General features: G+C 29.9%; 13 protein-coding genes across 22 annotated transcripts in view; 7 read left to right on the top strand and 6 right to left on the bottom strand.

Annotated features, from left to right (window-relative positions):
- The window catches only part of LOC148228582 (organic cation transporter protein), an 18,037-nt gene extending 241 nt beyond the window's left edge, over positions 1-17,796 (top strand). Inside the window, exons 2-3 of the mRNA XM_088200659.1 lie at positions 15,969-16,080; positions 16,150-17,796. Coding sequence (XP_088056785.1) covers positions 15,969-16,080; positions 16,150-17,638 — 1,601 coding nt within the window. The 3' untranslated portion in view covers positions 17,639-17,796. The remainder of the gene's footprint in view (positions 1-15,968; positions 16,081-16,149) is intronic.
- On the bottom strand, positions 17,658-26,426 carry sra (RRM_RCAN_like domain containing protein Sra). Its single transcript, XM_088200661.1, has 2 exons — positions 25,999-26,426; positions 17,658-19,062 (listed from the first exon to the last, which is right to left on the bottom strand). The coding sequence occupies exons 1-2, from the start codon at positions 26,358-26,360 to the stop codon at positions 18,762-18,764; spliced, it is 663 nt and encodes a 220-aa protein (XP_088056787.1). The 5' UTR covers positions 26,361-26,426; the 3' UTR covers positions 17,658-18,761.
- A 3,501-nt stretch (positions 26,427-29,927) lies between these two features.
- Positions 29,928-32,352, bottom strand: Mys45A (SDA1 domain containing protein Mys45A). The gene is made up of 2 exons (XM_088199348.1): positions 32,270-32,352; positions 29,928-32,187 (listed from the first exon to the last, which is right to left on the bottom strand). Exon 2 carries the CDS (start codon positions 32,176-32,178, stop codon positions 30,016-30,018), a length of 2,163 nt encoding a protein of 720 aa, XP_088055474.1. The 5' UTR covers positions 32,179-32,187; positions 32,270-32,352; the 3' UTR covers positions 29,928-30,015.
- Positions 32,353-32,617: 265 nt separating this feature from the next.
- Positions 32,618-34,038, bottom strand: Gas8 (Growth arrest specific protein 8). The gene is made up of 6 exons (XM_088200226.1): positions 33,855-34,038; positions 33,532-33,793; positions 33,200-33,460; positions 32,965-33,132; positions 32,814-32,900; positions 32,618-32,755 (listed from the first exon to the last, which is right to left on the bottom strand). The coding sequence occupies exons 1-6, from the start codon at positions 34,010-34,012 to the stop codon at positions 32,618-32,620; spliced, it is 1,074 nt and encodes a 357-aa protein (XP_088056352.1). The 5' UTR covers positions 34,013-34,038.
- Positions 34,039-34,482: 444 nt separating this feature from the next.
- Bin1 (histone deacetylase complex subunit SAP18) lies at positions 34,483-38,270 on the top strand. Its single transcript, XM_088200658.1, has 2 exons — positions 34,483-34,620; positions 36,844-38,270. The coding sequence occupies exons 1-2, from the start codon at positions 34,549-34,551 to the stop codon at positions 37,252-37,254; spliced, it is 483 nt and encodes a 160-aa protein (XP_088056784.1). The 5' UTR covers positions 34,483-34,548; the 3' UTR covers positions 37,255-38,270.
- On the bottom strand, positions 37,051-49,601 carry LOC148228577 (uncharacterized). The gene is made up of 2 exons (XM_088200657.1): positions 49,404-49,601; positions 37,051-39,573 (listed from the first exon to the last, which is right to left on the bottom strand). The coding sequence occupies exons 1-2, from the start codon at positions 49,422-49,424 to the stop codon at positions 38,536-38,538; spliced, it is 1,059 nt and encodes a 352-aa protein (XP_088056783.1). The 5' UTR covers positions 49,425-49,601; the 3' UTR covers positions 37,051-38,535.
- Positions 49,602-58,015: 8,414 nt separating this feature from the next.
- Positions 58,016-90,180, bottom strand: LOC148228576 (organic cation transporter protein-like). Of its 4 annotated transcripts, none has more exons than XM_088200264.1 (5): positions 89,595-90,180; positions 62,353-62,501; positions 59,116-60,405; positions 58,917-59,044; positions 58,016-58,847 (listed from the first exon to the last, which is right to left on the bottom strand). In XM_088200264.1, exons 1-5 carry the CDS (start codon positions 89,695-89,697, stop codon positions 58,802-58,804), a joined length of 1,716 nt encoding a protein of 571 aa, XP_088056390.1. In that variant the 5' UTR covers positions 89,698-90,180; the 3' UTR covers positions 58,016-58,801. The 4 variants fall into 4 exon arrangements, with proteins under 4 accessions (XP_088056390.1, XP_088056391.1, XP_088056392.1 ...); XM_088200265.1 differs by having other exon boundaries at positions 58,016-58,842; positions 89,595-90,176; XM_088200266.1 differs by lacking the exon at positions 89,595-90,180 and adding an exon at positions 71,872-72,225.
- Positions 90,181-101,574: 11,394 nt separating this feature from the next.
- Non3 (Ribosome production factor 2-like protein Non3) lies at positions 101,575-105,071 on the bottom strand. The gene is made up of 5 exons (XM_088199545.1): positions 105,013-105,071; positions 104,566-104,781; positions 104,225-104,498; positions 104,014-104,155; positions 101,575-101,930 (listed from the first exon to the last, which is right to left on the bottom strand). Exons 1-5 carry the CDS (start codon positions 105,033-105,035, stop codon positions 101,638-101,640), a joined length of 948 nt encoding a protein of 315 aa, XP_088055671.1. The 5' UTR covers positions 105,036-105,071; the 3' UTR covers positions 101,575-101,637.
- Positions 105,072-107,015: 1,944 nt separating this feature from the next.
- On the top strand, positions 107,016-115,594 carry LOC148228574 (organic cation transporter protein-like). 4 transcript variants are annotated; one of them, XM_088199067.1, is made up of 5 exons: positions 107,016-107,121; positions 112,692-113,112; positions 113,174-113,381; positions 113,448-113,650; positions 114,236-115,594. In XM_088199067.1, exons 2-5 carry the CDS (start codon positions 112,703-112,705, stop codon positions 114,924-114,926), a joined length of 1,512 nt encoding a protein of 503 aa, XP_088055193.1. In that variant the 5' UTR covers positions 107,016-107,121; positions 112,692-112,702; the 3' UTR covers positions 114,927-115,594. The 4 variants fall into 4 exon arrangements, with proteins under 4 accessions (XP_088055193.1, XP_088055195.1, XP_088055196.1 ...); XM_088199069.1 differs by having other exon boundaries at positions 113,448-113,654; positions 114,236-114,387; XM_088199070.1 differs by lacking the exon at positions 114,236-115,594 and having other exon boundaries at positions 113,464-113,622.
- Positions 115,595-115,702: 108 nt separating this feature from the next.
- LOC148228573 (organic cation transporter protein-like) lies at positions 115,703-123,361 on the top strand. Of its 4 annotated transcripts, none has more exons than XM_088199063.1 (4): positions 115,703-116,162; positions 119,545-119,908; positions 122,106-122,513; positions 122,581-123,361. In XM_088199063.1, the coding sequence occupies exons 1-4, from the start codon at positions 116,147-116,149 to the stop codon at positions 123,287-123,289; spliced, it is 1,497 nt and encodes a 498-aa protein (XP_088055189.1). In that variant the 5' UTR covers positions 115,703-116,146; the 3' UTR covers positions 123,290-123,361. The 4 variants fall into 4 exon arrangements, with proteins under 4 accessions (XP_088055189.1, XP_088055190.1, XP_088055188.1 ...); XM_088199064.1 differs by lacking the exon at positions 115,703-116,162 and adding an exon at positions 116,170-116,767; XM_088199062.1 differs by lacking the exon at positions 115,703-116,162 and having other exon boundaries at positions 119,116-119,908.
- Positions 123,362-123,595: 234 nt separating this feature from the next.
- LOC148228572 (organic cation transporter protein-like) lies at positions 123,596-128,805 on the top strand. Its single transcript, XM_088199071.1, has 4 exons — positions 123,596-124,528; positions 124,604-124,973; positions 125,035-125,442; positions 127,676-128,805. Exons 1-4 carry the CDS (start codon positions 124,483-124,485, stop codon positions 128,340-128,342), a joined length of 1,491 nt encoding a protein of 496 aa, XP_088055197.1. The 5' UTR covers positions 123,596-124,482; the 3' UTR covers positions 128,343-128,805.
- An 864-nt stretch (positions 128,806-129,669) lies between these two features.
- On the top strand, positions 129,670-132,107 carry LOC148228571 (solute carrier family 22 member 6-A-like). Its single transcript, XM_088199073.1, has 3 exons — positions 129,670-130,366; positions 130,432-130,839; positions 130,910-132,107. The coding sequence occupies exons 1-3, from the start codon at positions 130,080-130,082 to the stop codon at positions 131,577-131,579; spliced, it is 1,365 nt and encodes a 454-aa protein (XP_088055199.1). The 5' UTR covers positions 129,670-130,079; the 3' UTR covers positions 131,580-132,107.
- Positions 132,108-135,031: 2,924 nt separating this feature from the next.
- On the top strand, positions 135,032-143,404 carry LOC148228570 (organic cation transporter protein-like). The gene is made up of 4 exons (XM_088199072.1): positions 135,032-135,303; positions 135,624-135,993; positions 140,618-141,025; positions 142,287-143,404. Exons 1-4 carry the CDS (start codon positions 135,288-135,290, stop codon positions 142,975-142,977), a joined length of 1,485 nt encoding a protein of 494 aa, XP_088055198.1. The 5' UTR covers positions 135,032-135,287; the 3' UTR covers positions 142,978-143,404.
- Positions 143,405-144,179: the final 775 nt, after the last annotated feature.

The following is a 144,179-nucleotide window of genomic DNA, read 5'->3' as shown; positions in this document are numbered from 1 at the left end:
CAGAGTTTTCATCACTAAAACAACGATTCATTGTGATAGATGCTGAAAGGTGCACGATATAAAATAACACCGTGACTCGGAAATAACCTAAAACTTCGTTCAACGTGGTCAAAATAAACATCAACATATGTTTAAAGCGTGCTTTTAATATCGGTTGCTAATCGTGCAAATATTGATTGATATATTTCAGTGCGGTTCTAGTTATCTGCACTTTTTTTATTGTTGCGACACTAAAAGTAAAATGCGAGATGGAAAGTGCTCCAATTATCAATCAAAAAATATGCCTATATATTGATTGATTATAAAAAGCATGACAGAATCGATGCCAAGGCTGTAGAAACTGCGGATTGGTAGATCCTAAGTTGCTAAATTTACAAGGATGAGAAAGTACTAAAAAATGTAAAATTATATTCAAGTATTTCATCCAAAATTTTAATATTCAGACAATTAAAATTTTTAAATATATGCAAAAGAGGGTTTATATAAATAGTTATTATATATATTAAAAACCATAACATTTCTATACATATATAATTTAGCATTGCATTAAAATGGCTAGAAAAAAGCTGCAGTCTCAACTAAACAGAACGTGTAAATCATGTTAACACACTTCTTATGAATTTACAGTTAATCACTCACATGAATATACAGCACGTTGTACGTGTTAAAGACTCTTGCAGCTTTTATCTATTATGCATGAAGAGCACCTTAAAATATTGTGTTTTGATCAATCAGCATCCCACAAATTTAATTTTGAACCATCTTCAGTAAAAATCGAATTTTCCCCACGGGTTGAAAAAGCTTAGAATATATTCATAAAATAAATATTACATAATTTTATTATTTATAAATATATATATATACATATATATTTAATCATTATCTATTAAATGTGGACTTCTCCATTCCCAATATTGATATCAAAGTATATTTGTTTAAAAATTCGATCATTTCAAATCATAAATCAAAACCTATAAGATATGATATGTAAATATGAATGAAGTAGTATTTATAAATTAGACACACTCGTATTTTATACACGCATTTTCATAACTAAACAACAGTTATCAATTTTTTTTTATTGTTGTTAAATAATGGCATATTTTCTCTGTCGTCACATTATTTTAATCATGGTGTTTTACACGCACTAATCTACGGTTCGTGGCGGTTCGTTTCCGCAGCATTAAATACATATGAGAGTATTTTATCGCAGATCTGAAATAAAAGTACACAAAGGAACGGTCATAATTTACACAAAGGGCACAATCGCAATTCCTGTTTCAATCGTTCAATTTCGAATGTTAAATTATTCACATTCATTGCTCAACAAGTCGAATGCGAAAGCCAGACACTTTTTTACATAATGAAACCTATTGTTGGCGATATGTTTGCTGAAAATAAAAAACTTTTTATGGAACAAGTCGATTTTAACTGAAGCGTATCTTGAACGATCGGAATGTATGCACTATGGTATCTGTATTTGGCAAGCATTGTGGAAATTCGGTTTGAATGACATAGATAAGTTAATTTCGGAGCGACAGATGGTGTAACTTGACTATTAGAATACCGATATTAATTAGAGAATTATTATTAATATTAATTTGGGCATATGTTGATATTTTATTTAAGAAGAAAAATCTGAGAAATTGAGAGAGAAAAATCTGAAATGAAATATTGGGAAAATAGAGAGAAAAAATATTACTTTGTGTTTAAATTTTATGAGAATATATCGTTGACTTTAATAGTCAATTTTTTAACTCCGTATTAGCAATTTATTAAAATAAAGCACAGAAAACTGTGCTTGATTTTAATAAATTGAAATGTAGTAATAATTAATCTTCTATATTTATCTACTTTAACCATGTATATAGTTATTTTTTACAGTGTAGCTTTTAACCCTTTCACCGCGGATGGCATATATAGAAGTAATCAATAAAATCGCCAGTACTCATTGGGCACCTAAAGGTGTCATAAACCGTTGAGTTATTTAGTATAATTTAAGGTTGTAAATCATTTGAATTTATTAAACCATATTATTAAAAAATAATATGGCATGAATATGTGCCCCCCTCACATTTCGAAATAGCGCGCAAAAATATCAGTTGCGATGAAAGGAATGAAGTTGAAGTCAAGTTTTGGTCATGAGTAATCTGATCTCTAAATTAGTAATAATTAATAAATACGTTTAAGTGAAATGATTGCTCAATAAAATTAAAGAAGTCAAGTTGTAAATCACTAGTCTAATGTAATTGTTGCCAACTTTGCTTTTGCATCAAGCACGTGTGATGCAAAATTATATATTTGTCAACAAAATATTTTTTAATTATGACACCCCGCCCATTTATAATCAGTTGCCAAGACCGATGTTGTCATATAAAAAACGAATAATTAAATATGTTTAATCAGCGGTTTGAAGTAAATGTAAAATATTAAACATGATTGTATACATGAATAACTAAACTGGATAAATGAATCTATGAAATACAACAAAAAATATACTATTTTATAAAACCTGAAGAAGCTAGCAGTACAAAGCCTGTAAACCAAAATAATCGCTTCTTTTTACAGTGATTAGTTTTTTGCTATCATCAGTTTTTATGTTATATCCGATTCTATTATTTTTTACGTGTGACGTGTAGTTATATGTATGCATCAATTCACTAAGAACAACAAAAAATATAATTTTGTAATAAACTGAGCACAATTTTGTAGCAACTTTTTATTCGTCTATGTATATTATAACATAGACTTAAACAATTAATATTAAATTAATGTATTATTTAATAAAATGGGATTTAATTTAGCATGGTTACTTTATAGAACACTTTGATATAAATGTCATCAAATCTAAAATTCGCTCAGTTGCACTTTAGGATCCTGATAAAAATATATCACTGGATTTTAACCCATGAACAATTTACTCCCTCCGTTATGAATGTGAATTATTTTAAATATCATCTATTTCAAAATTTCATCAGTTGCTCTCTAGGACCCTAATGAAAATTTAGTCACCCCATCTTAGCCCCCTTTCTCCCGCCTGGAACAAAATGCAAAAAATGTTACTGTTTATGGGTTTATTAACCCATTACCCACTCATAAATTGGGTCGATTAGTATATCGAGTGGAACACGATACTTTTATCGAATTAGTTAAAAGATATTGCGCTAAGATAAAGATAAACTAAAAAGAAGAAAATTAATTTAGTGCTATCGACATACAAAAAAATATAATCAGCATTTATACATTTATTTCAAACTAATAGTATAAGGAGATATCTTAATCAAATACGAATGATTTTTAATTTTGAATGAAATTACTTGCATGACGATTTTGGCAATATTGCAACGATAGGTTTTATTTCAACCTTTTCACCGCTACGGTTGTTTAGCGCGAGTGTTTTCCCAGCGCAGCTGATTTTTAATCGGATTATATCATCAATCTTTTTAAATGCTCATTACTATTATTAAACAAAGCCTTTACGACATACATATGCATGTGTGTAAGTCAAGGTTGTTAATTTTAGGTATAATAAAACCAAATTAATAATCAGTATGCAGCCTGAAGCTGATTAAGATGCAGCCTATATAATATCACATTAAGATTTGCTGATGCATTCGTTTTTTAAATTAGTATTTTGTATTATAAAATATAATTGTATTTCAATTGAGTACGAGACGCGGTTTTCAATTATAACTATAGCAAAAACAAATTGTGAAATAGCCTGCAGCCTATGCAATAAGTTTATTAGTTATATATATATATATATATGTATGTTAGTATTTTATACTATTACAACAAAATTATATTTTAATTGTTATACTTATGTTTGTATAATTTATTTGTGTCATTCATTAACTTGCTTAGGTCGTAAAATCGAAACTATTACCCAATCTAGGTCACGGTGTCAGAAGATTAAGAAACACTGCTTTATGGCATATACATACAGTTCTCATCTAGAAGTTTTATGTTATTTTTTCCTGATAACATGTTGGTATTTAGTTATATCATGTTTTTCTTTCTAAAGAGTCGCATGTATGTATTTATTTATTTATTATAAATCTTTCATTGCAACATGATAGGTGTTAGACCAATGTGTTACAATGGGTTAAACACAATTAACAACTACTAAGTAGTGAGACATCATATATCACCATGCACAACCTATATTAACTTTATTTTAATTATTCATCACGATTTTTATTCGTGGGATTAGAAAATTCTAGGAAAACCTTAATTTTGATGGTCATTCGGAATTTTAATAATATCATATTCAGTAAATCCGATATCAGTGATAGGGTTCATGTGGGATTCGAACCCAGGTCTTTTAGACATGTCACTGGCCAATCGTGCTGTATTATGTAAATATATTAATATTAGCTCTTTGAAAAATAACACGTAATTAGTAACACGAGCACGGACGTTTTTTTTTATTTCTTATATTTTTGGACGGTTTTTTTTATTTTTTTATATATGCATCTTTTTTTATTTCTTATATTTTTTTATTAAAATGATGATATACTTTAATGTAGTGTAAGATAAGATCTTATTATTTTCACATTCGTATTATGTTTAAAATCATATTTATATTAATGTTGTGTTTTTATTAAACCATTTCTATAATATCTATAATGTAATTTACTTCTATCAAACCTAAAAATGTATCAGCCAGATAGACCGGCAGAGGATCCAAAGTACACTTTATCTTATTCACAGGTAAACAATATTTAAGTGCTTGGTAGTAATTAAATATACATTTATCTTTGAAAGTAAAGAAAATTGTCTAGATAAGGAATATATTGTTCCTGTCTGGAATGTTAAGAATAGATAATTCCATCTCTACAATATACACTTAGCAAATGACAAAAGCTCACTTTGGCATGCTTGAAAGTGAAACCATTTGTGATGGACAGTTCAGAACGATTCCTTTTCAAAGTAGCAAACTATTTTTATAACTTCTTGTGACGTTTTTTTTCCATCAGGGCCGTACTTAATTATAGTATGAATGTGACGTAGATCTGTCTGAACGTGTTGAGTCACAAATAGTTTTTGAAGAATATGGTTCCGTTTGAACTAGACACTCCTTACAATTAGTTATACACGTTTACTCTCTCAAAAAAATCTATAGTGTATATGGTCACCGCATTCCAAAATCCAACCAACCGCGAAATTGACATTGTAGAAAGCGTGATGAGCTGATGGATTTCGTCCGACATGACTGAATGTCTTCACCGTTGTCAATTTGTTCCAGATATTTTTTTTCTCAACTTCACAACATCCAAAGTCTACCGAGCGATCGTTCTAAAGTTATTCGAAATGTCTTGTGATAAAATCGTATGTGTATCTATGAACAACTGTCCTATATAAATTTCGCCATTGATACGTTTCTTAGTAAATATTTATTCTATCCCGTTCGACAGATATACTAGATAACGGAACAAATACACATACACTGTAAATAACATGCACCGAAAACAGTTGATACGATCAAGCTGATGAATCGGTTAAAACCAGAAATCACTGCTATTGGTTACGAAAAAAACTACTAACGATTTCCAAAAATATCGGCCTTTATAGCAATACATGTAAATATACAGGCTTATACTTTTAACTTTTTTTAATTACTTTAATGCTTTTACTAAATATGATTTTGATAAATCATAAAGGTTATTTAATATATTATCCATTAGTTTAAGCTGTCTAAATTTTGACACTATCAGATTTATTTTTTAATTTTGCCACTTTTACTAAAATGGTTCTAATGTGTTTTATCGCACCCGAGCTAAATTGCATCTTCAGGTATTCAGTACTCTAATACAATTTTTTAAAAACAACTTCACATTTATAAGGCTTTTCATATTTGTATTTTGAATACGAGAGTGGACTCAAAACTATCTCTATTCATAAAGATACTCTTATTGTTGTAAACGACAGTAGCTTTTTATGTATTTTTATCGATTCTTGTTCAATTTTGAAAGCCTTTGTAATCATTGACATTAAAAAATTATCTGAATTGTTTTACTTCTTTTGGAACAATAAATCTAGAACAACATCGTTTTTGATCGACCGCTTCTGGATGCCTCCTAAATTTTTATACCAAGGGCCAGAGCACCACTTGCCAATTTATTCTAATAAAATACATTAATTAATATTTTTTGTCAGTTATGATTTTAATGAAAGAAAAATGCGTAGAAAAATGTAAATTTCTTTGTTCAAACTGCAGCATACTTTTTTTTTAAATAAATTTATTTATATGATTTATGATTCAGAAATTATGTGATTGCGGTGTGAGTTATTTATATTATTTTACTTTAATTATTGTACATTTAATATTTTTTTTTGATTTATTATTGATCTCTCATATACTTATTTATATTCATTTTAAAGTGAGATGCTTAGTGGAATCTAGTTAGAATTTTATTAGATTATATTATAATTGCGACAGACAGCGGAGTGTACATCGGAAGTTGATCCCTCGTATGGAGGAGTTCCTCTCGGGATGTGATCGCCCATGACAGTATGTTGTCTGCGGGCGGCGGGCATCTTCTGGTCTTTTCAAGTGTCTGCTTGTGAGTGCCCTCTTCTCATTGGAGTCCAGGCTTAAGTATCCAAGGCTGTAAAGCTTGCTGATGTAGTGATCTTCCAGCCAATATATGTACTTGTTTCTTATAGCGAAAAAGGTATACGCCTTTAAAATGTGACATTCGCTTGATGGGCATTATCCAAGGTCGTATTCTGCAACGGGAATCTTGTGGATCCGGTGATTTATTATATTCGTGACCGTTTCGCAACAAAGAAGTGTTCTTTTAATGACTGAGAATATTTACAGTAAAAACACTTGTGTGTTTTTTTTTCTGGTCATAACGAGGGCTTTTGTGTGGTCCATCCTTTACGCTATTGTCTTATTTCCTTGTTGAAGGATGAGCATTTTGGTCACAGTAAATTAACGCAAGTTTTAAGAATAAGATTTTCATCTGTGTGTGTTCGAAACACATGAATTAAATTTCTGTTATAAATTTTTATGTAAATAATAATCCATTTTAGTCATATATAATTTGACCTAACGTATACGATTTACATTTTTTAAATGTAAATTAAATTTATTTTTCTTTATTAATAATTTTTAATTTGGTGTTGTTACACGACCGACGACTAAATATAATTTTTGGGATGACAAAACGAGATATTACCATTTACTAATAAGGCTGTTTATGACATGATCACTAAAACTAAGTTATTGTTTGAATTATAAATTTATAGCTTCTACTAATTTATAATACAAATAGTATTTATTACTTGTCAAATCCTAATTAGTTGATGAAAGGTTTTGATATTGCTCGCCATATACTATGAAGTAATTAGCTAAAAGGCAATTATGTGAGGTTTTATATAATTATGTATAAAATAATATGTCCAAGAATGACACAAAGTCATTTTTTAAATAGACTCAATTCAACGATAGTGCATCTCCTATTAATATTTTTTTATTAGCCGTTCGTGACCTACATTTTTACATGAAAAACAATTTCCGTTCAATTGATTAAATATACGCAATCGGTCTATTGATGAGGCGGCCGGCGCCTAACCCGTTCGCGCCCCGCAAATCTATTGACCCTTAGCGAACTTTCAAATTCGGCCATGCGTCTATTTTAAATTTGCGTCACGACGAATCTTTCATAGTCTTTTGGACTAAACGACCGAGTCGACGGACGGGTTCGCGGTTTGGTTCGCTTTTGGCTAAACGCCAGGGATATCGTCGAGAATTTCATTATTATTTATACTCATATGCGATTAATACTGTCGATTAATTGCGCAACTCCTGGGCTCGATAGCTTTCACCGTAGATCAAATGTCTATTGATCTTCTTCTACTGCCTTATCTGTTCGGATGAAGACATTATTGTGACTACTTATTTACTACTGTCTGACTACCCTTTCCAAACCACTGGTTAAATCTCTAATGCAGATTTTTTCTTTATAAGACATACGAGTAAAGCTGTTTTACACCAACTCTATCTATTTATTGTATACATGTAGGTGAAGTCGGTTATTTGAACAGAAAGTAAACATTACATTTCGAAAATATTTTCAGATAACGATAGAGCAACAATTGCTCCTTACGAAATTTTTACTATTACACTTGCAAGAGAACTGCGTACAACTTTTAAAAACTCTCTTAAAAACATGCATTAAAGATGTATGTTCGGATAGAAGAATGAAATTGAAGTATTAAATAAACACGACAAACCAACTTTTGCCCCCCATCCCAGAAAAATATCTGAAATGGCGTCCTTGATTCTTAACCAAAAATTATCGGGTTATACCTCAAATAAAATCTAAAAAAAAACAGTCTCGAATCTATCCCAAAAATATTTTTTTAAATATGTATGTATGGAATTAGGGATTGCAATAATACCGGTGCTACAGAGAGAAAAGCAGTAGTATTATTAGTAGTAATAAAAATTACCATTCATTCAAAATCGAATTAAATGCTTTATTGCTGCATTATGTTGATACATGTTTCGAATTTTGTAAAAAAATCTAAGAATCTTAATAAAATCGAAATATTAAAAAAAACGACGACTGAATTTTTAACTCTTCTATGGAAAATGTGGAAATGTTGTCTCTGTAAATCTTGTCAACATATTAAAAAATCCCTTTTTTAAATTGTAATACAAATATTGAGTAGGATTTTTTTATAAGAGTTTTGTCATGAGTGTCCTTTGTTATAAGATGAGACATCAAATATCTTCTCAGTGAAAATTTATAAATCATCACGAGAGGAAATGATATTTAAATGTATCGATAATTTAATAATCATATAATGTGTATGTAGCGATGTTGCGAAGCTAATGATAAGACATAGTACTCACTGCGTTCTTCACATATGTACATATTGTACATACATTCGCTAGTTTCTTCCTAACATAACAATTATTTGTCTTTAAAATACGTTTTAGGCGAAGCAGTAAATCATTCACTTCAACCATTAAAAGCAAGGCCGTTGAAATTTATATGTGAAGATATAGGTAGTAAACAAATAACTTTGCTTTTTCATACTGAAATTATATGCTTGTCGCATGTTCATATTTGAGCACAAAAAATCCACTGGCAGATCATTTCAGAAATGTTTATTAGCCAGATATATTCAGATAATAATATTTTCCTTCAGTTTCAATACAAAATATAAATATTATAAAATATAAATATTGTACATTTTAATTTACTATAAATGAATATGTGGCAAATGTCCTCGTCTAAGCCTTAAAAATTGGGTAAATTCAACGTTCCTTCCAGTCCTCAGTCTTCTGGCTAATGTCAATGATTCGGGGCGGAACCAGACTCATTGCTACTGTTTAATATAAATTTTATTAGACTGTATAAATCGATATAATTCGTCAATCCTTCTGTGAAATCCGGGGGTGCTTCGCTTGGTATCTATTTGGCAAAAAATGCACCGACTCTTGCATTTAATCAAGTAAAATAAAACTGGTAATGGATACCGTTTAATAAACATCCGCTCGGATACGACATATTGTTTGTTTACGCCGACGAAGAAAAGCTTATTTTTTAAATTTAAGAACACGAATCAATTATTTATTCTAAATTCCACGCAATGATTATAGGTGATCATGTCATTTTGCAAATTATTTATAAAACTATTAATGTCCCGTTATATTTTAGCTGTAACATATATAGAGACCGACCAAAATTATATTTTCCATTCTTTATAAACAAAATTTAAATGTTATTTTTTCCACCGCGTTTGATGAATTCTAAAAGTTTTTAAACATTATATTCAGCGAAATGATTAAAAAAACACATGCACCATCAGCATCGCATGATTCGTCGCTGTAAAGATTTATAGCGTTGTTTTGTTCAGACAAACGTTCTAGCATATGGCATGTACTATTCCAACGCATTTCTAAATCTAATAAAAAGTATCTTGCACTTGGGTAAATACTTATTTGCTCTCTAACTACATTTAAAATGAAAGACAAATTTTATAATCGACTCAAAATAAAAAAAAGATGTTTGTCAATTATCATACATATTTACTAGAGCAAAGCTCAAACATCATATAAAATAAAGTCTTATACTTTCCTGACATGAGTTTTAGTGTTTGTTTTTTACAAGAGAAAGTTTTATTGAGTCGTCTTCAAAGATTGGGTTGTACTCTGGATTCCGGACGTCTTAGCTAGACTAAGTTTGACGTGGAGAGAGAAGCGGCCGCTTTTTCGGTCTTCTTCGTCTTGATAGTCGGCGTTGCTTCATTCAGTTTCGAATTCAGATGAACTATCAAATGCCTTGGAAAATTATAAAACTCTGGTTAAACTTATAGATTAAGTGTTTTGTATACAAAAAATGCCTGAGAGGGTCGCTCGTTGTTCGCCCGTTTTCGTCACAACAATTACGAAGATGAAATATTTTTGTATTTATCTGTTATCTTAGTGGAACTTTAATGCGACCGTTAAAGTTTGCAGGTTGGTAATCTGGCTAGCTTGTCAGCTGTCATTTGGCAGTATAATATAATATAAAGTGACCAGACGACCTCTTAATAAACGCCATTTGTTCTTAAACGAAAATTTAAAAAAATATTTTTTTAGCTCCCGTAGCAATTTATCCCCCTAGAACATTTTTCGAGATGGCCTTTTTCTTTTTTTCTCCGATATTTTCAAAATCTTGCATTTGAACGGTCATTAAGAGAATTTTTGTAGCTAATCCCTTGAAATGTCGGACCACCCAATATAAATGTATTGGATGGAGTTAGGCAACATTAAAAACTGCATCTTACAATATAACTTTTCCTAAGCCAGATCGTGTAAATCATACTCCCATCTCCATGATTCATTATAAACTCGTTGGTCAATCAAAATTAAAATATAAATATATGATTATATAAATACATTCCAAAATAAAACATATAGACTGTAAAACCATAGCAATATGTGCCAACTGACTAAAATCCAAATAAGAAAATATATTATTCATTGATACATTAGCGATTCGCTTTATACTTCTAGCTATAAAGTGAATTGCTGATGCACGATTCGCCCACATGCCATGAATAAGAGAAATAATTTGCCGAAGGTCTAGAAAAGTTAACTGTAAGTAAAATAAATAAACATTACTGATTTTTATATAAAAATATCTGATAAAATAAGTTACATTTCAACACATTTAAAAAAATGAACAATATGATTATTTGTATATGTTTTAAGTAATGCAAAAAAGTAATGAATATATTTATTTATAACAAGTTGTGGCAAGAAGTGTATTTTAAATTGATTCCAAAGTAGACATTTAAAAAAATGTCTACTTTGTTATAAGCATATACATTTGAAATAAAAACAATGACAGCTGTAATTATTTTGATAATTGTGACGTATAGAATCATAATCAGATATTCCCAATTTTTTCTATTATCTATACTTTGTATGCAGTAATGAAATAAATTTCCATAAGATAAACAATCAAACAGAGGCTAATATTTGGTTTGATTGTTTTCGATTAGGTTTCTAGGAAAATAATTTCGATTCTTGAGTTCAATTTAAGTACAGTTTCTGATGTAATGATTAATTTTATAAAGTTCTAGAGCTGATAAAACCTTGAAATGCAGTTTCAGGAGCAGCTTGGTTGTTTACCTACCTCATATTGTAAGAAGTTGTTAAAAAGCTTGAACCTGTGATAATATGTTAGCCCGCGTTAGTTTTATTTTTTAGGACGCCCACGACCTTCTTCACTTTCAAAACTCTCATTCCTAGCATGTTTTTCTTGTAATTATCATTTTATCACTAAGTTCCTTAGCAGTACGCTCACTAAAAACTTTGTTTAATTCAAGATCTGTTTCTGCTGCGTTTTGAACTTGTCAAAAATACATCTTACTTGCTTATTTTCTATCTTAAATTCAAAAGCCCAATTTGAAGCATTAATTATCAATACTCAGACCGAATAATGCACTTAAAAATGATATAAACATGAATACGATAAATGAAGACTGATATATTTGATCATTTTTTTATTACAATATAACGTAATATTAAATGAAGCAAAAGAGTTTATTAATGTACTATTAAAAATTAATACTATTGTATGCATAGTTAAATGTATATGATAAAAGTAGTTAATTTTTAAATCATTAAGCATTTCTTGATTAAGAGATATCTATTGATTGTATAATATTTGTAATAAAAACATATATTTATACAAACGTTTTTTACTTTCTATCAGCTGATTTATATGACGAGGAAAAATATACTGAAAATAGGAATTGTTACTAAATATCAATAAATAAAATTATACAAAAAAACATATACATAATGTCTGATATTTGTATTTATCATTTGTTCATTTATATTGTACATAGTTGATGTACTCACACGTTAATACGTATTGAAATTTGATATCTTTCAGCCTAGAAACCGCGTAATTTGAAACTCAGACTGTTAATAACGCACAAACGTTGTACATATTAATAGTTTGCTAAACAAAATGACAATTCATTGTTTGATTTATTGTTATGTCAAACAAGTAGTGTCAACAACGGTATCACTACATTTACTACCATGCGCATACATATTACATACAATACATTCCAGACTAATGCCTAATATTGAACGATGAAATTGAAAATTATGGTTTAGACTTTGAAAACTATCAATTAACGCTGTGCAATTTCTATAATATATACACACATTCGTTTTATAGCGTTCGTTCACACCAGAAGTGTATTTGAAAAGCGTCACGCTCTGAAAATTTTTAACATTTAGATTATTATTGTAGTCGCCGCAAACCTGTTTAAAAGTATTGCATTAAAGTCAATAGTTTTAATTTATCTCATTCCAATAGCATAAAAATGCACCGCAGTTTATATATAATATAATTCGATAACCTCAATTAATTTGTTGATAACTTATATGACCTCGATCGTACATAGATTTGCAAGATCTTATCACGTTGTACATGTGTTTTATCGTATTGTAAAAAGTTATCACTCAACGAAAATATCGGTCAATTAAAAATTATTCGCTAACAGGATAAACGTAACGTCGTAAATTAGTTTGAATTTACCGCCGCACAGGGAATAGACAATTATGTCATAGACAACCGTAGCAATTGTCGATAATTAAAAACGATCGATCGAGCTTTTTAAAACTGTCAATTTGGCCATAAGGCGTCGCGCGATGATGTGTTGTAATATTTAAAATGATTTATTGACATTAAATCACAAGTGTTAATAGACGTCACAAGATTGTTTAAATGTTGAAATGATAACCTTTAGTATAAATATTCCGATTTTATATTTTTCTTGATGTTTATGAATAGACAAATGCCTTTATATAAAATTTACAATGCATTTCACAAAATAATAGGGGAAATAACCGTTCTTTGTAATTTAAAACTGTAAAAATACTATAATGGATTAGTTTTTATTGTAGGTGTATATCAGTACATTCTATAAACTACTATTGTAATGCTTTATCACAAACAATATTATTTGTTTTGTGGTTAAGGATAAAAATAAATAATCCATTAAAAGTTACAATGGAGAAAGAATTCGGTGTGTCCATGAAGTTTATTTGCGAAAGTATATTGTAATATTTTAAAGTTAAAAAACACGATTGGTTAAAATTATCATAACCAATAGTTAAAGCTTTGTATGAACTTTAAAAACAAAATTGTGTGAAAAAATTATTATTTTCGTACACAAAAATAATTAAAAACCAGAAGAAACAAAATATTCACCGTTCCCTACACGTTAATTTAGACAATTATGACCAAATGCAAAGCTTCAGGTTCCTAGTTGTAATGGTGTGGAGGTAATTAGCAAACATACATACACTGATTCGGTGATTATTTCGCAAACGAAAGTTGCGCACAAAGAAAAATTCAAACATCAAAAATTCTGGTCATAGATAATCAATATACACATATGTATTGTATTTAAGAATACGCAAATATATATAAAACAAATAATTCCTGTATATATATATCAAATGTTAATATGATTGTAATTTAAAAATATCATGTTTTAAATATATTTTATAGTTATATTAATAACTTACATTGGAATGATACACTTACATTTCCTATAATTAAACAGTAAAATATATTTAACAAATAAACAATCACATATATTCAGAATTTTTGTATAAGCAATAATCCAGTCACCACATACACTATGTGTCTATATTTATGATATTCTAGTAAAAAATACTTTCTTTTAGAATAAATACCAAGAAACTAAAATATTTGTATCTGATTTGGAAATTATACATCTCCACTCTTTTACATTGACACTATGTCTATATAATTACAAAACTCTAGCTTTTAGCCCCAGAGCACGCACATGGGTTGCCTTTGCACAGTAGCGCAACTATGCCGCGCGCACTTGTTAAATTTTTGATTAAGCACCTTTTTTATGAAATACATATGTGTATACCTTGTGGACGCGTGTTTATTTTTATAGAATATAACATTATTATGTTCGCAGCTATTTTGAAATCATGTACGACTTGTGCAATTATAATTAGTAAAACACTATGTATATAACTTATATATAATAAGTAATAAGGGTATTCGTTTGTATGAATTTCAATTTTATCTTATTCTATCAGGATCGTGTTTTTTAGCTTCCAGGTTGGGAACATGAATCGATTTGCGGCCTTTCAAATGATAATAGAACCCGTTTAAAAGCCTGTTCTAAAGGGGGATAATTTCAATGCCCGTAATCGACCTCGCTCTGGCAACAGCATTTGAAATAAAGCCTTTCAAAAGTAAAGAATAACTAATATGAAAAAAAATATTTGGCAGATTTTTTTTCTACCGAGTTTTACTTGATCGTTGTGAAGCCTTGCCCTATAAAAAATATTTGGGTTCTCAAGTTCCGCAAAAATTGTAAGCTAATAAATTTCATAGTTTTCAATATTTGATTATATACAATGTTTTGATTGAATTGTTTCCATCTACCAGCACATATACGAAACATTTATAGTGAGACAAGCATTCATCGCTCATGTTGCATTGAGCGACTGTTTTACTTATTCATTGACATTACTAAGCGGAGAATTTAAGCAGTTTGAATGCCGTAATGACGTATGAAGCGAGTATAATATTAAGGACGAACTCGACAAGGCGTCGTTTTTATTTTTCATAACAATTTATGATCGAAGAATAATTATTAAAAAGTCGATTCAAGAATAAATCAATGAATTCACTTAGTCGTTCTCCAAGAAAACTCATGTACAGCTTGATCCAACTCGAGCTTCCTATGTTGTCAGCACTGTAAATCAGACAGCAGTCAGTAATCACCCGTGTTCAAAGTGTCAAATGTTGGTTTGCAACAAACCATTTATGGCTTAACCACCGCTCAACGCGTTAAAATTGTTCTACAGGAATAACAATTCTGTATGAACTGTATATCGAACTTTACGGGAAGATTATGGTCATTTTCATCGTCCTACCGAGCGAACAATTTGCAACGCAGGGGAAATAATGAAGAAACTGAAAGAGTTGGAGTCATCGAAAGGATTGGCTGCTGCAAAAGTTCTAGAGGCGGCCAATTAATAATGAAATACATCAAAAGAAATCCTTAGATTTGTGGGTTTTTCTATAAGTTCAGAAACTGAAGTTGGATCATCATTATTTGAGTTAGCATCCGATTAAAATGATTATGTATAATTTTTAAATTATAAAACGGAATTTATGCATATCATTACGAATATGAATATTTTTTATCCAGCTTGTTTTTATAAAGAAATTTAGGAAAATTTTTGTATTCTTAAAATCAAGTTCTCTGCAAAAAAAGACTCAGTTTTTAAATATTCATCCATATTGCAAAAATTGATTTTATAGTGCTTATTATAATTTATTTCCCTTAATAATTAAAAAAGCTTTATTAAATTATTGGTTTTGTAATTTTTTTTATGATTGGTCTTATGTGCTAATCATATTTATGTTCATTTTTTTCAGGGGAGTTTGGAAAATACCAATGCTTGCAGTTTATTTTGCATATCCTAGCTGCAGTCACGGCCGGTATGCATATGATGTCACTCACCACAGTCGCTGCAGTTCCAGATCACAGGTACAAATTTACATACACATCTTAGTCTAACTTTATTCTTAAGCTAAAAGCAACGCTCAATCTTTTCAGATGCGCCTTACCAGGAGTCGAAGTCAACGGTACGACTCTATTATGGAACTCTACCGAAGTCTGGAATGCTATACCAAAAAACAAAGATGGAAACTTAGAATCATGTTACATATACGACACCGCTAATGGATCAGTCGAATGCGATTCTTGGGTTTACGATCGTACTTATTACGAAAGCTCCAGAGCGATAGAATGGGACTTTGTTTGCGGTAGAAGATGGATGGGATCTTTGGCTCAGTGTATTTACATGTTCGGAGTTTTCACCGGTGCTGTAGTCCTAGGAGGCATGGCCGATAAAGTCGGAAGAAAAATAATATTCTGCGTATCAGCTTTAGCCCAATTGGTATTGGGAATTCTAGTAGCTTTCATTCCCGAGTATTGGTCATTCTGCGTAGTGAGATTTTTATATGGAATCTTCGGTTCCGCCGGTTCATACATTACTGGATTCGTGCTCACCATGGAGATTGTGGGACCGAGTAAGAGGACGGCTTGCGGTGTAGCTTTTCAAGCTGCTTTTGCCGGCGGTATCATGTTGGTAGCTGGTTGGGGCGCGCTAGTCAAAAGCAGAATGTGGTTACAAATCATTTACGGTCTACATGGCATCATGTTAATTCCTCACTGGTGGATCATGGACGAATCTCCGAGATGGCTCTGGGCGCAAGGAAGAGCCAAGGAAGCCGTATCAATAATTCAAAAGGGACTCAAAATGAATAACAAGGGACATAATTTAGACGTTGCTCATTACGTATCTAGAGGGAAGATCGTCGTCGATAAGAACGATGCTTCGGTTGGTGCGAGTGATTTATTCAAAACTCCAAATTTAAGAAGCAGGACGTTGAACGTGTGCTTTTGCTGGTTCGCTAACTCAATCGTATATTACGGTTTATCTTTGAACACTGGTAAATTGTACGGAAATCCTTTCTTGATTCTGTTCCTGATGGGTTTGGTCGAGTTCCCGAGTTACATCGCCATCATTTATCTGCTCGATAAGCTCGGAAGACGCTCTCTCATAAGTTCGTTGATGTTGGTAGGTGGTCTGTGTTGCATCATAGCCGCTAATTTAACTCAAGGAAGCACTGCCACTACAACGATTGTGATGTTAGGAAAACTGTTCATCGCCGGTTCGTTTGCCATTATATATAACTATTCTGCGGAACTTTTCCCAACAGTGGTGAGAAATACGGCTCTCGGTCTGGGCTCTATGAGTGCCAGGTTAGCTGGAGCATCCACACCCATGATTACGCTTCTAGATACTCTTAGTCCGAAGATTCCCGCCATGATCTTCGGAGTGATATCTGTGATATCAGGTTTAATGACACTATTCTTGCCCGAGACGATGGGACAACCCATGCCGCAGACGATACAGGACGGGGAGAACTTTGGAGTAGGAGACACTTGCTTCTCTACGTGCCTCGGCAAGAAAAAGACTCATTCGGTACCTGAACCGCGACCAGAGGTCATGGTTCCGCTGGAAGACATGAGAAGGTAGTACAATAATAATGTGCACGTTACGTAACGTTACTATGTATTTTTGTTAAATATTTACATCATCAAACATATATTTATATAACGAACGTTCACAACAAAATATAGTTTTAAGTCATCGATGTCGATGTTTCAATATTAATATAACATTTTATTATATTCGCTAACGTGTTTTATTTACATCTATATACTAACTAAAGAACGGAACGAAAACCGGACAAGCGCTGAACTGATTTCGAAAACTAACGGACGACACCGTCTAACATTGCGCTCGGTAAAATTCAAAAGCGGTTCGGCGATTGCGAGATAAACATTTCAACTCAACTAATATACATTTATTTTATTTAACCATTTCATAAATAATCACAGACGGGGGTGCGACACCCATAATAGTATCGTTTAATTTTTCATATATTCGAATAAAATGGTAACAGCCTTTTTTGCATAAAAAGGTGGTTATAGGTTGCATGTTTAAAATTAAAGCACGACTAATAATTTGGAGCATTTTAGGACTAAAAAAAACGCAGAGCAAAACGATACCATTACATTTATAAACAACAAATTTAAGTTGTACTCAAAGCTTTGGAAAAAATACTTAGATAAATAGATAAATAAACTATACTGAATTGACGTAACATAAAAATAATATTTATTAAGCATCAACGACAAATAGTTTATTAAAAATGTAATAATGGTGTTTAAGTGATGAGTTTAGGCAGTCCTCGTAATATGCCATCTATTATTAAAGAAGACACCACAATAAGAATTTACATTGATTTCAAATTTAACCACTTTATTATTGCCTGAAGATGTAGACAATCACATTAATTGGTAAGCATGTTAATACAATTCAATGCAATAAATGATACAATTTATAACAATCAATTCGTAAACAATCTTTTTATGGAGCCTTCAAATTATATCGCTTTTGAAACATTCATTAGATTCACTAGTAATCGCTTATCCAAGAGAACAACATCTAGTATAACAATCTTTGAAGACTGCCAAAAATACTTATACAAGCAAGATGCGTCCTGTGCCAGCCCGTACATTATATAAATCGACTCTAAAAAATAACTTTAGACATTTAAATAAAAAAATAACTCTCTCGAGCTATGGTCTTCACGTTACTGCTCATCCGTCTTGACCGCCACAGCATGAACTATAATGGCAGGCTGTCCGGCCCTCGACGGCAACAATTCTCTCATGTCTCCGGGGACGAGTTGCTGCAGGGCAGCGACCAGTTCTCGATTGACGATCGGTTCGCCCTCGGGCCGGGGCTCCCAGCCCAACGGCGGAGACGAAGGTGGAGAAATGAGGAACTGCTTGAACGGTGCTGGAGGTCGCAGATTGGCCGAAGAGGCTGGCGTCACGGGCTGAGCGAAGTAGCAGCCCAGCTTGGCGTCTTGAAACGACAGCCGATGTAATCTATTATAAAAAAACAAACTATTAATTGACCATCTGTCAACGTTTTCTGTTTTTTCCTGTGGCTCCCCAAGGGTCTCTCGTGGCTCTTCTTGCGAATCATTGTATTAGACTTTGATGTGTAATACATTTTAAACTTGTTCTATGGGCTTTACATAGTGATAAATTTCAAAGTAGAAAAAGTGAATTTTTGATAAAAAAAAAGAATACAAAAAATTGCTCTATAGTTATAGATTGAAATTACGATACAAATGTGTAAAAGTAGAAGTGATGTAGATTTATACACAGTACTGTATTAGCTTGTTCTCTGTATTTAAAACGACTTTTCTGCATTTTTTATAATCAACTCAATATTTTCTTAAATGAATGTGGCATTATATGAAAAGTATGTGCGACAAAACTAGGATTTGCAATACCGGTAGTACTGATACTGGTAATGTCGGTAATGGGGCCAAAATCGACATTCAATACTACCGGCATTACAAAATGAAATACCGATAATTCCGGGAAAAAAACTATTTTTTTGTTGTTGAAAACGATATCTCCATAGCTTATAACTACAAAAACGACGATTCCCATATTGCTTGAAAGCAGAAGCGGAGAATAAAATGATGTTCATTGTAGGGGATTAACCTAATTAGCGTTATCAGCATAAGATAGCAAAGTAAAATAATATAATACAGTATTTATGTATTTTTATTCTACAATATTTACCTAAACATTTATAACTGAAATTTAATTAATGATACTTTAAAACAAATATTAATGAGATATTCTAAAATAAATATTAAATGTGCAATAATTGAAATAAAAATTCATAAATAAATCACATCTTTATCACACAAATATCACAATCATCAATCACATAAATTTGTTTTAAAAAAAATGTCGCATTTTGAACAAATAGATTTACAATTTTGTATGCACGATTTTTTCATAAAGTTCTTTCAGATAATCGTAACTGATAAAAAAAGTATGAGTAATATAGGAATATATTTTATTGGAATAAATTGGCTAGTGGTACTCTGGCCCCTGGCATAAAAACTTAAGAGAAATACAATATTTTGTCAAAGATAATGTTATTCTAGAATTATTGTTTCAAAAAATAAAATATTTGCAACTTGCATTTTTAAAAATGTTGTGAATGAATGAAGGTGAAGAAATAAGTAGAATAAAAATATTTTTGTACCCAGTCAAATCGATTTTTATTGGTAGTAGATAACACAATAAAGTATCTGTGTATAAGTGTTTTTAGAAGTACGTGAATGTAAGGAAGATTGTTTAAACATTTCTTAATGTATGAAAGACAAATTATTCATAAATAGTCAGACAGATAATTGGTCATAAAAAATATCAACAAGTCCAAATTTGATCTTCTTATTATATTAAAAAAAAACAACAACAACATGATGACAATAGTTACCAAGTTACTACATCTTCATTTAATAGATTCAAAGAAAATGTTCCGACTCTTGAATCCTTGGATATTTTTGCCAAATTCACAAGCATGTATTAACATTCAACAATATATTAAAGCATAAACTTGACTTTGAATGAATGGACATCTATTAAATAAGCCGATTAACAATGTTTAAGGATAAACACGACAATTTAGTATAGTTGTAATTTAATTGTAGTCATAAATTTTTATAAAACATAAAAATGTAAACATTGTAAATATTAAAAGGGATAATAATATTATGCAATTAAAATATTTAATAAATGGAAACAATAATCGCCAGGGTATTCGAATGCTTTAGTTTTGCTAATCAATAAACATGGTAAAATATGTGAGTTTTACTAAGATTATTTTTTACTAATTAATTCAAATAATAATAATGATATCAATACCTAGTTTTTTTCTCAGTAATACCGGTATTATTGCAATCTCTAGACACAACACAGCAGTGAAGTTTAGAGCTACCTATATAATCAAAATTATCTCGGATTGCAAGGTAAAATTTATGCATTAGTTCAACAATCTTATTGGCCAAATAAGCTACTTGACAGCAACAATCGGTTTGCTGCTAGCGGGTGAAATCTTCTTATAGGATAAGACCTCGCATTAACTCAAAGGAATTTGGCAGATAGTAAGGCTATGTCTATATCTAACTCGATAGTTGACAGATGTCAACTGTCAGATTTTTTTTATTGACATTCCATATTAGGATATATTCGTAGAAAACGAATAAGTATCTATCTGTACTTTTATTTTTTTATTGAGCAGTCATTGCTTGTTTTATAAAATTCTGAAGCTATTGAACCTTAAATAAAATTAAAGTCTGGCTGCAAAAATCAGGTATATTTGTGTGAAAGGTTATTAAAGCTTTTTAAATGCAGCTGAATTAAAAGCATAATCTTTCGAATTAAAACTATGGTATACAGGGAAGGGGGTTAAAAAGTTCTTAGTGTTGAATAAATACGATGGTTAGGGAAGTATTTTTTTGTTTCTCCAAATTATCTCCCATAACTTAAATACATTGCATCCAAAGATGATTATAATGTCATCATTCCTGTGCTAAAATGATTTCTACATAGACTATTAACTCCTCATATATATATTAAGTCTTTTTAAGGTCAGTAGACCAAGAGAGATCAATAGTCCTACTCTAGCTAGACGCCTTGACCAATCTACAATAGATGACTTGGGATGAAACTTTTTATAAAAAAATCTGTAATTAGACTTTCTAGCTGTATTTAATATGTGCATAAGTCTGCTTTCGGTGTATGCATCTTGATTGCATAGCTGGTTTTATTGTCATAAACACTAATATTAACCAAACTGCTAAAACGCCAGTTTTAAAGGTTTTATCAGTGAGAGACAAATACCAGTTTTTACAACTCTTTTAACAAATCTTAACACGAAACAAACTAATTGCAACGGAACGATTATGAATGGCAGCCTACATTTTCTTGTTCCTGGCTCATGACGGAAGGTTTTTCAGGCTGTCGTTGATGCAGAATCCGAACTGCAGTTTTCGACTCACTCCCATTTGGAAGTCTGAAGCCGTGTTTTGGCTTATACAGGATGATCCAATTCGAGTTTCCTATGTTGGCAGTACTGTAAATCAGACAGCTGTCAATAATCACTCGTGTTGAAAGTATCAAATATTAGTTCGCAACAATACATTTACGAAATGAATCGCTTAGCCACTGTTCCAACGCGTTAAATTGTTCAATTGCTCTACAGAAATAACAATTTTGTATGAACTGTGTATTGAAATTTACAGGAAGATTATAATCAATTTCATCGCACAAACAATTCGCAACGTAGTGAACAAATTTGAAGACTAGAAGCGATGGAGATAGGGTAAGGCCTGTGCATCATCATGGCGCCCGTTCAACTAAGAATATTGCTACTGTAAATGAGTGTGGCTGAAGACCTGAAATTTTCGATCCGTCGGCATTTGCGGCTTTTCTTATGACTCCCTTTGGCACATTTTGCATCTGGACTTGCACCTACACCTCTATAAAATTCAGATAGCACAAGAACTGATACTCGGAGACTTATGAACAGCGAAGATTTTACACAGTTTTGGTGTTAGAGCAGCAAGTAGTTGATGTTGATTTTTCAAAAACAATCTTCTTTGATAAGGCACATTTCCACCTCTCGGGGTATGTTATTAACAAAATTACCACACAAGGCGAGGAAGATCTTTATCTGATTCACGAGAGACCGTTACATGCCCAAAAAGTGACTGGTGCACATTGTGGTCAGGCGGCGTTATTGGACCTGAAGTGGTCGCCATAGTACTCCCCCTCTTAGCAATTTACAGTTGCGAAATTAAACCAAGAGATGAAACTAAAGCTCGTTCCAACTGATGTGGCCTTCGTGTGCAGCGTAGGTCGGCGCGGGTGGAAGCAGAACCAGTTGGTTGATGATTGTGTGGACATATGTACAGCGAACTGTACAAAGTGGCCCTTGCGAAACCCTCAGCCAACGGAAAAGTAGGGTTCGGGGTCTGTTTGTCACTTGTGCATGACACTTTCCTCTAATGGTGCCCTAATGTGCATACTTCTGCGTCGTTGTCTGTATTTGTGTAGAGCACGTCTGCCGTTTTATTGAAGCTGTTGCTGGAAAATGATCAGTATCCCATGCGATCCGGGAATTTTACTGTTCTCCCATATCTTGTCTGATTGATTACGCATTCTGGCGGCTTCTCGTTCCGTGGAGTAGATTCCGCTGGTAATTCTAAGACTGCACGCTGTCTATTCTGGATAATGCATCCGCCACAACATTATCGCTGCCCGAAATGTGTCAGATGTCGGTCAAAAATTGCGCGATGTAATCGGTGTGACGGAATTGTCGAGGGGAAGCTTTGTCGGGCTTCTGTCTAAATACAAACGTCAGCGGTTTGTGATCGGTATTTATTGAAAAATTTCGTCCTTCGATCATGTGACGAAAATGTCTCACTGCTCGATATATGGTAAGCAACTCTCGATCGTAAGTGCTGTATCGAGTCTCCGTTGGTGAAATCTTCTTAGAGTAAAAGGCAAGTGGGTGCCATCCAACCGGTGTAGGTTGTTGAAGCACTGCGCCGATAGTCCTGTCCGAGGCGTCAGTGAAAAGTCCTAGTGGTAAATTTGGGTCTGGATGCACTAAATAGGTGGCGTCTGACAAGCCTTGTTTACACGCCGTGAAGGCTTTTTCCAATTCTCCACTTCACGGCACCGGATCGTTGTTGGATTTACTTCCCTTCAATTGATCCGTGAGAAGTTGTTGATTCGCGGACGCACTAGGGATAAACCTTAGGTAGAAATTTATCATCCCTAGTAAATGTCGTAGTTTCTGCATGGTGTCCGGGCGGGGAAAATTTGCAATAACTGCAACCTTTTCCGGCAACGGCCTGGTGCCTTCGTAGGAAGCGCAATATCCCAGGAAATCGACTTCTGCTTTTCCGAAAACACTCTTTGCTGAATTGATCAGCACTCCGTATTCCTTGAGTCGGCTGAATAGTTGCCGAAGGCGTTCCTCGTGCTGTTGGTGGTTTTCGGATGCGGCAAGTATATCGTCGATGCAAACGAAGCAGAAATCGAGTCCTCGAAGTGCTGAGTTCATAAATCGCTGGAACGTCTGTGCTGCATTGCATAGGCCGAACGACATAAAAGGGAGCTCGTACAATCTGAACGGTGTAGAAATTGCCGTCTTCTTTATGTCCTCCGGAGCCACAGGTATCTGATGGTACGCCCGTACCAAATCGATCGTGCTGAAAATTTTCTTGTTTCCCAGTGCATGAGCGAAATCCTCAATGTGTGGCACGGGATAGCTGTCTGGTATTGTCCTAGCATTTAGGGCTCTGTAATCTCCACAGGGTCGCCACTCGCCAGGAGTTTTCTTCGCGACCAGGTGAAGAGGCGATAACCATGGTCTGTCAGATGGTCGAACGATTCTGTCGTTTATCATCTTCTGGAATTCCTCTTTGGCGATGTGGTACTTCTCCGGAACTAGTATTTGAGGGCGATTCGAAACTGGAGGGCCTGAACTGGTCCGGATGTGATGCACTGCTGTATGCTTCGGCTGAGGTCGCAGTGATATCAATCCAGCTGATTACGTAATTTCCAGAAAACGTTTCAAAATGTCGTCGTTCCGGAAATAGTTTTAATCTGCGCATTGTAATATGCATTAAATATTACACGCATTTGTTACGTCGACCAGGCGGGCACGTTTTAAATCTACAAGTAGATTAAAGTGGTGCAAAAAATCAGCTCCAATGATGGGTTTCGTCACGTCGGAAATTATAAATCGCCATTGAAAATCTCGAGGAAGTCCCAAATCGACGGAGATTTGTTTCCATCCAAACGTTTTTTGGCACGAAATCGAAGATATTGATGTGGAAGACACGTGGTTCCAACAAGACAGCCAACTTGCAACACATTTGGTGCCACTTTGGATGTTTTACATGAAAAGTTCCCAAGTCGAATTATTTCACATTTTGATGACATCAAAGGGGCCGCTTATCTAACGCTGTTGTTTTATTTTTGTGAGGTTATGCCAAGAGTCGTGTCTACACCGAGAAATCTGAAACGTTGGAGCACCCAAAAACCAATATCCACCAAGTTGTAGCCAAGATACCATTCGAAATGTAGGAAAAAATCATCAAAAATTACAATACATTGAAAGGATTGGCTGCTGCAAAAGTTCTAGAGGCGGCCATTTAATTAATATTATTTTTCATTATTAATGAAATACATCAAATGCTCGATTGATAAAAAAAATCGATATAATTTAATGTTTTTTGAAAAAGATTGAAAATTTTAAAATTTTATTTTATTTTTGTTAATTAAATTGAATTTCATTTTAATAAAACTTCAGAAACTGAAGAATGGGAGTTGTTTCCTGTTTCCTTGACTACGCACATTTGAATTGGGGGATAATTGAAGTCGCAGTTCCTTTCTAAGAAATATTTTTACTTGGGCAGGTGCTTCTCTTTATACAAAAAATGTAACAATTACAAATAAATTTGAGCTGTTTCCTGTTTCGAACAAATATGTGCGAGGTGATTTTTTAAGCTACTAAATGAACAAAAATTTACAAAATGACTATTTTTTAGTGTCCTTTGATATTTTCAAAATCTATTTGCGCTTTTAGTATTAATTGCGTCAAATAGGAAATTTTAACGTCATATTGCTAGTCCATTATTTTCATATCTAACTCAAAACGCAGTTGACTAGATAAAACATGTCTAATTGAACATTATCAATATTCACATACGCATTGAAATATAATTTGTTACCACGTTTAAGGTTGATAATTTCTTAAAAATAGTCTTAATATGACTGTTGTCATAACTGAACTGAGAGATATTTTATGCCCTAATAGTAAAAAGATACTATAACAAAAGCTTTTCTGGGAAAAACAGGGAAGAAATGTTTAGTAAAAAAAAAGCTTATTTTGACGCGCGATTATTATGCTAATGGGACCAGAGTATCGAAGCATACCTGACGCGAGCATCAGCGGCCGAAGCGGTGTCCGCATAGTTGACTCGAAGCCTCTTGAAACTGCGCAGCCACTGAAAGTCGACAGTGGGTGAGACCTCGCGAAAGAGCGCCTCAAGCTGGCCCTTAGTCTCCTCATCGTCGAAGACCTCCGCGGGGACGTTGGTGACTATCAGGGACTTTGGCAACTCGTCTAGCAGATCGGGCGAGAGCTCCTCGCGGGCGAGACGCGCCGCCTCGGGGCTCACGTTCGGTAGGCCATCTCTGGCGTTTATGTACACTTCCTTGTCGTCCTCGTCCTCGAGCTCCGCCTCAGTGAGAAGACGCCCTCCGTGCTCCTCGGCCGGCGGCTCTTCCTCCGCCATGGCCCGCGCGCCGGGCCCGCGGCCGCCCCTGACGCACTGACACTGATCGACGGCCGCCGACTGGCCGCCGTCTCGACGGTAGCTCCGACTAGGCGGGCGATTAGCTTCGTGAAGTTAACGATAGCGCTTAATCGCGAACGACGTCCTCTAACTATTTTCAAGAAATATGACACATGTCAGCTTATTTAGCTGAATAATTTTAAATTACGCGAATCTCAGATTTGCTACATACTATCTAGAACGCGAATTGCCATTTGTTTCATCAAAAAGTTTGTATTAATATTTAATATTGATATTAAGTTAGGTGACCAGACGTCTTCATTTAAGAAGAATTATCTTCCTTTTGAAAATACTCTAAAGTGACCTCTTATGATATTTTTAAAATCTGGTCACCTTATATCAAGTATTTCCATCGGTTATGATATATCAATGCACGCACATCTTCCAATCTACAAAACAATTATACTCAGTGATTTTAACATAAATTTTCCTCTTTATATGGTGAATACCATAGTAGCGAAATCACCATGATGTAACTCACAAATCAGTAATGTAATGTGAGCCTGTACGCTATTGTGATGTAAAATCAGGTTGTTGTATACCCACAATTCTGTTCGTTTTTTCGGATTGTCGAACGCAAAAGCTTAATACTGCTGCTGTTATTCATACTGCATGTGTTAAAAATTATCGACCGTACGACATGGTAGTAAGAATTTGTAGTAGACTATCGCTATAATCAAATAAATAATTGAAATTCGATCGAGCTTAAATTAATTTTTTTGATCTTGACTATTTAGGACAGGGCTTCGAACCGATATTTTTTCTTTTGGTCTTCGTTTCGATTAAATTAAAATAAATATATCAGCTTGGTTCCGGTTTTTGTTTGGGAAAACTTTTTTTCAATTTTCTGTTTTCGATTCAGCTTTGGGTAATTAATTTTTAATTTTTTAAAATGTTTTTATTTGTATTAAAAATTTATTTTTTACCATATTTAAGAACATTTTATTCCTTATTTTGTAATAAGCATAGTACATTCATTGATACAATAATAGTAATAATTAATTAAAGATATGAAATTAAAGCTAGAAGTATATAATATTAGATTACAATATAGTTTATTAAACGAAACATATTAATAGAATTAAAATATCTTTTATGTATTTTCATTTAAACTATTTATATTGTCTCGTAAAATAATTTTAAAGCAGAGGCCCTTTCAACCCTAACTTGTGTTGCTGGAGCTTCTAAAACCAACATTACAATTTTGAAGAAATGGGAACATGTATTTTTATTTTAATCTTATCTAATCTAATCTTTATACTGTCGAAATAGGAAATCTATGGGTCCCTATTGGCAAATCTTAACTACTTAAAATATACTCTAAATTATCTTCCTTTTCGTCGGACGTTTCACTAGACGATTGTGTTTATTCATTTGTGATTGAAATTGCTTTCTCTAAACATTGTAATTGTTCCAAATATTTTTCAAATATTGCACAGCTTGCACTTTTTGTGACTGCGTGTTTGAATATGTACTGAACCGAAATAAACTAATATTTTTTGGTTCAGATCAGGTTTTCGTTCCGGTTAAACTATCGTTTTGAGAGAATTGGAGCAGGAAACTTATTTAGGGGGCAGGTAGGGGCATTTTCCCACCTCAAATTTGTTCAGGAAAATATATATGTAATTTAATAAAATACTATGAATTAAAATAAAATCAAAGTATTAAAAAAAACGACCACTGACCGGCCAACGTTTGCCTCCCTCCCTGGCAAAGGTAAATGATATTCTTTATTCTAAGCAGGATTTTTTTGGGTTATGCCTCAAAGAAAATCTAAAAAAATAGTCTCGAATAGGTACATCCCAAAAATATTTTTTTAAATACGTCATTTCAATGAAAACATATCAAAATACATTTTCACTGGTAGATATATATTTTTACCAGTGAAAATATAATTTATCTGGCAGGTGCTAGTAAATTACATGGTTTCAACTTTTCTATACTTAGTAATATATACATTTTCATTATTTATTTAAATGTGGTGTGCAAATGTTATAGCCAATTGTGTATTTTTCAGTGAACTTATATTTCCACTAGTGAAGTTTAAATATATTTTCACCAGTAGATATATATTTATACTAGCAAAAATATAATTTAACTGATAGGAAATTGTGAAATTATATGCTGCTCTAAAATGTCCATGAAACTCAGTTTAACGATTGCGAAACGTCTATTTGCTGTTCAAACTCAAACCTAACCCAATGAGAGGTCTAAAACTAATTATAGTTTTAGAAGTTTCATTAGATCAAGTCCAAAATACAAACTAAGCCAACTCATCTCTCAGGGGAAAATATGCGAAAGAAGAAGTAAAGACAGACGTCGCATCTCGCATATTGTTCCATAGTTTGTCTGCACTTGGATATTACAGCTTGTTTTTAAAATATGATAGCTATCCTTACCGATATTTCTATGGACTTCTGATATAATCATGTTGGTCATCATGTATTTAAACAGAATTTTGGTCAATAGAAAGGTGCAAAAACAATTATTACTTTTCAGAAATTAAAAATTTACGGCAAAAGGAAGAAAATCGTGTCGGCGCCGTTGTAGTGGGAACGCTCGGTAACGAGCGTTTTTATTGCAACGGCGCTGACACGTTTTTATTGCCTTTGACTTGAGGATAATTGATTTTGCGCACCTCTATTGGTTAAAATTTGGTATAGATATGCTTCAATTGATTCTTACGTATAATGTTAACGTCGTTATAATGTTAACTTCTCAGAATTCAAAAATTCACGTTAAAAGCAATAAAATCGTGTCTGCGTCGTCGCAATGGAAACGCTCGATATCAAGCGTTAATGTTTTCGGCCAAAAAATAATGTTAATTACTATAAGCAAGAAAATACATACATAGTTAGTGTTCGCTTGTCCTACGTTGAATACCTTTATAATTGTCGAGGTGCACATTACCTTTTTAATAGGTCTTGTACAACTAATTGAAACGCGACGATTATGGGTGGGGCCAAGTTTTATTGCACCGAAACTAATTACAATTTTACATAAAAATCGGATTTATTACATTTGGTGAAAAATATACTTATTTTTTCATTGATGAACCTATATTCATTACTTACAGTTAATTGATTCCATATAATACCTTTTGGTTGAACCATAAAAATATCGAGTTAATAATAGAAACTAGTTTGTGTTTAATTTGTAGTGTAAAGTTGCGAGAAATAATCATAGTAATCTTCTTAATAATAAATAATAATAGTAATCTTCTTTTTTCTCTGTAAAATGAATGTGTCATAACCGGCATCATGTCCTGAATAAAAAAAGTTTTTATCGATATATATTGATTGGCACAAATACTGCTCATTTTAGAAGTATTTCTTTGTGGATATACATAATTTTTTGGTAGAGTTAAAAAAATATCATTTTACTCTAGTTTACAATATTAAGGATATAAAACTACCATTGATGAAACTTAATTAAATAATTTTAATACTTTTAATAAAGCAGATCCACAGAAAGTTTTTAAAATACACAAATAAATGATAAAAAATATTTTGTGGTATTATTATATTTTATTATTACATTTTATGCGAATAGATACATAAAAAATAATTATGGAAATCCTCAAAAATAAATAATATTAAATTCTCATTTTCTTCTGCTTGATCAAATAATTTTTGAAAGCTTGTTGCTTATCTTTAAACGATCGCTTGACTTTACCCTTAGCTTTATGGATGATCATTTGATAGTTCTTAGTTTTACGTTTTTCTTTGTTAGTCTTTGAACAGTTAATGTTTTGCCTGCCGTCTTTATAGCCAAACTTATCTCTGCCCGATCTACCCGATCTTACAGTCTCCATTCTAGCTTTCTTATCGTGTTTTCTCTTTTTGTATATGTTTTCGATGTCTCCGAGTTGAACCATGTTGGATGTGTTCGCTTGATCGACGTCTCCGAATTTCCTTTTTAGTCCTTTCGCTGCCCTCGCCTGCTTCTTAACGTTTTCCTTATCGATCCTTTTAAAATCTTCATCTGTAAAAATTCGTTCCAGCGAAACTTTTTGAGCTATTTCTGCTCTATCTGCAATGTGAATTTTGGGTTCTTCCGGTTTTGCCTTTTCGACGTTCTTTTTCTTAGCTTTGAGAATTTTTCTATTTTTATTTTTACCCATTGATTCTTTCGCTTTTTCTTCTTTATCATCTTCATCTTCCGAAGATTCATCATCTGACGAATCTGTGTTGATTTCAAGATCCGATCCAGATTGATCAACATCGACCCAACCGTCGCTTTCACTATCGCTCTCCTCACTGTCCGCTTTTTTAACTACTTTCTCGGTGTTTTCATGTTTTTCTGGATTATGTAATAAAATCTCTGAGCCAGGGATGTAATTTTTAACATCGACTTCCCCGTATTTCCTAGATTTAATCTCAACGGTCGCTTCTGTGGGACGTCCTCTGTCTCTCTTATGCAAAAGCTCTGGCATCGAAGTCCTATAAAGCACGATTAACGATTTGGCTGCCATCATAACCGATCGGTCTTTATAATTTTTATATTGTGCTAAATCTTTCAATAAATCTTCACTAAGTGCTAATGGACATCTCGCACATATTTCACGAACGGCGTTTAATCCTATAGCCATGACATCGGAAGAATTTCGTTCGGTTATGAAGTTATTTGCTAGACTTTTAACAACAGGCTCTATAACATCTGGCGGTACCAATTCGTGCGACGCTTGAGCGGCAAATTGCAATATCCTGGTCACATCGCGTTGATGAGGTTGTATGAATTTTGTAATGTGTGCATAAAAATTGAATAAAAACAAATCATGCAATCCGATCAGTCTTGATATGACATCCAAACTCATCAATTTAACTTCAAATCTTCCGTTAAATGACTCTAACTGTTTAAACAGTCTTTCTGCGAATCCCTGTGGATTATTGACCAGCTGAAGAGCTGAAAAATTGAAGGTTGGTGCTTTACTTTTCTTCTTCTTAGATTTGACTGCAATTTTTTTAACTTTTTCCAACTGCTTTCCACGTTTTCTGGTTTTCTTGTTGAATTTGTTAGCCATGATTGAACCCTTTGTCTTTACCTCATCGTCGCTTTCTGGTTCGGAATCTTTTTCATCAGGATCTTTTCCGAGGAAGAATTTTAACGAGGCCACCATGACTTTCATGAACTTTGAAAAGCAACCAGTACTCGCGATAACATTTACAGTTTTACCATCGTTCCAGACGTTTTTGTTATACAATTCGATCATTATATCCACTGACATCTTTGCCGCTTTAGGGTTTGAATCTTTTAGCATTGTATACATAAAATTTTGTAATGTCGAATTTAATTTTACGTCTTTGTGCTTGGCGTTAATGTTTTTAATGTCGGTTATGATGTGTAGTTCTAGGAAATCTCTCAATGCTTTATCTTGGCACTTTAGCAGTCGGAAAAACAGTTGCAACAAATTATAAGGTGGTAACAAGTTCTTGTTACGGAGCAAAATCAAAGCTTTGCAGAAAGACATTCGCATTTCTGGATCCAAAACAGAATTATGCGCGTCTAATATATCGGCCAGTTGCTGTGGCAAATCGCGAAGTACGTCAGGATAACAATGAGCGACCTGCGCCAAAAATGTTACATGCTCATGCAACGCAGGACAATGCTGCGAAGGAGATAATTGAAATACTTCAAGCGTTCCTTCGTAATGACGATACTGTTGCATAAACTCTTCCTTATACGTTTCTGGTTCACGTTTGATTAAGTTTTGCAACTGCGGCAGATTATCGGGCAACTGATTATTGTGACGCACCATCTTCAATTTCTGGTAAAATAGAGACAATATTATAGTAGATATTGTGAAAAATAAGATATATTGTTCTAATATTCATCGTTAAGTTGCTTACTTATGGATATGTCAAGTTAAAATGCGAATCCTATGCATGACATAAACATGCACACGCGACACATACAGGTTATGTGTCAAAGTGAACTTCAGAGTCAAGATGCAAATATCTCGACCATTACCTTTAAATGTCAAATTTGTTAAAAATAAATATTTTTTAAATCTAGATTTATGGCATTTAAACATAATTTTATTTATGTAATTAATTTGATTATAATTAAAATAAAAAAACTGTCAGATTACAAAATATTTTTTATGTTAAAAATATATTTCAATTTTAAAATATTTAGTACACAATTGTTATTGGAATACTATGAAAATAAAATTTTAAACAAAAAGAAATACATATTTAATTTAAGTTATCTTCGTTTTTATGCATAGTTTGAATCCTTTGCTCCAATAATGCTCCTCGCAAAGCAGCTCGTTGTTGTAATTCTAATATTACTTGAGTAAATTTTTCTTTTAACTCATCACGTTCAATTAAAACCTAAAATTATATGAACATAATGCAATGATAATAATAAGTCACAATTGAAAATCTTTACCTGATCATAGTTTTGGCTTAAAATTTCATATTTCCACTTCAAAGATACATGTTGTTTTTCCAAAGCAGTCAATATCCTAGTTTTGCTCTAAAATATATTATTATTTAGAAATATATTATATAAATATCTACACATAATAAAAATATCTTACTGATATTTCAGCTTTATCGCGATTATGTAAATGAGTAAGGCGTTTTATATCAGCTGCTAGAGCTAAGCCTTGCTTTAATGGTTCGGCTAATTTCTTTGATTCTGCTATTGCATCAGCAGCTGCCTTTTTTGCTCTTTCTTTCATTTTATTCATTTCTTCCATTTGTGTCTAAATTAAATAAAAAAAAATACATTTTAATTGTACATAAACATTTTAAACACTATTTACAACTCACTTTTAAACTGCTGATCAAACCTAGATTGTTCAACGTTATGTCGTTATAATAATTCTTTAAATCAGCAAACGCTTTATCGTGCGCTAGGATCAACTCATTGAATTGTTTGTTTTTCCTTTCTTCTACTTCTGCAAGTTCTGTTTCTTTTGCAATTGTCAATTCGTCTATTGCAGATTGAATATTTTTCATATTCAGTTCTTCAATCTGCTGTATTCTCTGCTCGAATTCTGTTCTCACTTTATTCAAATTTTCAGTATGTTGCTGAAATATATATGTACATCATTTCAAGTAGTTATAATATAAAGCAAAACATTAATGTAAATTAATCATACTAATTTGATGACTTTCGTTTCCTCTAAGCTTGCAATTTCACTCTCTCGCAGTTTTGTACGCAATTCCTGCTTATCTTTCAATAATTCGGCTTCTCTAGCGATATAATCGGCGTGCGCATTCCTTATAGCGGCTTGAGCATCAGCGCGGATTGCGCACCTCTCGCCCATTTGCTCGTAAGCCAAATGTTTGACATGCTGATTATGAAACTTGGCAGCTTCTTCGCTTGCCTCTATGCATTCTTCGATCTCGCGATCTTTATTTCTGAGTAATTACGTTTTATATAAATGATATATATTTTATTATATTAAAAGATTATAAATACCTATTTTCTAAACGCACTTCGTTGAGCTGATTTCTAGTTATTTCTGAAAAAGTACGAATTTTATCTCGTTCTAGCTGGAAGTAATTTCTATCCTCTCTTTCTCGACTCAATTCTTCTTTTATTCTCATTGTAAACTGCTCTAATTTATCTCTAGTCATTTCAGAAGCGTCGACGCCATCGATGATAGCAGCTGAAATATATATATATTTATAATATAGCATTAGATTAAAAGTCAACGCTAAAATTCTTAATTTATTACAAAAAACATACCGCTGCTTTGCTTTGCCTTTTTAGGTGGCTGTAATTGAAATTAGTTATGTTTTAATAAATTATATACTTTTCATTATAAACATTAATGTATTACCATGATTGTGGATTAATTTTATCGGTAGAATGAAAGACGTAGCACAGAATTCGGGTACTGTATACAAACAAATAAAATCTCCATGACAACCCTATGCACCATCTTATCGATTAAATGTGTACATTTAATTAAATCAAAAATAAATAAAAATAATTTAAATACTTTAATAAATATTTGTATGTTTTATTGAATTAAATATGAAATATTATTAAAATTGACATTTATTTCAGCGCTGCCAACATTAGAGCGTATTCGTTAGGTTGGTCACTCTGTCATTAGTCGAGCTTGGGCTTGCAGTGCTTTTTGACGTTTGATTGTTTATTGTAATCTATGACTATGGCTGCCGTTGAATCTGTCGTTGAAGAGAATAAACCAATTGAAAAGCCGGTCGATCGCGAAAAGGTTGAATTTTACACTTTCATATTGAATACAAGTCCATAACAATATCTTTTATAACATAACCTACAAATTTTATAAAAAAATATACGTTTATGTACGCGTTATTTAATGCTCTAACTTATATCGTTGAGACTTTCGCGGGGTATTTTTACAATGTATATGACGACTCATCTTCGGTTCACAATCGCATAAGAGAGTTGTCATAAATTATTCATGCCTCCACTATATTAATTGTTACAATGAGTTCCATTTTCACAAATTAAGATCTTGAATAAACGGGAAAAAGTGACACATGATTGGAAATACGAAAAAAGAAGTCTTATCAGTAAGGTGATCAGACATCCACATTTGAGGATTGTCCTCAAAAATTTTGTCCTCCTTTTGCACTTCTTTGTTTTGAACATAAATGTCCGTGATGACTTTTTAGCTTCCGCAGATGGCCTTATTATTTTATGTGTCTTTTGATATTTCTAAAATCTGGTCACCTTTTTAGCTATAAATATAAATATATAAATTTTGTATTAGTTATAAATGAAGTCGACATGTTGCTATGAGCTTTCAAAAGCCCAAATCTTCGATCGAACGTTCGGAAATTGAGTGATTTCCATTTCTCAAATGCTCTTATCAGCTTTTTCAAGAGTTATTTGAGTGGCTACCGTCAGTATGTGAACTATGGTACTCGTTTATCCGACGAGTATTTCTTTTAGTTCATTATGGGTCTTCTGCTCTTTCTTATTTTTATCAATGTCATACATGCGTCAATTGATAACACATAATATTTATTATATGCTAATGATCTGAAAGTGTTTCAAAGTATTCAAACGAATGTGCATCCTTTATTCTTGATCCTTGAGAATAGTGTTTGTTAACTTAATTCTTTTAGTGTTTGTTAACCCTTTTCGTGCCTTTAGAGTGCTAACGCGCTCTATATGTCCACTAAAAAAAACGAATACAGGCGATCCTCGACTTTCGCACGTAATTGGTTCCTGAAAATATGTGAATGCTCGAAAGTAAAGGGATGTAAAAAAACATCAAATATTGTATTTTAAAATATTTATTTATCAATAATAAGTAGGTTACCAATATAGGTTTTTATTAGCTACTTAATGGTACATTACGTGACAACGATTTATTTTAAATATTGGCCGTAATTCTGGAGAGAAGTTCACGGATAGTGCTGGATGGCCAAAATATCAGCTGTTCAATTTATTATTATGTAAAGAATACCTCATTTTAAATTTGTCGAACCAACTATTACATGCTTGAAACACAGTGTTAGAATCTTTTTTAATTTAGTCTTCCAATCTTCATGCAAACTAAGAGCCTTAGCTTGAATAATTGAAAAACTCATCACATGAGGACATCATTTTAACGTTGCTCATCAATTCATGATGACAAAGATCTTTCCATTTCATCCATCATATGCCGTGTCTTTTGAAAACAATCTTTAAAGATATATTTCCACGTTTTTTAACGTATTCCTTAATTTTATTCTTGTTTTTCAAAATTGAACATATGCATGGAAGCGAATAATTTTTGCATTATTAATAAAAATATTTAAAAATTTGAATTTTTAAAAACATGCGAAATAGCAAATTGTACGAAAGATGAGGGCCACCTGTATTGCTATGAACTTCTAATAGGAAAATATTGGTCATATATAAGTATATTCAAACCGAATTTTGAGCAATAGGAGGGAGCAAAAACAATTATCATTTCTCAGAAGTCAAAAATTCACGTCAAAAGCAATAAAATCGTGGCGGCGTCGTTGTAGTGGGAACGCTCGGTAACGAGCGTTCCCATTGCATTGTTTGATGAATTTATAATTATTATATTTATACATCCTAAGAAGTTAATACGATAAATAATATTTTCCACTGTTTCCCAGTGTTCCCACTGCAACGGTGATGGCACAATTTTATTGCTTTTGACTTCTGAGAAGTGATAATTGTTTTTTGCGCTCTCCTATTGGTCAAAGTTCGGTTTAGATATGCTTCATTTGACTAAGAATATTTCGATTATAAGAAGTTCTAATATGAACGCTAGATATCCGAACGTTTAAGCTGTGCTGGCACGATTTTATTGCTTTTGACGTCGATTCTTAACAGGCATTTATTACAGGGCTAAACTTAAAGCATTTTGTATGCATTTGTATTATTTTAAAGCGTATGTACATACATATAATTTAACGACGATTTTCTTATATGAACGATTTTTGAATTTCAGACATGTCCTTTGCTGTTGCGGGTGTTTTGCTCCACAGGAAGACACAATTCCACTGCTGAATACGCCAGAGGAGGCGTACCGCAAAACGAACTACAGATGTACACCTGGCTCGATGCGACTCTCAGGGAGCTAACGTCTCTAGTTAAAGAAGTAAACCCTGAGACTCGGCGAAAGGGAACGTACTTTGACTTTGCTGTTGTCTACCCCGATTCAAGATCGCATGTGTACCGAATGAGGGAAATCGGCGTCACATGCTCGGGCAAAAAAGGTCTGGACGATGAGAAGACACTATCACAGGCCAAATTCTGTATCGGAGACTACATAGACATATCGATTACACCTCCGAATAGACTTCCGCCTCAGCAGTTGATGAGACGCCAGCAGCATTTTAATAATAATCGTTCTTATTAATAAAAACGTGTGTTTTATGACTGTTTGGAAGCAATTCCATTGAGTTTTATTTGTACGGGGTGGATCAATACAGACTGAAGGATGAGAATTCTTATTTTTAAGTTATAAAATGTATTTTCTGTTATAAAATGTATTTTCAACATTGCTAACAATATGCCATTTTTTCACTGATTTTTATGAACTTAAGTGAAAAATGGGATTCAAATGATGTTTCATGAATATCTCTAATATGAGGAATGTTTACAATTTTCTAGTAATTGCCTGTAATTTTTTCATTAATCATATTTCTTGGAAATGAAGACTACATTTTTACAATGAGAAATGTACTCATCGTTATTTTTACTTGGTTAAGAAATTAAAAACAGTGTTTTTCATTTATTGTTATAGGTAATCATCAAGTATGCAACTTTTCTTGTTGATTTTTGGTCAAAGTTCGTTGTAGTGATCCATAAGAATTATCTTTTCACAATGGAGAAGCAACATGCGAGCAGTAGTAAGGGCATTCGTCTACTATCTACTAAATCTTTTTTTTTGACATCAGCTATTGGTCGGCCTCATCTTTAAGGCTCATTCCATTGTTTTTGAATCGGTCGATCTAATGATACGTGATACGATTCAGTGGATTCATCAAAACAACTTGTAAACATTAAATGATTTGTGAAAAAAATGTTATTCTTAGTGAATTTCTTCTATTAGTTTTAACGACTAAATGATTGCTACATGCAATTGTACCGGCTACGCGTGCAGAATAATTTGAAAAATAAAATTTCTTGAATTTTGTAAACATCATACATATATCTTCTTAAGTTATATTTTATAAAATAGGATTACATCCCACATCTTGTTGGCTCACCCTATGTTGTTTTATGATAATATAATATTTGTATTTATCTATAATACCATTATAATGCTATTTTTATAAGAATAGATTTAATCATTCAATTCCTCTTTCATTTAAGTTTTGTTAATTTAACTTGTATGACTGTAACTTTTTTTTTAATAAAATAGGAACATTATATTTTATTTTATTTTTATTGGGAAATTATATAAAAAAATAAACATCTTATTAAATTATTTAATTTATTACATACTTAAATTAATTATAATTACATTAAATATTATTAGGATGGCTTTTATGTAATAGTTTCTCCGTATTAGAATATTCACTTGCTATGTACGTTTTTAAATTTGCACCCTTTTTGAGTCGGTAAATAAATATGAATATGACCAAATTTTGACGTTGTAAAATCATGTAAATCTTACATATAAAAATGTTCAGACTTAATTTCTGTACTGTTGTGGCTTTCTATGTGATTTTTTACCCATAGCGGCTAAATCTAAAACTACACCATTTGGTAAAACGGCTTTGTTCCCTTGGTAATCGATGAAGCCTTTTGTCTCCGGCTCCTCTTTGGTCTTATCACACAGAATTCCGGTCTCGTAGTTATATTCTCTCTTCAAACCGTCGGGATCGACGTATCCATAGCGACCTCTGGTGACGCAGTCGATTCCGATGGTCTCTTCCTTGAACGATCCATCGTCGTTTTCGAATCCCCATGTGATGCTACCGTCGGGGTTATCGTCGCGGTATTTTCTGATGACTTGAGCAACGGGCTTTCTTTCTCTGTGGTGCGCTCTAGCCGGTTGCACTTGTTGGACGGGTTGTCTTGTAGGTTGAGGTCTGTATACTTGCTGTCTGATCGGCTGTTCGACTTCTTCTTCTTCGTCCAGTTGTGGTTTAGATTCTGGTCGGAACTGGGGTCTTTGAGGTCTGTAAGATAGAGGAGCAAGTCGTACAGGTTGTGGTCTTGAAGGCGCTTCAAATCTGACCGGAGCGGCATTTTGTACGGGTTGCCTGATTGGTTGAGGTGTTCTCGCCGGTTCTGAATATTTGATTTGAGGTTGAGGAGATACCGGATTAGCGACTGGTGTGTACGGTTTGATGGTCGGAGAGTAGCTGTTCAAAAATTGGGATACTTCTTGCTCTTGAGTGGTTGGGGCATATGTGGCGATGCTGGATAAGTACGGCTGTGGGGTAGTTTGAGGTAAGTCTTCAGCTTCTTCTGTGACTGGTTTTTGAGGTTCTTCTAGAGATTGGAGGTAAGGAGCATTTGCAGGTACGGATTTAAAGGCTCCGGCTCGGATTTGGCCTGGGCGCCTCACTCTGATAGCGCCAGGTGGAGGTCCTTGAAGTACTCGTCCTTGTCTGAAGTTTCCTTGTTTAGGTCCTAGAGGAATGGCGCCTGGAATGTTGATTCTTGGCGGAGCTGAACCATCGCTGTATTGAGCCCAGGTGCTGTAGAAGCACACTGTTAATAACTGAAAAAAGAAAGTTGTAGTGTAAAGAAGTTGAAGAGCTTAGTGCTTCACTACTTGATTCTGGATATGAACGATTTAGTAACTTGCATAATTATGTTACCAAGTTAAAATTACCAAAGAACACTGGATGTCATTGATTGAAATTTAATTAAGTCAAACAAATAGAGATAAATGAAGAGTCACAGAAGATGGATATAAAATGCCCTAAGAAAAACTCAAAATTAATGGAGTGCGAGCCGCCGTCTGAAATTGCTGATTCTCCGAATTATCGACACACAATCATTGAATTATAAGTACGATATAACTAAAATGCTTTTTTATGTAGCTTTACACTACTGGTCTTGTAGTACAGGGCATTGACTTTGCTACGTGATCTTTCTACTATTTATTTAAACGCCGCGCACTTCCTTTGCATTTCACATGCAACGTGAAACGAATAATTTAACATGTCGAATCATTGCTAGAATTTTTAATGATCGTATATTTTTTACTGTAGTTTTTTAAAGTTCATGAGTACACAATTTTTTATAATATATTTTTTCAAGAATAAAACTGTTCTTTTTATATATTTTTTTCTTATTAGGTTATCGTTACTTGTTTCTGTAGTAGACGATTTGATTTTTGTAGCAGTAAGTGAATTGATTACAACCAAGTGGTACCATTTTGTTCCACCTAAACCTTCTAAATATTATTGAACTAAACGAATTTCAGCATTGTGTCAGGGCTGTCCAAATCGTCGACTGCAAATATATTTTAGGTAACGGGAGTTATTCAGTAATTGGGAGGTCGGAAGTAATAGTGAAAGTCAAAAAATAATGCGGAGATGCATTTTGATAAATTACCCTTAAAATACACTACTTTTCTCATGATTTTGGGGTGAGAAAGAGGGGGAGGGGGAAACAAAACTCAGACGTTTTAAATTAAGAAATAAAAAACACATGTACATAAAGCTGAAACTAAACAGAATAATCCAATTCGAGTTTCTTATGTTGGCTGCACTGTAAATCAGACAGCTATTAATAATCACGCGTGTTCAAAGTGTCAAATGTTAGTTTGTTGAACAAATTTACGAAATGGATTACGAATGGAAATAATAATTCTGTATGAACTGTATTTCGAAAATTATGAGAAGATTATGGTGAATTTGAACGAATGAAGCGAGAAAAAATCAGAAAATAAATGGCGATAGTGAAAACGACAACAACCGGTAGTGTTACAATAACGCTTGCAATTATTCAGATCAATAACATGGAAATGAAAATTTAATATGGAGCGACGGTCATTGGCTATGTGTGGAAATCGAAAGTCTAGCACCATACCGGCATGTGGTCGAATTCTGTAGAAAATTTTCAATTTTCACTAGAGTTACTTCTACTTAATTATCTATGACAGATTAGACATTACTTACACCAGTTGACAGAACACATTATAGAAATCTCGTTACGCGATTTAATGCAATTTCACTCGGTGTGTCATGGTATTTCTCACCTTGACAGAGCATATTTTATGTGATATGTCAGTCAGTGCTTGTAAGCAATGTGTCCTTAATCCACATTCGCAAAAATAACTTGATTTTCAATAACAGCTACATTTTTTATATTCTATATAAAAAAATGTATATAATAAATTAACTGTTGATATACATATATTGGACCAGTCATTACTTAAATTATAGCGCGTGACTAGATAAACGTGATTGAAGCAATTTATAGCTCGTTTAAGAATTCATATCCGTATTTTAACATTGTAATATAGATAATTAAAAGTTTACTGTTTATTTATTGACTAGTTAATACTATTATATAATTAAAAATCAAGATGTAGTATTTTTGATATACTACATGTCATTTTACAATCAATACAATCTACCAGCCGATTGTTTAGCGCCCAAAAATGAGAAACATATTCTTGCTGTAGCATTAAGCTACAAATACTATTTTTTATTCTATTCTAAAAGATTTTATATAAGAAATGTTTGGTTTAACTAAAATTCCGTTTCATTGCATGAAAAAGCGACCTTGTTCTAGCGGTCGGGAGCAGGGCTCTTCAGGAGTGAAACTTATAACTCAATTTTTACTTGCTTTGAAAGTAGAATAAATGCTTGAATATTTCATATCAATTAAAGTCAAGTATAACACAAATTTATTGCAAAAATCCAAAAATATATCCCTGCGTAGGCAAATAATTTGCTAAAATTAAATAACAATTTATATATATTATAAACTAGAATGAGAGTGAAATATCCAAAAATTGGCTATTGGCTATTTTTATGCATTACCATATATACATATTTGATAATAAAATAGATTTTTCTTTCACCTCTGTAGGGAAAAAGTTCTCAAACATTTCATTTTACCATTTGATAAAAAAATACTTATTTTATCAAAAAAATACATGTAAAAAAAGATGTTCATAAACGATTGTGATACATTATGATTTATTTAATATATTTAATAAATTTGAAACACGTTTAGTGTTAATCAGACATATGATCCAAAGAGGCTTTCATCGAACGGCCAGAAAACGAAATATTTCTGATCATATTCTGAAAATCTTTTAATTTACTCGAAGAAATTGCCTATTTTTATTTTTTGGTTAATGTAAAACTAGCTCTTTACTATTAAAAGCTGAATTAAAAAAATATGACGCAGTTTGTTTGCATGCACAACTCGAAATTTTCATCATATTATATTTAAAGAAAACATATCGTCATATTTAGCCGCGCAGTACATATTTTTTGGATAGCTGATCTGTTCTATAAAAAAGTTTGTTTTATAGCACCACGATCATGTTTTTAGCTCTTTGGATTGCAACAATATCATTTAGAAATCATCAAAACGACAAAGGTTTGACTCAACAATACACAATAAAAATCAGCAGAGCATCAAGAATTTCCCCATAGCCACATAGGCTTTTGAAAGCCATTAATTATCATAAATTAACACAAAACTCATAAAGACCTAGGAACTAGAAAACACTAATTGACTCGCATCGGATAAACATTGATTAAATTGAATCAGGACTGGCCCTGGCTTATTTAACGCTAACGCCCCTTTATTATAAGATTAAGTTGGGTTTGGTTAATTCGTCTAGGTTAGGTTTGAGTTCGAGAACAGTATATGAACGTTTCGCAACTGTCTAATTGAGTTTCAACTTCACTTTAGAGCAGCATATGATTTCACTAGCGGCTCTAAGTTAAATTAAATGGATATTATCCGGTGAATATGTATTTAGATATGATTTCACTGAAACGCCAGTGAAAATATAGCTTCACCGGCATTCAAATTCACCGTAACATATACAATTCATTGGTGTCTATAATTTGTTATATGTAATTTAATGAACTTACAGTTACTTGTGACTCGTCATTACTTTTTGATAAAAACACCAAATTATATGATTTGTATGTAAAGTTATTTGGCAATTTAGATTGAGAAATTGAAATTTTAATCACAGTAAAGATATTTACATATTATTTCTTTGCCTCAAAAATGATAAAAAATAACTATAAATGTATATATGAATACGTTGCAAATAAAATTTTGTAAAACAATATTAATTATTTTATTTACAGTTAGTTTTATACAGTTTTTTTATAATAATAGTATGACGTAGAGTTAGAAAACCGCTTTAAATTAGTTCAAAATGTATGGATCACATAGTTCATTATATTTATATATATGTGTAATATATTTTAAAGATAATCTCAATATATGCACGTAATACATATTACAGTGTTTTTATTCTTAGTGTTACATGGACTATAATGTTAATAATAGCTGCAGTATTTAAATGTAATTTTTCTGCTTCTCAAAGAGTTTAGCAAGCTGATTTTATACCTTCATTATTTACAGCTAAATAAGAAAAGGGCTAAAGCTGAGCTTTGGGCAATAGCTAGTCTGAATACGGCCTCGATGTTATGAATATAATTATTTCAATATATAATTAGGTCATATTCGAAAAGGTCACATATGACACAAGAGCCTTCGAACGTTGACAATACTCTTTTTGAATCAAATTGTGCAACATTAAGATTGATATCGACATGTGTATTGAATATCAAAGCACTTTGAGAATCAACTTATAAATATTTACAATGGAAAGTGACATTTAAAGGCAACCCTGAGGCTCTGCATTGTTTAACAGGTATTGCAAATACAAGACGATCGATCGATAGTAATTTTTCAAAATTGTTTCTGAAAAATTGATACTTTCTTCTGCATCCGGTAAAAAGTGACCGCAAAACTGTCTATGTCCGCATTGTATGCAAGCGAAATACCGATCTATATATTTTCGTTATGAAACAACATTTCATAAGAAACTTGCGCAATAGTGCCACTGCTCTTAAGACCGGTTGACCGGTTTTTTCGATCAATTTGGAGTAAAATGCGCCGCGTTGGGTTTTGTGTCACATGCGCGCTAACCTGTATTTATTTTCTTTCAAGTACAAGTTAAACGAATGTCAGATCAGATAGGTACGTATTACCACATTGACGACCTCTTTGACGTTTTGGTATTTATCCTGGCGATGGGGCGAAGGTTGCGACACAAAGATGCGCCAATAGAATCTCGGAAAGGTTAATGGCGCTGTTTGAGAATGGTCAGAAGGTGGTGCATTGGTGTATTGATGATGGTGAAAGGACCGTCGATGACGCAACGTCGATTCGTAATAATAAATTGTTAAATTCGATCGATTACACATTTTATGTGTTATAAAAACAGATAATGGATATTGCCATTCGGAGCTATTGAGGTTAGTGAGTAATGAATTTTGGATGGTATTATTAACGCAGTGCAAAATATGAGTTCCTGCCAAAAAGTAAACAACATTGATAGTCAATTCTGAACAGAAGTTTGTGAATAATAATAACACTGTATAATAATATTTTTGACACAAAGGTGAGATACTTGATTTTTATCTATAAATTAGGTTCTAATCATTCTTACTATATCATTAGAATATCCAATGAATTTTTCTCTATTTTATTTTTGAAAATTCTGTAGAATTTATTTAACACATTGTTTTAGAAAAATAATTTAAAATCATTTTTAAGGTTGTTAAGTTGCTAATCTAATTTATAACGGGCTTTTAAACGAAGACTTTATGAATAGTAGTGTAGAGGTTTAAACCACAAGTACAAAAAAATTTAAGGGCATTCTAACGACCATTTCAAACAAATAAAAATATAACCAGAAAATAAAAGGACTAACAATGGAAGAGAGATCTCGGTCCTAAACAATCGCGTAAATAATTGTAAATATTTCACCGAGCACATCCGTGCCGAGACGTTAATCACTCTTAAGCACACATAAGTACCCAAAAATCTCTTTGCTTGGAAAGGATGTGCGATAGATAATGCGTTTTACTCAGCGCAAAAAAACTATAGTTATTTCTACTATTTTTTATTAACGATCACCGGAGTGGCCTTCAGGATGTTTCAAAATTTTGTGGGTGTGTCCAAGAAACGATGCAATTGGCCCGCCAACATTCTCATCTGCAATTCGTAGAGCTGTCTCGAACCAGCATTATAAAATATGTGACACGAGAGGCGCTACGAGGTCAAGAGACTGCATTGACAAGAGAGAAGTTTATAATATAAACTGCCACCAAAATATTATTTGGCTGTAAAGTAACATATATTCGGTCTCAAAACACGAAAGAGTGTTAGTAGCGAATAAATAAAAAATGCTTTAAAAATATTTCCTTGACAAAAAATGATGATCTAATATAACGAGCAAAAATATAGGTTATGCATAATGTCAGATCAATGTTACATTAGCTTGTATGAGTTGGCCATGAAAAGGTGCAGCATTTTAAAACGTTATGTGAGTGCAATAACTGAAAGTTGTCTTATTGCTCTTATGAGTATTGCGTTCGCCCCAGGCCTTCGTTGTGTTATACCTGCGTGACTTTTGTCCAGTTACACAATCATAATTTTAGAGTTTATGCTATGAGAAAAATCTGCAAAAACGCAATGACAATGGAAAAACTTACGCATTAATTCGCATATTTCTTGGCAGTTGTAAAGGTTACATTCTTGGTAGGAATTTTAACGGTGAAGGTCGCCGCCATCGAAAGTATTACAGTTAATAATGTGCTATATACAATGACATGTTATACATGTATGAGAATACACTTTTTATAGTGATAATTAAGTCAGGTGTTTGTATAAAAAATATGCAATAAAATTGTTATTACAATTTAAGTGTCTGAATTATTATTCGCAAAATTTTATAATTTATACAGAATTACATATGATTTTTATGTTGTAATTTTTAATTTATTTGCAAACTAAATGTTAGAAGGAGAGACAAAATCTGCATAAGCAAATACCTAACTAAATAAAGAAACTCATGATATTTTTTATTATATATTTATATTTATTATAGAGTGCATAATATTCGTAAAAAGCAATTAGATTCACGTATATTAAACTCTGAAGGACATGCACTTATAATTTCGTGCTACTCGCTCTTATGGAAGCAAATATAGTGATGACTAGTGGTCTAGATCCGGTTTTGCCATTTTAATATGTAACACAAATAAACACATTAATGATTTTTTACAAGACGTTCTGACTAGAGAGTCTTTAGTCAGAATTAGAGACTCTAAAGTCAATATATATTTAGCCATTTAGAATGGCTTACATATGCACAGTGATAGGAAGACAGTTCTTCAGAAAGAGTACAGATAATCTTACTCAGCATCATGACGTTAATGGAAAATAAATAACAAAAATACGTAAAAATAATTTTATTCGCATATTAATTATTTTAGATATGTTTATATTTTTGCAATATTTTTTTGCCAATATTAAAGCACGTAAATTATAATATGAAATTAAAGATTGGTGAAACATATCATTTATTAAAAAATATTAGAAGGTAAATGATCACACATTATTATTAAAATAACGTTTTGAAAAGCACATAGCATATAAAGTGGAATTGTCAAAAATTTTGGAAAGCCAACATACAATTTTGTAATTTGCCAATTCCCACACGGAGCTGTTTCTTATTATCTAATTTTATGATTTGGATTATCAAAGATAATGCTGATTAGAAAAGTAGAGAAAATCATAAAAAATTGCCATTCAAATACTTCAGACCCTCCATTTAAAGCTTTTAAGAAAGCAAGCATTTTTTCAACTGACAATTTTATATATTAAAAAAACTGTACAAATTAAATTTTAAACAAAAAGAGGATCTATTTTGAGAAATTGGCTGATTTCTCAAGAAATAAGGATAAATACCAAGTGCAACAGAGATAACGGCTAAGAGGAGATATGTAACAAAGAAAAATTTGATTAGAATTTAATAAAAATATTAAATTATCGTCGAAAAAATATATTATAAATATATTTTGATTAAAAATTACACCATCTAATCGTTTTAATTCATGATACTTAATTTTTAGATACATTTGATTTTCTATTTTTAATTATACCAGAAGCTAAACTGTTTTTTATTTACTACATTCATTTATACATAATGCGACCCTGAATCTCTATTTTGTAAAAAAATAAATATAAAAAATGTTTTAAATATCTTACCGCCAAAAAATGAGAAGAAACACCAAGTGCAACAGAGAAACTTTTGGATTAGATAACGTCTATGATGGATATGGATAAGAGGACATATGTAACAAAAAAAAATTTGATTGGAATTAAATACAAATATTAAAATATCGTCGAAAAAAAATGTTGTAAATATATTTTAAATAAAAATCACACATAAAGTATGTTTATAAAATAGCTATCTAATCGTTTTAATTTATGAAAGCCCATTTTTAAATACCTTTGATTTTTTTATCTTTAATTATACCAGAAGCTAAAATATTTTTTATTTAATTTTAAGTGGCACAAAATAAACGTACTACTATGAATCTAAATAGCGAAATTGCTGTAAAATATTTTTAAATAGCGTATATTATATATTCAACGTCTACATATATTTTACTAGATATTACGTAATTTTATTTTTAATATACGTGAGAAAAAAAATCTAATATAAAATATTTAATTTGTATGAGTTTGATATAACTTTTTTTTAGCCATGATAACTATTTTTCAGTAAGTGATGATTTTTTAAATATATACATTTATGATAGAGAAATCATATTTGATAGTCTAGGTGTTATATTTGAATGTAAAGTGAAATGAAATTCTTACATAAGAAATTCTCAACAATTATAAAATTAATGGATAGACATTAATCCTTATTATCAATTAGCGAGAAAGGCAGTCAGTTAAGTTTACTATAGTCAGTGTTATGGTACACAAATAACAGTCTGCATTATGCTCCCACGTAAAAGCTATGCGGAGCGTTTTTAAGTACTTGAGTCGCGCCTATTGAATAATAAGTCGAAATGTGACCGTTGCTTTTACTTATTATGTCACACGGTTCGGCCGTTTCCGTTACAGATAGCCTAATTGTCCGCTAAAATAGAAACATTATCTGATTTGGTCAATATTATTATAAATACAAGTAATCATCAAAGAAAGTTTTCCGAAGATTTTCCAGCTATTTTTCATGCACGAGCGCGAATTGTAATACACCACACCACGAACCGTGCGTGAAAGCGTCGGCCAAAAAAGACTATTGTTTTCGTTTTCGATTACGTTTTCGGATACTTTCCACTTCGTTTTGGTCGTTATATATTCGGAAAAGTTTCATTTAACATAGGTGACGTACAAGACATACGTTTTATGAATAAAAAAAAATTAAATTATATTTTTTTGTGATAAATATCAGCTTAATAACTGGAATTGGATGTAATGAAACTGGCAAGACTTCATGAACTGGGGGTAAATTTATCCGCACATAAAAAAATTACAGTTTTTTTATAGCACAGTCACTATCACCTCAATAAATTATTTACACGCGACACGCAAAGCTTATTAATCTTTCGGCAACCATTTGATAAATTACATATGTTCTAAAGATTTTTTTGGATTAACTTGGAACCGTTTTTTGATTTTACAATAGCGTTTTTAATACTGTGATGTAGTCGATGAACACTTATTGCAATTTAATACTCGATCTTCATAATTGGTGACCCTCAATCGGTGAAAGGATCTCAGGTAGAGACTAGACATACCACAGTAAGATATACATACAAGAATGAATATTTTTAAAGTCTTTAAGCTATTATAAAAAAATAATAAAAGCACTATTTGCTAATACTGACATTGTAAAACATAGATATTTAATCTGTATCATTGTTCATTGTTCACGAGCAATTATGTGCATGAAATCAATTGTGGATTATTGGATGTTATTGAATGTGAAGAACAGAGTTTCGATTTTCATTCATTGTTAACATCTAATTGTTGAGAAACACCACTTAGAGAAAAGAAAAGCTAAAGAAGACCATTAACAACATGCCACAACACAAAGGATAAATCTTCAGACACATTTTTTTATAAATTTGCAACACAATCGAGTGTTTTCACTGCGATTTGGGTCAGTGGAGCGAAATTTCATTTAACTGAAAATCTTGCACAAAATCTGCTCAAACGAACCGTGAATAATTAAATTTACGCCAAGAAATTCTATAATACTAGTTATATTTACGCGAAAATGTTAGCTCAATTACGCAAAACAGTGTAACAATTTCTTTTTACATGGTATTACAAACATTATCTATAAGTATACGATCAACAGAAAAATATGCAATGTTCATTACTTATATTTAATTTATAATAATAAAAATTAGCTACCATAAGATTTTTTATTATAATTATATGTTTTGAGACCCCTTCTAAAACGACCCTGAAACTCTCTAGTTTATATAAAGGTGTATATAAAAAATGTTTTAAATATCTTACCACCAGTGTCAAGACCTTCATTTCGTCGAAATGCGGAAATGCGTCAAAAAAAATCCAAAACTTGTATGCACCAAGAACTTTTTCTTTGTGGCTCTCGTTCCTATCAGTCACTAGTCGGTTTTGATAATGAGATCGTTTTGCCCTCTCGCTCGATTCTTATGCTATCCCCGCCAGAATAATATTACCCCACCATAAACCAGAAGCCGATAACCCTTCAATACACTAATATGTACCGCGCCTAAACGCAGAAAATATGATTAGGAATGCATAGTGAGTGCGTTACGGATTAATAGTTAATCGCATGAATAATAATTGATTAATATAATAGAATTATTTTATTGCCATAGAAGATTATTTTTGTAATAAATACAGTAAAAATAAATCAAATTATTTTGGGAAATTCAATTAATTTAAAGGCAATTTCAGCAATAAATATTTGCTCAAGATCTTTTATTATAATAGTATTTAAACATGTTTTGAGTTAAGCAACTTTTTCTTTAATCAGGTTTCTTTTTATTTTGACATTCAAACTGCATTAAAAATTATAGTTAACATATTACATTATATATAAAAACATCGTTACATACACACAGATGTTAAAGATTGCAGAAAAAATGTAATTTAATAGTTTATCTATGTATTGTATATTAAAAATCTCTGAGTCCATAAATAAAACGCTGACAGTCTGATAAAAAAATATAATTATCAAACATACAACCATGATCATTTTTTTAATTTGTATAATGATTAATAATTTATCAAGGTACGAAAGTAGAAATAAACAATTATGCTGTTTTTAAATCAATCAGCTGATTTTTACATAGTCAAAAATAAAATGTGACTGGAACAAAACGTTCGTAGTAAATAGCTATATTTTGAAATTATTTCACATTTTTTTCTTATTTATTTGGACTCCATGCAAAAACTAAGTTTGCACCCAACAATAATTATGGTGACAGTTTCTAAAACCAGATGAGTGAATGATAGCAAATTCATTTAAGGCTAAGAGTTTTATCCTGCAGCCGTTTCATATCTGGATGCCATATGATAGGTGCAGAAGCAATAAAAAAACATTTTAAAATAGAATCATTACCTTTCATGATAACTAGAAGAGATCTAGACAATGGATAGACAATAAAGAAGCCCCAAAATATGCTCCGAAAAATATGTGGTATTCTGGAGAGAATTATTAATCAATAGTTTTTTAAAAATAGGTGAGATCATTCAAGTGTATTCATATTATATAAGAACGGAATAGCGTAGTCCATAACATCTCAGACTAGTAGCTCTGAGGTTGCAGTTTCGAGCCCCGGCAGCGACACTCGAATTTTTACATAAAAAAATGTGTTTTTATTTTGAAAAAAAACCAGCCTAAGCTGCAGTGACATTTATTGGTTACGAATTATATTACTCATTATTAATAATATAGATGTCACCGATTCCCAGACTTTCAGTTTAATGTTTAATACTTATTTGTAGGTATTTATTATATCAGATTGACTTACTCAGTTGGTACAGGCTTCACCTGTCAGGCTACAACAGAAGAATTATTAAAAAACAAATAAATGAATATTGTAATAATAAATTAAAACCATGCATATATAAAATAACCACGAAACATCCGATATTATTAAGTTGCAAAATTAAATTAATTGGGATAGGAAACATTTTCTCATCCCTCATTTTCATCTGACCTTTCTCCTGCAGATTGCCATCTTTTGAAACATTTAGATTTATTTATTAAAGACTTCACAACCTCTAAAAATGAAGATTTTTGTAAGCAAAGGATTCATTCAATAATAAATCGTTGGCAATAGATCATTTTTGTAAATGGAGCATATTTTGATCTGTGAAGATCGATTGGAATTCAAATTAAAAATAATAACATATTTCGATCTCCCAAATAGAAATTGAAAAACATTAGGATTCATATGGTATATGAATATAAGTCTTTCGTTCTTACATAATTTTTTTTAAGACCATCGGATTTATCTGTAAATGGCTTATCTTGAAATAATGAAACTTTTTAAATAATATATTTTGTAAGTATCAAAAAACAAAGATACGATTTTAATCATACATTGAAAATTTGTACATAATATGGCATTCAAATAACATTTCAGATAAGATGTGTACGTTGATGATCATTAAATATACACATACTTTTTTTATTTGTTTTGATAGATATTGCGTATGTGTTAAGACACCAACGCAAAAAATGCTATCTGATATAAACACAGTTTCAAGCTATTTAGAAATTTGCAAATAGTCATTTTTTATTTATTTATTCATTACAAATAAAACTTGATTGACCAATGGGTTATGATGGCCTTTATACAAAATAGTATTATACATGTACAATATAATACTATACGTCAGTTAAAATTTGTACATTTATATATACACATAATTATTTATATTAAAAATACACTCGAAATGATGAGTTATGATATTAAAGATTTATAAAAATGGTAGTACGCATACATAAAAACCAACATTCCACATAAATTGTTCCAGCTTCGCATAGCTATCACCGAAAGCATCATTGTGTAATGGGAGAGCACTCGAGCTCTTACGTCCTGGCCGGCCCAGCAAGAATAACGGACGAAATCGCGACACTCTAATAGCTGAAAATTGTTGAGCATCGATGTCACCAACTTTAAAAAGTATTCGATTGAATACGCACTATAGAAAAAATGTAATGAATTATATATTTACGCCCATAGAAACAGTGGGATATAAATTCGGATATGATCCATGTTTCATCTTTCTTTAAATTGTCTCTAAAATTAAAAAAGAATAACAATGATATAACCTAATAAGCATGGTTCAGGATTGATAGGATGAAGTCGTTTGGTGTACGCTTTCCATGCCACGATCTTGAGCACAGCGATCGAGAACGAGAAATTTAATTAAATTATATTATTCATTTTTATAAAATATTTTAAGGTTTCTGCATTAAATTAAAAAATATTTTACGACAATATTCCAAGGTTATTATAAATTTAACTGCGTGTCCTTCCTTCCGCCGAATTTATGGGCATAACAACGTTACAGTAACGGATTTGTGCACGCACACAACGTATTTGGATACCGCCACGAAACTACGTGCATTAATTGACCCACATGCGGTTTGTCGTCTGTCAATAACAGTAACTTATTGTATATTCGTGTAGGAATCAATTTCCTGTTAATATCACACGATACGTAGGGTTTGGTTAAAGTTTAACCCTTTCGTCACCGACGTGATGAACGTACTACGTGAACGGGATTAACGCCTTGAATAGTATGCGGAAACCGTTTTTACACCTGTTGCCTTCTATTGTTGTTGTTTTACTTTACTACCTGTTTGGAAGTATAATACATATACATATATTATACGTATCATTATTATGTAGAATTTATATGATATGAATATCAAAATTGAGTGCAAAAAGTAATAGTGACCTTGCACAATTGTCATTACAGTGAAAATTCGGTGCAAGGATATTGTACTATAATACTTCTTTCGTCTAGAATCTAGACGAAAGAAGAACTATAAATATAAATCTAGTAATATATTTTTATGATAGTAATTCAGATGTATTATATTATTACGATATGCGAAAAATGATATGTAAAATGTTAAAAGTCCGATCGAATATTCGGTTTTGGATAAAAAATGGAGCAATGTTTTAAATTTTTCAAGGTTACATATGTTATATGAAATTTCTATCCATATTTTTCTGGCCAATAAATGTGAAACCTTGTTTTATAAGTAATGTCTTACATCACAAATCTTATTGCTAATAAGTTTTACAATTAATATTTAGAAAATTAGACTTATTTGGTGAGACATAAAAAACGACATTAGGTTGAAAATTCACTTCCATATTGCTGTTCATATAACAAGTTTATGTGAAATCAGTTGACGCGTTTTATAAATATATATTTTTAAAGTAGTAATATGTAATTGCTAAATTAAACAATTCCCACCACAACTCAATTTATTAATCTGTCCCATTTATAAGCCTCTGATTTTAAGTCGAAAGAGTTAAGTATGAATGACTTCTTTCACAGAATAAATTTCAGCGATCTGAATAGACATAAATTGCTAGGTGTTAAGTCCAAGGAATAGGAAGGATGTTGTAAAATTTAATTTTAACATGTGATCTGGCATTATAGTGAATGAAAATAAAATATTTTTTACTCTCTAAATGCGGACTTTTTTCAATCAATGTCAAGATTCAAATTATACAATGGTTGACAGTATTTTTCAGCATTTATAAACTCATTTGATTTAAAAAGTTTATAGTTGCGATCTGCAAGCTTTAGAATGTTCTAGAGAGCTGTGATCGCGTCCTTTATTCTCCCCCACCACGGACAAGATTTCAGCGCTTCATAACGCTCTCCTTGCAATAGTCATCTAGCTTTGCAATGAGATTGCATGAAGAGTTGAAGGAAAATGTTGGATGGTGCTAATCTATTTTAGGTGTGCACCGTGTATTTAATAGAATAATTATTGTTTGTATAATGGCCATAATGATTCATTGATTAAATCATGATAGTCGGATTTGTAATAAAAAATAAAAATAATACAGTTAATCTTTAATAATTCACCACCCACAACAATACCTTTTTATGGTGCTATTCTCTTTTACGATTAGAAAAGAGTGTCGATTCATGGGTTAGTGTGTAATAATATTAAACATAACCCACTTCTCATAACCTGTTATAATGCGATCCAAGAATGGTATCTGATTTTGACTGATAAACAACGATCCGTAAGTATTCATCTATTGAATTATTTTATCATTCAATTGTTCGCATAGATAATTTAAAATGCATGCTCTTGTTTAGTAGTTACATAAGGCTCAGGAATATTGGCCTATTACCAAGTATGACCCTTACATCGTTTTAGTACACTGCGCGGAATGATGTTAAGCGCGACCTCCTACCTAGGCTTTCGCGAGTGATAGCCACGGATAGGTTATTTAACGCAAAACTCTCCGCAATAGTCTCCAATATCACTAATAAGATTTTCGTGTTTTGATGTCGAAGAGGTGTGACTTTGCAGTCTAATATTCGCTGGAAAATCTCATAAAGGTTTATTTTATAAACATATTTTATTTACAACACATATAGAGAAATCTAGCAGTGGAGGTCTTGAACGTCACAGAGTCTTCGTTGGCATGTCGAGTTGTATTATTTTCGGCTTTGATTTAGTGAAGAATTTAATAAATTTATGCGCAGGGTAGAATGTTTTGTCTAGCTAGCATCTTTTCCAAAAAAAAGTATTTTTTAGCGGTTTTTATGAGTGATTAACGTTTAAGGATGGATGTTTTATTAGATGGTCTGTGATATATTTATAATTATATACAATTATTAACGCAATTGCTTAGTCACGAGATATTTCTTCCGTTGAGAAAATTGGTTGCCTTACTTTCAAGACGTATTTTCGTTTGTTCAAAATAGTCATTAGAATGATCTCTAAATTATAACAAATTTTTCAGGTAGTTGAAGCACCTACAGGATGTTATGTATAAAATTATGAAAAGGAGGAATTCTCTCCATAATATAAACATTTCTCTTGATAAGAAAAAATATAAAGTGAGTTGAAAAATAATATTAGATGAGATCAAGTTCCACTCCAGGATATAGCGATATGATTATAATGAATGTGGCACCCAGATGCTGAGCTTTAACATAATTTATTCGTTTATGAATGGTGCTGCTTTTGATTGATTAATATTTAATTTTGCAGACTAGAATCTGTATTAACCAAGTTTTTAAGATGATCATCATAAACTTAAATTGCAATGTCCAACGGACTTATTATCCCAGAATAAATTCTGGAAACGAAATTTGTTAAGCCAAAAATGACAAGTTTGAGCTTTTACCTCACATTTACTACTGAACACATTTTTAGTCACAGTAGTTGCTCTATTTTCTTTTTCTACTCATTTCTTTTGTGATTAAAATAAAAAAATAATGTACGTATTTTGCTAACTTCACTGTTAAGGATTGTGTGGGATATATGCTCATGGATTATATTAAACCTTTTTTTTATTTAGAAAATAAATTATTGATGATAGAATAATTTGATCAGACTTAAAACCACAAGCCAAGCACGTGATATGTATAACCAAAAAATACGTTTCCGTATTTGCCTTTACTTTCAAGTCCGGTAATAATAAGATATAGAACGTGGCTCGATTATTTTGTTAAAATAATGGAGTTACTCGAAAGCTATGAGTCAACTGCCATTTTTTAAGCAAAAGAAGCGTGCAACATGGAGGAATAAAAACTGACTTATTAAATATTAAAGATAAGTTTAATATAACTAGCATATACAGTAACAAATTTAAAATAAACCGGTTTTTATATAAATTAATCACTTTCTTATATTGAGGAACTATCTATTAAGTTATCCTTGTGGTAAGTGAAGGTAAATTTTTTTAAAAAGTAATTACTCAGGATAATTCATGCTAATCGCTAATACATAAAATATGGAGATCAGTTATTTTAAATTGTCTTTTTAAATAAACTCCACAACAATACGTAGACTTATATTTTTTTCTTTGCTGCGGTAGAGTTCAACTAAAACTAAGCGAAAATTAATGAATTAGTATACAAAAATAAATAAAAAAAATACATGTCAGCTAAGTAGAATCTAAATATCATAATATATTATATTTTGACAATATGCTTGTCATATTTTTGTGATTTTAATACTATATTACTATAATATTTGATTATTTGATTCAGACGGATGAAGTATTAAATGATTTTTTCATTAATATAAGGATAGAGGAATCAAGCGAATCTGATATTTGTATAGCAATATGTGGTTAGTTAAACGTAAAAGAATCTGTTTTAGATCATTTTTATCGAATTGCAGATTTTTTAGAATAAAAATTCCCATTAATTTATTTTCAAGTGGTGAAACTTCAGAGTAATAGAAAATTGTAGACTTTCCCTATTATATATTACAACATTATAGATTCATTCTTTTACAAATAACTACATTTCTAGAGTTATTATTTTGCAACAAGTGCAATCAACAAAATGTTGGAATTCGATGAACGCCATGGTTAAATGATTACGATGTGTTATAAAAATACATTAATTAAATATACATGAAAAAATATATATTGTGAAGAAGATAGGGAGCAATACAATAAATAAAATATAACTGTTATTGGAACGCAATATGATTGTTGAATCTATTAAATTATGTACTACATTATTCATTACTAACAGCAACAAAAAATATGCTATTATTATAAACAAACCATGAAATATATAAGCAATATTTATTTATTTAAAAGAATACTATCACGCTTATGTCAGTTAGTTCAACACGCCGAGTTACTTAACCGTGAATTTAGCTGACACGATACGCGTTTTAATTGCTTCTAGATCAAAACGGGCCTGGATTACCTTTTTTCGTACTTAACGGTATACAATTACAATTTAAACGCATCGATTCACACGTTGACATTGATCGAATTCGAGAGATTTGCATTTTAATTCTCATAATTAGAAAGTCATATTTCGCATATGATTTTGAGTTTTTGTTCTAATATTACAGTAAAGATTTAAATAAGTATACTTTCTATAATATATGTTATTATTTTATCAATAATACAATTTCGTTAGTTTTTTTATTTATTTTAAATAGGTATAATATTACCTTCACCTAATAAAATAGAGCACCAAGACTTTGTAGGTAAACCAGATTACTTGCAATAAAAAATTCAAGAGCGTTATATTGACTTTGTTTCATGACCTTTCAAATTGACAAGGTCTTTATATTTATTTAGAAATGTGAAAGCAACGTTAGAAAATTATTCGTTAGTACCTTACATTAAAATAATACTTAACAAACTTTTAATTTATCTGATAATATTATTTTTTAACATGAGCTAGAAAGTCAATAGATATTTTTATATAAGTCTAAAATAATTCATCTTGCAAATGAAAGTGCGAATTCTATCTAGTCATTGATGGCCATGATCTGACATTGAACTTGTGGTCGTCATTCACATATTTTATACGTGTAAACGGTTCGCTCCGACGAACCGAAGAAAGTTTTGTTTTTAATTAATTTCACTAGCTATCGCTTACATATCCATGAATAAGGAAAAACGGTTTGAAAGTAAGAGTTAAGCATGCCATAGGAAGCGTTCTTGATTCTGTTCCAACAATTGATAAAATAAATCTGCATGTAATTTGGAAAATGATATCATCGCTTTAAATGAAAGTTCGATGATGAAAAAATAAAATAAAAATACGTGATAAGATACATTACAGTTACAGTTGCGTAAATGCATCATTGATCGCTCGTACGTGATAGGAAAATATATTCGATGAAAACATTTCAACTTTAAACAGTTATCTATTATAATAAATTTAACGACACAATGAACTTATGTATATGATAATTAAATATAACAAAAACATCAGTTGTTATTAATTAACTATTGTATAAACCTAGAATGCAATGCTCTGAAAATCTATTAATATCTAGTAAAACATGAGCTCTAAACCTAAATAATTCTAAACCATACAATACTTTCATTGCTGATCAAAAGATGTCGCCGCTTAATAACAAAAATAAAAAAGTAAAATAAATTTCAACATTTTATTATTCAATATATTTTTACGCATTTTGTTCATAACTAAACATTTAATTTTTACCTAAAGACATCGTTTTCGACTTATAATAAATTTAAATTATCGGTTATTACATGTACACGATAAATATATACGCTTCGGCGATAATAGGAAACTTACAAAAAAAAAATACATGACACATTTACAATTCAATAAAATTAGGAATGAATCGACGTTTTGTACTCGTAACTTAAAACAAAACGTCCATACAGTCGCGTTTGTTAGAAAAGTTTGAACTGACAGTTTATCACTACACGTAATATATGTTAACAATAAATATATACACACATAATTTAATTATAATTTACATTTTAATTGTGAATAATACAAAAATATTAATGCTAAATATTAAATTCACGACCCGTCCCAAGTTTATTTTATTATTATATATAAATAAAAATTTAAGTATCTCAAGTAGAATCGTACATGCAATTTTCACATATTTTCTAGCCTAAAATAATCGATCGGCGGAATCCAGTTCACGCTTCGATTTTTTAATATACAACATTGATTTTTATTTTAATACACCTTTCGTTTAAAGAAAACGATAGAGTAAGTACAGCGAGTTAAGTTATAAGTACGACGTTAACATGTCTTACATAGTTATTATTTTATTTTTTGAATTTAAATTACACAAGCTGATGCGTTTAAATTAAAGCTAAAGTTGTCAATTTGGTCACTGTTTAATTTAAAATTCACCGTTAGATGGCATTGTTATTGTACTATTTCGCTGGCGCTATCTATAATGGACCGTTTCTATTGGCAGGATTGTCTATTTCAGCTGTTCTGAAATGAAAATTTGTCAGTAGACCGTGACTTTAAAATTTGATAATATCGAGTTTATTTCGTGATTACTTCTCTTCGTTGTAATTCATAGACGTGAGGGATTTGTTGGCTGTTTCTGGCAGGAGCAGCACGCAGAAACCGCCGGCGATTCCCAGTCCTCCCATAATGATCAAAGGAAGCGACAAAGCGACGTCAACCTGGAAATTATGAAATAAAATTAGCCGAGAGGGACGGCGTCGACGTGCGATTTCGATGAAAAACTACTTGCCAAAGTCCACAAGTACGGTATGATGACGAGAGCTACCCCCGCAGACACTTGACTAGTTCCCACTCCCATGTTTCTCATCAACGTCGGGTACAATTCAGCGGTGAAGGTAGGCAACATACCGTTGGTAGCACCTATCGAAAACTTGCTGATCATCACCAGCGTACTCTTCACCCATTGTTTATCGGTCGTGCTGTCGGCGATGGCGATGGCGATGCAACCGAGTCCGGCGAACGCCAACGATAAGCATATCGGAAATTTCCTGCCCATTTTTAAAAGCACGGGTATGCTGAGAGCGATCGCGGGTATCTCCACGACTCCGGATAGGATCGAAGTCGTGTGCAGATCTCCGCCGAAATTGCTAATGTTCAACACCAATCCGTAGTAAACCACCGTGGTGGCGAACCATATGACGAACGCGCACAGTGTGATCTTTCTGATCGGTCCTCGCAGTAAATCTAACAGCGTCAAAGAATGCTCCTCGACCGTTGAAACTCCGCTAGGTTGTAAAATTTTGTCTAACGATTCCGGCATCTTTCTTCCATTGAACGCGACGGCTTCTCGAAGTATCTCTTTGACTTCCGGTATGCGCTTCATGTTGAGCAGCCAGTGCGGAGATTCTGGAACTATCCACCACAAGGATATGAGAAAGCCGCCGGGAATGGAGAGCGCTATTTGGAGGTGCCTCCAATCAGGGAGCGCTAACGAAGCGCACGAGACGATTATGTACGAAACCGGCAGGGGGAAAAAGTTGCAAACGCCGGCAGTGGCCCTCCAGTTGCCGCCGACCAGCTCGACGACGAGAACGAAGGCCGAAAAGACGACCGACACGGAGAAGAATCCCAAAGTGATCCTCAATATGAGATACAGCTCGTACCACGGACAGAAAGTGATGCATATTCCCAGTATGGTTTGCATTATGAGAGCTGCCATCAACGTCTTCTTCCTTCCGAGGTGGTCAGATATCATGCCGCTCACTACGCCTCCGATGGCAATGCCGCACAGGAACAGGACTTCCGCAATCGTGTTGAGGTAGCCGCGGTCGCAGACCAGCTGCCATTCTGAGATTATTGTTTTACCGATGACTGACGTGTCCCATTCCCAATGGGTGCAAGGAGCTAGATTCCCGATCGGCGGATCGAGACCCTGCATGATATCTTCGGTCGTAAAATTACTATAGTCTACGTCTATCATCGAACACGAGTTTTCGGGTTGACTGAAGTTGGCCCACACGTTTGGGTCCAAGGATGCGAGGTTTGCCGGTCGAGCGCACCAAAAATCCGTCGGAGCACCCTAAAAATGAAACAAGTTGGGTACATTATTATCTGTGTCATATATAAATTAATTTTTGTAGATATTATTAATATATTAATAATTTATCGTGTAGTAGAGGGTATGAAAGTAGTAATTAAAATGCTAAATTATAAATTAGATATGTCAAATGGTTGGTTTAATGGTATTAATTTAAAATTTAGTGCAAGCTAAACTTAACATAATTAAAAGAGGATGAAATAAATTAATACAAATATATATTGCAAAATCATGTGATGTATTTTAAATAGAAGACAATATAAATGAGAAAACTATAAAATATTTGTTTCATAAAACGAATTGTTTGTGCAGTACTGTTGGACAGATAAAGCGTGAGCGAGCTGTAGCGAATAAGGATCGCAATACCGGTAATACCGGTATTGGGACAAAAATTGATCTTCCGTACTACCAGTATTACAAAAAATACCGATTGTACAGTTTGTTTTTAAATCCGTACAACATTCGTACATATAACGATACCCATATTGCTTAAAAGCAGAAAGTAATTGTAGGGGATTAATCTAAGTAGTTTTATCGGGGTAGAATAGCAAAGTAGAATAATAACAATATCTCTTTTAATCCCAGTGGGCCGAAATATTGGTTCACCCTACCGAAACTGGCCGAAATTTCAGCATAAATTAAAAAATATTTTTTTTTATATAACAGAGAAATTGCCACGCCAGTCACTTTTTATGATAGGGATGGCTGGTGAAAACAAAAGCAGATATTGCATACACGAATTTTTTTTTACCATTTGTACATGTTTCACTAAGCATAGGTGTTATTATATTAGCAATAAGTAAATCGCAATAATTATATTTTAAAAAAAATTGCGTCAAATGTATGTTTTTGAAAAAAATGTATGTTTTTTCACTGGAAAATAATGCAATGTTTTTTCTTTTCTTTTACCAACTAAAGATAGGTTATAACTAGATGATATAATAAAAATAAGTTATAATTAAAAGTTGTTCACGGGTGTTTTTTTTATATCACACTTGATTTTTTAAGTAAATAAATATGAAAAATATATATTTTTATTGTTGTAAAAACTAAAAATTATTGCTTTTTATTACTTTACAACATTGAGAGTACAGAAAAAAATTCAATTTTTTTAAAACACACATAACATAATTGAGCATTCATGAGCTATTGTGGAGTAGGAACAACGTGTTTTATTGCATATAAGTCAAGCAGAGTATAATTTTCATCAGAATATTGAAAACATATGTAATAAAGTCTCTAATGCGCATCAAAATCGAGGAGCTCGAGGTAATTGTGTACTTTGTATAATCACCTTTGAGCATGCGTATCTTCCCTAGTTGCCAAATAATGCAGCTAAATCACTTCTAATAACAACGTTTCTCAGATACATGATGTAATATAAATATTATCGATTTTAATTTCCTACAGAATTCCAACAAGGGATATGATTCCACCGAGTCACCTCGAGTGGAAGGTATTTTTTCAAGATGTTGCTAGGGAATATACACAATCCGGATATTCAGGAAAAAAAATTATGTGCCACCTAATTACCAGCGGTTGTGTATTGTTTAAAGTACAGAATGAATGAATAGCACAGATATCCAGATAAACACAAATCCATAAGTATAGATTAGTTCTCATATTGTGGTATAGTCATTATTTTGTATAATATTATATAATATAATTGCTACTGTAAATATTTTGGTATATTATATTAGATTTTTTTGTAAATTAAAAAAATAATAATTTGGAAAATTAACTATCAAAATTATATATATTCAAAGAACGATCATGTATTTTGCATTTTACTCAAAATAAGGTAAATGTTTCTGTTATGGATTATATATACATTACACATGATGTAAGTCAGGGTCGGCGCGATAATCAAGGGCATTTCCATATTGGTGTAATTCTTTTTCTTATATCTATAAGACAAACGTTACTTACGATGTACGTCGGCGAGAATATATGGAACGTGCAAGGAAACGAACAGAGCGAGAGCAGGAAAGTCATCTTGAGCTGCCATTTTCCGTAGTTGCCGATGACTTCGGCGATGGGATCGCGTTCTTCCTCGGTCTTATCGTGGATCTTCATGCCTGAAAATAAAACGAAAGGAGGTTTAAAAGCGCGTATTATTTATATCGTACTGCCAATGTTATTGTCCTGAGGACGCCGAGCGATTCTCTCAGAGTGCAGTTGTATCGTTCGCGTTTCCGGATGTATCGTCATTTAACTGATGCACTCGCCGCTAAATGCATCCAGTTATTTATGACCAGCAGTGTTTAAACATTTTTTTTTTAATATTTATGTACGTGTTTAATTAGCTACGGATATAAAATAATGGTCACAGTCGTGAGCGAAATTTACAGCTAATGATTATACGTCGTTTAACAATCATAGATAATAAGTAACGTGGAAAGCTATTGCATATTTCTATCAATTAATACAACAAGTTAATTCATAATTATCCATATCTAACACAAAGGCATTCCGCAGCTAAACGTCCCTGAGTGACAAGATCGCATTTCGCTCGACGGGCGACGGTTGCATGTTATTATTGTGCAGAGTGAATGGTATCATCCGTCTTCATTAGCAATTTGCATATTTATAAAATAGAAAGCTATGTAATTTCGCAACACCAAAAGCGGTCGGGTTTTTTGTTGTCAATAACTCGATATTTGATCAGTTGCTACATTTCCGGATACGCTTACGATACAAAATTGTAATTAATTTAATCGAATATGAAGTACGCGTTAATGGGGCATATTTGATCATAAAAGACGCTTTTCCGGTGTCGCGTTTTGCAACTCGCAATCTACTAATACGGCCTTTCATTTTTGGCAAACATATGATCGATTTAGGAAATGGAAAAAGTGTAATTCAATATGATGAATGTCGCTATTAATCATAACGCAAATATAGTTTTAGTTCCCCGAGGGGTTAGACTAGATGGATCGTTAAATGCTTACGAAGAATTCACACCAATTTTGTTTTATTACCAAATAATATGTTACACTATTCGGAATAATTAAGTCGAAGGACAAATACTCGCTTTGAAACAGTTAGATTTGCACAAGTAGGCGGATACGTGAAGTTGAACTTAAGAGTACTAATTATGTCAGTGGTTAGAGATGGTGGTTAATTATTTATCGTTGTGACAAGGCGTAGCATAAACTTTTATTTATTTGTACTTATAAATTGTCAAAAAATTCGACATGCCTAGCCGAGCGCCCATCTCGCAGCAATAAGCTTTCGTGTGTTCAAGGAATAACAATTAGTCGAAAACATACACGTATGACGTCAATTTGAGCATTTACATGTCGAACTGCTTTGCATAGTTTTATTTTTCCGTTTCACCGGGAAAATCGATTGTGCCGGACGTTTCGAAACGCGTTTGTCTACGGACTATGAAACGGCCTATGTCTCTTTTCATTCAGCGAGAGATCAGCACGTGTGAAGCTGAATTTGTCATACGAACGACGATGATGAAATAGTTGCGTGAGTATTAACTAATTATTATTAATAATAAAAGTCTAAAAGTTTAGCGACTGCTAGGGAATCTAGTTCTAGGATTTCAAATATATCTTAAAAAAACAGAAAAATAAAAGGGACTAATCTATCGACGGCAGATAATAAGATACGCTCATAACCTATTCTTTTAAGAGATATCTTTACTGACAATATAATTTTGACTTATATTTTAGTCAAAAGATCTTAATGAAGATCAATTGAATTAGAAAATATTACACTATTGTTTTACTACAGAATTTAACGACAAGTATTTATAGAAAACGAATGAAAAACATATATCTATATTAATTATTAAGAGTGGTATAATATCTATATGGGTAGATCTTTTAATTTTAAAATGTTACCATATAATTAAGTCATATTATAAATAATATATAATAAATCCTAGGTTCAATAATTTTCCAGATATTTTACACATAAACAGCCATTTTACTTAGATAAATTGCGAAACTTTTTGTATATTTGATCGTTTAACTACATTTTTTACTTAACTCTTTGAGCGATATCGCCGTACTGAAGAATTAATAAATAAAAGATAATTTATTGTAAATTATTTCTACATGAAATAATACTAATTATTTAGAGAGTACGAATAAACATAACAAACAAATATTTTATATTAATTTTATAAAAAAATATTGAGAGCATCTGAATTGATATAAAAAAAATCAACAAAAGCCGAATAATATATTAAAAAAAATATGTGAATTAAATTAACAAAATTAAAAATAGAAAAGTGTTAAATTAAAATATTATAACCTATTTATACAAAAATGTAGTTAAATAAATCAAAGCAATAAAACGCTGAGAGTCACTGATTTTTTTTCTATAATTTACTATAAATGCAATATAAAATAATAAAAAATAAATAGCACCAGTAGTAATTATAGAAAAATACGTACAATCAACTCACTCCCAGATGTATACTAACAAATTAACATAACGTGATTTTTAAACGTATTTTAAGTATAAACTAGCAATAATTTAGTCGTAAAGCGTGAATTTTTACAAAAATAAAAAATCGAATTAAATAAATATGAACATTATTTCGCTACACGACGTGATATTTTTTGCTATTTCGTTTTTAAACTGCTATTTAATTTAATAAATCACTGAATAATTTTAGAAACATAGAGCTATTTTTAGAATGTATATTCCAAAACTGATTAAACAGAAAAAAGTATCTAAAATTTTCGCTTTATTAAAAAAAAATTCCTTTTTTTTTAAAAATAATTCAAGAACTAAGAAATATATAAATACAAGTGAGTGAATTTTTATTATACAATATAGTATAGATTTTTGTCTAAGGTTTCGAGGTTTTTTATTTTTTTCAATTCAAATTTTTGACTTTATTTACCATTTTCTTTTGGGTTTTTTAAATTACGAATATTTAATTTTTTAAATAGCTGCCATATTAAATCAAAAGCATTTTTTTTACACTTTTTGCCATTTACGTGAGTTTTTGAGGCACTTTTTTTGAGGTTGAAATTTTAATAACATTAATAAAAAAAATCGAAGAGAAAAAATAAAAAGATCAAAAACGTTCTAATATAATAGAAATTAAAATTTAATTTCAAATATAAATTTTCTTACAATTTTTGGTCTTTAAGGTGGGATAAAACGAAATTTGAACACACGATAATGCAATAGTTTTAATTATATCGATTATTTATTTTAAAGAATATCTTGCAAATATTTTGGGTGAGTTTGCTAAATAGGCTAATTTTGAAACAGGATGGATGCTAATCAAAAAATAAAATAAATAATTGCTCATGTTAAAAAAATTAAAAATAGGCAAATATGTTAAAAAATATATAATATATATTGATAGAAAAATATTTTTTTTTCATATAATTATATATTATAGAAAAAAAATTTGAATATACTTTTATATACAGATATCTTCATAATTCTTGCTGCCTTTGCCAGACGAAATTATTTATTACTTGAAATGACTACATAATTAGCAAAATGACTGAGAATAAATCTCTCATATTAGAATTAGAATATTTTCTTGATATTATTTTAAGAAATATAAAATCTTGTTGGAGTGTATTCAAAATATATTTTTAGATCCTAGTTAAATTTTGATAAATCTAGTCAAGAGTTTTATTACAATTTTTAATAATTGGGTGACAGTACTTGTGAAATATTAACCAGCACCATAAACCAGTGGTATACATTGAAGATCTGGGTAAAAATAAACCATATATAAATTTTGGTGTTTTTTAATTTTTACCGTCGCTTGGAGATCGGAAGTAGTGAGTATTAAATAATTATGATTTCGATCGATCATCATAGATTAGGTTTTTTCAGATATTTATAATCTCACAGATTAATAATCAATATAAAATTGAGCTAGGTTTTGCATAATGACATCAATGAATTGTAATAATTGTTTGTAGTTAATAACATATTTTCACTAATTTACAGACTGATTTCAGTCTGGTGTCTCACTACATACTTTGTGGTTGGTGATTGTGCTTACACACTTGTAACGCATTGAGCTAACGCCTGTCATGTTACAGCGGAAGACTTACAATAAATTAATAAATAAATATTGATACATGATCAATAAGTAAATAAACAAAAAAAAGTGTCACATTTTAGATGAAACCAAAATCTACTAATAAAAAAAATAATTTAATGGGAGTATTTTGCTTAATATACGATTTTTAGTAATAAAATAAAATTGTGAATTTTATTTTATTCTTTGAATTGTAAATATTTTTTTTGAAATGCGATAATATATGAAAAAGTATTTGTCAGCAATAACTTAATTTCATATCATATAAAATTATAAATACTGCCTAAAAAAACAAATATAATTCGTTTCTATGACAATATAAAACAATCTCGTTGTAAAATTATAGTATAAAATATGAATAATATATTTCACGTTCATCAATTTAATTTAAATAGAAAAATCAAATTGGCAGGAAGACGATGATCTTTTTACGAGCGATAATTTAAGAAGTTAAGAGTTAAGAGGTGACAGACCGTGGACACATACATATACTCATAAATTCACATGATTTTTCGAAAACGCAAAAATTCGGTAGTACGCGATGTAAGTATAATATAATATATGGAAAAATATTCATCATACCAGCAAAGCTGACTCTTTTGAACATCTTGAAGCAAATTAATACAAATATTGAAACGCCTATGTGACCAAATTAAACGTTTATGAAAAAAAGACAAAGGAAGGCGTGAATAAAATATGTTTTAAATAAATCATTATTATTTTTTACATATGCTAAAATATGGCCGTGAATTAAGTCATTTGGACACTTGCCTAAATAAAAAATATACTTTGCTACTATAATTTGAGCACAGCAATGAGCTTATATTATATACCTATAACATTTTTTATGCTTACATTTTTCCTTCCTTATTTTATACATTATTCATACAAACATTTGCTTAATGAAATAATAAGACAATAGCATTTCTTTTTAAATGGATTTGACCATAAAATTATTATCATATATTACATTAAATATAGTTATTATTTTTTATAATTTTAGTTAAACTTATTGTTACTATTTTTGAATACTCAAGATCTCATTTATTTTTAAATTCTAGTTTTCTAGAGTGACTTTATTTAATTTTTTTTTAATAACTTAAATATAAAATAAACATTGAAAACGAAATTAGATACCCAATCACGTGATCCAATACTGATCTCTTATTGGTTGTTATTATTTTTCTTTTCTGGGTTTGATATACGTTTTTTATGATATATTTTATTTTTTTTTGATAATTTGTTCTGTAATTCTTTAAACATAGTAAAAAATTTCTCAATATATTTTATAATAATTCTAGACGTCACAGTAATCTTTATTTAGTTATAGCTTATTGAATATAATTTATAACCATAAATAATATATTTAAATAAAATAAGTAATAATATTATATGTTTTTGTAAGTAAGTAATAAAATTTAGCATTCGATAGTAATTTTAAAATATATTGTAGTAAATAATATTTGCTATTAAAGTATTAGTTTTTATTGATTACATCTTAGAATATTTATATTGCCTGTTCGTTATAAAATTTTATAAACATTATAATTTCATTTAAAATTATTTTTTATTGTTGTTGAAATCATTAAAATATTTTATTAGTATTCTAAATATCAACATGTTGTGACACTTAAATCAAATATTTTTAATATCTTTATTTGCTATAACAATTGACATGTACCTTGTAAAAAAACTCGGCTAAGCTCGTTAGCTAGCCCAATCAAGCATCTTGTTTTAAAATGGCGGCAATAGAAATAATTTAAATCATTACTTTGTTAAAAATATTTTATATTTTTTATTAAATTTGCTATATAACAATGATATAATAGATTAAAAAAAAATATTTTAAAACACATTAATTGAACTAATTTTTCAGAAACATTTTTTTGCTTTTAAAAATTGCCGCAAATATAAAACAATTATAGTATTTATTTAGGTTACATAAGAAGCATATTAATTGTAATTTTTATCGTTTATTTTAAGGCATTGATTAATAGTTTATCAGATTTATTAATTTTCAGAATCTTTTTCCATATTAAAAGTTAGATACATTCTAAGCAGTATTATTCGGATTTTCAAGTGAATATAAATACACTAAATTTATTGTTTAAATAATATGTAGCAAAAGGATTATATACTTTTCTAAGACTTCAAAAAGTTTGACAAATTTTGGATGTTAAGTTTAAGAATTTGTTAAGGTAAATCGTAAAGAAGCTTATATTCTTGTCGATTTTAGGTCAAAGTGATTTTTATATAACATATTTCTTTTAGTTTTTAAAAAATAAGAAAAAGTCGTAAAAGCCGACTAATATAATATTTTAAAAACATAAATAAAATTAAGGACATTTTTCTACAGATTATATGATTTTTCAAGAATGTGTCAAAATAAATAAATTAATAAATAGCAATATATATTTTTAATGTAAATTTAATAATCCGAAGTTGCAATATCAGTTAACTAGACACACACTTCTAGTTACAATCATATACATGTTTAAGCCCAGTTTATAAAAAAGACAACCATTGGTTGTTATTAAGATCTTTATATTTTTATTTATAAAATAAGTCAAGTTAAGTTAGTATCAGTTTTAGATATTATATCCATAAGTTAATATCAAATAAATACACTACTAAAATTAAAATAAGTAAATAAATGATTTTAATTAACTAAACGATAAATTAGAAAATTATTTAATGAAAATGTTTCATAAATTTAAATTAATTAATTAAATATTAGAAGATTTCAAGGCAGGATGTTAATTTTGATAAACGTAGATACAAGATATTTAAACATTTCGATTATTTTAATTTCAGCTGCAAATTAAATTAAGCTATTCCAAAGAATACATATATTGAAGAAAGAAGCGTGTTAAGCACGTGTTCGAGTGGCAAAAGAAAATCTCAGTTAGGGTGTGAAACAAAGGCGGTGAAAACTTGACCCGATTATGTGTTCAAGTGAGCATTATTTGATTGTATGTGTGTTTGTGTGTCCAATTGAATATTCGTACATCAAAGGGCCATCGTGTCATTGTTCTATGAATATTAGCTTATGACTGACTAAATATGAGAGGTCGGCACCCAGTGACTATCATGAGGCTGACGGGCCCCTCGACACTTGATACACATCCTGGACGTGTATTACAATTTTTGTGTGCCTGTTTCATTATTTTTGTCAGTAACTACTGCTGGTCTAATTTTAATCAAATAAAAAATAAATATGAAATTTGAATCAGTGAGTTAGAAACGCTATAAATATATAATTGAGTTATTTATATTGATACATAGATAAAGTTATATAATAATAAAATATTTAAATCTAAAATTATACGTTAATTTCAATCTAATGTTTTTTTACTAAGCTGAGTTTTGGGCTATTAATTAATTTTTTACTCAATTATGTAATCTTTATCCAATGCTTTAACTATTTATTTGTGTATTATATAAGATAGATTTCAATATAAATACTAAGTATTTTTTATTATCATTGATTATATCATTTTTTATGGCAAAGTATGACGTAAATTAACATTAAATATTTTGCGTATGTATGTGTTATATATTGTTACTGTAAATATACAATCAAATGATTTATATAGTATGTGTAATTTTCATTTTTTAATTGTATAATAGTGTATAGGACAGTGTTAAATAAATAACTATACATCATATCTAATAGATAAAAACAAACAATACAACCATAAAAATACTATTAAAGAGTATTTCATAAAGCAATTCAGTTATGGAAGCTATTTAATATTGATGCATATAATGAAGTTTTTTGAATTAAAAAAGCCATATAAAATGTATTCCATAAAAGTATTTACGTAATGTATGGTTCCTTCTTTCCTTATTAAAATTTAATATTAGCTGTATATTAAATGTGAGATATTTTCCAAAATTTTAATTTTAGAAGTGCTGCAAAGAATAATTAAAAAAAAATATATTTGTAAATAAATACACAAGCTAGAATTAAATAATTATATTATTAAATAAAGTGTAGGTTAAATATTTTAAACGATTTAGTAAAGAGTTCTAAACGCAAGTCACATTTTTAAAGCACAAAAATACAATGTGTTTTCGTAACATGTAACCCATATTTTGCTTTAATACATTTTGAAATATATATTATTAGTAAACTACTTTTTTCAATATTACGGTAAATTATTTTTGTATTATACTTTTTTTAATATATTAAAATCTAATACAAGATAAGAACAGTGTAAAGAAATACCAGACACACGTTTCACGCTTATTCTAGCTTCGTGTTTATAGAATAAATTGTAAACACAATTTTTATTGATTTATTTTTATTTGTTTAGTTCAACACAATTCTTTTAAAGATTTTGATAAATCACTCTTTGTAATCTTGGCTATAATCCAAATTAGAAAAAAAAATATATCGAGCGTCTGGCTCTTCGAAAAAAATATTAACTATCAACTATGTATTTTCATGCATATACAAGTTGGGAAATAAAGCAGTTGTATATAAAAAAATATGGTATTATTAGAAACTTTAATTTAAAAATATTTTCTTTATTATTCTGGAAGTAAAAAAAAAGTAATGATACCTGTGAGTGAAAATCAGTGTTCTAATAGTTTTGATAGCGTTCAGGAACAACACATTAATGATCAGTGTTTTCGTTAAGGTACAGAATATATAGTTTTTTTTCTTAGACCCTTTTTAAATTATTATCTAGTATAAAAGTATTTTTTTAAATAAAAAAATACATGCTACGTGATTTTTAAACATTTTGTTGCATTGTGTAAATAATTTTTTTTGTAATTTTATGTCAAACATACTTTTTTATTTAAGGTATATGTTTAACAATGATATTATTGTATTTACAGTTCCTGACTATATTTTTATTCATGTTTCAAAATACAATATAATCATGTAAATTTATAAAAAAATGTAATATTATACGTGATTACGTAAAACAAGTTTTTATCTATGAAAAAAATATATACGTATGTATTATTTAAATTTAAATATTGTTTGTGAAGTTTAAGAAGTTTTGAGCATTTTTTTATCATTGCAATTGTATCTTTTATTATATACTTGACACTAAACTAAACAGCAATATATTATTAAAAAATATTAAATAAATTTATGTGACCTAAACTCTATTGATGATTTAATAATATTCATCATGCCAAAATTAAAACCAGAAACATTTAAATTAGGTATTGCAATCTATACTCATTTGACACAAACACATTATCCTTTAGCGTTACACAAATTATATTCGAGGTCCTGCATATCAATTGAACCTTCAATTTTTTCACAACAAGGCACGCGGGCATCCGTGTCTCAATCCTGATTTTTCACATCCAAAACTATCATCACACATTTTTTTATAAATAAAAATACTACCCACTATCACAATTGATAAAAATGCTAAACGTACCTGTCAACGTTGCAATAACCGTATTACGATTACGAAGCCGGAAGTGTACTAACAAATTAACGACAAAGTCTACGTTTTTGACACATGTTTTATTCTTTATCACTAGCACTAAGTATGTGAACGGGGTTGAACTATCAAAGAGGTGTTTGCGAATTGAACTATTCTGCGGTGCGGTCCAGTTGTGTGCAGATCGCGGATGTCGGCACAATACTGTTGAACGATTGCGATATCAGTACTGATGACTGTTGGGTATGCAACGGTGACTGGTGGTCTCTGGTCCTTAGACAACTTTTGCTGAAGATATCGTGAAGGCAGAAAGACAACGATCGAAGGTCGATAAGTTAATAAGTCTCCGAAATAATCGACGAATCGGCATGGGTTTACAACGTTTGGTTTGCGGGTAGTATTTTATATTCATTTATATTTATGCATATTCAAAATAGTTGATAGCAAAGTAAATTATCTTAGTAAGTTAACTCTATTTGATGTTTACTATTATATATTATATATAAAATAATAGTAACCATCAAGTAAAGTTAAATTACATAACACTTAAATAAGCAATTTTATTCTTTTAATTAAAAAGGTACTTGATATATTGTTTCTGGTATACGAATTACTTAAGTGGCCGCTGTTAGTATGCAAGCTATGATAATCGTCACTAAGTCAAGTATTTAGTACATTATGGAGTACCGCAAGGATCCAATTCGGGTCCTTTGCTCTTTCTTCTCGTATTCAACGACATACAATTTGCGGCACCCCGACAAAGCCACGCAGGACAATCCCGCGCCGTCAAAGTAAAAAAAATAAATTAAAACATACTTTTTATTTATTAATAATTACAAATATATATAGGAAAAATGTGGCGTCTCGCTACCGCTCGCGCCGACTTTCACTGTAGAACCAAACAACCTAACCTTTTTTAATGATATTGTATTGATTTATTTTCATTCATTTCGGTATATTTTGTAACTGTCCAGCATCATCCAATCTATGACTAACTGTTCAAAAAGCGAATCACTAGTGATAGAGCTTTCCACAAAAAAATAATTAGAATTAAAAAAATCATTTTCTTTCATTTTATTCAATTTTATAATTTTGATTTGCGCGGTAATGTCGGCGCGGCTTTAACGTCGCGGCAATGTCGGGGCGGCTTAGTCAACGCGGGATTGTCCGGCGCGGCTTTGTTGGGTCCCCACAATTTGAAATTGAGAACTCTACAGATGACTTTAAAGTGTTTCAGAGTATTTGTACAAATGCGAATTCGCTGTTTTCACAAAAACACCTGGGGTCGCATGTAGATGATCGATTGATAGTTTTCTAAGTATAACATCATAATATTTTCTAGATCTCCTTTCTTTTCATTTGCTAGAAAAATTTTCTGCTGTACCGCAATTTTTATTATTATTAATATTTGTTAAAAAAATTTTAGATGCCAAAACTTGATGATTTTTTACACATATCTATCGATTATTTATTATAAATTTCTTATACGAACGGGACAAATGGTTTTATGTTATACTTGCTTTTATTTTTAGTCCAAAATATGCACAAAAATGCTGAAAGACATTATAAATTATTATCTCTAACGAAAAAAACTAGGTAATAGCACTTACGTCTCCAACCTCATCCGACTGGTTTATAAAATAACATCAAATATGTTTTTATTATTATTTTTAATAAAGTAATTCTCAACCTTGCAAAATTACATAATAACTACTTCTTATATTAAATTTTCTTAAAAAAGTCAATTGATAAAAATATGTTTTTTTTTTAAATCAACGTGCGTTAATATTTAATACCAAAACATTTTTTTTATATTATAATATTGTAAATAAAACTTTTTTTAAACATAGTTTGTATTGTATTTTATATAAAATCAAAGTATTAAAAAATAATGATTTTTATTTAATTATTAACATTAAAACTTATATAATAATTTCTAATTAAGTATAATACTATTAATTACTGCATTATATTTCCACTGATATTTATGTAACAATAATAGTGCAATACAAATAATTTCACAGTATTATATCTGCGTTAAACGTTACGTGAGAAATTAATTATGATTATGTGATATATATATTGATAAAAATGTCTTTTGTCTTGTGATCTCTAGATGTGATTGAGCAGCTTGTAAGCGAAGAAAATAGTGATTATTATTAATTAATGCTGATAAATCAAACATACATGCCTGTTTTATTAAGTTTGTGTAATAAATACATATGATGAAATATTTTTTACCCATTATTTATTATAAGGTCGGAATAGCGTAGTCCGTATGGTCTAGGTGTGCGTAAAGAAGTAGATCAGATCTACCATTATTAGTTAGTATTCATCATAATTTGGATTGGTGAACATCAAGGCTTTATTGTTCAAGCGAATTATGAGAACCATTCTGTGGTAACTAATTAATGTGAATGGAATTTGCACGCGTTGGGTGCTAAAAAAGGGAGGAAGCGCATGATTTTTATTATTTTGGAATCAATAAACTTGTTCTTAGGATCACTAGCTACATTAAGGTCAACGGCAATGTTAAAAAATAAATAAAAGTGTTTTCAAAATCTATACTAAAACTGCTCTACAAATATATTTTTAAATCGATACTCTCTGAAAATCACTTGAAAAGTATAGGTACAATATAATAATAACCCTAATTAAATAACATCACTGTTATTTATTTTAAGATAAATTAAACGGCAACCACAAAGATCCTTTGCGCTCGTCTAAATTTGTTTTTCTTCTATCAAACGCACTGTTAAGACTTTCCATCCGTTCCATTCATCTGCCGGAGCAATTTTCTACGCCAGATCATGAAATATATGGCTCATTCGTAGGTACGCAGCGCTTGACACGTCAAGGTCGAGGAATTGTGCTTTCATGATAATAATAATTTGGTTTGATGAAATCTGATTGGACACACACATGTGTGCCATCGTCGTCGGGCGGAATATACGACGTCCCTTGGTGTCAAGACAAAGAGTAGTCCTAGCTCGTAATTAGCCTAGCCGGCGAAGAGGGACGATCTACAACACGTGTAAGTACACTCATCGCTACTTGGACAGTACTGACCTACATATGTATAATATAGATATATGTCCAAATTAAACTGGCAACGCAGTCTCGTTCGGTTTCAGTCGCACGCCGTGATATGGGTGATGCGATCGCATTTCTATCGAAACGGTGCGAGATGATCCATTAGTGACAAACGTGTTCAATTTAACTCTTTACACACGCGAAATTCTCAAGTAGATACACAGATTTCGAGACGGCTTCTGATTTAAAACAACAAGTTGATTAATTTCGATTTTTTTATGATAAAATAGATTTTTATAAAAATATTATAGCTAATCTTATATGGCAACATGACAGGCTTTAGCTCAATATGTTACAACTGTGCCAACACAGTCAATAACCACTAAGTAAGTAGTGAGACAAACAGCTGATGAATAGTTTGAGTACGATTTGCTTGTAATTCTGCAGCCAAGACATTATCGCCTATCTTTGCTGATCTCCCACATTGTTCTAGATATTAAAATTTCACTGTCGATTTTTTTAAAACCATCTTTGACATTTAAAAATATTAAATAAATCATTTAGCACATCACAAATGTTTTTAGTGTCCGTAGTTGCCGATTTTTTTAATAGAAATATAATATGTTATTTTGTATGAATTATTAACTTGGTAAGAATTCTCCCAGAATTTTTTTTAATAATGTTATTTGTGGTCCAGATGTACATCAACACATTTATAATAAAAAACGCACTCAGGTATAAATGGTCAAAACACGAGTGACTGTTTAAACTTAAATTAAAAAAAAACGACTTTCATTTTGAAATCGCCTAATATAAAATCAATGCGTGATTTAACTTATAAATATATTATTTATAATACTTTTGCACCAAGGTTTATAAATAAAATATTTGAAAACACAACTTGTAAACACATTAATTCATATGTTTTTTTATAAAAGTAATATTTCACATTAATACTAAATTCGTCACATCACTAAAATTATGTATTTTTTTCATTGTACATTAGTTTTTGTATGAAAATTCAAAATACAATCGGTTATAACAATTTCAGGGTCAAATATACGCACGTTGTTACGACAATACAATGTACAAACACGATAATAGTAAGTAAACTATTATTTTTATTAGGTTCATCGATCAGTGTTTATTACGCGTATTATTCTTTCTGAATATCGATTATATGATAATTTACAAAATAATACATATTTTATGATGAAAATGCTAATCACTTTAGTATCAGAAAATAGATGCACATAGCACAGAAAGTTTTTTGTTTGTTTCTTAACAAAGAAAAACGCATGTAAAATTATCATGAAAAATATATTTTAAATATTATATTAGCCCTTTCGTTGCTAAAAATGTTTTATATTTATTAACGTCATCATTGATAAAATAATTATATACATTTTTTAACATGATATTTAATTTAGAATATTATAATATTTTTTCTAAATATATATATATTATTACATAATATGATTTTGCTCAAGAAGTGTCATGGAAAATTAAAATTTTTACAGTCTATTTATATAAATAGACTAAAAAATCTCGTAATGCTCTGTACGTTTTGATATTATCGAGTATTTATTTCGAGCACAGAATATTATTAAGCAAAATTTCTGCTTTATTTCAATCAACGGTTTACGTGCTTGTAAACTTTGAAAAATTTATGCGGTATTTGTAGCTTTAATTCAGCATCGGTTAATATTGTAGCAATCTACATGAAATCATATAAACAAGAAAAAAATTGAGTTAAATAAAACGATAAAAAGGAAGAAACGTTAGCATGAAACTGAGTCTAAACTATGGCTTAAAATAAAGCAAAAACTAATAATAATATAATTCAGATTTTTCTTTAAAAAGATAATATGTTTTCTTAGCACCCGCGGTTTATCACTGATACGTCAATAATTTAGATGTAACATCATCAGATACATTATTAGTTATTAGAAAATTGTGTAATTTTATGATACAATCTAATCAACGTAAACATAATCACACATTGTTTTATAATGTTGAATTGTCATAATTATATATACACATATAACCAACAGTAGTCAAAGCATAAATCAAAGAATAACTCAGATTCGTTGTCAGAAGCTAATTATCGTGGTTATAACTAACTTGCATTTTACTGACGATCACTTAAACAGTTAGTTCGTGACTAATGACTCGATTTTTAAACAATACACGCGTATAGGCAGTCAAACAATGGCTTATTTGTTTTTATGTTATTATTGTTATGACACAATCAAGCTTTACCATTTTTTCCTTATTATTATAGCGAAGATTCTTACTAATTAAGAAGTGTTGATTCTGAAAAATTCGTATTCGATCTGAATATTTAAATTTACTGTCGTTAAATATTTCCTCTCATGTCTAATATTTTTTAAACGTGCAAAAAACAATAAAGTCAACAATAATTTGCAAATAAAATTTATCACAAACGGATCTAGTACTACATAGAAAGTAGGCGCTTTTGAAGGCAATGTTCCGCTCCTTTTTATTTATTGTATATATAAAAAAGGCTGAAGGATTTTATATCTGAAATACATCAGTATATACACCTCAAACAATTGTAGTTTAGTTTAGATTCATTATTTAAAATCGAATTTTACTTTTTTTATAAATATATTCTTGCTATGATTTTTTCCAGAGGTCCCTCAAGGAGAACGAACCCTGGGAATTTGACGCCTCTCGCCAGGACTGGATACAGATCTACAAAATGTGTAAAAGCCTCAATATGACAACTACATAGTCACTAAAAGCAGCACTGAAAAATTTGTTAAGGAATTATCGAAAAAAAAAGTAAGTGGATAAACTAGTAACAATTTTAAATGTGAAAAAGTGGAAGACAGAAAAGAACTTTTTTATGTTTTTTTATTTAGTTTTTAAAGAAAAATTTAAATATTTGTCGTTTCTGTAAAGTTGATCTGTAAAATTATAAGGTTTACTATTTGAAAAGTTGCTAAATGATATTTTACTATTTGTGTATAAAACTATAACTAAATAAATATTTTTTTTATTAGAATTTATTTGTGATATAATTTTATATTCTTAAAAATACTTAAATATATTTTTTCTCTTATACCTCTAGTTATGTTATATTTAAAAATCTACGAGATCGATCTACTTAAGATACAAGTATTTATTTTTTAAGAAACATACACATAATGTTTCAAAATTATAAGTTTAAAATTGAAACAAATCATCAGAATTAAGCAATATAAATATTTCTTAAAAATTGTTAATTAAATACAATAAAACTCACACATTTTAATCAAATCAACGGAAAATTATGTTGTGGCATTTAAATTTAGAATTTTCTGTCTAAATTTTGCAACTTTTATATTGTGTCAATAGTCTTGCATACTTCGATGAACATAACAGTCAAGGACTCTGACTGGACAAAAAGGTATTATTACTGTTACCGCATATAAAAGCGTGAACTGCTGCATTAAGTGTCATTGTTCCGATTTTAATTAGATTGGAAAACCGTTTCTAAATATTTTTAATTCATTATTTAAAAAAAATGTGGTGGATAAGAGTACTTAAGTGTCAAGAAATACACTTAATATTATTCCAAAATACATATATTTAATAATATAATAAATAAGTTATTAAATTCAAACATAGATGTCACTGTTGTAATAAAAATACTGTGTATTAATCATTGATAAATCCGCATTAAAAAAATTATAGCACAATTGTGGTTCTAAGTTTGCGTTTTCGCCAATAGAGCGCCGCTCTAATCTACAAGAAAATGTGTTGTTGTTTTCTTACAATTTATGTTCTTGAATGAAATTCACAATAGTTCATTTCGTTGGCTGATAAATTTGCATATGCGAATTAGGAATTTGCATATAATTGTTTACGTAGTCGTTTTTATCGTCTACGTCTCAAGAGACAGTTAAATTAATTTTTTCAAGAGGTGTTCATTCAAAATTATGGTCATGAAAAAATAATAAAAATAAAGCTTTACCCTAATTTGTATAAATATCGTATTCTGAGAATAATATTATAATTTAAAATAAGAATATGTAGAATTTCACTTTATAAAAATAAAAAATGATACAATTTAGTACTTAGACAATAATGTTTTATTATTATTATCATTTATATAATAAATCAGTTGTTAATAATATAAAAATGTTTAATATAGTCAACTAATTTTATTACCTGGGAAAGATTAAAATTCATTATTTATTCATTATATTTAATTTATCTCAATACTTGTCTATATATAATATTTTTAGTCTATTGTTGATCATCGGCGATGATGGACAATGTTGAGGGATCTTTCGCTTTTGACAAATAACATAGTTGACCTAGAAATGGGAGCTAGAATGATATGTGCAAATGTCACGTCTGTGATTTATCCGACTACCATTTATTTAAATCGATGTGACACTTGAAAAAAATCAAAATGTAGATAAAGTGACAAAAGGTTTATGTTAATGTTATTAAAAATATGCCCAAATAGTCGAATTTTTATAATAAATAATAAACATCTTCATTTCATTTCGAGATATATTACAAATCTATTAACTATTTAGGTATAATGAATTTTACGCATTTATTAACAATAGACATAATGTTTATTCAGCTCCTTCATTTTATTTATTAAATATGACTTACTCTTTTACAAAGAAAAGCTTTTCATCTACATTGGATTTAATTATTTTTAGCTCATATATGATAAATTTAAACCTGGAAAGAATACCAATAAACCTAACTGATAATTTTCTAAATCTTTAGTATACTTTGACGTTTCTATTTTTTTTTTGATTATATGTCTTTTGCCTATTTCACGTTATAAATATTTTCGCAATTGAGATTCTAGCGCATTTAAATACTGTATGGTATTTGTAATACAATGACTAGTCGCATCACGTTTGTGTACAAATCGAATGCACGTGGAAAATTGGCGTGAATAATAACAAATGTGGTATTTGTATCCATTACATGCCTATGTAGTACATATTATATATATGTACTTCTACAAGAATGTTTGACTTTAATTACATCTTATCCGGTTTGGTATTTAGATTAAACGTGCATCTTCCAATGCTAACCGTAAATTTAGCATGTGCTCGAACAAATCATAATATGTGGTTTTGAGTGCTCGATTGATATGATGTAAGAATTTTTATGATGCTATAAAGTATATGGGAAATTAGTAGAATTAAATAAAATAAAAATATAGGCACAATAAACGTGAAATAGAGGTGTTTCTGAAGTGACTTTATTATCTTGATAATAAAGACACAAAATGAAAAACTATTATTGTTACAGCTCATTTTTATTTTGCAGGAATTTTCCGTATATATTGCAATGAAAGCTAAAAAAGTATTGCTTTAAGCTTTGCAAAAACATTGATGGTGGACACCAATAGTTATAACTTATAATGTTCCAATATATTATTTTTTTATGAATAATATGTTTATTTTAAAATATTATTATCTTACAAATTAACAGTATTTATTCACATTATAAAAACAATGTGTAGTAAATAAAGCAATAATAATAAATATTTTTTACCATTTTCATCAGTAGTACTCATATCTTTGTCTTTGAGAATGTTAAAAATTTATAACGGTCCGAAAATAATTGAACAATTTAATAACAATAAATATCTTCTGATTTAGGCACGTTTAAATTGCTCACATATTTGTATTGTAAATTAAGCACAAAATCACTGAGAAATATAATAACACTTCATTACAAGCAAATATTGGAAACTGTGAAACATAATTGTAAAACACTGATTATATTTTATCACATTTCACAGTTTAAGTGATTAATTCAGATACTAGATAATTATTAAGTTGATTAGGAAAATTAAAATAGTGACCTAAAACATTTATAGGATTTAGATAGTATAAAACAAGAGGCAAAAAAAATATAAATATTTGATTATATTTTATGTATTACTAAAATTTCTCATCAATAATTAGATGCAGACTTTTTATTTATAAAATATACATAGTTATTTTATAAGCAATACATTGCTAGAAACGATTCAAATACTTCATTCGTACTGAAGAATTGTTATTTTTGATATAATATAATCTTGATAAGTAGATGTAGGTTTCGATAGTGCAATAAAATACGATCACGACTTATGATAGCATAGAGAATTTAACCTTCAATCTATAATTATAATTGATCTGAATATATAATACACTTATATATGACTGTAAAAGATGGTTTTCGTATTGTAAATTTCTATTATGCAACTTTAGAAATTATTAAGAATGGTTTAAAATTTATTTTCACCCTTTCGAAATTGTAGTATTGTTTCTGTCATCATGAAGGTAAGTTGTGTCTTTATAATCTAAATTATTAAGAAAAGCTTTTATGAATAATCTTTTAATAGTTTTATATACTGAATTTATTATATCAAAAGAAATTATTTCTCTTTGATCAGACGTCTAAATTTTACAAAAAACAATTCTTTGATCAGACATCTAAATTCTACATTATTAAATAACGTAACTTTTTTATTAGAATTATAATAATAATTATTACTGTTATATTGAATTGGACCAGAGTCACGACCTTTGTATTGATTCTGATAAATGCGCTTAAAAAATAATTTTAAATATTATGTACTAGCATCATCAAATACCGACGTATTTAACATAAATCACTCACGATGATTAAACACTCAGTTAACATAAGATGCGCCACATAACGCGCAATTAACCATGAACTTACATGGTTGATTAATTGATATGATGCAATTGCTAAGTGTTTACATAGTATTTATTGTATTATGCAACTTTAAAAACTATCGTTATTAGTAAATTTTCAATAAATGCTGGTAAAACAATATATTATTGGTTCTCAAATTAAGGTATCTTTATATCAGGATTGTGTATATTCAGTTAAGCTACCTTAAATTAAGACTACCAACTTTATTATTTATTAAACCTAATGTTATAAAATTATAATTTTTGGTTAATGCGACATCTGCAGTTGCTTTTTGCTGCAGTACGTGGTAGCAGTTTAAGATTGCAATATCAGAATTTTTTAAACCGGTATTACTGGTGTTGACATTATTATTATTATTTTAATTAATTAACCGGAAAATAATTGGAGTACTGCTCGCATGATTCTCCATGTTTATTATTTAGTAAAACTAAAGCATTTAAATCCGACATATTTATATGATTATTGATTGGATATTTTTTTCATTAAGATGTTATTTATTGTAAAAAAATAAAAAACATTTGTTTATTTTAAATATTTTTTTAAAAGCCTACTTTTCACGTATTTTTTTCAGTTACATTTTTATTTAATTATAATTATTGCGACTCACTTATTTTGTTTTGTGAAGTATATTACATTGACTATTTGGGTAAAAATATGTCTGAATGTAGATAAGCATGTACAAGTAGTAGAAAGAACGTATATGCAATACCTGCTTTTGTTTTCACTTCGCCAGCTGTCCCTATCATAAAAAAAGGCGTTGTTATTTCTGTTACATAACATAATTACTGGGAGCTGTTAGGTACTGTTAAATTTGCATGAGATGAAGCAAACGTATTCCTTTTATATTGACACGTCGCGCATATACAAAACTATTGGACATGTTAAATTCAATTTTTAAAATTTGCGCTAAAATATCAGCCGGTGGAACTTTTCACATAAATATAAAATGATTCGGTTGAGACGTCCTTCGACCTTAAAAACAGATTCAATATCATTATATCATTACTCCTATTTATATTTTGAATACAATAATAGAAATTAAAATCATTACTATTTTTTATATTTATATCAATCATAGTAATGATAAGCATATCGAACGTATATCCGTATCGTGTGCTTTAGAGCTAATAATAGTAGCGTAAACCCAAACTTGTCAACTCTTTTTCAATTATGAATATTGATGAAATGGATAGCTCTCAAACTGACTGCGTTAACACAAATATATAGTATATTTATATATTGCATTACATACATTTTTTAAATTTCACGCCCAAATTTATTGAAAAGGTAATTTATCATTGCTGTTATTTTTTTTAAAAGTAATATTTTTAAAATATCAATGCATATAGTAATTCATATTTCATAGAACTTTGAATTCTTGATGATTTTTTTCTTCTTTAAATAATAGATTTAATAGTTAAAAGATTAAAGATGTATGGGTTTTTCGCCCCCGCCCTCCAGGGGGGCGATGTGGTAGTGGAAGTCATGAATAAGTGAGGTGCGGATGCTCCAGCAATAATACGACAATTCGACTTGGCGACCGATTAATGATCTTTAATTATTTAAATCGCTCCATATTTATACTAAATATTTAATCGATACACGTGTATTAATGACAACCATTTATTAATGAGAAACACGTGTAAAATTACAGTTAATAAATTTGTAACATGTGTCTATTCGTTGTTGATATGCGAATTAATTTAATAAAAATATATGTAATTATATTGTTTTTTGATTCTTGATTATAGCAAATTTTATTTAAAAAATACAGATAAATTTAAAATTTCATATGGGTAACAAAAAGCGAAGGTTCAATAAAATATATAAGAATTTAAAAATATTTTTGAAATATTTCAGAGCCACTATTGTTTTGATTTTGTTTGTGAGCGTAAGATAATTTTAAAACACGTTAAAGGGCTCACCCGTCCTAATATATTATTGACAGAAAAAACGTGTTTCTACTATGAATTAAAGGATTAACAGAAACTTAATGAAGTGCCAATCATTGACAACTCTTGCGGATTATAAACTTGAAAGTACCATAGCATTTTGAATAACAACTTTATAGTCTTCTATTTATGAATAACCTAATTGTACAAGCAGAATTTGCTCTTTTCATATTTCTAAAAATAAAGAATAAATAATATAGGAACTTGATAATGACAAAAAATAATGCTAATAGCTCTTATAATTAATAATTTTATTTATCGCTGATTAGGTGTCTAAAATACCTAAATAGTTGAAGACTTCGAATGTTAATAGTCGATCATAAATTGCTGATATTTTGATACGATTTCAACCGTTTTAAGATAGAAACTACTGATAATATTTGTCGATGGGTAAAAATTGTACATCTGGGTCAACTATCACTCGCCAGAAATAAGACAATAAAAACATCGTTAATTTACTACCAAGGAAGATAAAGTTCACTTTATCTGTAGTAAAATTTATGGCTTAGTTATCTTCGAAATGGTCGAATAATGTGTTATTATTTTAAAACAACTAAACTTGATATAATATATGTTTCTAATATCGATTTTATTTCCCATTTTCTATATTAGCCCAAACTATTTAACTGACAATAGTTTCAAATGAAACTATTGTCAGTTAAATAAAAAGTGAAAAAAACAAATCATTAGTGGAAAACGAAAAAAAGTAGGATATTTACAGAAGGTGTTAAAATATTTACTGTTTCTGAAAAACAAATACATTATTTAAATATTATATTGTAAACTTTTAAGTAACTCACTAATATCTCTAAGCATCTAAACTATAGGTTACATTTTTACATAAATAAGTTCTGGGCTGATTCTTAAACTGAACGCATTTCTTTGTTTTTTTACAGTGGTTCGTGTTGTTTTTGCTGAGTTTTCGGACCATTTGCGACGGGGCCACGACTCATTCGAAACACACACTCTTAGACACAGGCGATATGGAGCTGAAAGAGGCTGCGGACAAGATGGTCCGCGGTGTCGTAAAGCAGATTGGTTCCGCACTCGTGGACCTCAAAGATGACGTGCTCAAAAATGTCAGGAAAATGACTCTGGGCGAGCTGATGGATAAGATAGAAAAAGACTTTGAAAAGATGTTCTCAAATATTGATAAAGCAAGCACAACAATAAAGTCGCATTTGGAAAGAGTAGAGATTTTCGATAACGTCGATAAAGTTAACGTTTTTGGAGATTTTATAACAGACACTAATTTTACAGAGACTTTTAAAATCATTGAAAAAGTTAAAGATGCTGTTCAATTTAATCAAAATTTATATGCAAAGCGGAATAAGGTTAAAAATTACGCATAATCAGGGATTTTAAAGTTTTTGTACAATTAGTGATAAAACATATATGATACATATGATAAAAAATTATCGAAAAAAAGGTAATTATAGCCAATCAATTATATGAAATAAATACTACTGATAATATTATACTATACGCTGTTACCTGCCAGAATTAATTTAGTATATAATATTTAATTAGTATTTAAAGATTTTTTTCTATTACTTTTACTTTCTTATCAAAAAATAAATATTAAAATAGTACTTCTTATTTTATTAAATATTTCCTCAAATCGTAGAAAAAAATTCATGCACGATTGAATTTTTACTAAAAAAGTAGAACCACGTCTGATTTTTTATTTATTATATTATTTAAAAGTTTTTATTACATTTATAAGCATTGAAATACCCTTCAGAAAAAATCTCACGTAACCTTGTAGATCATTTTTTTTTGCATTTTTATATTATTTATTGTTAGTTTATACCTGTTGGCTCGCTTAAAATTACCCTGAATTATATTTACATGCAACATCACAATAAAAAATAACATCACGATTTATTCTATTATTTCAAGTGTTTATATAACCTTGTAGATAGATTTTTCCCACTTTTTCTGAAAGGTTAATGTTAACATTCACAAACTTCTGATAAATGGCAGATATTAAAAAAATGGTACTGTTCTATTTTTTCAATGGCAAAAATATTATCGTTTAATTTTGTATAATAGAAATATATTATTTATTATATTTATATTTAAAAAAATATGTAAGCAACTTTCTCAATATATATTTATGGCATATTGATAAGGATGTGTTAAAAGTGAAATCATTTCAAGTGTACAATAATATTAAAATCATTGTTTATATAATGCAAATATTACTTTGATTAATTATCTGATAGGTATTGAGATTTAGTATTTTTTTACAGTATAAATCGAATTTATTTTCAATTTCTTAGGTTGATCCATTTGTAATGTACTTTGATATTAGGATAATTTTAAACTTTTACATATGTAAGTGATAAGCTTAATTCAACTAATTTTAAAAAAAATTATGTGCAATTAAGCTCGACTTTCATCCATGAGCATAGAAACTATAATCTGTGATAACCGATCGGAACTTTTATACTATATATAATTTTAATAATTTAAAAGCTTAAAATATTATTTTTATAGACACTTTGATACTCTAAAAATACAGATAACAAATCCAAAAAAAAAACATATCAAGGGATTGCTTGATAATACATTTAGAAACACCTCTTTATTTTTTTTGAAGATAGTCATCATATAACTTAACGCATATTGTATACCTGAAATGAGTTTTTTGATTTCTCACTCTTTTTTTGGGCATATATTGCGCGCAGTTTCCGATAGTTTAATTGCGTTTTAAACAAATTATTCTCGTGTCCCATTTTCCCGTTATTGTTTGAATTCAAAAGCTAATTTTCAACTTGACCTCTTCTCAAACTTGGCAAAAAGCAAAATGTAGTTCTAGGTTAAAAACAGAGTTATGGAATACATAATTATAATGCGCATTTGCGGATATGTTTTGAGATAAGAGATCATCAATATCAAATAACACACACATTTTGTTTGTTACACATGGATGTAAAGTCAGAAATAGTCCTCAAAAACAATGCTTGTAAAAGAGCATTATTCATAAATATAATCTGTCAGTATTAGTTGAGTATGTGGAAAATATGCTCCTTATAGCTATCTCCAAAAACATTTTTGTTGTAATCTCATTGAAAAGCTGGATGACTAGTATAAGAGGAGTTTTCTTAAGCACTGACGTAATAGCCGCGACGGGCAAGAATAAGGGATGCGATCACGACTATATAAGGTACTTAAGTTCACAGATGAAAATCGCAATTTAGGATAATAAGAGATTCTTTATTTTAACTATAGGTTCCTATTTGCACAAAACAAATATATCACTGAACGAATCACGCATTGGCATAATTAGGAATTGATACGGTCTTTTTAAACAAACACTACAAGAAAATTATTGTTATGATCGAAGTCTAGTAAAATCTGTAATGAAATATCATTGCAGAAATATTAATGATAAAAAAATCCAGTTTTTTGTTTCTCAAATACATAGATGTATTTATGTCTATTTTTATATTCTAAATCACTAATTTTGCCATAATTTAAAAATAAAATTAGAGCTGTTCTAAACCATAATTTTATAGTAATACCAAAACGTTTTTATGTTTGTACATTACTAGATTGAAAGTATTGATTTTGAAATTTCTAAGAAACGATTGTATTGCTAACAACGATACACAGGATATGAAATTTTCTAAGGTCCCTTCGTTTATTATCCAAAGTCATAAACTTAACAAGCTTCAACCGTTTGAAGACATAAACAGTCGATTCTAATTACATTTAATTGTCGCGTTCGGTCGTTTTGGAGGCGAATTGTCTCATTTTGCAAAAACGACAATGATACTTTCTAAATTACCACGATGACACATACTCGACATACAATGGCATTGTTACTTTACTAGCATTTTAACTGTTAACCCATGACACTGGCGTAGTAAAACGCATTTATGATTATGCCATAGGCCAACATATAAAATTAACATTAAATAAGATTTACTTTCACATAATGTTGTGAGTCTTGAAAAAATAATATAAATCATACCTAATAGTTTTAACACGAAGTGTGTGTCTAATAGAAACTATAATTTTCCTTTAATTGTTGTTAAAAAAGATATCATACATACGAAAAAACCGCATGTAACTACGTATAATATAATCGAAAACCCCATGGTTTTCCTTGGTATTGTAAGAAATTAATAAAACACAATACGCGAATTTTTTTAGTCAATTTATATTGATGTTTCTAAAATATATATCGTCATGGTTATAAATTTATTTTTAAATAGTTGATTCTGAATTTAATAATAGGTATTTTTTATTACATCATTTTTTATTCAAGTCAATCGTGCCACCTCTGGACTCTATATTTTGATATTTAAAAAAAGATGCTCCCCAAAATTTACTATCGCAGAACTATTATCAAGTGTACAATTTATACAAAATTGCATGTTTTATGAATTTATTAAATAAACTTGGCAACTATAGTTACTAAAAACTATTGTGAAGTGGTAAGTGGTTCATTTGATAACCATAAATGTTTAAAATATATAAAAAAAAATCGATCGGAAATTTACGATATCAAGAATAATCCTGAGGGAGACTAGCAAAGATAGACGATGATGTCCTTGCTGCAGAAATGGAAGCATTATTTATCAGCTGGCCGAAAAACTAAACCAGTTCGATATATATATACATTGTAAAAATACGTTAGGAGGGTTGGAAAAATTTGATGCATGGCAAAAATCGTCGTAGAATACAGTGGTTATCCAAAGATCAAGTAGCAAAACCTACCACGAAGCTCAAGCTCACTGAAAAAAATATTTTTGATATGTGGTAGGATTTCAAAGATATTGTACAAAATAACAGCAATCATATTTTGTGATCAACTGCATCGTTTGTACAAGAAAGAAAAATAAACCCATTGTTCCGATCGTAACAACACATCATATATGAAAAAAATCGAAATGCAGTCGATGTGAAAAAGGGGCATATCTTAATCAAAATATTTTGCGTAAAAGCCTCCAAAACGTTATGTTAATAGAATTAAAAAAAAGCCCGAGAAGTGAGAAAATTTTCTATTTAAAAATAAATTATATTTTAAATCATTAAAATCAAACCAAATATTTAAAACTGATTTTTTTGATTCTTAAAAAAACGACATTCATTATGGGATTAACTAACATAAAATTAAAATAATATATTAATAAAAAACAATAATGTATAATATCTTGATTATTTATTGCTTGTGTTTTTTTTTATTAGACCTAAATTAATTCTTAATAATATTTTTAATAAGTTGCGATATACTTTTTTATCTAGTTAACTTTGACTTTTGAAAATATAAATAATATCAGTTATCATTGATTCGCTCAAAACTGAATAGTTAATATATATATTCACCGTTTAAAATTACTAAAAAAATATGTGAAATCAATATTAAAAAAAAGGAAATTCTTTTATATATAATTTAGTTTAAGTACATCCATTTCTAACAACACATATCATTTAGTGCAAAGTCTGAATTAAATAACACTAAAATATATTATCATGATTTTTTATAGAAAAATATATTTGCAAGAGAATTATGTATTATAGATTCTAAACTACATAGAGAATACAAAAAAGTTTAAACAAACAAAAAATAATAAATTATAATTGATTGGTGGTTATTTGTTGAAGTATTGCTTTCTTGTCAACCCGTTTGGAATTTTGCCAAACTGTAGGTATTATCATTTTATAAAGGCAGGCTAGACAAACATAATATAAAATATTTCATAGTAGATAAATTTAAATATACTATATTCTTAAGAACGCTACTATGATTAAATACAAATTAAAAATTACCATACATAAAATTCAACACTTCACCAGTTAAATTTTATCGTTTCTAACGGTTGGTTTATTTTTAGTTTACTATTTTATAAATTGGTGATATAAAAATATTATCATATCCGGGCCCGCGTCTATTTGACATATGTTTTGCACGCATAATCATACAATTTCTATTTATACAACTGTAATTAATTGCGATTTGAGTTCAGTGTTTGTAAACATTACAAGACTTGAATTACTCACCATGAGACAGTGGTTTATTACTGGTAGCGTTGTCAGGAGGCATAGACAACAGCTCCTGTAGTTCTCCATCCTCTGGCTTCACCTCATCCAGTTCTTTTTCCATTTTTGATAAATCAATTTAAAAAAAGCACTTAAAATTCAATATATTCGCACTATGTAAATTATAGATATCTCATTTGAATTTTATGAAATATATAGAGACGCAACTTAAGTTTCCAAGCTTCATGTTTTTCAGATTTAAATTTGCGCGTTTTGATCTTCTTTCTGGGGTACAAGTACAGTGAATTGATGATTCGGAGATCTTGATTCGTATCCAAAATTTTGTTAAGCACACACACACTAAATAGGAAAATTTATATTGAAAATTTCACATGCACGCACACGCGCGTTATATTGTTCTATTCCCGTTCTGAATCAACACAGTATCTTCATTGATTATATTTCTTCAATAATAATGTTAAATGTAGTGTCAAAATTTATCTGCAGCTTATCACTGATTTACTGTGCGAAATGTTTCGCTCGAGATGTCTCACAGGAGTGCATGTCATATGGTACGTGTGGGTCGAGGTCCCAAACGCTACTGATTGGTGTTATAAAATAAAACCAGAAATCCGAAGTAAACGCCTCCCCCTCCCATACTGTGCTGAAGATCATCGGCGCCACAGCATCTGATCTCTCGTGTACCAAATCGATGGATTTATTAATAAATTTATGGGCAAAGCGCGGTGCATACAATATAAAATTGAAAGCTCGCGACAAGTGAGCTTTGCGATTACAATGTAATAATTTGTCATTACACTTATAAATGTATTTAAACATATTTCGTTTATTTATTTTAAAGTTTAAAAATATATTTATTATATTAGGAAGATAAAAATACAAGTCTAATAAATATTAAAGCATTTTTTTCTGCAGTTTCCGCTAGAGTCCGAGTGACGTGGCAGATTATAATAAATGACTGTATTAAAGCATGAAGTTGTTCAGTAATGGTGTAGTATATTATGTGTTACATGAAAAAGTGCGTTTAAAATTCATCTTTAACTTGATTATAATGATAAAAAAATGTGACAAAAGAGCATTAATCAGGAAAAAGTGACTTTCGTGAAAGTGGAAGACCAATCAATGAAGAGTAAAAAAAAAATCGCTTAGATAAAATTATTTTAATAAGTGTATTTATGAGACGGTTTTTAAGGAAAAGGCTATCTGAAAATGTGCGCGTGTTGGGTGTCGAAAAAGAGAGTATGAATAAAAATACATATATGTTTACTATTGAATAGGAAATGTTATAATTTATAAGTCAATTTAAATTTAAAAAGATTTTAAAATATTAAATAAACGCTTTGTATTTTTTACTTTTAGAATGTTTCTCATATTATTTAAATCTACAAAATTTTAAATAATATTATTTAAAACTAGAACTTGACAATAATAAATTAACAGCTAATCCTATATATATAATTTTATGTATGTATTAAATAAACAGAAATATTAAATTTTCAAATTAAATAATTCAAAGACAAATGAACAGATTTACTAAATATCACGCATAGTTTAATAAAATGTAACTAATTGTAATCACTTTCAATAAACCAATACTGTAGCGTCACTATCTGTCTACTGCCAACCGTCACTATCCACCAAAGTAAGATGAAATTTGTTTTTATTATTAATTTTGCTTAAAATTTACTTATATGTATATAAAATTATTACTTGTGCACTTAAAATTATTAATAATATCCACATTTATTAAATAATATTTTATTTATTTATTTGTTTATAAAGCTTTATTTTTTTAAACATAATTAAGATTTTTAATTTTGATTATACAGGTTATATAGTACTTATCTTATTTTTTGAAAGTCTTCTTTGATATTCACTAGCTGTAAATTGAACTAAAATTTTGTGTTGCTAATAATTAAAAATTTATTTACTTTCATTTTTTTTTGTTATAAAATGCTTTTTAAGTTTATTTTTATTTATGAATTATATTTATATACTTTTTTCCATTATTCTTAATTATTTTTATAGTCAAAGAGGTATTAATAAAATTTATTTTTTGTTTATTAGTACTACATATACAATGTAATAAACTATTATAATCATTCAACGAAATATATGTATCACATACTCAATTATTATTTTTTAGTATACTTAGAATCGTGACTCGAATGTTTATGCATATATTTTTTTGGAGAATCGAATTAACTATAGTGGTTTCAAGTGAATTAAAATTATCTCAATTAATTACAATTATACATAAATATATTTTATACAAGGCAATTGCTTTCAAAGTTTTATTTATAATGTTTTTTTAATTAATTTATAATTTGATTATTTGGAAATAGAGTAAAACGTATTGGTATCCTATTATCCCTTTAAATTACAAGTTATACAAAACAAAGCTATAAAAATTATATATAATACACATTTTTATACTAATCTTATAAAAATGCATATTTTCTTTTAACTCTAATATTTTTGCTGCTGTTTTTTTGTTTGTTTCCTGTATTTTTATTATTTTTATTTTGCTTAGATTGTAAAACATTTTTTCTTAAAATTATAACCACAAGCGTTTTTTTTAATATTCTTACTTTTTATTGAATTTTTAGCTAATAACTAATTGTAAACATGAAAATGGTTATTAACCAGTAACATGTATATTATATATAATTAGTATGCCTTTAAAATTATGTATAATATTGAAATAAACGTATTTAAAAAAAATTGTGCTTACTTCACAATGTCTACAAATGATAACAGGAAAACATATTAAAAAACTATGGTTATAAAAGTTTTGGTTATGGCAATTCGTATCTATATATTTTTTAAAGTTTTTCGTGTTTATTATTAATGTCTGGCTCTCGAGTGATCTATTACCAAGAATGTTTGTTTGCAAAGCGCCTTTGTTAAATTTACGCTTTAAAATTAGGAATTTTGTTGATTTAAATATAGAACAACCCATTTTTACACATAAATTTTTCAACATCTTGATGCATTTGGTAAACCTGGGTTCGAACTTAAGTTTGTTGTGCTCCTATCAAAATGTTATTTTTAAATAAATTTTAGGAAGATTTCAACATTGACAATATATGGCTTATCACTACTTTAATTGTCATTGTAGTAATTTATTACTTTTAATAAACATTTAAATAAACATTTTTTTCAATTCATGGCTATGTAGCGACTGTTTGACAAATAAGATAACTTTTCATGGAACTAATTTTGAACAAATTCCAATTGTTAACAATAACAATAAAAAAGCGTGATAAGATCTTTTAAAAAAATAGAATTTGTTGTTTTTCTACTCGTTTCTGAGTGCTTTCGAGAACCCTCTCTAATCACCATTGATATCAATAGTTGCCACGTCAAAGTTGAACTTCTTAAAATTCTTGGGTTGCTGTGTTGGCATTGCAGATCTCACAGTCGAAATGGTCCATAACAATGCCTTCAAGCAATATTGTAGCCTTTCGAGTTGCTTTTAGTGGGTCTGTACCACCTTGTCCTCACGAGCACCCAGCTAACAACTGCGGTCGCAGAGGGTATGTGCCCCCGGATAATGTTTTCGTTGCTTTTTATGTATGTTTATAATATATTTTTTTATTAATAAAATTTTGTCAATTTATATCAATAGCTTGTTATGCTTCTCTTCTACCAACACTAACAATCAAATCGTTTTTGTGACAAACTTATTTTTGGGACAGTTTTTTATTTTGCACAGAATAAACGTTGCGATTGAAAATTTACGTGGCTATTTTAAAGACACACTGAAAACAAAACGTTGCTATTTTGGAGGAGATAAGATAAGGAGGTTTAAAAAGTCGAGATTTTAACAAGAATTATGGCTTCGTTATGTGTGTTATATACTCGATTGATACACTTTCTTCAGATACAAACAACACGAAAGTAATATGAACCTTATTGTATAATTCCAATATAATCTAACAGTAAACAAAGGTATAAAATTGGTTGGTTTTACTGGGCGTTATTGAAAATATTAAAAAAAGTCGGAAAAATATAAATACTTATGGCATATTATATTAACGATTTGTTCAAGAGATTTCAGAAAAAAATATAAATATAGAGAGACCAAGAACAATTTTAAACAAAATAGAAACAAATTTTTAAACTGTATCTCTCTTCTGAAATCATATAATTTTTGACTTGACTTTTGCAGGCAATAGCAAAAGGTGTTTTTTTAATGTGCATATATACGCGACAATTGTATAAAATAATCTTGTAACAGAAGTGTTACACATTTAAATTTCTTAATCTTATTAGAAAGCATTATCTATATCTGGAAGAATTTTCTTTCAGTGTCGAGTATTATTACGTTACTGATTTTTACTTGAACCACAGACGTTGAGTGCCTTATGTAGATTATGTTATTTTCAACATTTTTTAATTAAAACGTTTCGCTTTTAGCTTTATCGAAATGCGAGATGTTGTCATTTATCAAACGTCTGCGGAAGTTGAGTTATTTTGGAAAACGGCTCAATTGTAACGAATACGCAGTTCAGCTATAAGAGACTAAACGCTGAACTCTCCGTATATATATGTACATGTACACATGTGCATATACACACACGAGACATGATAAATATTTGCAGCTGCCGTCTTGAGCAACGCCATTGTTTCTTTGAAAAAGCAACAAAACTATGATCTTTTGAAGTACGTTTTTCACTTGAGGCGCCTTTTGTGCTCAAATTTATTCACGTCGACTTTCTACGTATGAAAAGCGCTATATTTTGAAACGCCGTGCTTAAGAACAAGTTGAAAATTATAATTTGAGACAAAAACGGAATTTCGTGCCTAAATGCAAGAAAAAATATAGCGAAAATAACGCGAACCGGTAACGACCGGTCTGAGACGCAGTGTTGCGAAAAAAATTCCTGTGAGAAACTATCATAGCAGAAGTGACTAATTGGCTAAATACCGAGCGACAGTGTCAATCAATTATAATCTCACAAATTCACTACATTTTCTTAATAAGTATACATTACGCGTTAAAAACAAATATTTTAGATATTATGCAGGATAAGCAATTGAGAAGATAATTAAAATCAGTGGGTTAAATGGTCTTGCGAAATATGTTTGTAATATGTTTCCGTGTGGTTTGATCGTTGGAATCGATTATTTTTTATGAAGTATATAAAGGTTGTTATAAAACGGCCCATTATAAACTATTTTTATTATTAGAAAAATATAAATATAGTAGTATTACGCTGTGTTACATATATAAAAATAATTGCCATTTTTTTATTTTAAAAATTTTTTAAGAAAAATGTAATTTTACCATGTTTATGTCCATATCATATTAAAATATATTTTTTACTATATATGTTCAGTAAGCCCCCCAATTGTTAACGTGTAGTTGGGGGATTAGAAAATATTTTTTTGCAATAGTGAGATATCTTCCCTTTGGCTTGCTCACACATGAAGTAACGGGAATTAAAATAGAACTTCCCCAATTTAAAAAATGTTGACTATGTAATGAATTAATACAAGTGAGGAAATATAAGGGACAAATAGATTTTTATACACAGTCGACTTATTGATTTATATTGTTAGTCATAGATAACCGTATTTTTAGAAGCACCTGAATGAAAGGAAGATTGTTCAAACATTTCATATTATTTGAAACACGAAATGTTTATAAATAGTTAGATAATTGTTCTTAAATGTTAGCAACTTAAGTATTGCTTGTTTAAATGAATTTTTTTTGAAGTATTAACATTAAAAAATATATTACAGCATAATCTTAGCATTAAAGAAGTTTGACTTTCAATAAATAAACATCAGATAAGTCGACTAAACAAACTTTAAAGATACTAAACATGACAATTAAGTATAGTTGTAATGTTCAAATTCAATCAAGTTCAAAAATATCTGATGCATAAATGGACTTTTCAACCGTATATTTTCCAAAAATAAAATTCATTGAAAATATGTAATTTTATTTAGATTGTTTTTAACTTATTAATGGATATGCACAGTAATAAAAATGCTTCTTGATGAACAAATAGTATGTTGCTAAATATGGTTTATCATGATAAAATGCTGAATTTCCAGATTGTCACATCTAATTCGCATTCTTTGGCAACGTCGTATATTATAATAATTTCTCGTTTCTGGTATGCGATTTTGCAAAATTGCAGAGTCAAAAGTTTATGTTAAATCGTATTATTAACATCGACATTTGGTATGATTTATAGTCAAGAAAAGAGCAAAAAAGCTGTCGATGGTATAAAAAATATGTAAAAATAGCATTCAGCAATTGGAGTTAATTAAAGCAACACCCATTCAACATCCATTATTCTCGAGTTGTAAATCACTAAAAAATAATTGAATACCTTGCGTAATATAGTTCAAAAGTGTATTTAGATTAATAAAAAATATGCAACGATTATAGACTTCGGATAATTTTATTTTTAATTGATATATAAATGTATATCTGGCCCTTAATTCTGACATATATAAAAGACATACCTATAATTTTTATTGTTCTACATGTTTAAAAGTTATGTTAATATTTAAAAATATAACTATAAATTTCAATGTGTACTCAAACCTATTACGTGCATGAAAACATAAGTATAAATCATTTATCAAAAAGAGATAAAAACAGGATATTCTTTAGACAGCTGATCAAATTTTTCAATTAAGTAATTTCAGATAATTTAATATGCATGTGATGATGTCAACCATTAATCAAAACTTCTATAATAATGTAATGCTTAGAATTGTGATTGATTAGTCTAATACGAAGTCTTGGTCATAAAAAATTCTTGATCAACAAAATTCAAGGAAATATTATTTAGTGCGAACGAAAAAAATATTGATTTATTTTCATTGTATTCATTTATCGTTTATACATATATTAAATATAGAAATAAATATTAATTGCTAATTATTGTTAGCGTATAATTATTTATTACGCCTTTAAGATATACATATATTAGTATAGTTAAAGTATTATTTAGAACTATATTGTGTATAATTCAATATTTATTATTTAAGTAAATTCTAAATAAAACGTGTGAAAATATAGTTTGCTATTTATTTTTTATTATTAATAAAAAATGCATGTGCTAATTTGTAGAAAAGTATGCTGTTTATTTATGTATTATACTATTTATTTAAAATAAATCTATGCAATTATTATATAAAATAAAAATAAAAAAAATATTTTTGTATTATTAGTCGCATAATTAAATTTTTTAATCGCTCGATTATCACTTTTTTATTTTATCGATTTTATTGAACGATAAACTTATTCAAGTGATAAAAAAGCTAATTTCAGAATTGTCACGACATATTAGAATTAGACAATACAGTGAAACTTTTAATTAATTTTCTTCTCAAGTCTACCTATTATATTTGTATTGATCTAATAATTTAAGTTTTTTATTTATCAAAAAAGTACTGAGACTGATAAAATACGTGATTGTGGAAACCTGAATGCATGTTTTTTTTGCTTTTATTATTATTTATATTGCGTTCTAAATAAAAATATTCATACAAACGTATATTTTTATATAAAATGTAGTCAATAGTTGTTTTAAGTAACTATACAATTTATTTTGCATAAAAGAAAAAAATAATTGTTACTCAATATGACTACGATGATTACTGTCGTAGTTGATGAATTGGGTTATTCGATGATTTTTAAACAATATCGAATATTTTAAAATACACTTGTGGGAAAACATCTAAACGATACGACACTCTTTTAGTTTCACGTTACACACGAAAATGTATTGAAAAATATGATAATTAATGTAAATGTTTAATTTGTTCGAAATCAGCGTGCGGTGTGGGTTTTTATTCTGTCAGCTGCGTTCTTCTAGGATTTCTGTTAACATTTTAAACATAAAACTGCCACAGTCTGTTATTATTATAACTACCCTATTAATTTAATAAGTACTTTATTTTATCGTTTTTTGATTACCAGCAAATATATATATGTATGTAGAATTATACTTAAAAATGTAATAAAGATCTGTCTATTTTAATATTACATTGTATATTATTATAAGCCGATGAATTGTTTATATATATATATTTTTTGAAAGATAAAACTTCAAACAACTATTTGACGATCAAACACTTTCAAAGATTTGGATTAGCCGTATTTATATTATACCACATCAGCGCTGTTTATTCGGTCTAAATTTCCGTTTATATTCAACGCCATTCAAAGCTATTTTCAGTCTAACGTTAACCTGTTCTGGTTGTAAAAATGTTTATATATGATTAAAACAACACTATTACTCTTCAACGCCGATTCTTTGACAATACGCGGTTAAATGCTATTGTGAGAAGGAATTGGGTCATGGAGTTATTTTCACAAGCTTTTAATTTGTGTGTAGATTAATTTAAAGTAAATAATATTTAGCGTACATCAATCATAAAAATTTAATATATTTTTATAGTAAATATTTTATCAGAGCTAGCGTGTTAAAATTTGATTTAAAATCGGCGTGTAATTTTACACTTCTGATCTTTGTGACAAAATTCTTGATAATAATAACCGATTTAGAGAAACCGGCTGAATGACACCAATATTTGTAACATGTCTGATTTAATATTTATTAAAACATGATTCTATTTAAATTTCAACGAAAGTTTCAAAGAAATTCATTAGACGATCCATTTGTGATTTTCAATTTGGTGAGAATTGGACGCTACGTTAAAAACATTTGAGGTACAAGTTTTGCTATTTATTATTATTATTATTATTTTAGTACAATCTGCACATATAATATATATTAGGTTGTATAATATCATTTGGCCGATTTTTACTCGTGATTTCAACAAGACGTTCGCAATTGTTGGGGTGTTGTGTTCTTATTTGCAGTCAGACTTGTTTATTTTTTGGTCTTTTTTGTATGAGTTTTGTACAATGGTAGTGCAGGTCACGAAAAATAATAATTTGCGATTTAGCAAGTACCTAACAGTACAGTGTTAGTCTTAAGTTATTGGCTCGAGAAATTTCGTACTGGCAATGTTTTGAAAGTGGACCTCTAACTGCTGTTGATAAAAAAATATTGAGAAACACTGTTAACGCTAATCCACAAACAACTGTTTAAACATTAGCAGCAGACTTAGGTTTAAAGAATATTTGCGTATTTTTTGTACAAAATTTAAACTCAATGCTTCGTAGGCCACGAGCGAGGGTATTGTTAGTCAGAAAACTGTATGAGTTCGAGAATATTTAAACTGGCGATAATAACATTGAAAATGTGCTCTGTGGAAAATCTTAATCTGCTATCCACAAACAACTGTTTGGACATTCGCTTTACTTAAAGGTTACAACTTCACGGAATCTGGTTGCCATAGAAAGATGCAAAAAATAGCCAAATGGGTACCGCACGAACTGACTGAAAGGCAACAGCAACGTTTCAAAGTCTGTTCCTCATTAGTTCTTAGAAACACAAGTAAACCATTCTTGAAGAGAATTATTACCTGCGGTGGAAATGGATTCTCTGCGATAGCCAAGAAGCTTTAAAATAGGCTTAGAAATGAGCTTACACCCTAAAAAATATGGTGATATTCTGGAGCAATTATTCATAAATCATTTCCTAAGACAGGTGAAACTATTACAACAGAAATTTACTGAAGGGAAATTGAAACCATGCATAAAAAATAACCAGTATCTGATTTAGTATACATTTTTAAAACTACACTTTGTTGTTATTTTAGTATTAATATAATACTAAAATTTTCATAAATTAACTATACGGCTGTTTTTACTACAGCTTTGAATCGCTGCTCTAACTGAAAGTACAATAGTAATAAACGTGTTTTACGATTAAGTGTGACGAGATGCCACAAAAGATATTCACACAACTATATGTCATGAACAAAACGATCAAATTAATGAACGTTTCCGTGATTAATGAACTGGCGTGAAGGTTTCAATTAGCTCGGCGTATAATATTGACAATTTAACAATCACTATCTTTGTTCTTTTTGAAAATCGATGAAAGAAAACATGTCACGTTTTACACTCTCTAAAATATCTGTTGAAACTTCAATCTAATCAAATTGAGCATAAATCATCAATCGGCGCCGTTTCACTAGCAATACATTGGATATGGATAGTAAAATACATATATAAATAAAACTATGAAAATTTATCTATAATCTGAAGTACTTATTGTTGTAAGAAATAATTCAAAGAATAATTCTCAGGTATCTCTATTATCTTTATTTATATCTAATGTCATTTTGTTAGGAGCGTTGGGATAAAATTCATTGTATTTTTGACGTAGCGTGTATTCAATTAGGTACTTTTTGAAGATACTAAGGGCTGGTTTCTAAAATCAGTCAATGCTCAAAATATTTTCAGCTGATCTAGGGTCGCGATTGCGTCACTTCTTCTTTACTGTTGCAACAAAGACATCAGCGCTCGAAACACGAGCCATCTAGCTTCATAATGAGTTTGCCGCAACAGAAAAGTATAATTTTGGTGATAGCTACGAGGAGCTGGAGCTGGAATTTATCTGATGTACATCTCTTTTCGGTGTACAGTATTAATATTTTTTAAATGTTCTTGAATTTTACAAAATTTATGACGCATTAGGCAAATTTTTTAATTTGTGGTAGTCAGATTTATGATAATCAAATAAGCTGTGTATTTTGTCCCGTTAGTAGAGGTCTTATTGGTTAAATTCAACACGTCAGACGATATATGTTACTGATATGTAAACATTTGAAACTACTTTTATAATTCAAGACAATATTAATAGTTTTAAATTAATATTTTTTTACATTTTTTAACTTAGAAAATAATCTGTGGTGCACGGGTAAGTTCTCTCGATGACGATTATAATTGTCTGGCCGTAGTTTGAATTCATTATCTGGTGAAGGAGGGGGATCCTCAGTGCCAAAACTTCTTAGAATGGGATGACGCTTATCTAGTTCCAAAAAGTGGCTTGGCATAGCATGGTCGCCACAAAAGTATATTTAATGCATTAGTACTTTATACTAGTTTTGATTATTTTTAAAACAGCTTGAAGAAATAAATATATGAGAAAACTTTAGCATCAACCTTATATTTATAATGTATATATAAATATACTATATATATATATATATATATATATATATATATATATATATATAATATAGAGAAATAAAAATAAAAATTTTTGTGACCCTCGAGATTTTTTATAAAACAACTTATTAGTATAACATACCAATTTTACGCGCTACGCAGCTAATTTAGCTTCGGCAATTTATGCAAGTAAAATAATCTAAAGTTTCACGCTACGTAGATAGTTGTATCTCAATATTGTCAGTTAGACTAGGTCAGCTGTTGTTATTTTACTTTAACATACAGTTTATAGTCGCTTAGTTTAGCTTTATTACTAAACATAGTGGAATTCTGTATGTTTAATTATTGTTTTCATATAAAAATTATATAAATAATAATTTTACAACCTGATGAATCAATAGTTCTGAATAACAGCAGCACAATGATAAAAGTGACATTCAAATATAATAAAATCATTTAACATTTACACGCATAATAGGGTTGATTATCTTTAAGTGTTATTTTATTCACATTGATAGCAATAAATGGAAAAAATAGGGCAACGTACACAGATATAAATAAACTTTTATGGAGAAAGGCAAGCTGAATGAAAAGGTTAAATTTACAGACAGCATTAAGTGCTATTTAAGGTTTATATAATGTAAAACATGAAGGTTAAGGAATCAACTCAAAGACAATTAAGTGAACTGGAAGGTTAAGGAATCAACTCAAAGACAATTAAGGTTTCAAATTTTGTCATTTTTTCTGGTGCATTAAGGAATTATGTATACATTTCAAATTTCACATTAATTTCAATTGTTTGATCAATATTCTGTGTTTTATATTTATAATAAATAAAAAATACTATAAAGGAAAAATAACCATAATTTGACAAAAACTTTGTTTTTTGTTTCAACATATAAGGCCAACAATTAAAAAAAATTTGGACGATAGATTAATTTTATTTTCCTCATATATACAAATCAATGTTTCAAAGTCAATTTATTATGCCTGAACACCTTCTGAAGTATTACCGGCTTCCCTGGCAGCCTTCTTTTTCTCTGACCGTATTTGCTTCTTTTCTTCGGGCGTCTTCTTAAGACCCTTCATCTTTCTGGTTTGGAGTTTCGAAACATCTTGTTTTCCTAGATGAATACGTCCATGCGTCGAACCGAATGCGTCTCTCGATAAATTCTTCTTCGTTATCTTTCTCAATTCCCTCGGTTTTCTACACGCCTGCGACATGAGGTCATCGGCAGCCAACTGTGTACGCCTCAATGTGAAATCAATTGAAGGACCTTAACAAAATAACATTGACTATTAATTTTAACATTTAAAGATATTTTGGTCAAAAATAATTTGATTAAACTAGTTTATAATTTTCAAAAATATTTCTGATCCATGGCATTTGAATCATTTCTTATGTAAAATTGCACAAGGGCAAAGTAAAACAGTTTTTGAGATATTGCTAAATTTGCGTATTTTTCATTCTGAAGATTCCCTTAGAGGGCTAGCTAGGAGCCAGCGCCACTAGCTTTTTAAGCGGAGTGATGGCGTCAGTCGGCCCTGATGATTGAAGCTCTAGATGAAAAAAATCATAAAACTGTGAAGCCCAGATGGAAAGCCATAAATCAAGTAGGTCCCTTCTTTATGACTTCTAGACATTGTTTAAATCTTAACTGCAGTAGCAGCTATTAAGGCATATATTTTTATATTGATCATCTGTTAATAATGGCAAAAAGATAAAATGCCAGAGAGCCTCAAACGACCACATACAAACGCCTACAGAATACAACTCGGCTCTACCTTTATAGCCCCAATAATTATAATAGATTAGAGCAGCAGTGAGCAATCTGCGGCCCGAAAAGTGTGACCTATTTCATAATCACAAATTTATTTATCAATTCATAAATATTGTGGAATGTTATTTTTAATAAAAAAAAAACAATAATTCTATTTTTGTAATAAATTTTGTTTATAATTTTTTTATCTTCTGCTTATGTAGCGTCCTACGTGAGCGAACTCGATGCGAACGCGATTTAGTGCGATGCGGCTTCGCTGTCCTACGTGCGCGCACTGTGTTCTTTCGGAGGCGTCTCGCCACTAACCTGTTCGATCCTACTCTACCCAGCCCATTCATCATTGGTCATTGATGTACAGAACGGATTTTTAATGGAAAACTCACATCTTAAACATAAAATAATGAATAAATATCTAGAAAGGCAAATTAAATCAACTGATCATGTTCGCGTCTACGATGCGTGTGAAAATATCAAACCAACTGCGTTCATTTCGTATCGCTCCTCATTGCACCCTAGAGCGTTCAGTAGACACTTAGAGCGGTAGTGACTTATTTTTGCGCCGCGCCGCTTCGCGTCGAGTTCGATAACGTAGGACGCCGCCTTAATGTTATCAAAAGTTAAAGGTAGACAAAAAAGATATAGTCTCAAAAATCAGTTTACCTTGGTTTTCAATTGTATGAAGAATTGATAATCTTTTAAATGATATCGAATGCAATCTCAATGGACGAATTGATTGATAAATATAAAAAATATAGTAATGATTTTAATTTCTATAAATTTGTTCAAAATATAAAAAGGAGTAATGATAAGTATATTGAACGTATATCCATATCGTATGCTTTAGAGCTAATAGTAGGGGCGTAAACCCAAACTTGCCATCTCTTTCTCAATTATGAATAATTAAAACAATATTGAAAATATCAATTTACAAAATTTCAACGGACAATTAGAGAGAAATTATATAATTGAAAGAAACTAGACATTGATGTCATTAAATAAAAATTTGGAAAATCCAGAATCTTTCACCAGTCAAAAAAAGAGTGACTTCTTTAGTTAGTCTTCAAAAGCAGAAATATGTAAAATGGGGAAAGAAATTATTCGCAAATTATTTAATGACCCAATGAATTTTAAGGACCCTTGCGACTCCATTAAGTCAATAAATCATTATAAAAGAACAAGGGTTTACTCTGTGAGAATTATTTAGCTTTCACTCCACAAAACATATAACATATATTTGTGACGGAGCACTCCAGTGTGAATTATATTCATAGATTTCAAGATGGCTAATGACGGCGTATATAGGAAAAAACTATCCAAAGCAATGGAAGAATTTGGAATCAAATACGAAACCTGTAAAGCGTTTTATAATCCTAAGAATAAGAGCACTAGTAGACTGCATTTGTGTTGGTGGGTATGAATATAAATGGTTTTTTGAACGTTCAGCATGAGCGACTAGCACCGAATGGCTCATGATAGAGCAAGGTGGCGAATAATCATGGATGATGCAAAGATCATCTTTGAGCTATAGTGTTATGATGATGATGGAGAACTTAATACAGTGAATCATGTTAATAATTACCTATTTCTTCTAATTCAACTCTTGGAGTCACCTGCCCACTTTTCTTTAAAGTAGTTCTATATGAACGGAGATATATTTTTGAATCCTGCGTAGCGGTAAAACTCAATACATGTTCTAATCCTTGTAAACGTATAGTTGTTGCCTGTGAATAAAATATTCATTAATAAAAATGTAAATTAAGTCAGTACAAACGATGTATAGTTATCCTTACTTGTTCCCATTGAAACATATCAATCAAAAGGGACCTGAGTCTTGTCAAATCTTGGCTCTGATCCCAAGCTGGTCCGTTGAATACTAAGCACGGCTTTATCAGCGCCGAAATCTTTTCAACTTTAAAATCCTCAATCTTTTTAAAGTCGTCGACGCCGAGTTCGATCATGTCTAATATGGTAAAGTCAAACGTTCGGCCAAATATTATATTGTTAGGCCGTTTTTTACTGTGAGAACCAAACATGAATAAAGCAGCGTTTTTACTTCTTGAGAATCTACAAATGACACATGAATAATATTAATATATATGATTAATGTAAATTTGATTAATTCAAAACTAACTTTTCTAAGAGCGTCGCATCTTCGAAAGGCGAAATATCATTTTTTCTGCTTAGCATGATCACATGCGGCTTCTTTAAAGCGTATACATTCTTCATAATGCCTCTGACTGTGTCCGTTGTTTTCCGGCCTTGCATGAGGAAACATTCCTTCGCACCTTCGATCAATTGTGGCTCCAACGATTGGAGGTATTTTTTACCCCTACGGGTCGACGCTTTTCTGTAATGTAAACAGCAGAATGTTTTGTCAGCTAACATGTAAATCTTATTTTTTTAGGTAGAATATATTGAACGCAAATTAGTTCAAGTGCATTCACATAATTATGACATGTGGTTGTGAGAGTTTTAATTTAAGAAAGTAGGGTTTTATAATGTAAAATGTTATTTTAACTTTATTAAAATTTAAATGAAGTTTAAAATAATTATTATTACGATTAAAAAGCATAAATACCTTAATCTTTGTATGACAGGCATGATCGACACGCCGTGTTTACTATAACCTCTAAAAGTGATATTTGCTGTCGCGACGCGCAGACATAACACTACATTTATTGAGCATGTCTAAAAATATATAAAATTTTTAATTCATTTTATCAGTATGAATTAATATTTTTCGGCCGTTATTTGACCATAAAAAAATTTCTAACCATGTCAAAGTTAATCAGAATAATAGGTTTTACGCATTGGTAAACAATATTCAGAGAAACAAATAAAAAATTTTTAACCCATTTTTTAAAATTTTATTTTTGAAAAATGAATTAGTTTGCGGGCTACCAATTGGATATCGCTAGTTAAAGATTTAACTTGATATATTCTAGGTATACTTTATAGATAGAGAATTGTTTAAAATCGTGTGCAATTTTATTTGATTATTTTTTTATTATTTATTTATTTAGCGAATATAGAAAACTTTTACACTAAATACATTTTAACTAAACATACATATAATACATAATATAAACTTAAACAGAAAAAAATGATTTCTTAATGCACGAAGGTGTTTCTTTATTTCATTTAGGAAGCTCGCTACAGTTTTATTTTTGCGGATTGTCCTAGGAATTAGTATACAAATTCACACTTCCGACTTCCGCACATAATCCCCCTGGCCGTACTCTCGTACTATCCTTAAATTGTCTCTATTTCTAGTATTCAACTATGTATACATTTATATCGTATTAAGTACTTTGTATCGTATCGTATTAAGTATCGTATTAAGTACTTTTTACTTAATATTTAACCATTCCAATCTATCAATCACACTTCTACAAAAACTAAAGTTATCGATACATGGCAATTTATACAATTTTATAGTGTTTAAAAAGTGATGCTCAAGAAAAATAGCACCAAACGATGCTGGAAGATATTACTGCCGAAACGTCTGGTATGTAAAAAACTCAACGCAGTGGAAATTCAGTAAATAAAAGAATATTTAAGTTTTCAAATTAAAATAAATAATATATAGCCTAATCATCTATTTAAGATGAAGAAATAATTAACCAAATAATTTAAAATACTTTGTCTTCACCTTATTCAACAAATATCAATAACCAAAACATTATCTTCTTCAGCTCACCGCTATTTCTTCTAAATAAAATAAAATATAAATTTATGCTTTTAATAATCCTACCGAAGATTAGATAAAAAATTTAATACAAAAATAATAGCTGATGTCACAAGGGCTGATGAGGGTACCACTTATAATAAATTACATAAATTAGATTTATTTATTTATATAATTTATAAAAATATATTCGATTGTATAAAAAATATTCTATATAATAGACATTTTGTTTTATAAATGTATTTTCGGTCTGAATGCATGATATTTAATTTTATTTGTCAGTTTTTTTAATATTAAATATACCTATACTTACTTTACTACGCCTATAAGGATTACTTAGATTAGTCGTTTATATATTAGATAAGACTTAATTGGTATATTCTGTGGCACACTTCTGTTAAATATTTGCTTAAAGCCTAAATAATAGAGATGTCTTTAGATTATAATTCGCACAAATTGTACTGTAATTTTTTTTTCATTTCAACTTCAATATTAGCTGAAATAGTTCATGGATTGTCCATTTTTAAGGTTAGTTATTTCTTAATTATTTTTTAAACTAAACCTTTATTATTAAAAGTATGTATTATGTATCTCGTTGAGCCCGTTAACTCGTTTTTAAACGCTGTAATATTATTTATGTTTAGTTAATGTTTTTATACATCTACAATATGCAACCTTATAACTAATAAATACGGTAATCTTCTTTTTATAAACGTATAAGTAATAATGCTAAATAACGTCAGTAAAATGATAAAAATGACATTTAAACAAAGTTAGCAATTAAGCGTTGTGTAAAATTTATATAGCGAAGATTTACACCTAAGTAGGTATATTATAATCATATTACTTGTATATGTATATACACTAAGCACATTATTATATTGTCAGTCAACTGAGAGCATATCCTTAGAGTGATTGTGTTTAAATCGTGTCACTGATAATTTACAGCTGTGAATAATTAAACGATGTGTTTGTAAACACACTTCTATCTGTAACAATGTAAGTTGAAACAAAAATAGTTTTAAAACATTATTCTCGACTACGTATTTATTCTGATTATAACTTTAAGTGGAAAACGATTACCATCAAAATATTATTATGCTATTATAAGTGTGACGATGTTTGATAAAAAAAATATTTTAAAGTTTTGTGATACTTCTGAATCCAATATTCGCTACGTATCCCTACTCCTGACATACTTATAGAGATTTTGTAATTAATTCATGTACAAAATTAATTAATAAGAACAAACTATACGGTAGTCGTAATTGAAGCAAAACCTAAAGAAGGACTTGTATTAAAGTTTAATGTTTAAAACTGTTTTTATGTATTAATCAATTGTTTCTATTAATATATCAAACAGACATTGACTCTAGATTTTACAATATGATATGTTACATTATTTCAGAAATGGAATGTTTTACTTCCATAATAGTAATTTCAGTAGTAAGTGTTGATGGGTAGTTTTAAGTATTACGTAGCATACATAATTATTTCATTCGCACCTCATAATACTATACTAATAATCCTAAATCTCAAGTGTAATAAGAAAGTTAATTTATTTAACTATCCATCAGTACTATTAGTTGACATGAAGTACATATTATATAGTATAATTTTATATTAGCACGGTGGTTTGCTTACAAGCTTAATTTGAAACTAGAAATCGTGCCAGATATTGTTTACCTTAATTATTCAATTGAGAATTATATAAAACCTTGACTGTAAGAAGTGAAAGTGGATATAAGTGTAGGCATATCATACAAATTTACTCAGTGCGACAAATTCGTTACGCGAATAGAGACCTCTTTATTAATATTGGTGATTTATAATGTAGTAATGATATTTATAGGTGCATGCATAATTAATAGTGATGTATTATTTATTATTACGAAGCTGTGTTTTAATAATGTTATATGAAGACGAACCAAACGGTCCGTAATACGCAATTAATTTTTACAAGATGCGACAACAAAAAGGCCCCTAACGAAGTCATAAAAGCAAATGCATTTTACAAAAAAAGCATTGGTTTTTGTGTTCACCTCCAGAAAATACGCTAAAATCTACTTTCTAGCGCAATGCGTTTGAAACATACATATATTAATTATTGGCCTAACACATATTCAAGTGCAGATATCGAAGAAATGCATTTTGTCCGCAGAGAAAAATAATACGTACCCTTCAGAAAGTGAATACCTTTATTTTTCGTCAAATTCAAACGTAAAACTGTTCTTGACACAACTGTTTTGGGCAAAAATGGCATTCAAATTGAGCTAAGATCAGATCAAATAATTTTTGATCTCTTTGCATTATCCGATAATACGAGGGGCGGTTGATAATTAGTTGGCTTCGGCAAGAAAACATAACTTTTTACGACAAAATTAGTTTTATTTCTTAACATAATCTCTTTTTAGCTCTATACATTTCTTCCAACGATTTTCTAATTTTATGATGCCCTCCAAATAAAACGAGTTCTGGACGCCCTCAAAATAGGCCGCTGTTTCAGCGATGACCTCCTCATTCGACCCAAATCTTTCACCACCATGCCATTTCATAATGTTTGGGTATAAATAATAATCGGATGGGGCCGAATCAGGAGAATAGAGCGGATAAGGAACCAATTCGTGGAATTTTGCCATTGCGATGTTCGATTTGTGTCTAAGCCGACTAATTATCAACCGCCTATGCCACGTATCCCCATATATATTTATATTATATATCTTCTTATATATAATTGTTCTAAGCCACTTCCGGACGCGCTTATTTTATAATGTAATAATAATAAAAATAAAAATTGAATTTGCTCCATTGCTTTCCGAGGCGCCGGTAATGCCGGTAATGCATTATGTTGTTTCGACCAATAAAAAATAAGCATTCAAATATAAAACAAGATGGCCGACAGTACCGTGACAACAGTCTTAAATACTTATTATTTAATAATAAAATTTTGCTACGCGACAATAATTTTCATTAATTAGTCATTTGTCTGAATATAAATAATCGGATTGCAAATTAACTAGGTGTGTTATAACTATGAAAATTAAATATATACATAATGTGTCGAGGATTAGAAGAATACGTTGATTACATACTAGATAAACAATCTTCGTAATGAAATATTCAAATTTTGAATTCCCGTCGACGGGTTCCCAGGACGAAAAGTGAGTTTTTCCTTTAATAATACATAAACATTATCATTGCTTCCGATTTAATGCACACATATGTTAAATTTGACTGAGCCAGGTACATTTTAAACATGAACATGTAATATATATTTAGTACGTATGAAGATTGAGATTAATGTCAATTAAACCGTATAAATGCTAATAAAACGTATTTTTTTTATCTATTGATATTTGGGGATACTATCTTTCACGACGATCGCGTGACAACGATTGTGATGCAGTCGGTTATTTAGCTGAAGAAGTTTGGTTGCAACAAAGTAATTTAAAACCATTATTGCAGCAAAATTTTTTACCTTGACGACTCGCAATATACATCTGTGTAGTTTCTTGGATGTTATCTAATAGACGACATTTTACAATGATTATAAATATGTGATTGCATACCTGGAATAATCGATTACCAAAATATCTAAGAGTGGCTTATTTTTAATTTCGATGTAGCATAATATGTATACGTCATGGTTTTTAATCAATTTTTGTTCTGTGTCCTCATTCCTCTTTCGGAATAGCCAAATTCAAGATATTCAGTTACATCAAACTTATGTAGTATGTTCTTTATAAAAAGATAACACTTGCTGAGAGTGACTTCGACATGAGAAGATTCACTCTTTGTTTATATATATCAATTCTATGTTGTAGCTATATAGGTCTTCAAATTATTCCATCATTGCTTCTGAAAAATAATTTAAAAAATAAGACCTTTATCAAGAGTTAAACAATGAACAAGAGTTAAACATTGATATGACAAATTACGACAATCTTCTTCAAAATTGTCGTAATTTGTCATATTTTAATTGTTTTAATTAGATCTATCATTGCTTCTGAAAGTAACTATAAACGATAATGTAACTTTTTGTTTACACTAATATGCTATTTTTCATTATTACTACCATTGTAATATGTTTAATTAACTTTGGTATGCATATCTTTAATTGCCAAATTACCGCTGTTTGTCTTTTAATATTAGATCCTGGAAAGTCAATAGTAATTTTGTTAAAATAACCGTGATAGATTATTCACATAACCAAACACATACTGGCAAACTCATAATTTATAGTTTTAATTATATTGTGTATAATTCTAATGCTACATCACTTTGAATCATCCTCAGTTGACACTTTGTATGAAAAGCGTAGTGATTATTACATATTTCACTGTTTATTTAATTGCACAGAAATGAGCGCAGCGAGCGCTTACCAGATGACAAGAACTGTCACATGTAAGCAGATATGAAAGGGAAATCCCCGGTTTTAGGCGCGCTTGAGAACGAACTACAAAATTTATTTTAACGATTTAAATTGTAAAACACATCAAAATATGTATAAAAAGCATCAAATTCTAAAAAAAATAAGTTGATAGTTGCAAAACGTAAATTTTCTGTTAATTTTTTTTTATTTGACTTACTCTAGTACTCATTTTATAACTTTTATCAGGTCATGCTGGGTTTACTTCATTTGTTTAGATTAGATTTGGGTTTAAACAGCAAATGGAAGTTTTAAAACTGTTACAATAAATATGTATTTTTCAATGAAGTTATATTTTCTGTTGTATACATATAATTTCACTAAAATGGGGTTTATTTAATTAATCAGTTACTAATTATGAGATAAATTTCTTTGTACTATCAAAATACGTTTTAACTGTATAGTGCTCCTGAACATTTTATTTTATTTTTAGACTATAAAGTTACAGAATTCTGGATTTTAATTAATTTAAATTTATGATAATATTTGATCTAAGGTATTTGTAAAACGTGGAATATAGGGGGCAATATAATGGTTCGTTCACGACCACAAAATATACTTATAGAAACTACAGAAATATTTACCGGTAAAAGATTTCACTAAAATGCCAGTTTAAATATATTTTTACTGGTAATGCAGATTACTGTAACATAAATTGAAATAACTATTCGATAGCACTAGCAATATAATAAGAAATCAAATTTATTTCATGTTAGTCAATCAAAGACTTCGTAACAGCGCACTTTAGGTGAAAACAACGCCTGGGGCTGATACATACATATGTATATAGGTCGCAATTTAATGTGTAGAGTTATCAGAATACGACTCAATGCAAATATAATCATAAAGAAAAGGTTATAAGATTGGGTAATTTAATGCTGATGATAAATATGTAGAAAAACATAACACGAACTAAAGAAAAAACCCAGATAGGATAGAGATAGAAAATATCGCAATCTCACTCCATGGAGCAGTGAAAAGAAATCTAGTATTTAAAAATTAGACACTATGAAATTCTAGTTGAATTTATAAAGCTGGTAAATTATGATGTAAAACATGAACTAACACAGTTAATATCTATAAATTCAACAAGAGTCGATGTATATTGCAATATAAAAACAACGTAAAATGTTATAATTATTGCCTCATTAGGTTAATGAACAATGTTCTAAAGGCATTTTTAAAAATCGAAGCGACTATCAGTCAAATATAGTTTGGTCTTTGGTGCGGTCTGGAAATTAGATAAGTATTATTCCGTATGCGAGTGCTGCTAAAAAATATGTATGTAACATATATGCTTCATAGATTTTTGAAGATCATTTTTACCAAATAAATCATACCATGGAAATATAAACACTAAAAGAAAGGAGTGCGACAGGGTTGTTTGTTGTCACCCATGCTTTGCAATTAGGTTGGAAGCAAAGTGCTCGTCCAAGTGGAAGTTTTGATTGTTCTAAGGGAAATGAAGTGCCGAATGGAGATAAAGTTCTATGGCACCGTTCTGATGATCATAGAAAGAGAAGGAGATCAACGCTCTAATGTTCCTCTATTCTCGTCCCTACTATCTCTACTATCCTTGACCAATTATAAATGATTTGTGGTGGATATGGAATCTTTGTTTTTGTATGATAAATATTTTGAACAATTTTGTAAATAGTGCACATTCCCTCGATAGATCCTGTTTTAGCGTTAATTGTTTTTGGCAAAGAGATGGATAACTAGTGTTGTATTGTCATGCGTTCCTGTGTAACACAAATGCATTTGTTTTTAACGGTTCTTGTAAAACTAACTGCAATGCGACGATTATGGGTGGTCCCGTTTTTATCTCAAAAATGTGTAAAATAAACATCTCTAACATTTAACATTTTCATAACTGTTTTGTACTATTAACCGCTATTGATATCAGCGACTTAGTTATGAAATCATCAATTAGGTCTCGTACGCAATACATTTTTTATTTGTTGTTATTGTAAGATTAGTATATTTATATCAATTTAAAAATAAATAATATGAGACGTTGCTCATTAATGGCTATATTATCTATAATATTGAGCTGAATTTATGTGTGAAAAAAACATATAAATATTCTTTATCGTATTTAAAGTGCGACAAATTTATGTTATTTTTGTTTTATTGTTAGTCTGATTCAAAATGGTTGAGAGTGATACATCAATTCACGGGAGTAGCAATGAAGAAGAAAAGGATAAGATAGAAGCTGGAACTGGAAAACTTGATCCTATAGAATCTATTATTGGGCCAATTGGACGATGGCAGATGTGGATCTGTCTACTCATTTCCATGACTAAAGTGAGTGTCGCGTGGCATCAACTAGGTTATATATTTCTGGGAGCAAACACAAAGATTCAATGCGAAAACAATGAAACCGACTACTGTTCACACGAATGCGAAGGTATCGATTTTGACAACACCAATTTCGGAAATACTATAATAATGGAATGGGAGCTGGTGTGCGACAAAATCTGGATGAAGAGCATGGGTCAGAGCATATTCATGTTCGGAGTGTTGCTAGGAAATATGATCTTTGGAATATTAGCTGATCGGTGAGTTAATAATACAATAAACATGCAAAACTGCAATATTAATGATTCAATACAATTTCAGTTATGGAAGGCGTCTACCATTACTTATAACTGTAATAATTCAATTGATCTCCGGGGTTTCGGCAGCTTTTGTAAACGATTGGTATACTTTCACCGCTGTTAGATTTATCGTAGCTTTGTCAAACGGTGGTTTAATGATCATCAGTTTTGTTATTGTGATGGAGATAGTTGGTGCTAAATATCGTCAAATTTTTGGATGCTTGTATCATGTATGTACTTTATTTATTTATGTTTTATTAGAATTTAATATTATTTAATCCATAAATTATTTTTAGATTCCGTTCATTTTAGGCCAATCTACGCTAGCAGCGGTCGCTTATGCTACTAGTGATTCTTGGAGAAGTCTTCAATTTTGGACGTCAATTCCATCACTTTTGTACTTGAGTTATTACTGGTTGATACCGGAGTCTCCAAGATGGTTGTTAACAATGGGCGAAAACGATAGAGCTGCTAAAATTTTAGAGGATTCTCTAAAATTGCAAGTATTTTTAAAAATTTTATCATTACTTTTCGCAAGTGTTTTTTTATTGTCGTGGTATTTGGTGATTATTTTTGAATTTTAAAGTTTGTGGTTATTGTGCAGTTTTAGGTGTCCTACACAATTTATATATCAATTTTTGCGCCTCTTTTTGTATGGATGCTATTTCTATCATTTTTAAAGCCACTTATTATCACTAATGTAAGGTCTACATTTATCACGAATGACGACGCCATGCTGGCCACACACGCACGGATCTGTCCGAGACGGATGTCCGGCGGATAAATCAGATCGTGTGTGGTGCGAAAAACCACAGATGTGCCTGCCCGCCGTTTGTTCGCTGTCCATGCTCATGTCATTTGTCGTTTCCAGTATCTCTAAATTTTGCGTACACTCCAGGACTTGCAACACAGCTCGATTCATCCGGATGCTCTTTTATTGGACACATATTTATGTTTCTTTTACATTCTAATTGCCATCACTAATTAACATTATAATTATTAATATTATCAAAAGTCTGTCAACCTCTGATAATTAGCTGTCGAATCTTCATAGTTACTTATGCTATTATTTGTATCATTTCAGCAATGGAAAACCAACTAAAAACTTGAAGGACACCCTCAAAGCAGCCAACAGTTTCACAGTGGAAAACAAAGCGAAAGGCAACATTTTTGATTTGTTTATAAATCCAACGATAAGAAGGAACACCATATCGCTGCTGTTCAGCTGGTTCGCTTGTGGAATGTGCTTTTATGGTCTGTCTCAATACGTTAGCGATTTATCCGGAAACATTTTCACGAACGTGGCTATCGCAGGATTCATACAACTACCCGGAACATTGGGTTGCATCCCTCTAAACAATAAATTTGGACGCAAGAAAACTCTCATAGGCGCCTATGTGTCTATAAGTGTCCCATTATTATCGATTGCTGTGATGCCAGTAGATTATGTTACTTTGAAGACAGTTTTTTCTCTGATTAGCATGTTTGGCATCAGTATAGCTTTTCCGACTATTTATTTATATGGAGGCGAAATTTTTCCAACAGTTTTGAGAAATACTGGAGTGGGTCTGTGCACTACTTCGTCAAGAGTAGGATCTATATTGGCCCCGTTTATTGCTGATTTATTATTTGTTAAATATTGGTTACCGCCTTTAATTTTTGGCGGATTGTTGGTGATAGCAGCTTTGCTAGCATTGTACTTGCCAGAGACTCAAGGTAAAAAATTACCTAATACTATGGACGAAGCTGAGAAGATTGAAGTCAATGTAGAATAAATTATATTGTTACTAGTGTATCCTATATTAATTATTTTGGTTAACAAATTACAAGTAGATACATATATTTATTATTATAGTAAGCCATATTTATTAATTCAAAATACTCAATTTTAATTTATATTTCATGATAGTAATATGTAGCTCATTTCATACAACTTTTTTTGATATTACTAAGAGATCAACATATCTTTTAAAATATGTTTAATTCTTCTTATATTGGTTGCATTTACAGCATAGTTATACATAATATTTTACTTTGTATTAAAATAATGTTAATTTTGTGCTTACAATAAAAGTACGAAATATTTAATTAAAACAAATATATTTATTGGAAATAATAATTAAATAAAATAAAATTTTCAATAAATTAAATTTAATGCAACTTTTTGTATAAAAATATTCGTTCAAATGCATTTCCATTATTGTATACACTTTCTTTTTATTCTGTAGCGATTATTTATCTTGGTGATGAATTAAATCGTCAGATATGAAAGTTTGCTCTAGCTTAAAATAGTTGCTTGTTATGATTTAAGCTTTTAATTAGAAAAAGAAATACCAAAAATAGTTTTAAATAATCTCAATGTTTTGTTATGTAATACTAATTAATATAATTTATTAAAACATTTTTAATAATTCTACAGAAAAAATAAATATATGATTGCTTTTACTATTTATTTTTTTACTATATTAATAACTTTATTTTTCAGTATATTCCTATAAAATAGTAGTGCTGCCTGTACTTTGTTTTTGTGGTCTTATATATTTTATTTTCCTATCTATTCCTTTTTTTAATTTAATTAAAAAATAATAATAAACATTAGTTAAGTTGTTTATATCTCTTAAAATTTCGTATATCTGATTTTATAAAGATTATATTAGAAAATGCGGATTGAGCCAAATATGTAAGCCAAAACAAGACATTATTTTTTTTGCAACAGTTGTCAAGTTTGTGTCTTTATTTTTAGTGTATTTAAAAATGGATTTAAAATATTAATTATTTTAAAATTTTATTATTTTCAATTATATATGATTCTGTGAATTATTTTAATAAACATTTTGTTTAGGTCTAATTAAATCGAAAATTGCACTTTTACGTATGCTAAAACAATATAGGAAGGTTATAAACAGCTTCAAATACAGAACGTCGCGTCAGCTCTATAAGCAACCAGTCAGTCAACAACTGGCCAACGACCACGACATACAGCGCCACGCAGTGGATGATTCTGAAACTAGGTAAGTGACGGTATTCAAAGTATTTGTTTTAGAGTATGCGTATGAGCATGTAGAAATTATATTGACACAACGAATACTTCGATTGTGTTTCAGATGTTTTCATATTAAATTTGGCAAATATGTACATTTTAAAGAATAAATCAAAAATTGACCGTTTGATCATTTGATGATTGAGCAGTGCTGCGCTATAATGAATTTTAAACGATCAATTCTTTGCGTCAGTCTTTATTTAGACAACTTACTATTCCATTGATTAACTTTGTTAATTAAAATATAGGGTCCATCAATTTAATCGACAGGTATAAAGCTTTTTTTACTGTATAAAAAACTCACTAAGCGTTAAAAGCGTCATAAACTAATTCATCATTTTTTCGACACAGCGGAAAATTTCAAGTTCTTTGTTATGTATACCGTACGTAACAATAACAATGAAGAGACTAGTTGAATGAAATAAAACGGCTGTTCGGGGACATCTGCAAGACTATTTCATAACATTAACAAAATCAACAAGTTAAATGAAAAGTTGCTAGTTACCGCAACGCAACATTTAACGGTCAAGCAACTTTATTAATTTTAAACGTATTTTAATGTTGCGTATACCTTGGGTAATTTACAATTAAGCTTAAATTTTGTGCCTCTTCTGTGTAATTACAATATATTTTTTTCTAAACTTAAATTTATTCAAAGTAGAGCAATAACAATAATATATGTATATCACATCTTTCTATACTAATATTAAAAAGCATCATAGTAGATTTTTAATACCATAAAATAAATAGCACTGCCATAATTATACCGAAAACTGCTATAAAGATATTAGGTGAAAAAGAATCAGTGACTATGATAAAACCAAACTTAAATTTAGGTATAAATAACAAATGTCAAAGCACAAGCATAAATTTAATTACCAGTAGCTCCAGGCCCTTAGTTAAATAATTAATAGTCATATTAGTTTGTGTACTTTATTCTTATATTCTCGATACTATTATTGCTTCTATTTTATCTTTATAATTTCCTGTTGAGAGAGGAAAATAGTTACAAAACAGCACCTTGTTCACCTTATATTTACCTGTATTGAACTTCGTAATAAACGTTTATAAAAAAACGACTACTATTGACAGTATAAAATAGTTTATCTCTAAAATATATTATAACAGTGACAATTTAAATACACAAATTGTTCAGCCATTGTATGTGAAAGTGAAATTTCTATACTATTCACACATTTTAAATTATTATTTGCTTGCCTCAATATTATTATTATATAACTAATTTATTAAATATATTAACTTTTATATATGTACATATATTTATAATATACGTAGATGTACTTATGAATATGCATCTGTCTGATGATTGTATGCTACAATTTCCTTATTCTTACATCATTGACGTAATGATAAGGAAATTTAATGATTAAAGTAATGAGGGATAAAGGGTTAATATAACGCTTGTTGATTTATGTGCTAAAACCAGTAAGAATTTTCAAATGTTGGTCAAATTTTATTAAAGAATTAAAAACAGATTGGCAATAACCTTGTAAATAAATTATACATTGTATAGGGATAGTTGATATTCAACATACCCTTGGATAACATAAATGTTTAGCATATCACAAGCGATTATCCTTAATTCTCAATATCATTAAAATATTTTAGTTTGACTGAATCGTTCATACCATATTTATTTGTATTAATATCATAAATACAAATTTGTTTTGCAATATAAAATAAAACCTGTAATTAAAATATATTTGCTAATACTTATTGAGCGAACCCGTATAATTAATTGTCAATCGATGTTATTATTATTTATTGAAATATGTGCGGTTTCTCTGACTCGGCTAATAGTTAGCCAATACTGTAAGGTTGAAATGCCATTTTGCTTAGCATAAACGTTAATGAGAAATTTTCTAAAGAGGAAAAATAAAGTGCATTATTGCTGAATGTCATTCGTATGTTACTCGTCGTATGGTTAACTGTTACCAATACGGACGCAAGTTTATCTTTTAATTATAAAATAATAAAAAAAGTCATGTGTTATTAACTTACGTTGTGAATTAATAAATCACAGTATTAAAAATGGGTTCTCAAGGTTAGTTACTTTTTAATATGTATTTAAGTAATGGATTATGTATCTTAGTATTTATAATAAATTAACAGCTGGCTCAACTAAAAATTGTATGTATACGAGCATAAGAAACTAATTTTATAATATTACAACAAACACGATTTGGAAATTTCTGTTGAAAATAATAGATAATAGTAATAAATAAGCAATCGTTATTATTTTGTGAAAATTAAAAGGATAATTATTAAATTACTGTAGCTTTTTTTAAAGTTTAACAAGGTACTAGTTAATTATTACATATATAACAATTGTAATTTTATGATAATATTTTAAAGTATTTAATCTATTATTATGTTTCACTACAAAATTAGTGAATATAAGAAAACATGATTTGAATATAACATTTTTGGAATAAAAACTTGGCTCACAGAAAAGTTAAAATAATAATTAAATATCTAACCTGCAGAATGTCATTTTAGATTAACCTTGATCACTTACACTTAGACAAAAATTAAGATTATTACTTAGTAACTAATTTTAACGATCATTTAATAGTACAGAATAATATAAAGCAAATATTTATTAGTAGGCTAAGCACTAAGTTGAAAAGATAAACTTTTTAAATATTTTTTTAGGTTTTCAAACCATCTGTTATTTAATTGTGATTAGTTAAGAATAAAACCTTTATTTTAATATGATCATTAATTAAACAAACACGCTATAATATTATATACAATACATACCTGGTTCATAACAATTTTATTGCTTACAATATGTTATTTGCTACAATATAATGAAAAATAAAATAAAATATCAGTGGTTACAATTTAATGGAGAATATATAATTTGATTAAAAGAAAAATAAATATTTAATGGATTAAGTGCATTTGGCTAAAGATCTGGAAGCAATAAAATGTGTTATTTAAGCAATATTTGCTTTGGTATTTTGTGTTTATATTTAAATTTAAGGTTGTTTATATTATAGTCATTAATTTATTTTTAAGTTTTAATTTTTCGCTTTATATTATGATTTTTTTAAATTGGAATAAAAAATTGTACTAAATATAATTCTCATAGCTGTTTTGGTAAGCGTAGTTTATCGGTCTAAGGTTTTATTATTGTTTTAGGTAGCTCATTATGACCGAATTCCACTCTAGCATACAATTCTAATTATATCACTCGTTGTTGAAAGTATTATAATTGCTTATTGTTAAATGATGAATAGTCTTGTTTAGCAAAGTTTATAATACAACGTGAACTAACTATAACATGCAAAGATTATTTACTGTACATTTTTATTCTTCTGCTTCAGATAACAGTGAGAACAGTAATTCAGTTGAAGAATTACTAAACAAATACATCGGAAGCATCGGATGGTACCACTTTTACTTGGTGGTCTTCACACTATCCTTCAAAGTATCAACTGCACTACATGGTCTGGGAATAGTATTTTTGGCACCTCCTGTCGAATACTCGTGCAAGGGTGTAAATGAAACTTATATAATTAATCAATGTCCCTGCGAGGATCCAATATATAACAACTACACACTTCACGAAAGTATGATAACCAAATGGAATCTGATTTGTGACAAAAGCTGGTTGGTTAGTTTCACACAAACGACCCTAATGCTTGGATTTTTGATTGGAAGCATCATATTCGGGATAATGTCAGATAAGTAAGATACTTTGTGATTTTATTTATGTTTTATTATCGATGTGATAAGTTGGTTAAATTTATAATTGGGAGACGGGTTATGGAATTACAAAATAGTTATTAAATTACTGTGATTTGTTAATGAACCACTCTAGAATTGAATTTGTAATTATTTTTTTGAATGGTTACACAAGTGTGACTAATAACTTGTTATAAACTGTATAAACTTCGCGTAATTAACTAGTTAATTTTAGAATTCCAGTAAGTGGTTGGCTCTAATTTGACACCAAAAAGTACCATTTATTAAGATCGATGAAAAACAGTTTTTGTGTTATTATTAATTACTAGGAATATATTTTTAGATTAAAAATATTCATTTCTAGTAATATAGAATGAGTTTTTAGCAATATTAATAATTATTATATTACTAATAGATATGTTTGAAGGTATCTATATTTTTGCTTTAACTAGGAATACTTTTCTAAAATTATATTTGGTTTAATTTGTGATGCAATTGATGCAAACTAGAAATGAATCAGTTTTTATTTTATGTGTTTTTAAAACCGCTTTTTCCTATATTTTATGATAACTTGGTAGAAAGAAATTGACCTGAAATTAGATTTTGCTTAAAATTTTTGGTAGATTTTTATTTTTTATGTAGCATTAACCCTTTGAGTTGTAAGTTAATTTACACACGTTTGTTAATTTGCTAGTATACACCTGGGAGTGATTTAATTTTTCATATTTTTCCATAATTAAATTTGTTGTTATTTATTTATTATTATTTTAAATTGCATATATAGTCAATTATAAGGTGTGATTCTCAACGTTTTATTACTTTGCTTTATTTAACTAATTTTTTGTATTAGTATATTTTACTAATTTATTTAAACTTTTTTTGTAATTAAATATTGCTTATTTATTTTACATGTTTATTATATATTATTCGACTTTTGTACAAAAGTTTTATATCTAGATAGAGGCTTTCAATATTTTTTATAAAATTAATATAAAATATCTTTTGGTATGTTAATTTATTTCGTACTCTTTAATTTACTTGTATTATTTTCTATAGGAATCATTAGCATACAATTTAATTTAAAAAAGTATTATATAATTATAATGTTTTTTATTTATTATTTCTTCAGTTATATGTATATGTAAAAACTATCAGGCTACCTCAAAACAGTGGAATATTGACCACCGTACATGTACGGCGATACTCCTCAAAGGATTTAGGAATCGTTAATCATCAGAATTTGAAATAGGGTCAGTTTTTACTCAAACGGTACATTAAGTTTATTTTAATTAAAATAGATTGCGTAGAAATTATTAGTGAAAAGCATTTTTTACAAAGTCTTTTTTATATTTTAAAAATGTATTATAGAAACGATATATTTTAGTTTTATTATTAAATTTAATGTTCTTTCTATTTATGCAACTATTATTAAAAAAATGTTTTATGTACATATATTTATAATTGCGATTGAATCTTTTTTTAGAAAATTGTCTGAAAATTGCAATTAGAGACATCTGTTTTATTCAATTGTAAACAATGAATGCTGAATATATACTATTATTGTTATATGATTTTAATCGATAGATGACTCTTGCAGTAAAGCACATTAATTTTATTAAAAAGTATTATTTTTAATGATTATATTATAAACTATATACTGATTTCAATTATACTGCTCATATGCCAATACTAAGAGATAAGAACAGAAAAATTAGTTATTTTCACAGTCTGTTTCTTAGATCTGAATCCTTATTAAATGAACTTTTGTCAATATTGCGCAATATTTTATCAATATAAAATAATTTTTGACCTAGTAAAAATTATATTTCATTTCTCTCTTAACCGTGAAAATTTCGGTTCAGATTAGTTTTATTGAATTATAAACAGGAAGACATTATATGCAGGTGCGCACTTAGACGAATGGTCGATTTGATATAGATAATGTCTTTTCAACTCGTTTCAAGATTATTTTATTATTAGATTTAAAAACAGAAGTTGTAAGGTTTGATTTAAATTATTGGTTAAACAACATAAATGGAGCATAGTTGTACTGAAGTATTTATTGTTTAAAAAATATTTTCATAAAATTATTGATAAGAAATTATCTTGCAAATAATCATTAACCTAATAAACAAAAAAAATTGATTTAAAAAAAGATGATATTGTTTTTAAGATAAGAATAATTTTTTTTTTGTTTCAGATATGGTAGAAAAGTAACACTGTTTGTCGCAATTTTGATAGAAATGATTTTTGGAATAGCTTCAAGTTTGACTCCTGATTTTTGGTCTTACCTAGCACTACGCTTTTTCATTGGATGTTCAATCGGTGGTGTAATGATTGTTGGATTCGTAGTGGTTATGGAATTCACTGGAAAAGCTTATCGGGAATTAATCACTTGCTTGCTTCAAATTCCATACACTATCGGTTATTTACTTTTACCTTTATTGGGCTACTTCGTGCATTCTTGGCTATGGTTGAATTTAGTATTTACATTGATCAATTCTGGATACTTTGTATTATGCTGGTTCATACCAGAATCACCTAGATGGCTCATTACAGCAGGAAAGAGCGAGGAAGCGATTGAGGTAATTAAAACAGTTGCAAAAGTGTAAGTATTAAATTAATACTATAATATAATTTAATTTAATTTATTTAACTGAATTATATATTTTTAGAAATAAGCGTTCCATTGAAGGATTAGAGGAGAGCTTTTCACGTTGTATGGAAACGTCAAATGAAGAAAATCCAAAAGCTAAGACTGGTAGTTTGACAGATCTTCTTAAAAATGTATCTTTGAGAAAGAGATTGATGTGCGCTTCAGTCAATTGGGCTGTTTGTAGTTTCGGATTCTTTGGGTTATCGCAATATATAGGGCAATTGAGCGGAAATATATTTATCAATGAGGGTATATCTGCAAGTATGGTTGTAATTGCGAGTGTCTTGTCTTATTTTGTTAGTAAAGCTTGCAGTCGAAGGGCCACTATGATAAGTACAAATCTAAGTGCTTCGTTCTGCTTATTGCTTTTAAGTGTCATACCAGCTGATATGTGGATTGTCAAAGTTATATTGGCATGCTTAGGAAATTTAGGAATGTATATGTCTTTTACGATAATTTACTTGTTTACTGCAGAGCTATTCCCTACTGTCATCAGGAACGTTGCGATGGGAATAGCAGCTATGTTTTCAAGATTAGGAGCAATGGGAGCTCCTTTTATAGTCACTTTAGGAACTACTGCTATTTGGTTGCCACCTGTGATTTTTGGGATAGCGCCTATCATAGCTGCAATACTTTGTTATTATTTACCCGAGACTAAAAACTGTGAATTGCCAAATACAATGACAGAAGGAGAGCGCATCGATAAGTGTGAGATAACAAAATTCTGATTGACTTATTTATATTTGATTATATATGTACATATATATATTTTTATATTTGTAATAAAATATCTAAAAATATGTCATTGTATTATTGTAGCTAAGTAAATGCATGTGCATTAAGTAAGTTTATTGAAGTAGTAAAATAATTTCATTTTATCAGATAAATATGTTTGCCTAGTCGAATAAGATTTATTTATTTGAAGAACGTGTACTTGAATGGACGCTGCGCGTTTATTCTCTTTAGCTTATAATTGATTTATTATAATTGTTTAAACTTCAACATAAATTAAAGATAGTGAGTGCATATATTTTAATTTACGTATCATTTATGCATAAATAAAATTTGTAGATTTTATTTATCGATACATTTTAGACATATAACTATAAAATAAAATGATTTAATATATGTATGTAAAACGTATTTCAAGTTTGACTTTATAGTATTATTGTGTTTATAATTGTATAAATATGTATTTTAAAACATCGATTAATTTGTCAATTAAAATATATATATTCAGAAAAAAAATTAGAAAAATTCACAAACACATTTTTAAAATAACTTAACCGAGAAATAACATGATTAAAACATAAATAAGTATTTATTTACAGTAGTGAAAATACGACCATTGTACTGAACAAGTTTAATCAGTTCATTTCACTCTTAATAGGCGTAATGTCATTAGATTGCAAAAATATAAAATAATGACCTATTTTTTTCAAGAAATGGATATAATCAGTAACCCAGATTTAAGTTTTTATTTAAAAACTATTATAATGCGTATTAATAAATAAAATACGGCTGTTTCTTCTTGCTTGTACGTAAATAATAAGTTGTTTTCGGATTGGTTTTTAATGTTTAACGAAAAATTGCTCTCAAAGTACGACAATTTTGTATGAGTGGTTTTTAATGATGCGTTTATGAATAATGAGTACAACTGTGAACAAAGGATTATTTTTTATTTAAGATATAAATTGTTTAGCATATTAGTATATACAATATATACACAGACTTTTTCTGATAAATTGTGTAAGAACATAATTCATTTATATATATCAAAGATTATAAATGTGGAACATTTGAGCTCACGCAACTGACTGCTAAAATTTAAACTCATCTAAAATTTAGAATATATAGTTCTTACTGTTTGTATTTTGGTCAGTTGCTGTCTAGTCTTCGAAAGATTCAGTTATATTGCGCAATGGTTGCAATTGAAGATGAACCTCCTAGACTCCACTCATTTGAATGTATATATTTATATCATATTTATTGAAAAATATTAGCCATATGTATATCATAATAAATTATCATTTAATTTACAGGCGAAGAAAAGAGTGTATCAAATGATGATGATTTACAAAAACTAATCGGTGATATTGGATATTACCAGATACTTTTAATGGTGTTGCTTCTACCATGCACTGCTCCGACTGCGTTTCATACTATGAACATTGTTTTTTTGGCGCCATCTGTAGATTACGTTTGTAACGATAACGCTTTTCACGGCAACAATATTTTGTTGAATGTTTGTCCTTGTAAAAACCCAGTATTCAACGAAACAATTTTTGACAGCACAATGATAACGAAATGGTCACTAATATGCGATCGTTCATGGATCGTCAGCTTTTCACAAACAATTTTGATGTTTGGAATTTTGGTAGGAAGTGTCACATTTGGATCGTTGTCTGATAAGTAAGTACATTCTTGAAATCGTTACAACAATGACATATATGATTGTATACAATCTTTTCAGATATGGAAGAAGAAAGAGTATAGCTGCGGCCGTTGCTTTGGAGACAATCGCTGGTATTGGCGAGAGCCTTACACCAGAAATCTACTCTTTCTTTGTATTCAGATTTTTCTTAGGAGCTTCCGTAGGAGGTGTAATGGTGGTTGTTTACGTACTGGTTATGGAATTCACTGGACAAAGATACAGAGAATTGGTCTCGTTTCTAAATGAAATACCATTCAACATAGGTTATCTTTTGCTGCCATTGCTTGGATACGTGATTAAATCCTGGACTGCTTTCAATTTGGTTATTTCATTACCTCCAATTTTAATGGTACTTCTATATGTATGGATTCCTGAATCTCCGAGATGGTTGCTCATCTCAGGTCAAACTGAAAGGGCCATCTCTGTTTATAAAACGGCTGCTAAAATGTTAGTATACTAATTTTATCATATTTTATATTTATTTTCACAATATTTCATTGAATACTTTACATTTTAAGATTCTAAATAAAATATTGTTAGCCAGTTACACTTGAAGACCTCAAAAATAAAAAAATATTTAGTTTCTTTAGTTTAGTTTAGTTTTTATATTAATTTTGATTTTGATATTTTTTTAAATTAATTTAAATTGATGCTTTAACGTTTTTCGAATTTATATTATTATTATGAGGTTTCTTTATATTCGTATACTCTTTCTGTGTTAATCTATGGTATTTTTCGGACTGGGCGCTTTTATAAAATACAACAATAATGAATATTAAGCAGTTCATTAATATATTTAATTAAATCAGTACAATATAAATTAAGTTATGTATTATCAGTACACTTTTTTCTATATTGAATAATAATAATTTATTAATATTTTATTAAGCTTTTAGTGATTCTTCAGAATATTTCATTTTATATTAATTCTTATAGTCTTCAGATTTAGGTTGAATAATTTAGATGCACATATATATATATATACTTATCAGTGACAGTAAATGGCAGCGATTAAAATAAACTGCAAAAAAATATTTTTATGCTATAAATTATTGTAAAACCTTGATAAAAAAATTAAGAATACAATAAAGTACACATTTATTTTCTTAGTTTACAAGAGGAAATTAAAATATTAGTAATGATAATGTCAATTTAGAACTAATGCAAAAAAAATTTAAAATCGTTATATAAAACAGATTCATTAAAATTATTTATGATAGTTTAAGATATCTATGTTTATTGAAATTTTAATTCGTGAGATTTATTTAGGATTTTGGAACTATTTTAATTTAATTACATTATTAGTATAATTTGATCCACCGCAATAAATTTATCGTATTTTATTATTTGGATAATAGCAGTATTCTTTAGTTGATGCTATTAAAAATGTATTACTGGTGTTCTGCAATTCATATATTTTTTGTAATAGATGTATGTTTATCAGGCGCGTATGGTTATATACATTCCCTTTCGCTCACTCGCGTGTTAATTGACGAGAGTGAGCGAGAAGAAGTGGGCGTGCGGAACGCATGTAACGCACGCCCTTATCTCTCACTCACTCTCGTCACTCGACACGCATGCGTGCGAAAGGGAATTTATCTCACCGTACGCGCCTGATGCTTATGTCTAGTTTATATTTAAATTTGGATTAGACTTTCGATTTTATATGTATTGTTTTTTTAAAGCGAAATCTGTACTTGAAATTATTGAATCTCAAGTATCAATTTAGAGAATACACATATTGACATTGCTTATCATCGTTCATTTCATACGAAGTTATTGCATCACAGATATTTTATAAACATAAAGAGAGCATAATACAACTTCAATAAAATAACAATTTAGTTTATTTAAAAACATCTTAACACAAACATATATATGTATATGAAAATGACGCATATAAAAAAATAAGTACATAATACTTTATAAATTAAGCTTAAACTAGACTTTAAATATTGTAAATAGCTGTTAATTATAAATTCTAAATTCACAAATATATCTTTTATATTTTGAGGTTAGGAATATGTAGAATATAAATGTAGTTTATTTTCAAGATGATAGATTAAATTATAAATATATATATAAATTATATTAAGACATTGTCTACTTAATAATATATATGTTTAAATAATTATTTATTACTAACTTTGCCAGTTAAAATGTATTACACCATTTATTTGCAATTAAACTGAATTTGTTCACAAACGGATAGTCTGATACGTATCTTTTTACATAATCAGAGATCCACAAAATTAAAACATCCCATCGTTCGACAAAACACTACAATATTTGATATAAATTTAGCTGTACGAAATAAACTAAAATCTTGGGTTTGATTAATTTGTTTAGGTAAGATTTGTATTTGAATAACAAATATAATTGTATTGAAACGCCAATGAAAATATAATTTCACTGTAACCCCCAATAACACGGTAAATTTAGGACATGCTATTTGGGTGCGTGTAGTTGGGAGAATTTTTTGCAATACGTACGTATGGTGAGATATTCTCATGAAATAGACGGTTTTTTCCTCAGAAATCAATTAGTTATTTATTGATAAATAATTGATTTAAAGATACTCATAGTATATTTTTTTAGTTTCTGGTTTCTGAATTTACATCTCTAACCAAGTACATTATGCATAATCAAAATTTAAATACTAAATATCTTTATTTTTCAGTAATAAAAAACCTATTGAAGAAATCGAATCTACGGTTGTTCGTTACCAGCAATGTTTACCACAGAAAAGCGACAGCAATGGAGGGTTTTTAAACATCTTCAAATCAAAAAAGGTTCTGATGAACCTGCTTTGCACCATGATCATGTGGATAGTCTGCAGTTTGAGCTACTTCGGCATCAACATCTACATAGGTCGCTTAAATGGAAACCTATTCGCCAACGTAGCTTTTACGGCATTCATAAGCAGCGTCGGATTGACCCTTACTTTTTTCCTAGTCAGAATAGCTCCTAGAAAAACCTCAATTATATTACTAAATATATGCGTGTCTATATGCCTGATCTTAAACGCTGTTATTCCAGAGAATTTACAAGTGGCTAAGGTTGTATTTGCCTCAGTTGGCAGTGCAGCCGCTTATGGAACATTTGTCATGGCTTACCTTTACACTGCTGAAATATTTCCCACAGTAATTAGAAATTCATGTATAGGAGTAAATTCAATGGTTTCTAGGTTTGGATCTATGGTGGCTCCTTTTATAGTCACTTTGGGAGTCAAAGCTCAGTGGTTGCCTCCGGTCGTATTTGGAATAGCTCCAATACTTTCAATCATAGCCTGTCTATTTTTGCCGGAAACGAAAAATAAGAAATTGCAAGACACGTTTAATGATTGAAATTATTTTTATCCAAATATCCAACCATTTACATGTAGATTAACATAAGTCATAAATTAACGCTTATATTACGTAATAAATTATAAAAATACTTCTGTTTTTTATTATTCTGTTTAATTAAGAGTAAGAGTAACTAAAGAAAATTATATTATTTTATAATTTTAGTATAAGTTGTGTTTTTATATAATTATCACTCAGATCAAAGACTGTTTGTTGTATAGGTTTCATTTATTTGAAGCACGTCCATGTGATCGCACATATAATTCTTAAATCAATACAATATACGTAGATTTTGGAACAATGAGTCTAAGTGAGTACCTTGCGATAATTATTATTTTTAAATATATTATATCGTATATGTGTTAATATGATGTGCTTTATATGAATGTATGTATTTATTATTTACATATTTTAATATTAATAAACATATTATTTTATGTATACATTTTGTAATTTCTTATTCACGTAAATATACGAGTGTGTCATCAGTTTTCACAGGCAGGATATAAATATCATATATTAAAAAATGTGAAATTGTTGTATGTTGTATATATATATATATATATATATATACAATAGTTATGTGACATAAAGCAGTAACTATTCGTAAATGATTATTTGTACATACATATGTGTTTTTTATTTAAACAAATCAATAGCAGACTATTCACAATATATTTATTATTATTTTTTTAATTTATTAATGTAATTAAAATGATATTAGTTTTTCACGTAATATTATTTATAATTTTTATTTTTTATTAAATATAGTTTTTTATATTTATATACAATTGTGGATTCATTATTAGATTTTTTCTAGCATGTTTTTTTGATAAAAAAATGATATCAAGTGTAATTCTAGCGAAATATTCGTTATATAATTTATATTTATATACGGCATAAACATTTAATAAAATTTATTATAAACAATTAAACCATTTATATATATATATATATATATATATATTTTAATAAAAAAATACAGCAATTTACTTTCTTCACTACGATAAGACTTATAGTTTTATATCTATACTCATTTAAAAAAAAGCTTTTTTCACTTTAAACAACTAGATTTATAATTTACAGTTATCAACGTTTTTTTTAATAAATGAATCATTAATAATATCATATAATAAATATTAACAATGTAATTATTAGTATTTTTTATATTTTTAAAAGTATTATTACTGTATTTTTTGGTATAAATGATGATATAGGTATTCATCGATATGCGGAAGTAGAAAAAAAAATATATAATAACTCTTGAATATTTTCTCCATTACTACTTGCCGCATCATTTACAACTAAATTCAAGGTATTAGCATTACAAGCAACAAAGAGTGCTATGGATTTATGTCTTATATCAGGCGCGTACGGTGAGATACATTCCCTTTCGCTCGCTCGCGTGTTAAGTGTCGAGAGTAAGTGAGAAGAAGTGGGTGTATATACATACATTACCCAAAGCAATTAGTTTTATCTAATATTATAGTCATACAGTTTTTTTACGAATTTTATGCTTACGTCTGTGTTTTTATATAATATATTGCTAGTTGATGCATTATGAATAATTTACATTTATCCTACTTTTACTCACCATATTAAAATAAATATAAAATTTTATTATTTTCAGATCCTAAAAACTTGGATGAAGTAACTGTATTTGAATCTAACGAAGACGTTTTACAGAATTTAATTGGTGATATTGGATATTATCACATAATTTTAATATTGCTTATAATGCCGTGGGCTTCTTCTACTGCATTTCATACGATGGACATCGTATTTTTAGCGCCTAGTACAAATTACACTTGTCTTGATAACCCAAGCCACCAAAAAAATACAACGTTAAATATCTGTCCTTGCGATAATCCATTGTTCGAAAAAACGAACCAAGTTTTTGATCAAACTATGATAACAAAATGGAAACTAATATGTGACAAAGCATGGCTTGCTAGTTTTTCACATACCGTTTTAATGTTTGGTATTTTGGTTGGCAGTGTAACTTTTGGAGCATTATCAGATAAGTAAGTTATATATAATTAGTTCTAAATTTCTGTACATGTTTAAGAGAATTTATTATTATTTTTAGATATGGTCGAAAGAAGAGCTTGGCCGTGGCGGTTTTCTTACAAACAATCGCTGGAATCTGCGAGAGCTTTACTTTAAAGCTCTGGTCTTTTATGTTATTGCGATTTCTTATCGGCGCTGCAGTTGGTGGTGTTTTGATAATAGATTACGTACTTATTATGGAATTCACTGGTAGCAAATATAGAGAATTAGTGTCGTTCTTAATGCAAATACCGTACAATATCGGTTACTTGTTATTGCCACTTTTGGGATATGCGATCGACTCTTGGACAATGTTTAATTTGGTGATTTCACTGCCTCCTATTTTAATGGCATTATTTTATAATTGGCTTCCTGAATCTCCACGATGGTTAATTGTTACAGGTCAAACTAATAGAGCCATATCTACATATAAAACAGTTGCTAAAATGTTGGTATATTATATTGTAGTTTAGTATACTTTTGTTATATATAATAAATATGTTTGACGTTTATTTTAGAAATAAGAAGAAAACTGAAGGGATAGATTCTATTGTGATTCAATATCAGGAGACAATACTCAAGAGAAATGTGCAAGAAAATAATTTCTTAAAACTATTTAAATCCAAAAAGAATATATTGAATTTATTCTGCAGCATTATCATATGGATTGTATGCAGTTTTAGTTACTGTGGAGTAAACATTTATATAGGTCATCTGAGTGGTGATATATTCACTAATGTTGCAGTCTCCGCAGTAATAAGCAGCGTTGGTGTGTTTATTACGTATTTCTTTGTAAGAAAGGTCTCTAGAAGGGTTTCAATTATGTCATTGAACATATGTTTATCTGTATGTCTGTTTGTAAATGTTTTAATTCCAGATAATGCCCAAGCGGTAAGAGTTTTTTTTTCGTCTGTGGGTAGTGCATGTTCTTATGGATCTTTCATCATGACGTACCTTTACACAGCTGAGATTTTTCCTACAGTCGTCAGAAATTCGTGTATTGGGATTAGTTCAATGATGTGCAGAATTGGGGCTATGGTGGCACCATTTGTGGTAGATTTGGGAATCAATATACAATGGTTACCTCCTGTCATATTCGGGATAGCTCCCATTCTATCTACTATAGCTTGCTTGTTTTTGCCAGAAACAAAAAATAAAAAAATACAAGACACATTAGAAGATCTATAATGTTTATTATTTTTGTTATAAAATATATTTTTTATAAATCATTTTATATTATATAAATTAAATTTTTAATGTTGTTATATATTGCTATAATACTGTATATTATCATGTTAAAACATTGATATATCATACATTCATATTTTATTGTAATATTGTAGTATTAAGCATAAAATATTAGTTTGTATATAATGATAATGTTGGCTTGAATGGTCATATTATTGAAAGTTCATTAAATTTCATTAAAGTATTATTTTTTACTTATGTTATAAAAATAAAAATGGGTATGTGATTGCAATTAAAATATTTTATATATTATTATATATTTAATCTCAAACCATAGTATAATTGTTACAATAATCTTATTTTTTTTGGTTAGCTAAATTACAATTATCATTGGTAACAAATAACGCATGTTTAAATTTAAGATGCAATTAAATTTTGATATTTAAGATATATCTATCATAGCTTGCTTATATTTGCCAGACACGAAATATAGAAAGCTGCAAGATATGCTTCGAGACATTAACTTGAGTTAACTAATGTTACGTATGGGTTTAAATTTTTAAATTTTATATTTGTTAAAATTGTAATTATATTTTATTTAATTCATTAAAAATGTATTCAAAAATGTTCATAGATGGCAGTATCATTTTTATAATATAAAAAATATATTTTTTAACATACCTTCGTTCTGAAAAAATGTACTCTGTTACATGAACAACATTTAAATGTTAGATGATTAAACATAAATTAAATAATGACGTCATTCTAAAACAGGTAAACAAAAATGGTTTTAAAAAATATGCATAAAAACACGAGCAAAGTCTAATCATTATATTATTTTGAAATGCGCCATGCTTATTAAACATATTTTTTTAAATTTTGTAAATATATATTGAAATTACATTGTTTGAAAATTACCTTAACCTCGTTGTAGCAAGGTAAGAGTTTTAAGGTACTTAAGATAAAATTTACTTATCTGAAAAATACACGTAAAATAAACTACAAGCATTATCTACTAACTTAAGATAGGATATATACGTATATCTTATATTATAATATATTAGAAATCTAATTCTTCTGATTTATTATTCAAAATACCTTTATATAACTTTCACAAATAAAAAATAACATTTAAACCACCTCGCCAAAAAAATTTACAATAAAAACTACTTATACAGATTCAGAAATACTAAATTTTAACTTAATAATACGTATGTATCAAATATAACAGTTAATTGAGAATTAACTGGACAATTGAAATGCATCAATATTTCAATCAAAACTCAATGAACTATTATTATACATATACATATGTTACAGTAACAAATAAAATAAACAGAAAAACTAAAAAAAATTTGCTTTATTTATTACATATTCTTTATTAGGTATATAATTTTTTTTAAATCTGTGAGATTTTCAAAATGTTATGTTGAGAATATTTTTAAATAATAAAATAAATAAAAAGAAGGTTTTCATTAAACGATAAGTATTAGTATATTTAAGTAAATATTTACATATATGATAATTATAAAGAATCATACTTGAACAAATAAAATGTTGTTTACTTTCGTGTTTATAGTTAATCTGATAAAATTAAATTGTGGGTTAATCAACGTTTTAATTTTTTTTAAATAAAATTTTTAGTATTGTTATAAGATATACATCTTTTAAAAAATATGAAATATGTTTTCGTCTTGAAATGGATCTTTCGAAATCGTTAATGCAAGAAAAAAGAATAGCGGCTTTTATGCAGTATGGACGCATTGTTTATCGTACATAATTTACGCACGAAAGGGTAGTTTTTATAGTGCTTACAAGTGGTTAAAAAGCAGACGTGCTAACAGGTGGTCTGTAAAATTTGATATTTTTACGCAAATCTCTTATTGTTATTAGTCCTTTTGTCAATACGAGTTGCTAATTTCCTTTTCATTCATATATATATAAATGTGTAATAAATACACAACACAGTCATAGCATTAAGTGCTAAAACCCGAAAACATATATAGCAAAGTGAAGTATTGGAGGACCGGTAAATAATCTATAGGGGAATTCAGATCCTAAACAAACAGTGTTTATTTTATAAAATACTTACATCTAGATTATATAGTACAATAATCCATAACTTATTGAAAATATACTTTGTATTTGACGAGTGCTCTGTGTGTATGTACACACAGAGCACTCGTTTGTACCTTATTCTGGAAACTTGCGTAAGTACTGTGACCAGTGGCGTAGCTAGGGTATATGCCGCCCGGGGCAATCCTTAAAATTGCTGCCCTCCCTCCCATACATTTTTTTGCAGGGTCATAAAATCAACATTTCTTATAATAATAAATTGATTATTGTTAAGCTCTTGCTATTCGTAGATTTACATAAATTTTAGTTTATTGAGGGTTAAGAACCACACTAGACGATTCCATCGCGAACATGCCGCCCCCAAGCAAGTGCCGCCCGGGGCGGCCCGCCCCCTCCGCCCCACCATAGCTACGCCACTGACTGTGACCATAAGTGATTATTTATTAATAGTGCGATTACACAACGGCTCTCGTTACGATTAAAAAGAACTAAAGGGTTTCCTCATAAATAACACGCAAGGATTCTCCGGTACATTGAATAAATATTTTATTGTTATAAAATGGTCAAGGGAAACAATGTATCATCGGAAGACGAATTGCACCGTAAGACCACAATATTTCCGTTACGTATACATACTTGTTTCGTTATTCTAAGAAGCGAGTGCAGCGATTGGTTGGATGATCGCTGCATGATTGTGATTGGTGAGCAAGCTTTGCAGCTCTGAATACATAAGGGCAGACCCAGGTAGTCACCGAGCAGATTCGGCAGGCACTCGAAGAGACTAGCAGATTCGCCCCATCTGGCAGACGCGTAGATACGACCTGAGACTCCCGAACACGATCATCGCAAAAAAAGGAACTGCCTTCAGACACTGTCCCTGATCCCTGAGGATCCTCCACGGACATCACCTCTGCGCCAGCATCTCCACCACTGCTCGGAGAAAACGATACTCACCCATCATAGTAGCTGCAATATATGTAATATAATTTAAAAAAATTCTAAATAGTGTCCATCTGCGTCTTACTGTCTGCGAAGTCACACTCCTTAGCAGGGCCGGCCCAAGAGGCAGGCAGTACAGGCGATCGCCTGGGGCGCTAGATATGAGGGGGAGGGGGCAAATTTAATTTTTGCCTGGGGCGCCAAATAACGTAGGGCCGGCCCTGCTCCTTAGGATTACCATGCTCGAAATATTATTTTTTGGCGTGAGAATATTGGTTCAGTTTACTTTTAAAATATGATTAAGTTAATAAAATATTACAAAAGCGATAAAAACAAAATATAAATAATTATTAATTAATAATATTTTCACTCGCGTGCTAATAGTTGTCGATTTATGTGACTTTAGAATATATAATTTGTAAGGGAAATGAACATATACTAATATTTGACGACTTTGTCGATAACGTGACGTGTTGTTATGTGTCAAAGTTGTATTAAAAATAAAAGTCGGTTTAACCTACAAACTTTCGATTTGTGATTGTAATGTCATAAACCGACAACCAAGTTTCAAGTATTTTACGCTAACGTTTAAATTGATCGATATTCAACACATCACCGTGGAAACAAGTATTTTCTTTTTGTGTCACCATGTGTATTTTGGTCACAGTGTCAAAGTGAGTCCACAGCTCGGAGATGGAGTTTGTGAACCGTAAGTTTATATAAATATTCTATTGATATATTGTTTAATCAATTAGAATCTTAACCACAGATTGGTTATGTTAACTTTTAGAAAACCCATGTAAAAACATTATGATGTAATGTCTTTTATTTTATAAACGCAATAACTATGTCGAAAATAAACCTTTGGTAAGCCATACAGTCGAATATTAAGAATGTATATTTACATATGCATTCAACCGTTACTTACGTATTCAACTAGTTATAAATAAATGCTTATCAATTCGGCCACTAGATGCCTCTGAAATATAATTAGTAAAGTCGCAAACCATTTAATAATTTATTTTTCAGTGAAGGGAGAGAAGCCAAAAGTTCAAGATGATGATATACAAAAACTCATAGGAGGTTTTGGAAAATACCAATGGCTTCTTTTGCTCCTCACGATGCCATGCAGACTTTCCTCATCTTCTCAATCGTTGGGTATAGTGTTCCAAGCACCTCCTATGAGTTATGAATGTGCAGATGTGATGTATCAGAACAATTCACAATCAAATCAATGCCCTTGTGAAAATCCAATATACAATAACGATATATTCGAAGACAATATGATCACGAAATGGAATCTGATATGTGACAAAAAATGGCTTGTGAATCTGAGTCAGACCGTCATCATGCTCGGAATACTAGTAGGAAGCTTGATTTCTGGTGATTTATCAGACAGGTATGTACATATGTATATATACCATAATATTTGTGCTATATAACAATCAAAATATTACAAAGAGACAACAAATAATCATTGGTCAAGAAGAATGTTTGTTTTTAAAAGACTAGTATACATATTATAATTGTATATGTTAAGAAGTATCTGAATTTAAGTAAAGTTTCTTTAACATTTTAATTATTAACTTTGGCAATAGTAAAATGTGTAAGTACGGGAGAAGTCTTTCCACTATTTCAAAGTTATTATATAAAAATTAGGATTTTCAACTATGTTTTTTTACAAATTTTATATAAAATTTTATATAAATTTTTTTATAAAATTTTATATAAATTTTTTTATAAAACTCAGATACTAACTATAGCAAGGTGTTTTCCATTAAGCAAAAACCAGTGGTTTCATATTTATTTAATTTATTTTTTGTGTATCTTCCGTTGCAATATAACAGGTGTTAATTGTTCCAACAGGGTAAATACAATCAATAACTACTAAAAAAGTATAAGATGCCAAACTGAAATCAATCTGTGAATTATTAAAATATATTTTATGTATTAACAACTATTATTACAAATTACATACAATATATGTATGTCACTATGGGCGACCTAGCTCAATTTTATTTTTATTTTCCATCACGATATTCATCAGTGAGATTAGAAAAATCTAGGAAAACTTAATCTGTGATAATCAATCGGAATTATAATGATACAATAATCAATAATCATCATTATGGCGCGTGCTGACATTTGCGAATAAAAATTCTTTATTCTGTAAAGTGACTCCCATTGGGCAAAATGAGTTGTGAAAGGAAGAATAAGTTCGTCAGTATTAAGATAATTATTTGAATTTCGGTTTCATACCAGCTACGCATGATGTTCGTATATAATTTTTTCTGTTGTCCGAACACTCTTTGAACAACGAACCTATGAAAAATGACCATCTTGATGCACATTTGAAGACAAAAAATGGCAGTTGTGTGAACTATGATTCAAAACAATTTAAGAATATAATGGAGACATTTGATAAGAATAACAGTAAATTTATTGTTCTCTCGACGAAATGCTAACAAAAGTCGTACTCTAGAAGCTAGTTATGAAAAATCTCTGCTCGTAGATAAGTCTGTGAAAAATCATACTGTAGGGAAGGAATTATTTAAGCCAGCTATATCAAGTTTTCTTGACAAAGTTCTGGAAATTAATGGCAAAGATGCGAAAGAAATGCCACCAAGCAATAGCACTGTTAGTAAGAGAATAGACGAGGAGGCCAAATATGTATAAAACACAACTTATTGAAAAGTTGAGAGCAAAAAAAGGAACAGTGTGGCTGTATTAGTGATTCATGAAAGATACATTGCCAATGATGAATTTAATGAACATATGTTGTTATGTAAAACATTGGAAACCACAATTACTGTAATTGATATATACAATAAACTAAAATATAAAACTCAGATACCAGTTAAAAATTTAGCACCATTTGCCACAGATGGTGCTGTTTCTATGATGGGCAAGATACATGATTGCTTAAAATTATTGAAGGATGACAACCCAGATATGTTGCTTGTACATTGTGTTATTCATGGAGAAAATTTAGATTCAAGAACGCTTTCACCTGACCTAAATGAGCTAATATATTAAATTATAAAATGTATTAACTGTATCAAAGCAAATGCCAAGAGTGTAAACGTTTCTTCAAATAATTTTGGTAGGATAAAAATGTTGAACACAACATAACATTGCTTCACATAAAAATGAAATGGTTTTTGCAGGGCCTACCTAAAAATATTCATGAAACTATTTGATATTCTAAATGAGTGACAAACACTTTTAATAATTTAATTTGTTAAATAAAAACTGCAAGTAGCAAATGAAACTTTCATTGATGGCAAATCTAAGATATTTGGCTTTATTGGACTTATGTAATTGTATAAAAAATGTGTTTCAGACAAATTTTTTTAGCAATTTTATTGACTTCTTAATAAGTGTAAGGCGATTGATTGTGCTATACATGTCGCTTCAGATTTGAAACAAATGGCATTCCTACCTTATAACACAACCGATATTGGTAGATATAACCGATGTTGCCATTCAGTATCAAGAAACTCTTAGGACTGCAAAATGATGAATCTTTTAAAACACTATTCAACATAAAAAAACAATAGCGTAGCTTTGTGTCAAGACAGAAACAAAATACTTAATTATGACAAGATTAGCAAGAAAATTACTGTTACCAAACCCATCGTCATATTTAGTTGAATGCAGCTATAGCGCTGTAAATTATTTGTTATTGAAAAATATAAACTGTCTGGATATCACAAACAGTAGAGACTTAGGTTTAAAATGAACATGTATACATGTAACATACATGTAACATTCCATACATTTACTTACACGTAAACCATCTAAGTGGAGTGCATATTTAATCTCTTTTATATATAAATATTGTTAATTAGTTTAAGGTTGATTTTCCTTGATGTTTTTGAGATTAGTGTAAAAATAAATATATAATACCATCTTAACCGTTCTAATGCCGTAAGACAATAGCGTAACGGATTGTGGTACCACACAATAGCCCTCGTTATGACCAGAAAATCACATAAATAACAAAGTGTTATTACTGTAAATATTTCCAGTCATTGAAAGAATATTTCTTAGTTGCAAAATGGTCACGTATATAATAAATCACCGGATCCACAAGATTCCTGTTGCAGTATACGACCTTGGACAATGCCCATCAAGCAAATGTCGCTTTCTAAAGGCGTATATCTATTTCGCTGTTCTAAGAAAATCTATTGGTTGGATGATCGCTGCATGATTGTGATTGGTCAGCAAGCTTTGTAGCCCTGGATACTTAAAGTCACAAGCGGTCATTCGCAGACTCAGGCGGACACTCTAATAAACCAGCAGACGCCCGCCGCCCGCCATAGCAGAGATGGATCAACCTCCGCTATACTGTCGTTGCCATGCCACCTACAAGATCTTTGAGGACCTCCCACGGACATCATCCCTGCGCTAGCTTTTCCACCACCGCTCGGAGAAAACATCTCGCTATTTATCGTCTGTCGCAATTGTAATATAATCTAATAAAATTAAATTCCACCTTGCGTCTCACTGGCTATGAAGTCATCACCCCTAGGGTTCTCAAATCTTAAATATCTGTATATTAACTCACCACTGCTAAAGAAAGTTTAAAGAAATGCTTGATAATGACGATGTTTCTTTTGAGAAGTCCGTTGCTTTTATCTGATTGGAAAAAAGGTCCATAAAACAAAAAAGAATATTATATGTAATGCGCTGACTTTTCTACCTCTATTTTTTAATGTTTTTGTGTACAGCTGCATCTACGAAATACGTGATTTAAATTGCGTCATGCCTGATGACGAGATGCTTTTGCCATTAGTCTGAGCGGTCTGTTTTTAGTGGTACAAGTTATCTTAGCTTTGCTTCTTGGTAATTTGTATGTTATATTTTACGATTACGTGTTTATTGTACAGCTTTGCAACCTGCCGATATGTTATGAGCCTTACAAATAAAACACTCAAATGGCGTAGTTCTTATTTATGTTTTTTTATTCACTGTTTTACTTTCACAATGGCATCCAGATGTAAAATTTTTTTACAGCACGTGCCTTTTGGATTAGTATCAATAACACTTATGATTTTTTCATCATAAAGATCAGATATTTTATTATCTAATCAAAAAAATGCACAATGGTTTTTTGTTTACAACAATTAGAGGTCAAACTATATCTGTTCAATATTTCTTAAGCCAACGCTACACTGATTATTTGATTAGCAGAACCTTCTTCAAACCTAAATTTATGTTTTTGTACTGCATTTTGCGCTGTGTTTTAAAATAAAAAATGATGGTTCGTAAGTGTTTTGTTGACAACATATTGTACAGTCGAATAAAAAAATTTTGTATCCAAATAATATAATTTAATAAGCAACACCATTTTATGTTATATATAACAACTCATGTATATTTTAAAATGAGTCACCTAATATTATTGAATTTCTAATAGTTTGAAGACTCTTGTTCTTGTTTTAGGTGAATGATCGAACACCCATTGATCACAACACCATAGAATTTTGCGCTTGCTTTTAATTTCAGAATTAAACTTTCACAGTTTCTTATTCCTGAACTTGTTGATACATATTTTATAAATAACTGTTCGGAAAACTTCATGATATTGCTTATAAAGTTTTATATTTTTTTACGCATAACACTTATTTTTAATAAGCTCATAAATGACGATGCATGAGCATTTATTTTTTAATAGTAAATACTTCTTCTTCCCCTTTTAAAATAATGACAACACGCGACACCTTTCTTACAAAATAACCGGTTCATTAAACAAGCATTACTCTTGATGATATTATAAATTCACACGGCCTTTTTAAACATATACTGAAAGCACAACATTGTTGCGCCTGAGACATTGTAAACTATGGAAACGACAGAGTTGCACACATACTAAAAAAATAATATCTCTCGTACTATTAAATAAAACTTTTGCACATATTTATTTTTAAATCATTAATATTTATAAGTTTAGTAAAACGTTTCAATTTAATAATGTCCGCTTTCTAAAATACATTTATTTATTATTTATATTTTTACAGATTCGGTCGAAAGCGTTGTCTGCTATCAGCTTCCGCATTAGAAGTGACAGCTGGGATAGCAGCCAGTATCACACCTGAATTTTGGTCATTCATGTTCTTCAGATTCTTGATCGGTTGCTCGGTAGGAGCAATTTTGATCACGAGTTTCGTTTTAGTCATGGAATTTACCGGGAAAGAATACAGGGAACTGAACTCGTGCTTGTTACAAATATCTTACAACATGGGATTCATGCTCTTGCCGCTATATGGATACTTTTTCAAGTCTTGGTATGGGTTTAACTTATGCTTGGCGCTACCGGCTACTCTAATGTTGTGTATAAGTTGGATTCTGCCCGAGACTCCTAGATGGTTGTTGACGACGGGAAAAACCAAAGAAGCAATTTCTGTGATCAAGAAAGCGGCAGCTTTGTAAGTATAACAATAAACAATCATCTCATTGAACACCGTTCTAGGCTTTTCTGTATCGCACTACTTCTAATTTTCTAATTTGTAGGCGGGCGATACGAATTGAGTGGTAATTTGGTTATGCTACATCAATTTAGTAAATTAGTTAAATCATCAACTAGTTATTTTAGGATGAAACAGCACTGACGACACTTGAATTCTGCGTATCGTTCGTTAAATGGGGGGAAATATAACATTATAACTTCTAATCGTTTTCTTGTTAAGTACAATAAAGTTATGTTTTGCCATTACCAAATTAACGATAAGCCCTTCTTAGGTTAATCGAATAAATTGCTTCCTATTGCTTCAATACGTCATATTTTTTCCGGGATACCAATTTGTCGCATATTTGGTTTGAATGACACCAAATAGATAATTACTTAAAGAATAACAAGTCGTTTTTATTTAAGGACAAATCTCAAATATTATGATTCTTTATTTTTAAATGGTAACCATGAGATAATAAATAATCATTTAATTTATTTTGAGCAATAACCAAAAACTAGTCGAACAATTCGATACAATTGTTATAATCATAAAATAAATTGTATCACAATCACGCATTACAAAATATTATTAACATTTTAATTTTTTGCTTATATAAAATTTTTTAAATACTTTTGTGAATTTTACTTAAATGGCAAGACCTTCATAGTGAAATATTTATAATTACTAAGTCTTTAGCCGAGTAATTTTAATAAAATAATTTTCACTTACTATTCAAAATTATTTTCTTTAAAGTTTGATTTTATTAAAAAAAAATATTTAGCAGGCTATTTTATTTTTTAAGAAAATCCTTCAAATTACGCAAGATAATATTAACCAGGCGCGTACGGTGAATTACATTCCCTTTCGTTCGCTCGCGTGTGAAGTGATGAGAGTGAGTAAGAAGAAGTGGTCGTGCATAACGCGTGTAGCGCACACTCTTATCTCTCACTCATTCTCGTCACTTAACACGCGAGCGAGCGAAAGGGAATGTATCTCACCGCACGCGCCTGATATTAACCCACTAATCTTCCGAATCAGTGACTACGACAAGATTAAATTTAAATTTAATTATAAACACAAAATACCCAAGCACATCTTGCCTTAGAGGCATAGATTTATTATTTAGTAGCTCCAGGTCCCAAATAAATTGTACTGTATATATTTGCTGTATTCTTAATCTTGTGATAAACGTTAAAATAAAAAACTTGGTTTTAATGATACAAATTTGTTTTTTCAGTAATGGAAGAAAGACTGATATGATCGATAGTACAGTAGATGCCTACTCATGTAAAAATATCGGGAGCACAGCGCAAGAAGGAACAATGATCAATCTCTTTAAAACTCCAAATTTAAGAAACAACATGATATGCATCACAGCCAATTGGACAGTGTGCAGCTTTGGTTTTTACGGAATTTCCCAATTCATAGGACAACTGAGTGGTAACATTTTTGTTAACGTTACCATAAGTGCAACCCTGAGTAGCTTTGGCACCTTTTTGGGCTTCGTTCTATTGAAGCTATTCAAGAGAAGAACTTCAATGATCCTGTCGAACCTCATCACTTCTGTCTGCCTACTGGTCATCGCGATTGTACCGAGATCTTATGGATTCGTCAGTGTGGTAATGGCGTGCATTGGAAATATGGGTGCTTTCGCTGGATTCATCGTAGTTTACCTTTACACGGTGGAACTGTTTCCAACTGTGGTGAGAAACGCAGCCATGGGTATAGCTTCGATGTTTTCGAGATTCGGATCTATGGTGGCTCCGTTTGTGTTGACTCTGGGAAGCACTGCAATTTGGCTACCGCCTGCTATTTTTGGATCAGCTCCGTTGATAGCGGCTATCTTGTGCTTATTTCTACCGGAAACAAAAAACAAAGCATTGGCAAACACCTTAGAGGAAGGTGAAAATATTAATGTCAAAAAATAATTGAGCCTATTAGTAGTATTTTTTATACTGTTTAAATATTAGTCTAGTGATATTATGTGATAATACTGTTTTTGTTTTCAATTTATCTTAATATACAAACTGATTTATAAGTGCTTATATCATATAAAAGCTATTGCTATTAGAACACAAAGTAATTTCAATCGCAAATGTGCTTGAATTATAAATTGGATCTCGATATCTGTTGATCTATTCTATTGATATAGATACAATTCATGTATGTGTTTTATATGTTATAATACCATAAACTTCAACAAAAAAACAACAAAATAAATGTTGCATAGTGACTCTTTAGGACCCTGCTTGAAATATTGTCACTTCATATTTTATTAGTCACTCAACTCCTTACCCTGATACAAATGTGTTAATAATTAAATGCTGCGCATTAAAAATTTTGCAAATTGCGAAACATATAATTACTTCACTTCACCCCAGATATCTTATTCCTTTTCCTCGATTTTATGTATTGCAATTGAAACCATCCCTTTAAAATTTATTAAAAAACTCTTTTCTGGACGTCGTTATTTTTAAAGGTTTGTGCAAAAGAATGGCACCCGTCACCGAAGATAATTTTATTAAGTAAGTTACTTAAACATTTAATTTAGTTATTTTGTAATCTCATTGTTTACATGTTTGGACCACCCACAACTATAATAAAGACGTTGATATTCTCTTCTTTGTCGATCATATGTAAAAATTTTCATCAACACTTCCATCAGAGATTTTACTTGGACTACTAGTTCACTTCCAACTTAGAATACACTAGTGTTCAGTCTGAGCCTAAACAGAATCAACATAGACAACCCTTCCAGAGAAGAGTAAGTGTTATATATAATTGCACTAAACTTTTATTAATATGCACTTTGTACACACGAATATAAATTTTAATACTTTGCACTAAAAATTTGATAGTATGAACTTCGTACACTCAATCTTGAATCTAATGTTTTGCACTTTGAAACATATCTTTTTGACATAGTATCTACATTTGTATCTGTTATCTAATGTATTCAATATATTTGTTGAATTTTATGTAATTTATTTTTCGTGCAGTTTATTTGCTATTAGTATAAAAAAATAATGAAAAGTATTTGAGTGACCGATTAGGGGCGAACCCGGTCCCTAGGAAAACAATGATTCCGGGCCTCATGACAAAAATGGCACCTTATATTTTTTTAACATCG

This window comes from Plectrocnemia conspersa, unplaced genomic scaffold (genome assembly GCF_051122295.1).
Source record: "Plectrocnemia conspersa isolate PC_06_02 unplaced genomic scaffold, ASM5112229v1 ptg000012l, whole genome shotgun sequence".
Taxonomy (NCBI): domain Eukaryota; kingdom Metazoa; phylum Arthropoda; class Insecta; order Trichoptera; family Polycentropodidae; genus Plectrocnemia; species Plectrocnemia conspersa.
Note: the sequence above shows the minus strand (reverse complement) of the source record. Positions and strands in the feature narration are given on the sequence as shown.

Excerpts from the sequence above, each read along its gene's own strand:
- sra (XM_088200661.1), bottom strand. The coding sequence starts at position 26,360 with ATGGCGGAGGAAGAGCCGCCGGCCGAGGAGCACGGAGGGCGTCTTCTC. Across the intron at positions 19,063-25,998 it reads GCCGCTGATGCTCGCGTCAG|ATTACATCGGCTGTCGTTTC; the intron begins GTATGCTTCGAT and ends TTTTTATAATAG.
- Mys45A (XM_088199348.1), bottom strand. The coding sequence starts at position 32,178 with ATGGTGCGTCACAATAATCAGTTGCCCGATAATCTGCCGCAGTTGCAA.
- Gas8 (XM_088200226.1), bottom strand. The coding sequence starts at position 34,012 with ATGACTAGAGATAAATTAGAGCAGTTTACAATGAGAATAAAAGAAGAA. Across the intron at positions 33,461-33,531 it reads AAACGAAAGTCATCAAATTA|CAACATACTGAAAATTTGAA; the intron begins GTATGATTAATT and ends TATATATTTCAG. Across the intron at positions 32,756-32,813 it reads TAAGCCAAAACTATGATCAG|GTTTTAATTGAACGTGATGA; the intron begins GTAAAGATTTTC and ends ATATAATTTTAG.
- Bin1 (XM_088200658.1), top strand. The coding sequence starts at position 34,549 with ATGACTATGGCTGCCGTTGAATCTGTCGTTGAAGAGAATAAACCAATT. Across the intron at positions 34,621-36,843 it reads AGCCGGTCGATCGCGAAAAG|ACATGTCCTTTGCTGTTGCG; the intron begins GTTGAATTTTAC and ends TTTGAATTTCAG.
- LOC148228577 (XM_088200657.1), bottom strand. The coding sequence starts at position 49,424 with ATGAAGGTCTTGACACTGGTG. Across the intron at positions 39,574-49,403 it reads TGAAGGTCTTGACACTGGTG|TTATTAACAGTGTGCTTCTA; the intron begins GTAAGATATTTA and ends TTCTTTTTTCAG.
- LOC148228576 (XM_088200264.1), bottom strand. The coding sequence starts at position 89,697 with ATGGAAAAAGAACTGGATGAGGTGAAGCCAGAGGATGGAGAACTACAG. Across the intron at positions 59,045-59,115 it reads TACCGTACTTGTGGACTTTG|GTTGACGTCGCTTTGTCGCT; the intron begins GCAAGTAGTTTT and ends CATAATTTCCAG. Across the intron at positions 58,848-58,916 it reads ATGAATTACAACGAAGAGAA|AACAGCTGAAATAGACAATC; the intron begins GTAATCACGAAA and ends TTTTCATTTCAG.
- Non3 (XM_088199545.1), bottom strand. The coding sequence starts at position 105,035 with ATGCCTGTCATACAAAGATTAAG. Across the intron at positions 104,782-105,012 it reads CCTGTCATACAAAGATTAAG|AAAAGCGTCGACCCGTAGGG; the intron begins GTATTTATGCTT and ends TTTACATTACAG. Across the intron at positions 104,156-104,224 it reads ATATGTTTCAATGGGAACAA|GCAACAACTATACGTTTACA; the intron begins GTAAGGATAACT and ends TTTTATTCACAG.
- LOC148228574 (XM_088199067.1), top strand. The coding sequence starts at position 112,703 with ATGGTTGAGAGTGATACATCAATTCACGGGAGTAGCAATGAAGAAGAA. Across the intron at positions 113,382-113,447 it reads TTTTTGGATGCTTGTATCAT|ATTCCGTTCATTTTAGGCCA; the intron begins GTATGTACTTTA and ends AATTATTTTTAG. Across the intron at positions 113,651-114,235 it reads TTAGAGGATTCTCTAAAATT|CAATGGAAAACCAACTAAAA; the intron begins GCAAGTATTTTT and ends GTATCATTTCAG.
- LOC148228573 (XM_088199062.1), top strand. The coding sequence starts at position 119,502 with ATGCAAAGATTATTTACTGTACATTTTTATTCTTCTGCTTCAGATAAC. Across the intron at positions 119,909-122,105 it reads TTCGGGATAATGTCAGATAA|ATATGGTAGAAAAGTAACAC; the intron begins GTAAGATACTTT and ends TTTTTGTTTCAG. Across the intron at positions 122,514-122,580 it reads ATTAAAACAGTTGCAAAAGT|AAATAAGCGTTCCATTGAAG; the intron begins GTAAGTATTAAA and ends ATATATTTTTAG.
- LOC148228572 (XM_088199071.1), top strand. The coding sequence starts at position 124,483 with ATGGTTGCAATTGAAGATGAACCTCCTAGACTCCACTCATTTGAAT. Across the intron at positions 124,974-125,034 it reads TTTGGATCGTTGTCTGATAA|ATATGGAAGAAGAAAGAGTA; the intron begins GTAAGTACATTC and ends CAATCTTTTCAG. Across the intron at positions 125,443-127,675 it reads TATAAAACGGCTGCTAAAAT|TAATAAAAAACCTATTGAAG; the intron begins GTTAGTATACTA and ends TTTATTTTTCAG.
- LOC148228571 (XM_088199073.1), top strand. The coding sequence starts at position 130,080 with ATGCCGTGGGCTTCTTCTACTGCATTTCATACGATGGACATCGTATTT. Across the intron at positions 130,367-130,431 it reads TTTGGAGCATTATCAGATAA|ATATGGTCGAAAGAAGAGCT; the intron begins GTAAGTTATATA and ends TATTATTTTTAG. Across the intron at positions 130,840-130,909 it reads TATAAAACAGTTGCTAAAAT|AAATAAGAAGAAAACTGAAG; the intron begins GTTGGTATATTA and ends CGTTTATTTTAG.
- LOC148228570 (XM_088199072.1), top strand. Across the intron at positions 135,994-140,617 it reads TCTGGTGATTTATCAGACAG|ATTCGGTCGAAAGCGTTGTC; the intron begins GTATGTACATAT and ends ATATTTTTACAG. Across the intron at positions 141,026-142,286 it reads ATCAAGAAAGCGGCAGCTTT|TAATGGAAGAAAGACTGATA; the intron begins GTAAGTATAACA and ends TTGTTTTTTCAG.